At 56.2% G+C, this 124,222-nt stretch overlaps 1 protein-coding gene across 8 annotated transcripts; it reads left to right on the forward strand.

Moving 5' to 3' along the window:
• The first annotated feature begins 14,584 nt into the window (after window positions 1–14,584).
• Window positions 14,585–99,806, forward strand: COBL (cordon-bleu WH2 repeat protein). Of its 8 annotated transcripts, XM_081146626.1 has the most exons (16): window positions 14,675–14,838; window positions 53,170–53,373; window positions 53,882–54,092; window positions 54,799–55,024; window positions 56,692–56,736; window positions 58,601–58,698; window positions 60,810–60,884; window positions 64,586–64,768; window positions 70,995–71,118; window positions 74,547–74,717; window positions 86,785–87,094; window positions 90,590–90,684; window positions 91,939–93,818; window positions 94,787–94,903; window positions 95,504–95,767; window positions 96,663–99,806. In XM_081146626.1, the coding sequence occupies exons 1-16, from the start codon at window positions 14,798–14,800 to the stop codon at window positions 96,678–96,680; spliced, it is 4,062 nt and encodes a 1,353-aa protein (XP_081002752.1). In that variant the 5' UTR covers window positions 14,675–14,797; the 3' UTR covers window positions 96,681–99,806. The 8 variants fall into 8 exon arrangements, with proteins under 8 accessions (XP_081002757.1, XP_081002752.1, XP_081002753.1 ...); XM_081146627.1 differs by lacking the exon at window positions 56,692–56,736; XM_081146628.1 differs by lacking the exons at window positions 86,785–87,094; window positions 90,590–90,684; window positions 91,939–93,818; ... (1 more) ...; window positions 95,504–95,767; window positions 96,663–99,806 and adding an exon at window positions 78,061–79,938.
• The last annotated feature ends 24,416 nt before the right edge of the window (window positions 99,807–124,222 follow it).

Raw genomic sequence — 124,222 nt, forward strand, 5'->3', positions numbered from 1 at the left:
CAGCAAAGGTGGAGCAAACTCCAGGGTGACTTTATTTTTTTTGTTTGTGAATTCTCACCCGAGGATATTTTTTCCCATCGATTCTTTAGAGAGAGTGGGAAGGAGGGAGGGAGGGAGAGAGAGAAACATCGATGTGAGAGAGACACATCGACTGGCTGCCTCCCACAAGCACCCTGACCGGGGCTGGGGATTGAACCTGCAGCCCAGGTGCGGGCCCTTGACCGGGAATTGAACGCCTGACCCTTTGGTCCGCAGGCTGACGCTCTAACCACTGACCCACGCCCGTCAGGGTCAGAGTGACTTTCCTACCTGCTGCTCCTTGGAGAAACAAACCGTCACCCAGGGACGTGGCCTCGTCCACGGGGCTGAGAAACGTGGCTTTAAGGAACCAAAGCACGGCACCGTCAGATGCAACGGACGCTTCTTTTTTTTTTTTTTTAATTCACTTTTGTACTTTTTAAAATTTTTAAAGGTTTTTCAGTTACAGTTGACGTTCCATATTATATCCGTTCCAGGTGTACGGCGTCGTGGTTAGACGTTTCTGTAATTTAGGAAGCGACCCCTCGATAAGCCTGGTCTCCCCCGGCCCCATCCGTAGTCGTCACAATAGTATTGACCGTGTTCCCTTTGCTGTAACTGGCGGCCACCCCCTCACCCCCGCCCCCACCCCGACTATTTCGCAGCTGCAGTTCTATAAAGCGGCTTCTAAATGCTCTTCATTTCCTCTCTTTTTGGGCTTCATCAGTCCAATGACCAAATCCCAGCGAGCGTTCCTGTGCGGTCTGCTCAGGAGTATCGGGGACCCTGCCAGGGACAGCAGGGAAGTGGGGTGCGCAGAGGCTGGTTACAGGGGCGGGGGGTGAGGGCCGCCCTGGCGCTTGCTGGCCGTGCAAGGGGGGCTGGCCTGGAATCAGGGGCAGCTGGTGCCAGAACAACCTTCAGTTCAAGGTCGTTTGTCATAATGTTGCTGACGACGGGGTAAGAACTTAACTCCTGTTTCTGTCAGTTAGCCGAGGGTGAAGCTGGTTCGAGACGCATCCGTTTGCCTCGGGTCTCGGAACCCGTCGACCACGCTGAGGCCTCGGGCCGCGTGGCTGGAGGGAGAGGACAGGGACAGGCGTGGGCCGGGGCCTCCCGAGGTCCCGCTGCAGGGACTCACTCAGCTCCGGTCTCACCACCGGCTCCACGGGGAGGCCGCTGCCTTCGTGCGAGCCCAGCACTGATCTGCTGAAGGAAAATGGTTCCCACGAGAGGGCGATGTGGGAACCAGGTAACTTCTTAAATTAGGATGTAATGTGTCGGGTTCGAGGAGAGACGTGATCTTGCCCAGCAGCAGGCGCCATTGCTCCTGTTGGAAGCCTCCGTGGGCAACGAGCCGTGACCGGGGGACGTGGAAGCAGGCATCTGTGAGTCTGAGGCCAGAGTCCACGGCGGCGACGTGGCCTAAGGCCCCCGTTTTCCCGGGCCCCGAGCCTGCGGGCGGCTTCCCCCTCCTGGGCTCTGTGAGGGGAGGCCTGCTGCTTCCACGGGCCCTCCCCGCGCGGGCGGTAACAGGCTCCGGGCCCTCGCACATCCAGACGCGTCGGGCTTCGGGGTGGTTCCCGTAGTCCCCGGCTCACCCTCCTGTGCCGACTTCACTCGCTGAAGGTTCGGGTCCGACGGGCATGTTCTCGGCAGCACCCTCCATGCCACCCGCAGCTCGGGCTCAGCCTGACACTAACCAGCTGTGTGACCTTGGGCACCTCAGTTCACCTTTCTGGGACCAAAGCTCCGAATCTGTAAAAGGTTAACTCGTAGGTCAGGCTGTAGAGACAATGGCTTCTTGGGGTTACTTCCTAACTTGGGTTAACGTTTTCAGAGAGAACGGAGCCTGAGACGCTCGCGTTCCCACCGCAGGAGAGCCGAGGTGGTCACGGGGGCCCCGGGGTGTGGCAGGTCCTCTCCTCGGCGGAACCGCTCGCGGGGTTTGCGCTCAGACCTTCTTTAAACCGCCCGTGAAGAGACACCCTCCCCGTCACACAAACGTCCCTGCATCCGTCTGGCAATTGGCAGTTTACGAAACTTGACTGCTTCCTAACATGATTTACAGGAGGCATTCCTTCTTACGCGTCCCCACTTTATAGGCCGGGAAGCGTTACGTGGGGCGCCCTCGTTTCTCTCTGACAGTCGCAAGCTGTGTGTCAAACAGAATTCGAACCGAAAACCCAGTGCTCTTCCAGGGCACCCAGGGCCGCCCTCCAGCTCTATTTGCCTTTTCACGACTGGCAGGCGATTGATCGCAGCCCGAGCCGTACCCCACGCCGTCGGCTTTAAATCAGTGTCACAGGGCCCCAGGCCGTTTGGCTCAGTGGTTAGTGTGTCGGCCCTCGGACTGGAGGGCTCCGGGTTCGATTCTGGCCACGGGCAGGCCCCTCAGCTGCAGGCTCAGTGCCTGGCCCTGGTCAGGGTGCGGGTGGGAGGCAACCAATCGATGTGTCTCTCGCGTCAGTGTTTCTCTCCCCCCCCCCTTCCCTTCCACTCTCTCTAAAAATGAATGGAAGAAACATCCTGGGGTGAGGATTTTTTTTAAAAATCAGTATCTCGGGTTTGTGCCGCAAACAAGATTTGAACCCGAGAAGATATAAAATGCAGCTTAGCGCACGTGCCACACGTGAAACCCAGAAGTGGGTGGGGCTGGCCCGACCCGGGAAAGACACGCTCGGGGAACAAGAAGTGACGAAGGCGCAGGTCCCCGAGCGCCCGAGTTTCCTGGAGGGAAAGGATGCCAAGGCCAACCGACACCAGGCATCCCACCCGTCTTCCTCGGGGACTGAAACGCAACACCAGCCTCCGCAGCGCGGTCCCGGGATCCCTTTCCTCGCTCGGAAGGTGCGATCATGGCTCAGCCCTGAAACCCGAGCGGCCCTGCCCCTGGACAGCCGGTGTCCTGTGTCACGGGAACATCAGATCCACATGAGACACTTGGAATGCGTGTGGGCCCCGTGGGCCCTGAGGCTCCGCACGGGCCTCTGACCGCGGGCGGCTGGCCGTGGGCGTCCGGCGCTCACACCTACGGTCAGAGGGCGCCACCCGGGAAGTCGGGGACGACCAAGAAACACGACGGTGGGCGTTTCTCTCATCAACGGGAGCAAAGCGGTTACTTCATAACTGCCCCCCTCCACCCAAATCTATTCCCGTTTTCGTTGGAAATGTGCCTGAATCGCACATGAGCAAGAGGCACGGAGTTTAATTACTACGTCTCGGAGGGCAGAAGGCAAAGATCCTGTGTCCTGTTATCTCCTCCAGTTGCCACACGGCGGAAGGGGGGAGAGAGAATTTATAGCATGTGCCCATTCACAAATCCATGCCCAGAGCGAAAGTCAAATTCAAAAATTTGTCGCGAAGCACAATTTTATACCAATATCACCACAGAAGCACAGGGGCCCTCAAGGCTCTGTATTTGAGAAGAATGCAACCGTGGCCCCGCTGGTAACGATCCTAAAATGCAGCGTTTTAACGCGTAAGGAGTTTCATCGCCCACGTCGGGAGTGGGGTCCTCGTGGGAGTCTTCCCGCCAAGCTGGGAGGGCGGGGCGGGAACTCGGGGAGGGAGGGGGGCCAGGGCTCACTTATAGGATTTTTTTTCCTTATGTTTTAGAAGTAAAAACATTTGCCTATGTTTTAGTTATTGATATTCCCAGGGAAACGTTTAATTTACTCAGGAAGCACTTCGTGTAACGGAGCTACAAAGACTCGGCACGTTCCAGCCTGGGCCTTGTGATAATTGTGCGTTTCCGGCCACCCTGGCCGCCGGCGTCCTGCACTGGCCGGCGTCCCCGTGAAGCGAGGCAGTGTGTGGGTCCCTAATGCGCTCGGCGTAAACAAGATTCCTCTTTGGGGGTGTTTTCGTTGCAGCCTCATTTACAAACATCATCATCTGTACGAAGGAATCATCTCCTTCCTCGGGTGGGTTCCTGAGACTGACCTTTATGAACCACTGTATAGGTGGGACCTGAGTCCCGTGGGTGCCTCGCTCAGGGGTCCAGCCAACGGGAGCCTTCGATTCACCCCCACCACCCGCCCCGAGGTGCCCCGCTGAGCACAGCCCCCCCGGAAGTCACACTCACTGTGTGAGTGGCTTAAGGTTATGATTTCAGCCCGGCCGGCGTGGCCCGGTGATCGAGCATCGTCTTTGCACCGAGAGGTCGCCGGTTCCATTCCCGGTCAGGCCACGTGCCCGGGTTGCGGGCTCCATGCCCAGCAGGGGGCGAGCAGGAGGCAGCCGATCGATGTTTCTCCCTCATCGATGTTTCTCTCTCTGAAATCAATAAAAACATATTTTTTAAAATTAAAAAAATATGATTTCACAGTAACACCCTCACCCTGGCTTCTTTCGTTTTCTGTACCTGAATAAACTTATTCTCTTCCCCGAGTCATTAGGGAGGCGTCCTGGGTATAATATCCTTAGAATAACTCAGTGAAAGACTTCCCAATGCGAAGGCCTCGCTAGATCACCCGGCGGCCGCACCCCAGTGCTAACTGCCACCTCAGCGCGGAATTTCACGGCCTGTGCAGACTCCCCGGGGACACTATTGCCGAGGCCACAATCACACACGCAGCCTCCCCCCCCAGCGGCGTGTCAGACGCTGGTTGGAAGTTACGTTCGATACGAAAGACGCGTCGATCGAAGGGCAGGGGTTAAACCGCAGAGCAGTAACCTAAGGTCCTGTAGAGGTTTCCGGAGAGTCTGACCCACGAGCAGCAACGTGTGAGAAACACGGCCCTTCAGAGGGTGAAGGTCAGCGCCGGGCTGGGAAGGTCACCTGGAGCCCATCTGATCTGTCAGCACCAATACTCTGTAGCCAGCAAGCCTTCTGTTCCGCGGGAGCGGCCTGAGCCCCCAGCCGCAATCCCTGGCTCCCCTTTTCCGGTGCTCCCCCCTTTCACTGGGGGAGGGGAGCATTGTTTTAATAGATCTGCCCTGGAGAGGGCACTGGGCGTTTGCTGGGCGGGTGCCGCATTCTTTCAACTCCTAGGCCCAAGGCTCCGGTGCAAAGAAGGAAGGAGCGGGCGGGCTGACTGCTCAGGCCGCAGGCCGGGGGAGAATGCAAATTATAAAGGGCTCGTCTGTCCGCCCGAAGAGCTCGCACACCTTCCTGTATTTCACCTTTGGGAAAGGTGCTCCCACGTGACCCAGATGAGAAAGAGCCCTGGGCTCCCCCGGGAATTCTGCTGACCCCTCCGTGGATCCCGCCCCGGGGAGAGGAGGGAGTGGGGACCCCCGACCCCCCGGAACCTCACGGAGAATGGTCACCAGCTTGCACACTGTCGAGCCCAGTGGACCGTCGACACCTGTCCGACAGCAGGGTACCTGGAGACAAAAGGCCTTTGTGGGCAGGTTGGCACCATCTGCGAAAGGCTCACAGCGCCGCCTCCACATCCCACCTCCGCCTCCATGCGAAGCGGGAGAAAGGGGCGCACAGAGAGACCCTAAAACCAAGCAAAGCGTCTCCCCCCTGCGGGGAGGGAGGAACTTTCCTCTAACCCCCCGAGGTTCTCCCCGTTGGACTAGTAATCAGACCGACAGAGAAACAAGAGAAAGGGGCACATTCAATCCCGTGCATGTGGGAGCCCCGCACGCCGGACAGTCAGAGGCAGAGGGTTAAACAAGGTCCCCGTGTCCCCCTGAGTTAAGGGGGTGAGAAGGCACCGGGGGCTCCTGGGGGAGGAAGGTCGCTGGCCGGGCGATAGGAGGAGCAGATGTTCGGTGATTAGAAGTCGGCCCTGCCCTGGAGACGGGTCATAAAAAGTTATTTCTACTGATAACTCTAATTATAACCAAAGTCCCTCTTTTAAATTCTTTAAGGGAGCCCCGCCAGCCTGGCTGAGTGGTTGAGCGCTGCCCTGGGATCCAGGAGATCGGGGTTCGAGTCCCGGTCAGGGCGCAGGCCCGGGTTGCGGGCTCGATCCCCAGTCGGGGGCGGGCGGGAGGCAGCCGATCAATGACTCTCATCATTGATGTTTCTCTCTCTCCCCCTCTCTCTTCCTCTCTCTGAAATCAAAAAAAACATTTTTTTTAAAAAATTCTTTAAGGGAGAGAATTAAGTTTCCTCTTGAGCTTGCAGGGTCTCCGTTGGATTCAGCTCAAAATAATTCACCTGCCAAAGGGACAGCTCTGGGCAGGAGCGTCCCCAGAGCGGGCGATGGCTGGACAGTCCCCAGGGTGGCACAGAGGCGAGGGGAGTCGCCAGAACGCGCCTCTCCTCCATCTGGCTTGCTTGAGATTGACAGGGGCTCGCCCCTCGCGCAGCTGGCAGGAGGGTGGGTGTGTTTTGCCACCTGGTGTCATGGTAACAGCCGAGGAAAACTCCAGCGCCGGGCCCTGCTGTTCGCTGGAGACCCGGGTAGACGCTCGGCTGCCAATCTGACTATTTTATCAGAGTCTGAGAAAATATTTACAAGTTACACCGGCCCACATGGCTAATGACTGTTTGTTTTCCTGCGCCTGGCTCTTTCTCTCTGTGAATACGCACGTTTCAATGCCGCACACTCAGGGAACTGACAAACACGGGAACCGAATCACACGCACACGCATGCACACGCATGCACACGCACACACACGCTCACCCGGCCTCACGTCTTAGGGCACAAGCTCGTGTCCTGTAAGACCACGTCTGCGCCTCGCCAGAAAGGTCAGAATCCATCATTTCAGGAGTTCTTGTGGGGAAGCATTGGTTCCCCCTCGGCAGGCCTCACGCTCAGGAGGCACGGCGCCCACGCAGGGCTCCCCACGCAGGGCTCCCCACGCAGGGCTCCCCACGCAGGGCTCCCCACGCAGGGCTCCCCACGGGCTCCTGCTTGCCCCTTCCAGACTCCCCACGCAGGGCTCCCCACGGGCTCCTGCTTGCCCCTTCCTCTCTCCGAGCCGACCTGACCCCGCGCGTTCATAAGAGGCGTGTTTTCTGCCTCCTGACTCATGCGCCAAGAAGGGCCTCAGTCTAACCAAAGGCCAAGAAGGACTTTATTTTATTTTTTTAAATTTATCTTTACTGTTGCGAGTATTACAGATCCCCTCTTCCCCCCCCCAGGCCCCTCCACCCGCACCTGGCCCCTCCCTGCCCCAGGCCTTCGCCCCTCTATTGCCTGTGTCCATGGGTTATGCTATATGCACGTAAGTTTTGGGGTTAATCTCTCCCCTGCCACCCCCCTCCCTCGGAGACCCCTCAGCCTGTTCCATGCTCCAGTGTCTCTGGATCTGTTTTGTTGGTCAGCTTACTTGGTTCGTTAGAGCCCACCTACGAGCGAGATCGCGTGGTTCTGGCCTTTCTCCGACTGGCTTGTTTCGCTCCGCGTAATACTTCTTCACGTTTCTCTTTTCCCGCTCTGACTGTTCCCCACCCACGGACCCAGGCGACGCACGCTGCTGCGTGTGGAAGCCACAGTGCGCCCGGGCCGGTCTGAATCGTACCCCGTCCTGGGGCCCGGGGCCCGCCGAGCTGTGTGGGCCGCGCGGACAAGCACGCTTTCCATCCACCGGCCCAGGTCGTTGATAAAGACGGTCAACAACCCCGGGCCGGCCCAGCCCCTGAAGGACACCTGCTCCGTCGGCCTCATCGCTGATGCCCAATAGCCGCGCTCTGGGCACCTCTGGCCAGCGCAGGGGATGCGGGCGACGCCTTTCCCTCCGGGCCGGACGGGCCTCGGGAAGCTCCTGCCCGCGAGGTGCTTCCTGGGCAGGCGCAGGCTCGGCTGTGGACCCGCAACATCCGATGCGATGCTGAGCCGCTCGCCCCGAAAGGCGGCGGCCGTGAGCCCGGCCGCGGGGTCTGGCCTTACAGGAAAGCGAGGCAATTATTTGTTGCGTAAAAGGGTGGAGCTGTGCAGGCAACTTGTACTCTCCGCTGAGCACACGTCCCCGGCTCGCTGACGGGCGACGGGGCCATTATGACTCACTGTCACGGCCGCCTCTGCGCGCCTCTGTCCCAGCTGACCTTGTCCACGCGGCTGCTCGTGACTCCAAAACCTCCGGCTCGGTGGCGTCGCCCTGGGTCACAGCGCCTGCTTTATAATAAAATTAGACGCTTGTTTTTTATTAACTCAGATGGTCACATGGTTTTTATTTTTTATTGTATTAACAGGGTAAAAAACATTGATTTTTTTAAAAAAATTAAACCAACTGTTAATTCCTAGGATAAATCTCCTTGGTCCCTTTGTTTTATCATATTATGTATATTTTTTACATATTATCGAATTTAATCTGCTGAGATTTTGCTAAGACTTTTTACATCTATGTTCATGAGAAGTATTTTTTTTAATTTTTTTTATTTTTAAATGTTTTTGTTTTTAAATATGTTTTTATTTTTAAATATGTTTTTATTTATTTCAGAGAGAGAGACATTGATCGGCTGCCTCCCGCATGCCTCCTTCTGTGGATCGAGCTGGCAACCCGGGCACGTGCCCTGAGCGGGACTCGCACCGGTGACCTCCTAGTGCCCGGACACGCCCAGCCCCCTGAGCCGCGCCAGCCGGGCTAGTTTTGTCTGTTAATCCCCTTGTATTCTCTTCCTCCAGTTTTGGCATCAGGGTCACGCTGGCCTCATGGAGTGAGTTGGGGACGAGTCCCTCCTCCTCAGTTTTCCAGAGGAGTTTCTGTAGAGTCGATATTATTTCTTCTGTAATTTTTTTTGCAGAACCCACTAGTGAAACCGCCTGCCCCTAGGATTTCCTTTGTGGGAAGGTTTTTAGCTACAAACTGAGTGTCTTTCATCGACACTGGGATTCTCAGGTATTTCTTTCCGAATGTGCTTTGGTAGTTTGTGTCTTTCGTGAAATTTGTCCACTTGGCATCTAAGTTGTCAATTCTATCAGAATGAAGATGCCCGTAAACGTTAACTTTTTTCTCTCTTCGCATCTACAGACGCTGCAGTGATGTCACCACTCTCATTTCCGAGATCAGCCACTTGTTTCTTTGCTTTTTTCCTGATTAGACTAGAGACTCACCAACGCTATTGACAAGGAACGAGTGTTTGGTCTCATTGACCTTTCTCTAGGGCTTTGCCTGCTTTCATTCCATTAATTTCTGCTCTGATCTGCATTATTTTATCTGCTTAGTTCAGGTTTAATCTGCTTTCCTTTTTTCTAGTTTTTTAAGGTGAAAACAGAGGTGTCCTCTTGTTCCTTCGTTTGCGTGGTTTTTCTGGATTCCACCTACAAGTGAAGTCATAGGTATTTATCTTTCTCTGCCCAGTTTGTCATCGATCTCCAGTGGATTTCTGTTGGGCTCAGAGGAAGTACTTGGTATGACTTGAAACTATTTCTTTTTTTCTTTGGTTTTTGTTTCATTGTGTGTGTGTGTTCATCCTTGCCCGAGGATATTTTTTCCATTGCTTCTCAGAGAGGGAGGGAGGGAGAGAGAGACAGAGAGACATCGATGTGAGAGACACGAGACTGTCTGCCTCCCGCACCCGCCCCGACCCGGGGTGGGGAGCCAGCCTGAGACGGAGGCCCGTGCCCTCCACGGGGAGTCAGACCTGCAGCCCTCCTGGGCGCTGACGATATCACCACTGAGCCACACCAGCCAGGGCTTTTCCTGATTTCCTGAGACCTTCCACGAGGCAGGAGAGTTTTTGCTTGGCCGCCACTTCTGTCTGCTTGGAGTGGATGTGGGCGCCGTGCTCTCTGACTCGTGATTTACAGGGACGACCGGCTCCAAAGTAGGAACTTGCGTCTTCAGCGTGCCCGGCTCCCGGGCCGGCACCCGGCCGTCCATCTGCACTGTGTTCACCCTGCAGCTGTGTCTGTAGCCCACACGGCGCTTTAACGCACCTACATAGTTTCCAGCGTTAAAAACTGGGCTGGACTCCCTGCCAGCACTCTAGCTCCCGGAGCCCAAAATACCCCAACGCGGAGCGAGCAGGCTGGCAGGGTCCCCGAGGGGCATGGCCAACCCCACTGAAGGCAGGAGGGAAGTGGAGGCCAGATTTATAAAGGCCTTTGCATGTTGCACGCAGTGTTTAGACTTGATATTTTTAGGTGGTGGGAGCCATTGAAGAGTAGTCAGGGAGAGAGATACCGGCTGGTAACCTGAGCTGGGGCCTGTGTCTATGGTGAATCATCTAAGGCAGTGTGAGCCGGTGCTGCAGGAAGCAGAGAGGCCACCGGCTCTTCTGGCACCGTCATCGCGGGCCTGAGGCAATGGTCCGAATGTCTTGAAATTGCAGGTCGCCTTCTGGTCTGGCTCAAGGACCGGGACCCGCATCCGCCAGCCTCCCCTCAGGTATGAGGCGGGTCTGTCGGGTTGGGCTGGGTTGCAGTGGCCTCTGGGTTTTCCCTGTGGCTCTCCGGTCATTCTCCCTGCCCTTACTTCCACCCCCTGGAGCTGCCGCCTGAACAGGTAAATGAAGGGGGTGGAGACAAAAGCCCGACACTGGGGGCTGACTACACACAACACTCTAATTTCCTAACGCACAGGACCAAGAAACGACAATGGACCACCGCCCGCGGCTGAGGTCTCCTCTAGCTGCTGGTGCCCTGTGGTCGGCAGTTAGACAGACGTGAGCAGAGCAAGGACAATGCGCCAGGTACAGAAGGTCACCAGGGTGGAGCCCCAGCTGCCTAGCATGCACAATTGTAGGGCGGGGCCTCGCCCCCAGGGTGGCCTTTCCTCCCCTAGCATATCGCTGGTCCTGTGGTTTGGACCCCCTGACCTTTCCTCCCTAGAGATGACATCTAGGCCTCAGTTGTGTTTCAGCGCCAGGCCCAGAAAAGCAGCAAAACCAGCCACAGCTGACCTCAGGATCAGCTGCATTGAATACTGACCCCCTCCCCTAAGTCACCACACGGCCGGGGCCACCTCACAGGACACCGCACAGCGCTGAGGCTCAGACGCTGCATCTTGGCTCTGCATCCGCAGACATGTGAACATTGTGTGACACTGTGTGAGGCTCAAAGCCCCCCCGCCCCCTTCAATGACAGAACCTGGGCTTCTCCACCCTCTACACTCAGGACACACTCCTTCCAGAAGTTTCCTTGGCTCCTCCTGAGACATGACTCCCGGCAGCCTCCCCTTCTGTCCATCCTCAAAGCCTGCACGGGCCTGACGCTGAAGGTAAACACTGCAGGTGTCAGCTGGGAGCCTCCTAAACATTAGCAGAGCCACGCATTCCCTTCCCTTTGGTAAACGTCGCCCACACACTGAAAAGGTGAAATTGTCACGTCGGGAAGCAGGCCACGGCCTGTCACAACAAAACACCAATTCTCAAAACCATGAATCAACAATTTAGAGATGCTATTACAGCCCGGGCTGGTGTGGCTTAGTGTTTATGGCGTCAGCCAGCCCACTGACAGGTCTCGGGTTCGATTCCAGGTCAAGGGCACGTACCTGGGTTGCAGGCTCGGTCCCCGGCCTACTCGGGGCACGTGCGGGAGGCAACCAATCCATGTGTCTCTCACATCAGTGTTTCTCTCTCTCTCCCCCCCTCCCTTCCACTCTCTCAGAAAAGCAGTGGAGAAAATATCCTTGGGTGAAAATTTAAAAAAATTAAAAAAATATATATTTTTTTAAAGAAATGTCACTACATCCCACTGGCTGGATCCCGACCTCTTGAACACGTTAGGCAGCAGTTCTATGAGGGGCCGCACGCAGGAACGTGGGGCACTTTGAACCCCAGCTTGCGTTTTTGGAATGACATCAGAATTGAATGGACTTGAACGAGCCTGACGGATGGAGTCTTACTTGCAGGCTCGTAGGTTCCAAACTTTCTCATCGGACTTCAAACCAGGCAGGTCCCCAAAGGCAAAATCATGTGTAAGACGGAGGACTCATGGGCCCGGGTCGGAGAATCCTCTTCAGTCAAAACTCCAGGGATGCTCGTTCAGAAGAGGCTCCTGTTTCCAGGAAACGCTGAGAGAAGCCTTCACCCCGCTGCACAATCCTCGAGTGGGCCGAGGGTGTGGGCGCAACATGACGGGGGCCAGGGCCTCCGTGTTTCCCCCAGACGGCGACCACGGGAAGGCTCAGCTCCTCCTGCAACCTCCCCAGAGGGAAACTGTGACAGCTGGTGGCTGAAATAGAAGCTCCACGGCACGGTGGTGAGAGAGCAGGACCCACACGCTCCCTGCATTCGCTCCTTGGTAGTGAGTTTCAGACACATTTGCTGACAGACCGTCCTCTCTCTGCTTCTGCGTGGAACGGTTCACAGGAGGGCTGGGTGCTGAGCACAGATGAAAGCAGCTGTGTTTGCACTATGGCAACGAATGCAGGGTCCTGGGGAAGCGGCCCGGCACCAATCCTTGCTGTGTGCAGCCTTGAGTGACTCAGTTAACTCCCCTAAATCTTAGTGTTTTCATCTGTAAAATGGGGACAGCAATAGTACCTGTCTTTCCGGTCCCTTTAAAAAAATGATACGGTCAGTGTCATTAATGACTAACAGTGCTTTGCATCTAGTGACTGTCCTCAAATCTTAACTATTAATATAGTTAATAATTCAGTGAACAGGTATTTGCTATCTGCTAGGTACACGAAGTTAATCACTGTAATTATTAGTAACAGAGAGGGAAAGACAGAGACATGTATGTTCCCTGGTAGGGGCTGGGGAGTTGTCCAAAAGAAGTGAACCAGGGAGGGGTGGGCACAGGTTCAGCCCCGAGACGTGGATCCTGACACTCAGTGTACACGAATCTCTCCCAGGAGCCACAGCCAGGACCCAGGGGCCACAGCCAGTCACACCGGGCTCTGCTGTGGTCCGGTCCCCTCTCTCCCAGTTCCTGTCCCAGCTCCCACACCACAAGGGACTCTCAGTGTCGGAGGCACTGCGGCCTCCAGACCCCTCCTACCCCCACTCAGAGAGTGACCTCAGGATTCCTGGGAGTCACGAGTCCTCCTCAGCTGCTAATACCTGACATCCTATCCCTTGGATCCGTGTCTTGAGCCTGTTCAGATGGAATTAGCCCTGACGGGAGCAAAAGATGAGGCCCCACCGGTTATTGTTAAGACTCCGGATCATAGAACAGGGAGCAGGGTGAGAGGGCCCCAGGTTCCCAGGACAAGCCACCACTGCACCCCAGTGTTTCCTGCGCGTGGAGATCCAGAGATGATGGGAAGGACCCCTGGTGCCAACCCCAGAGGGGGGTGAAGCGGTGGTGGAGGCTCATGTATTCAGTGCTCTCCTCACCCCGGAGCACCCAGCCCCCCCCCCAGGTTCTGTCTCAGATGCTGGGGGTCAGAGGTGAATTAAACAGACCAGGTAGGGTGCTCACTGAGATCACGTGCTGCAGGGGAGACTGAGGACACCCACTTGGCAATTGGGCCAAATGTATACCGAACAGGATACCTATGGACACACTTGTATCCCATTGATATACAATGTATACACCTGTAGTTACTTGTTCATAAACGTACACAAGCATAAATACTGCTTGTTTTACATATAAACAAACTTTCATTTGAATGCCATAAACAGCAACCTTTGCACACACGCACGGTGATAAATGCTCAGAAGAAAAATGCAGCAGGACAAGGGGAGCCTGAGCTTCCACGCCCAGGCTGGGGAAGCTGATCTCCGCGCAGAGACTGCAGGGCGCCAGCAGCGGGAGGCAGAGCCCCAGGTGAGGCCCCAGGGGAGGCCCCAGGGGAGGCCCCAGGTGCCGTCCTTCGGGGAACAGCCGGCAGCTGAGCCGCGGGCGCTGCGCTCCAGGCCCGTGCGCCCCGCAGGAGCCCGGCTCCGGGTGGGCGCTCTGCCCTAGCGCCTAAGGCCTTCCGCGCTCCGCAGGGACTTGGCACCGGGTGTTCAGACTGGTCTCCCCACTTTGTTAATGAGAACGCTGGGGACCAGCTGGGAGGGCTCGGGAGGCCTCTGTACCTGCTCCAGGGACACGGTCCCAAGAGGAGCGCCTCGTCCCACGCCGGTCGCGCCGCTGCAGGCTCCCTGATCCTGCTGCCTTTCATCCCCAGTCTTTGCAACCGCACGAAATGGCCATTTCTGTGGGTCAGACGTTCACACTACCCCAATCTCTCCTGTTGCTGTGGGGTGGGCTAGGCGGAGCGTGAGGGCGAAGTTCCGGCGGATCCGGGCCCTGGGGTGACTCGCCCCGGGCTCCCGCGGGGCCGCCTCGGCTGGTCTTTCTGCCCCCCCCCCCCCCCCCCCGACGCAACGGGCTCCTTCCCGGGCGGGGCAGCCGCAGCGCCGGGCAGCCCAGCCTGGCAGACCCAGCGCGCTCCCCGGGGGACGTCCCGGTGGCACCGCCGGGCCCAGCTCCAGCCCCATTGTTTCCGCTTTGCTCGGCCGGGGAGGGGGGCCCCGCGTTTCCAACCAGCCCCCGCGCGCTGCCGGCAGGGACCAACTTCGGGAGCCTCCGCGCCGGACTTCTGAAGCGTGGGGGGCGCTTCTGCGGGGTTTCAGGGGCGTCCCGGGGGTCCGGCGACACCGGTCACTCACTGCTCATCCTTCAGCCCCGATCTTCCCCCGCCCGCCTCGCCCCGGTCCGGCCCCGCCGCAGCCAGGTGCCGCCCCTCCCGGGGGTGCCAGGTGCCGCCCCTCCCGCGCCCCCGCCCCCGCCCCCGCCCGGCTGGCGCTCCCGGGGCGGCGGTCCCGGGCCGGGCGGGGCGCAGCGGCGGGGGCGGCGCTCGGTGGGCGCGGCGAGGCGGGCGGGGGCGCGCACCTGGCCCCGGCCCCTCCCCGCGCCGCCCCCGCCCGGCCGCCCCGGCCCCTTCCCGCCGCCCCCGGCTGTCCTGCGCCGGCCGCGTGGGCGGACGATGGGTCAGCGCGCAGGGAGCGGGTGAGGCGGCCGCGAGCTCCTGACCGCGCCCGGCCGGCGGCTCCATGGACGCGCCGTGCGCCCTGGCGGCCAAGCCCCCCACCGGGTAAGCTGCGGGCGCGGGAGGCCGCGGGCACCGGGCGGGGCGCGGGGCCGGGGCGCAGGGCCCCCCGCGCTGGCCGCGCGCGAGCGGGAAGGGTGGTGGACTTTGGGCGCCGGGGTCGTTGCCCGGGCGACAGTGTCGGGCGGCGGCCGGAGCGCTTTTCGCGCGTGTGCGCGCCCTTCCCGGGGACCCCGCGCTCCCTCGAGCGTTCGCCCCGGGTGGGGAGGCGGGGGCGCCGGCCTCGGACTCCCGCCGGGTGGGTCCCCGCGCGCCCGGTGCGCGCCCCCGTCTCGCCCCCTCCCGGGGCCGCGGGTCCCGCAGAGAGAAGCGGAGGCGCCAGGACCTGAACGACGCGGGGCTCGGGGGGTCGTGGGGTCGTGGGGTCGTGGGGTCGTGGGGAGGGCCCCGCCCTGCAGGTTTTCATGGCACCACCCCCCCCACTGTGTTTCCCTGGTGCCCCGGACAGTGGACAGAGCGCGGGGTGGGGTCGGGCTGACCGCGGGCCGGGCCTTGGACCTCAGGTCAGGCCTTGGCCCCGGGGCTGCCCGCAGCCTAAGGGCCTGTTTACAGCCGCACCTGGAGCGTGCGGGTCACATGCCCCGCGAACGTGCCACTCGCCCTGAGAGTCACGTCCCTCCCACGGGAGAGACTCTGCCCCTTCCCGGGGACTGACCCCGAGGCGGAACCGCGCGCCCCGGCCGGGCCCAGGGCCTCGTCCCCGCGGCGGGCAAGCTGTCCCCCGGCAGGAGTCCCCGGGCAGGAGCGAAGGGGTGTGAGTCCCCCTGGCAGGAGCCCCTGGGCAGGAGTGAAGGGCTGTGAGTCCCCTGGCAGGAGTCCCCCGGACAGGAGTGAAGGGCTGTGAGTCCCCCGGCAGGAGTCCCCGGGACAGGAGGTCCCCGGGCAGGAGCCCCCCCCCCCCCCCCCCCCCCCCCCGGGCAGGAGCGAAGGGGTGTGAGTCCTGCGAATGGCCTGAGCGGGCGGCACCTGCTCCCCGGGGGCCCACTTTGCGCTCAGCAGCTGCTCAGCGCCTGGCTTTGGGGACAACTGGTCTCTCCCCCCTGCGGTTGCGTCCCCCTGACTCACCCTGCCCCGCGCCCCCAGGCCCCAGGCCGCTGCTGAGTCCCCAAGAGGTTTCCACATTGGCTCAAACACACACACGCTCCCCGAAAAACAAAAGCCTCCCCCTTCAACGCCAGGAGAAAGTGAGCCAGGTTAGCACAGCAAATAATGCTGAAGCCGAGGAATGTTGATGAGCTTTTCCTGCCTGGTTATGTAATTCCCTGGGAGCAAACATCTCCCCCGAGAGGAGCGTGGGAAGGCCCTTTTCACCGTAAGGGTGTCCGGAGGTGACTCGGGGCAGGTGGAGCAGAGTCACCTTTAAACCTGGGCTCTGTAGCCTGCGTAACGAGCCGGCCCAAGGAGACTGAACCACTCTGTCACTATCGCCTTATAAACAAATATGGAGAGAACTCTTCAGAGGCCGGCAGACCGGTAATGGGATTGTAAAATCCCTGGGAGAAATCTGATTATAGGAGTGAAACCTTGGGCCCCAACGCAGGCTCTCTCTCCAGCCTGGGGCGACACCCGGGTCAGGTTCCCGCTCTGCTTTTCTGAGCTCTGGTGGCCTTCGCATCGGAGTCCCCAAGGGAAACGAAGGACAGCCGGTCGCCGTGAGCAGGATAAAACGTGAAATTGTCGTTACCGAAGCATTTGGTTCTGGCTTGGCACTCACACCCTGGGCATCTGGCCTGCTTTGCCCAGGACGCGTAGACAGGTGGCTTTCAACTTCTGTTACTCCCAGTTAGTTTGTCGACTGTCATTTGTCTTAGTGCCTTTTGTGGAGAGACATCAAGAAAATAGCAGTGTGCTTCTGTTTTCCGGACAAGCCTGACGTGTTGCACAGCGGGGTACTGAGAGTTAAAATCGGAGGAGAGAACTGGCCTTGGGCTGTTTGGTTCTTTTAGAGAATGTAGGTGCACTGCCGTGAAGCTTCTGGCTTTGGGACGTGACTGGGGGCAGTGGGCTCTGGTGCATCTCCGGGAAATGACTGTGTTTCTGTCGCCGAGAACCAGGCTGAGCTTGCCACGCGCTCCGGGTAAATGAACGCGTGGCCCCTCTCGGGCCCTGCCCGGATGGTTATCAAATCAGACGTGCGGTTGGTGATCAGCTTTCCAGCGGATGTCGTGACCTGGACTCGGTCTTGTGCGGAAACAGCTAGCGGGGGAGGGGCCACGAAGCATAGGGGAGATTTCACGTTATGATGTCAAGTCGACAGGAGCCCTTCTTGAGGTCGGCTGACGGGGCAGAGAGATCAGTGAATGGGAAGTCACGGCTCGGGTGTCTGGCTGAATCATCAGTAGGTGGTCGTTTCTTATCTTGCTGAGAACAGGAGTGTGCATTTTTAGTTGGCTTGAAATGATATGTTTTTCTTAGTACTGTAATTTTATGAAAAATAACGAGTAACTTAACTCCCTGGGAAAGTTATTCTTTTAGGAAGCAGGACATATGCAGAGAGAAATCAGCAAGTCAGGCTCGATGTGGCTTTGAGGAATTTTTAAAAAATTTTTTGATATGTCTTTATTGATTTCAGAGAGAGGAAGGGAGAGGGAGAGAGAGAGATAGAAACATCCATGATGACAGAGTTACTGATCGGCTGCGTCCTGCAGGCCCCCTGCCAGGGATGGAGCCGGAAACTCAGGCATGTGCCCTGACCGGGCATCGAACCGCGATCTCCTGGATCCTAGGTCGGTGCTCAGCCGCTGAGCCCGGCTGGCCAGGCCGACTTTGAGGAATTTTAGAGCTCAGCTGAAGTGTAATAACTGACAGAATGTTCTAGGCCACAAGGAAAGGCAGATTGCCTTTGGTAAAGTTTTAAAATACACAGGATGGCCTCCCAAAAATGTATACACACTTTGAGCAATGATAAAGGCAGTGTTTATTAAAATGTGTTTCATTTTCATAATGTAATAGAATTAGCTGTTAGAGTGTGTGTACATTTTTGGGGGACACTCTGTATTTAAGCCCATGCAGGGTGACCTGTTTCCTTTTACTTTGTCTGTGAGATGCACCCCAATAGCCGGCAATGGGACAAGGTTAAATTTCGCACTGGACCTACATAAATAAGAGACAGAGGGCGTGAGGTTTGGCTGGTTAATTTGTTTTCTGTGGAGGAAACACATTTCCATAGAAGGGGACACTCTCCAGGGGCGTGAAATGTCAGAGCAGCTGGCACATGTGGCCCGTGGCTGTGCTTGAGCACTGAGCTTACGTGAAACTCAGTTTCATCCCAGTGTGAGCTCCATGCAGACATAGCTGGTGTTCATCTCCTTCATAATTTAATCAAGTTATTAAGACACGGAATAAATTTTTAAAAATTAATAGAAGTGGGTAATTCGAGCTCCCCCACTTAATAGTCACCATAGCAGGCCTGCTACTCTTGGGGGTCAAGACAATGACATTTTCTATTCAACTCTCACAAGCACACAGGTGTTAAAGGGATATTAACAAGTGTACACCATAGTAAGACGTTTAGGTAGCTAGCTTTATTTTTTATTCTTTTATGTTTTCTAGGCTTTTGGCTAACATGTTGGAGAACGTGTTTATATTCTTTAAAATGATAGCATGTATAATTATTTGTTCCATTAAGTTTTTCCCATTTAATCTGAGCTATATATATATATTTTAAATATGTCTTTATTGATTTCAGAGAGAGGAAGGGAGAGGGAGAGAGAGAAACATCCATGATGAGAGTCATCAATCAGCTGCCTCCTGCACGCCCCCCTCTGGGGATCAAGCCCACAACCTGGGCACGTGCCCTGACCGGGAATCGAACTGCGATCTCCTGGATCCTAGGTCGACTCTCAACTGCTGAGCCACGCCGGCCGGGCTGAGCTATATTTTTAAAATATATTTCTGAGCCATTATTCTTTCTATTACGTTTATTGGGGTAACATTATTTAGCAACATTGTATAAGTGAGCTGTTCTTTATGTTGGCAGTTCATCTAAGAACTCACAAGTTGGGTCTTGTTTGATACAAAGTGGAAAGTAGTCCTAGGAATTTTATTCTTTTGTAATTATGTTTGTTCTTAATAAATTAGAGGAGTCAAACATGTCCCTGTCACAATATCAAATAATCTCAGAGCGTTTTAAGTATTTCCCAGTGGTTGTGGTCGCGTGAGGGTGATGAAACTAAGTACGATTAAATGTTTAAGGCTGGGCCTCCCGGCCTTCAGAGCTGTGGCCTGCAGCCCGGCCTCCGCTCTCTGCCCGCCCCAGTGCCCCGGCCCAGTGACAGCCACACACGCAGGTCTGGGTTCAGTGGCCTCTTTAATTTAGGATCTGGGAAGCAAAGTCATAAAACTCGTGTGCACCCAAGAGTGTGCCCGTAATTATTAAGGAAACAAGATTATAGGCTGTGTCTTCAGACCATAATAAGTGGTTGAGGTTTCTAGGCCTTTCTGTGCCTTGTTATTAAATTTATCATTAAACATAATTTTGGTCAGAAGTCTTAAAAATGAGCAGAAATCTTTTACACCGACGTGCTCAGATAGAGGATGTGCACATTTAAAACATAGGGTCGCTTGGTTCTGACTTAGACTTAAACTAAGCAAGAACATTAGGTAGAGAGATGGTAGTGTTTTTATTATGCACTATCTCGCCCCATCCACATTTAATTATGGAGTCTGTGGATTTTGTGTGTTCTTAATTTGATTTGATTTTTAAATTATTTTTAAAAAATATTTTAAAATATGTCATTTTTATTGATTTCAGAGAGATGACAGGAGAGGGGGAGAGAGAGAGAAACATCAATGAGAGAGTCATTGATCGGCTGCCTCCTGCACGCCCCCTGCTGGGGATCGAGCCCGAAACCCGGGCCTGTGCCCTGACCAGGAGTCGAACCTTCGGCTTCCTGGGTCCTAGGTCGATGCTCATCTGCTGAGCCACAACTGGCCAGGCTATGTTGGTTAACTTTACACATTTTCAGTTACTTTACCCTGTAAGAAAACATAGATTTGATGTATATGAAGCTTTTCTAGATCTTCACCTTTGCACTTTTTCTCTATTGGAAATACTTACTACGACTGGTATTATTGAGATGCAGGGTGTTCCAAAAATGTTCACACACTTAACCAGCTGAGAGCTCGGTTTTGAGAATAAAATGTATTTTGATAAACTCTGCCTTTATAATTATTCAAAGTCTGTGTATACACTTTTAGGGGGACGCCCTATATATATTACTATGTTGATAATGTGCCTTTATTATCAACTTTAAATTTCAGCCCCGTGCCCTCCCACAGCGTCCCTTCGCTTCCTCACTGTCCCCTGTCCCTCAGTGTCCACCCTTCGGGGCCACCTGCCGCTCTCAGGAGCTGCGCTGTGGCAGTGCCGGGTTACTCGCGCTTCCTTGGTGTTTCCCTGTTTTTTATGTCTCGCCTGTTTCTTCTCCTGTGTGGTTTATATGGTTTCCTTTGCTTTTTACAAAGCTGGTGATGGATCGTTCTGAGGACCTCGCGGGGTGGATGCCAGGCTGGACTTGGCCGTGAGCTCGGGGCCTCCGGCGAGACCTGCCTTTCCCGCTGCTGGCGCGGGGGGCAGCTCACTGCCCAGCGGGGAGACTCTCTAGCCTTTGGGGTCCCCAGGCTTCCTCCTGGTCCCCAGTTAGCCGCCTTCTACAGGCCAAGTCCAATTAGAATACATTCCACAGCTGAAACATTTCAATTAAAAAGGGGAGAAAAGGAAAAGCTTTTCAAGCTGCTGTGAAGTTGCGGTTCATTTAGTTGCATTTAGACTGGTTCCCAGACCACAGGCCTCTCTGCAGGTCCCCCCCCCCCGAACCACACCCAGGGACGCGTTAACAGGCAGGGACTGGTTTAGGTAAATCACTGATGCCCTTACCCCGCCCACCCAAATCCACGCAGGACGCAGTTCCCCAGAGTGGGCCGGGTCCATCAGATCCGGGCTCTTTCATCTCCCCGCTTCTCAGCTTGTTGCCTGAGAACACAGAGAGGACCCGTCCGGTGTCTCAGGGGCGGTGTCCCCTCCGGACAGCAGGCCGTCCATTCTCCATGGAGCTCGTGTTTGTGTCCTGCGTCCCAGGGCACAAACACGTGCAGTGGCTCCCAGGGCTGGGCGGGGCAGCTTCCCTAATCCCAGACGCGTCCCGCTTGGTCCTTAATCCTATTTGACTCTCTCAGATCCAAGGCAGACTGGCCGGCTTAGTGGAAGGAACCCCGGCTCAGGAGTAGGGAGCCTTGGGCCCCGCCTCAGCCCTACAAGACTCCCTGTCCCCCCTCAGTGTGGTTCTGTGTTAGTTTTCTAACTGCCTCCTGTTTTCCACAGTGTCTACACCACTTTGCATTCCTACCACGGTGCACAAGGGCCCCAGTCGTGTCCTCCCTCCCCCCCCCCCCGTGCCCTCGCCATGGGCCCAGTCCTAACCTCCTGGCCATGAACCCCAGGAACCAGGGGTCACGTCTCTAACCCTGTGTGAGGACAGACTGGCAGGTGACTCTGCTTCTCCTGCTAACACCAGGTCCGGGGAGACCCCGGGTTTCTTTGAGTGGGGGCTGGAAGGTGGGGAGGGAAGCGGATTCCTGGGAGCGGGTCCTTAGGGCAGCCGGGGCGGGAATCAGGTCTTCCAGCCGCACCGCAGGCCTGGGAGGGGGCAGGTGGGAGGGAGCCGCCTGGACGATGCAGCGTTTGCCTCGGCGCCCGGGCTCAGAGTGGCCGGAGCAGCCAGAGAACAGGGGGAACACCCAGCGTGTTGGCCCTACAGGAACATGTAACTACACGCAACAGTTAGATACAAGCCGGAGGGGTCTGGATGTGAGTGCGAGTGTGTGTGAGCTTGTGCATGTGAACATGTGTGTGAGTCTGTGTGGCTGTGTGTGCGTGTGAGTATGTGTGCCCACGAGTGTGTGTGCACATGAGTGTGTGTGTGAGTGTGCATACGTGTGCGGGTGAGAGTGAAGCTGAGGCTGACCCCAGCACTTGGCAGACAGTGAATTCCCAAATCAGATTTTTCAAACCTAGTGCTTGGGAGTTGGATTTAAAAATATCTGGGGTGGGAGCGATCACACAGCAGACTGCACACTTGCGTTCCTGTGATTACTGAGACTTAAATATAGCGTCGCTGGCCGGAGCCCGATTAGCTGAGCACGGAGTCCGGGAACGCTCAATAAAGAGACCATCGGGTTGGAGAGAGACAGACGCTGTGGCCAGAACCCCGACATGTGCCACCGAGAGCAGGCCTGGCCAGGGTTCCCGGCCGCCCGCCCTTCCCTCTCACTGTAATCATCAGGTGGGGTCGGTGTGGGTGGAATTGAAGACGTTCGCCCCCCTACTCCGTGTCTAAACCACTTCTTACACGGGGGTGGTCACCGTGGCGTCCTGCCTGTCACACGCAGGGAGAGCGGGTCGCAGGCTCTCACGGGGGCTGAGTCACCTCATCAGATGCTGAAGTGTCCCTGGGCTCAGGAAGTCTGAGCGTGTCCCCTGCCTCAGCCCCCGAAACTGCCCGACCCCACTTCTCAGGGGTGTCTGTAGGTTTCACACACACACAGACCCATCATGCGAAAATGTGCCTGAGTGAGGTCACCATGCGGATTTTGAATCACTTAGCAAAGTATGAAAACCAACTAGTTTAGAAACTAGACTAATTTAAATTGAAATAGACTTTAATTGAAATATTTCATTATTCACCAATCTTGTTTTTTAACTCACCATAATGTCTCACATTTTCGGTGACGCATTTTTCTAAGAGTAGGACACAGCATGCTCTTCCCAAGGCCTTGCCTCGTTCAGCATTTTATTTATTTTTTGTTTGCTTGTTAATCCCCACCTGAGGATATTTTTTCCATTGCTTTTCAGAGAGAGTGGAAGCGGGGTTGGGGGGGGGAGAGAGAAACATTGATGTGAGAGGGACACGTCGATTGGTTGCCTCCCGCACGAGCCCCAACTGGGGCCGGGAATCGAACCTGCAACCCTTTGGTGCTCAGGCCAACACTCTAACCACTGAGCACGCCGACCAGGGTCCTTTCGGCATCTTGGTCACCCCTGACAGAGCTGCCTTCCCGCCCACAGACTTGTCACCGGCCCCGCGTCGGCCCTCCCCGTTGGTGGCAGTCATCTTGCTCCAGTTTCTGAATGCAATTGTCACATGACCCTGAAGTCTGCTCACCCTGTGGTCACCCCAGAACACAAAGTAGAAGCCGGGGACACGGCGTCCAAAGCCTCAGGACCTCCAGCCGCTATCTGCTCTGTGCCCAGAGCCAGATGGTGTCGGTCGCTGTGTGTTTGAGCCCCAGAGTTTCTCAACCACGTTTTTCTGAAGACAGAGTCCCTCGGGTGGCTCCTCTGGTGCGGGACACTCGCCACGCCCCCCCGGCTGTCACGGTGCGAACGCATTGCTGGATGCGTAACTCTCAGGTGGGGTTTACTGTTTGAAAGACACCCGTGGGGTGGGGGGGAGAGGACCCAGCTGTCGTGGGCACAGAACGCGTATGTGAGTTAATATGTCTTCTTGATGCCGATTTCTCATTTTCTGGGGTTAAAATTACACAGTGTTCTCCTGTCAGGGTTAGACGTTAACTGAGTTGATGGGAAGTAACGGGTGACTTGTTTTTAGGCTGGGCTGGCTTTAGTAACACACTGGGGGGGGCACATAGGTCACCTTCATAGCATTTTACCTGGATGGGGGTGTTCTTGTAAAGCTAGTGTTCATCGGCATTAACAGGTGTTCTCATTAACTTTGTACACGCAAAAGTGACGTAATTGGGGGGGAAGATTTCCCCCAGGTGTTACTTGTGCCCCTTTCCTTTTGTCAAAGGGAAGTAGAGGCCACCCCTCGCTCGGCAAGAGGGTCCCAGTGACCATGGGGAGGTTGTGCTTCCTCTGTTCTCACTGCTCCTGCAGCCTGGGGTGGGGTGCCACCCCCACCTGCCACCCCCACCTGCCACCCCCACCTGCCACCCCCCACCTGCCACCCCCACCACCCACCCGCCACCACCCACCCGCCACCCCCACCCCCACCTGCCACCCCCACCTGCCACCCCCACCTGCCACCCCCACCTGCCACCCCCACCTGCCACCCCCCACCTGCCACCCCCACCACCCACCCGCCACCACCCACCCGCCACCCCCACCCCCACCTGCCACCCCCACCTGCCACCCCCACCTGCCACCCCCACCTGCCACCCCCACCTGCCACCCCCCACCTGCCACCCCCACCACCCACCCGCCACCACCCACCCGCCACCCCCACCCCCACCTGCCACCCCCACCTGCCACCCCCCCCCGCCACCCCCACCTGCCACCCCCCCCGCCACCCCCACCTGCCACCCCCCCCGCCACCCCCACCTGCCACCCCCCACCTGCCACCCCCACCTGCCACCCCCACCTGCCACCCCCACCTGCCACCCCCACCTGCCACCCCCCACCTGCCACCCCCACCTGCCACCCCCCACCTGCCACCCCCACCCGCCACCCCCACCCCCACCTGCCACCCCCCCCGCCACCCCCGCCACATCTCCGCTGCACACCTGGAAGCAGGTGTCCACATCGACCTCACTAGTGACTTTAGACTGTAGACTCTTCAGTCCACATTCAACTACGTCTCCTGTCTCCAGATTTCATTAAAGGGCCTAGAATATTTCTAAAAGCGTAAGCCTGAAATCACGGTCTGTTCTGTGACCTCGCTAATGAGCCCTGTTAACGTCGACCTACTGCTGTGCTCAGATCAGTGTGCGAGTTCTGGTGCCGTAGTGGGGACAGTGGCCTGTTTCTGGGAACACAGCCTGTGCCCGGTACGCTGTGGTCATAGCTGCTGCAGGACGGTGGGGAAGGCGGGCCAGCGATTCAGCTCTTGCCAGGGATGAGTCACCAGCCTGCCCGGGGGTAGGGACGTCCTTGACGCGCCGACAGCCAGCTTCCTGCCCCGGGTCCTGCTTCCTTTAAAACAGCAGTGGCTTGTCGCTCCCCCGGGTTTCGGTGAGCTCAGGTAGAGTCCCCACCCTCTGAAAGCACTGTGAGCACCGGAGCCGTGGCTTTTTAGGAAAGAATACGTGGTCTCTCACTCCCTGTGCCAGCAGCGGACGGCCTCCGAGTCTGGGAGAGATCCATCTGCTGATTCACTCAGTGTCAGTACTGACAGGGATGTGGAAAGAGGGGAACAGGTGACTCACACGGGACTCTGTCCCCTGACCCTTCAGGCCGGCGGGGGAGAGGTGGACACGGCGTGGCTGACATGCGGGCAGAGAGCTCAGGGGGCAGAGACCTGGGTCAGGGCCGGAGGCAGGGGCAGGGATCCACGGGGAAGGTGACAGGTGACAGGTGACAGCGCCCTGAGGTCATGTGGTGCTGGTGCGGGTGCAGCCGCTCTGTAAGATACCCGGGGGCTCCTTGATCTCATCAGCGTTGCCCTGCACAGCTGTTTGTCCAAAAATTAAATCGATCAAAAAAGACATGAAACATTTTACCTCTGAAAAAAAATGTTTTGGTAAAAAAAAAAAAAAAAATCAAAGAAAGAAAGCAAAGGCAACCTTAATTATTTATTTGCCGTAATTTAATCTTCTCGCAGCGTTTTAGGACAAACTCTGAGTTAAAGTCATGCACGTATGACGGGGTGCCGAGAGCCTCTGGGACGCCCCGAGAACGGCCCGGGAGTCCTGCCTGCGGGCGGGCCGAGATAAGGCAGGGTTATTTTTACGAAAGGTTTCTCAGAAAGAGGCTCTGCTGAGGCAGTCCTTAAATATAACCCCTCCCAGACGCCGAGGGAGCAGCCGGGCGGAGCTGAAGCGCCGCGCCCGGATTAGCTTGGGAATAGACACCCGGAGGTTTACTCGACGGGGTTTCTTTTGCCTGATGAACAAACAGGAGGGCGGAGGTGTGGACGAGGCAGACTCATGAGCCTGTGGGCACTGGGCACTTCTCAGAAAGGCTGACAAGCAAGCCGAGGAGGCAGGTGGCGGGGCCACTCCTGAGGCTTTGGTGGCTGTTCTGGGGGCCCACGGCCTGCGCAGACGTCCAGAGAGTGAACCCCACTTACGGCTTAGGAGCAATGGGGTGGACGCCCCGGGTGTGTGTTATCACTGCCTGGTTACCAGGATGTCACCTGTGCTTTGCTGGTGGGTCCTGTGGGCACCGATGGGACAGGCCGGGTCAGTGGCCACAGGGGCCGCCCCCACTCGCAGGGGTCTTTCTGTCCAGTTACGTCGGCAACATTTTTTTTAACAAGAAATAAATTTGATAACTTTGAACGCGTGATACAGGTAAAACTTTTTTAATTTTTTATTAAAGATTTTTTTACTGATTTTTAAAGAGAGAGGAAAGGAGAGGGGGAGAGAGGGGGAGAGAGGGAAACATGAATATGAGAGGGGAACGTTGACCGGCCGCCTCCCGCACGCCCCCTCCTGGGGATCACGCCTGCAACCCGGGCACGCGCCCTGACTGGGAATCGAACCAGCGACCTTCTGGTGCAGGGACGGCACCCAGCCCACCGAGCCTCACCGCACGGGGTGGAACTGTGGATTCTGTATAAACTCTGGATTCTGTGTAAGTGGAGCACAGGCCAAGTGCAAGCACAATGCTAGGTCTCCGGCGCATACGAAAATATGTAGAGTTACGTCAGATAGGGAGAAAAGCATTAAATCATTATTCAGACCAAGTGAAGACTCAAGTAGTCCTTGGCCAAGGCAGACGGGCTAATTGCCGTCAGTGGGGCTGCGGCTGGCTTGCTGAGGGCACCGTGTACCCTTGTGCCCTGAAGCGCTGGAGTGACCGGTCTTGCAGCCAGAGGCCCTGCTGGCTCCCACTAATGAGGCCTCTCGCCCCCGCTCTTCTTCTTAGTATTTTGAAGACGACGTTTTTAAAGAATTTCTTTTCCTCTGTGCAATTGAGGTGTAGGGCCCGTGTCCCCAAGGCCTCGATGTAGGGCCCGTGTCCAGGAAGGTTAGTGGAACCAGGAACAGGACGACACATCAGGGAGGGCGAGGGAGGAGAGCTCTCGGCCTTGACCCAGGCGGCGCCTTGTCTTTGGGTCTCTGACAAGCTGGGCAGAAAGGGGGACGCCGATTTCCACAGCCCCCGTCCTGAGAGGGGGCACCCGAGGCCGTGTTTCCTGGCTCTGAGAGGTAGTTAATTCCTTGCACTGGCCTGTTCTGGTCACTGCTGCCCACTCGCCATCTGGGGCTTGCTGCAAATGTTCACGTCCGCCCACCCCCAGAAAGAAGACACCCACCACCAAAGAGGGGCTCCCGGTGGCGCTCTCATCCTAGCTGGTATTTAGATCTTAGGGGAATGTTGATTTTGTGCGTTTGTTTGCTTTATTAGACAATTGGCCCAATTGGGTTTATAAATTTCTGCCAAGCTCCTTGGGGTTATTGTTTCAAGATAGTTCTGCTTACAAAGCCCTTATCACAAATAGTCTGGGGCCTGGGTGACGGTCTGTCTCGTGTCGGTTCTCCAAGCCCATGGTATCTGCTGAGGGCTCCATCCGCAGGCGTGCCGTCTGAAGGTGTTGGGAGGCGGGGGCGGGATGAACAGGTGAAGCCCAGAGGATTTTTAGGACAGTGAGACTGCTCTGTGTGGTGCTGTAACAGCAACTATGTATCTTTATACATTTGTCTAAACCCACGGAACGTGCAACACCCAGAGTGCGGCTGGAGGTGGCTATGATCTCTGCTGGTCGTGGTGTTAGTGTAGCTTCCTCCGTTGTAACCATGTAACCTCTGTTGTGGGAATCCAGGCACCTTCTGCTGACTTTTCTTTTTTAAAATGTTTTTATTGATTTCAGAGAGAGGAAGGGAGAGGGGGAGAGAGAGATAGAAACATCAATGATGAGAGAGTCATTGATCGGCTGCAGCCTGCAACCCAGGCCTGTGCCCTGACCGGGACTCGAACCCCGATCGCCTGGATCCTAGGTCGACGCTCAACCGCTGAGCCACACTCAGCGGGGCTAGGTGCTCATTTTAAAGTCGTCCAAACATCACGATTTAATTTAACATTTAGAATGTGTCCAGTAGCTTCCACGTAAACCCGTTGTGTGTCCTCCGGATGAATCATTGATTTTTAACGAGCCGAGCTCTGCCCGTTATTAGCCCCTCGGTGCTGGGCTGGTACACAGGGTGGGGCCTCCGAGTAATCTGAGAGTGACAACAGCTGTGCCACTCCTCACTGGGCCACAAGTGTCCCAAGGAGAGCCGCCCCCGCGGGCCGCGTGGGCGTGGGCGCGGGCGCGGGGACTGGTCGGAGGGAGGCGCAGGAAAGTGCCCAGCTCAGCCTGGGCCGCTGCCTGGCTTTCCTGTCATTGCCGGTTGCCTCCAAGCTGGAACCATCTAGAGAAACGGACCTCTGTGTGTTGGGGATCCCCCCCCCGTGGTCTCGGCTGTAGCTGCCGTTCGTTTGCTACTCTGGCTGTCATTGCTCCTGGGAGCTCAGCGCGCGCAGAGGCCGGTTTGCAGCTGCCTGGCCTCGGTGCCTGGAGTCAGGGGCCTGTCTAAATATAGCGCCGCCGACCCGGTGTGGCTGGAGGGGGGGCGGGTGGCCATACATGGGAGTGACGCCGGTCTCCGTGCCCTGGCCGCCCCTCCCGGGGCCTCGCCCTCATTCAGTTCGTCTCTGGTCTCGTTCCCCGTTTGGCGGGCGCGCGCGTGGGAGTTTCTGAGAACGTGGGGCTGCCGCCTTCGCCTGTCATTCGATAGGGGCGTTGCAGTGCCCGGCTCGCGGGCGCTCAAGGCCGCCGCCCAGTGTTCAGTGCAGAGGCAGGCGAGCCGGTCTTCAGGCCCCCAGGCCCCGCTCCTCGCAGGTGCTTCTCTGCTGGGTCTCGGGCGGCACAGAGAGGCCGGCACAGGACGTGCGCCCGCCCCGCGCTGCTGACCGTGTCCCCCCCAGTCCTGCAGGCGGCTTCGGCCGGGGCTGGGCTTCAGCCTGCGTGTTGGGGGCCTGGGCGGAGGGAGGGGGTCTGTCCGCCCGTCTGCGACCATTTACTGACCGCCCCCTTTGTGTCATCTCGGTGCTCCCTGCGCTCACAGGACGGCATCGCGGGCGGGTCCTCGGAGCGGCCTGGCCGGCCAGCGCCCTCCTCTCCATCTGACAGAACAGAACTGCGGGCAGCAAGGGCGAGCCCCGGGTCCACCCAGCAGCCGGTCCATCCACCTCCCGGCCCTGCGTCCCTCCCTCCGTCCCCTCAGCCCTCATCCGTCCGTCTCTGTTGTTATTAGTCATGTACACGAAGGTAACAGGCGAATTAGGGCCACGGGATGTTTTTTTTAAATTAAGGATCATTGGCCCACAACTTTAAAAAATTATGTTTTCTTATCCGGAGAAAAAAAATTTAAAACTAGTCACTCGTTATAGTTCTAAAATTACAGATGCGGCATCACTTTTTTTCTTTTAACCCTCACCTGAGGACATTTTCCCATTGCTTTTTTAGACAGAGTGAAGGGGGGGAGGGAGAGGGGGAGCACAGATGTGAGAGACGCCCCGAGTGGTTGCCTCCCGCTCTCACCCCCATCAGGGGCCGGGGATCGAACCTGCAACTGGGGTACGTGCCCTTGGCTGGAATCGAACCCGGGACCCTTTGGTCTGCGGGCCGATGCTCTAACCACTGAGCAAACCGGCCAGGGCTGCGACATAATTGTTACCGGGGAAAAGTAAGTTATTTTAAATAGACTTTCTCAAGTTCTGCTTTAACGTTTGTGTTTCACACGTCCTAAGTTAGTAATCGAAGGCACACTCCAGCTCCATGTGGGACTGAATTCTGTACTCGGTAGGTGGGGACAGGGCAGGAAGGGAAAGAAAGGGGGTCGGTCGGTCCTGGGGGGTCGGGAGGAGGGGAGAAGCTGGAGACACACGAGCAGAGATAGAGAAGCCAGGGGCCAAGGGCCAGTGGGGGACCCACAGGAACTAAGACGTGGGAGGGCACTAGGGTGCTGGCTCTTGTTACCTGTGGCCTCAGGACACGTCAGACAGAAGTCCCAGCATCACGCGTGGATCAATCGTCCTTTCTCCGTTTTTAGCCGATGCGTTTTTTAATTTGTTGTTTTTGAGTAATGTCACGTCTACAGGAAGGGAACACAAAGGATCCCCCATCCCGTCAGGGTTGTTAACACTTACATCTGCTCTGTCACTCTCTCCGCCCTCCTTCGTGTGTAGGTGCATGCACACGTGTGCACACGGATGCACACACATGCACACGTGCGTGTACACGGACACCCCCCGTGCTCACACAGACGCTCACACAGCCCACCGCTCAGAGCAGGGTGCTGATATTCCCGAGGCCGCCCCCGTGCCCCAGCCCCCCCCCCTCTTCCCGCCCCCCTCTGACGTGGAGAACCTGACCCCAAATCTTTAACCCGTGTGCTCATCGGTTTAATCCGTGTCCAGCCGAACCCCTCCTCGCCCCGGCTGCCTCCCTGGTCGCCGGAGTCAGTACTTTTTCCAGAGAAGAAAAGCGAGGAAAGGAAGCGGCATGTACCTGGAGAGGTTTGCTTTCAGTGAAACAATGAGGTTCAGTCGATTTTAGAAATTTACTTCGGACTTTCGAGTTTCAGTAGGTGGAAAACTTTGCATTGACGGGGATGCGCTGCTTCCGTAACTCACTCACTGCCAGCTTTACTGAGGTGCCGAGTCCCCCGCTGGTTCCTGTGAGGTTTAAGGTGCGGGACGGCCCTGAGCGATTCCAGGCAGAAGCGGAGGGTCATCAGCCCCGTCACGGGCCCGCCCCCATCGCGTCCTGAGGGGTGAGGGGCAGCGCCCGCTCCTGGTGGGTCCGAGCGGCTTTCTCCTGGGACACCCGGGGAGGATGGCCGGCCAAGTGCCGCCTGTATCTAAATGCCCGCCGGCTGCGGGCGCGGAGGCCTGGCTGCTGGCTGCGGGTGCGGCCACGTCCTCAAGCTGCCTCCGCAGAGGCTGGTGCGTGGTCAGCACTTCTAGACGGGCATCCGTGACTTGGGTGCTGCCAGCCGCACCCTCCGCGGTGGCCTCCCCTGCACCTTACAGCTGGATTCGCCCAGGCCTCCCCTCTGCTCCCGGGCCCCCACGGTGCCCTCTGCCCTGTATGCTGAAGGCCAGACCTGCTCTGGGGCTGGGGACCCCTTCCCCCGGCCCCAGGCACCTCAGGGGCTGGTCCACACCAGAGGCAGCTTCACAGAAGCCACCTGGGAAAGTGGTGCCTGAGGGGCAAAGGGCAGGCCCGTGCCCTGGCCACCTGCAGGAGCCACGGCACGTGGGCACTTGTCCAGAAGGAGCGCAGCTGGACGAGCGGGCACGGCGCCCTTCCCCTGCCCAGAGACTCCAGCCTCCGCATGGCAGTGACTTTGAAGGGGTAAAGGACATCTTATCACAAGTTCAGAATGTACCTGCTTGGGTGTGGCTATCCAGCCCGATCTGTGATCAAAACAGTTTCCTAGGTTTCCTGCTTTATCAGAACAAAACAGAGGTGCCTGTCTTTGGGGCCAAGTGCCCTCTCCTTCCACGAGCGCCCTGATGTCTGCAAATGCTAGTTTCTTAAAACAACATACTTCCTATGTTTACAGGCCCTTGTATTTGTGGAAACCAAAGGGCGTCTCCTAGGAAAACAGATGGCTCGCTGCTTTGAAGAGCAAACGAGGAGGCCCTGAGGGCATCTTTCTTAAAACAGAAAGGCCCAGAAACCCTGGAGGGGCAGAAAAAAGGGGAAAGGAGTCAGAATTGGGGACAGTAGAATGCCATGGGCTTCATAGGGCGTGGCTCAGCAGTCGAGCATCGACCTAGGATCCAGGAGATCTTGGTTCGATTCCCGGTCAGGGCACGTGCTCCGGTTTGGAGCTCGATCCCCAGTCGGGGGCGTGCAGGAGGCAGCCGACCAATGACTCTCATCATTGATGTTTCCATCTCTCTCTCCCTCTCCCTTCCTCTCTGAAAAAATATATAAAAAACATATTAAAAAAATAAATTTGTAAAAATAAAACTGTAGAAACCACTCTCGGCCTGCTGGCCCCAGGTAAACACAGCGGGAGGGTGGGCCAGCTCCTGGGCTGGGAAGCAGGGTCCGGCCCACTGTGTATGCCTCATGTTAGTGCACTTACTCCCGGGTACCTTCATCCTCGGACTAAAGTGTAAGCGTTTAAGTAGGACAGGAGTAGGCTGAGGTTCCGCACAGATGGACTATAGTCAGGACCCCCACCCTCATCGAGGGCTCTCACCCCTGGCTCTCAGCATCCGCCCGCATCACCACGATGCAGTTCACATAGTCAGGAACCAGAATCTGCTCGGGAATCTGCATTTTTCAGAAGTTCTCCCAGTGGGTCTTCTGTACCCCAAAGCTGAGCCAATGTGTGGACCCCCAGCACTGACAACTGAAGCTGGGGGGTCGTCCCACAGGGTCCCCGGGGGTGGGGCTCTGCGGCCATCAGGGACGGTGCCCAGGAGGCCTGTCCACATTCCTCAGCTAATGAGCTCCCAGAGCACCTCTAAAAAATTATTAAACTTCATAAAAATTAGTGAGCTTTCAGCTCCATACATACTTGCAGATTTTTCAAATCTGATACTCTTAAGGCGTTTTTCTTTAGGTTGAACAATAAAATGCATTTTAGGCACCTAGTAAATATCGAGTCAATTGCCGTCAAATCAACCTTGAGGAGAAGACCGTGGGGCCCCTCAGCGCTCGCTCTGGGTAGCGTTTGCTTCTGTAGTACTTTCCCCGTCTAGGGCCCTGCTTTCTCTGGAAGCCTTTCCCTACCAGGCTCTGTGTCACAGTCGGATCTGACAGTGGTGGTTACATCCACGTGTGTGTCATTTCTCCCAGGAGCCGTGTGTCTGCATTATTTCTGCTTACCCAGCGCAAAGCCCCGTCTCTCCAACAACGGGCCAAGTGCGAGCAAGCCAGCTGCTCTTGCCTCCTGCCAAAATGCCCGTGCGTCCCCGGGCCCTCTCTTCCCGCCGGACTCCCGAGAACAGTGCCTGGCACACAGTAGGCGCATAATAAACTTGTGAATGAATGAGCACATTGAGGAAAGTCGGGCCTCTGGCCAAGAATGTGCGTCTTTGGAGGAGGTCTTGTTTTGAAGCCTTTCGTGCACGGAACCGCTGGCTCTGAGTTCTGCGATGTTTGGGTCACATAAAGAGACCTTTCTAGGGCGAATGTTTTCTCTTCCCCTCTCCTGAAAAGGGTGCATTTTGCTTTGCTCCGCCTGAGCCGCGTGTGCTCAGACGGTTGTCCTGCGCCTGCTGCGGCCACGGGTTGTGCTTGGCAGCAAGTGTGTCTGAGAAACACGGGCGCCTCAGCCCCGGCCGCTCAGAGGCGCGTGAGTGGACTTCAGATGGCCGTGCGCACACTGGAGACGTTTGCGTTTCTGTTTTCCTGGTTCGCCGGCTTGATTAAGTCCAGACGGAAGGGGGAGAGGCCACGCCAAGGGGGTTCCTGACCGGCCCCAGTGTCCCGGTGAGCCCAGCTGCCCACTGGCTCAGGGTTTCTGTGGCGAGTGTTCCTGCCACAGTCCAGTTGGGAAAACAGAGCTCACCTTGTTTTCTGGACCAAAGACTCTTTGATGGGAGGATTGGCGTGAGTCTGGGCATCGATTTTCTAATTGAAATTCTGGACAGACGAATGGCCAGTGCCCATAAAGAAACTATAAAAAAACGCATTCCTTGCCCGCCTCTGGCTTTCACAGAATCAAGGATTACAGAGGTGAGCCGGTCATGCTCGTACCTGCTCTGATTTCAGCTACGTGTGGTCTGTTCCCCTGGAGGAGGCCAGAGAGGAGAGGAGCAGGGCACCCTGGGGGCATCTAGCCTGGAGCCAGTGCCCTTGACCCGGCCCCGGCCTGCCATGGCTGGTGTCCAGCCCAGCAGGTTCCGATGCATCACCCGCAGCTCTGACAGGCTTCACTTTCTGGCCTGATGGGTCAGAGAAGGGCCCCTGTGCCGTCCGTGGCTGTGTCTTGTCCTTCCTGCCCCCTAGGAGCAGAACACGACACCTCTGGGCTCCCCGCGGTGACACGCGTCTCTCTCCTTTCCCGGGGTCACTGATGCCAGGCACGATTTAGCACCCAATTGTTGTGAGGACAAGGTCTCCTTCCCTCGGCCAGCAGGTTGCTCAGAGACATAGAGCTTTCTAGGACTGTCTGAGGTGGCACTGAGCAGTTCGCAGGTCACAGAGCGGCAGGCAGCTGGGACCTGCTGTCTCCTGTCACTGCCCCCGCCTCCCGCCGCCCGGGATCGCAGGACCCGCTGAAGGGTAGGAAGGGAAACGCAAGCTGTTTTGCCGGGAACCTGGATGAGACTGTGTGTGTTCATAACCCAGCACCTGGAAAAAGGGCCCCGCACACACCTGCTGCTTAAGCTGTGAAGAGCTAATAATAATTTAGCCATGGCTGGTGTGGCTCCGTGGTTGGAGCATCGGCCTGCACACCAAAGGTTTGCGGGCTTGGGGTTTGCTCCACGGCCCCGGTCGGCGCACATGTGGGAGGCAACTAGTCCAGGTGTGTCTCTCATATCGATTTTTTTTCTGTCTCTCCCCCCTTCTACTGTCTCTCTGAAAAGCAATGAAAAAAATAGACTTAACAACAACAAAAAATAATAAAGTAATTAAATAAAACGGTGACGGCACCCCCGCTGTGGGCCGTCCTGGACTGAAGGAGACACTGCGCCCCCGTGCTCACTCCCAGTTAGCGCCCCGAGGATGTCGGCTGCCTCCCGCCCTGTCTGAAGGTGGGGCAGGGCTCCCCCGTCAAACCGCTTTCTGTACCAAGAGCCATTAGGAAACGTCTCCCCATTGCCAGAAAGGTGTCCAGTGACAGGAGGATTGTGTCACCACCAGCCTCGCCACCCAGCCAGACCAGTCCTGCCGGTTCTGTGCCTGCCCTTCCAGTCAGCCTGGGCCCTGGGCAGGCTGGCTGGGACCGAAATGCCCCGTCCCAGCCACACCTGGGGTCCCTGCCCTCGCAGGCCTGGGCCCCTTCTGCACTGCAGGGGACCCTCTGGCTGCTGTGAGAGCAGATGTTGACACAGTTCACATACAAAAGTAATAAGTCAGTGAAGGTTCTTCTCACCCACGAAGGACTTACGCCGGAATGGCCATGTTTTGTGCGGAACGTTGGCGCTCGCCCCTTTAATCCTAAACCTCCAAATAGCAGGTAAACATGCAAACATCTTGGCATGTGACTAATTTGAGGTCCCAAGTGGCTGGCCTGGGCCCTTCCCCTGGGGACATGGGATCCACTGTGCTGGGTGCTCCTACTGTAGGCAGGAGCACAAGCCGGCTCCTGGGGAGCCATGGAGATCATCTAGTCCTGCCCTGCTCCTTTGGTGGCCCAGGGACAGTGACTTAGAACATAGGATCCGAGCCCTGGGCCATGCGGCACAGGTGCAGGACGGTGCTGGGGGAGGAAGGAGTTGGCGGTCACTCGGAGCTCCCAGGTGCCCTCCAGGTCGCCCGTGGCCTCCACCCCAGCAGCTCCCTGGGGGCTGTGCAGGCACGTGTCTCTGTGCGGCCCGACCTCTCAGTGTCTCTGTGTGGCCTGGGTTCCAGTTTAGGCCCCGTGGGCTCTGTGCCGTCTCCTGAAATGCAGCCTGATGTCCTTGTTTAGCTTCTGCTCTGGGCTTCCCATGCCCTCGTAGAAGCTTGTCTCTATTATGTACAATCTAGTGAGCTAGTAAAACCATAGAGGAGGCCTCAGCTCTGCGTGGTCCTGTGTCTGGAATCCACGTGGGTGGAAAGCAGTAATCATTCAGTTTAAACCATCACTTAGGGAAACAGGATGCTGGACAGGAACTATTTTCTAGTTAAGCGATGCAGCAGAGTAATAAAACATTTTATTAGAACACCTGTCATTTACCAGTGTCACAGAGTCTCCAACTTCTCATTTCCTGGCTGGTAAGTGGGGCAGGTGCTGCAGGCCCGGCCTCCTCGTGGGCACATGTGAGCAGAGAACATGCTGGAAGCTGTCTGAGTGCCTGCGGGGACCATGGGTGGGTAGAAGTGAGCACTGGCCCCGAGGCTGCTGTGGCTCCATTCACGTGGGAGTCCAACTTCTAGACTGAAACACAGAACCACGTCTGGGTGGCCCCTGCCTCTCCATGGCTCTAAAACTGGCTTCAAGTCACTGTGCCCAAGAGGCCCGAGCGGCAGGCTTTCTGCCCCATGAAGACCACTTGAGAGTGCGCTTTCCGAAGGTCCCAGGAAAGTGTGGCCAGCATGGGGCTCCTGCGGGAACTTCAAGGCCAGACCTTTTGGGCCTCAGCCCTTCAGGTCACTCGAGTACATGGAGATTGGGAAGGCTGATTTGTTCTAGGTCATATGGTCATATAGAGTCCATTTAAATGGCCAGAGCTGTGGGTGCGCTGCCTGGGAACACTCCACCTTCCTGCCCAGGACCCTGGCTGGCTGCCACTATATGCTCCATGAAACCTGGCCATCCAGAACACGTTTCAGGGACCCTTTTAGCTGGGGTGTATCAGGCAAGGAGCAAAAATATCCATCAGGCTTCTAATGGAGACGTGGCCGCATGCCAACCCTGGGTTCAGGCTCTGGTCCCCTCAACGCTGCTGCGTCTGCACAAGGTGGGCTGTCACCTCTGCAGGACTAGGGACCAGCGGGGGCGGGGCTGGAACCAGGGCTGACGGCTGAGCGGCCTTGGCTGAAGGTGGTAACTCCTGGTTGTGCCCACCTTAGGCGTGGTTATCAGGGTTTCAGGAGACAGCGCCCACATGGGCCTGGCTCCCGGCAGGAACCTTCTCTCCACCCTAGTACCCCGGGCCCTTGGTCCTGCCAGTAGCCAGTGGGTCTCAGCAGGAGGATTTCCCGGGGTCGAGCCCCCAGTGGTTCCAGACCACGGTTCCTCTTCTCTGTTCTCTGTCATGGGGGGGCCCGTGTCTGGCCAGACTTCTGAGCAGGGTACTGCAGCCTCTCTGAGGTGGAGACCTTTGTCCACGTGGGTCCACGCGGGTCCACGCAGCATGGCGGTGAGAGACAACTGGTCTACCCTCCTGATGCTGTTTACTGTTCCCATTGTCTGGCTGCGGGTAACTCAGTTAAGAGAAGACACGGGAAAGGCCACCGTGTGGCTGTGTGACTTTGTCCACAGAGGACAGTGAGTGAAAGTCCAAAAGACTGTCTAGGGGTTGACCGTCCCCCCGGCAGCCCGCCGGGTGGTCTCACTGGGTCCTCCCAACAGCTCTGGGAGGGAGCCAGTATCGTTCCTGTCTTATTACATTATGCATGTTAAACATGTATTTTTAGGCAAAGGGATCTGGCATATTCTAAATAGCAGGGTCAGAAATAGAATAAAATGTCCGGGTGGATTCTGGCTTCCAGTGGATGCTGTGGTTGAGTTTCTCATTAGTAGTTTTAGGAAATACATGTTTGCCACCAGCCGCCACCGCTCACAGACACTTTGTAATTAAGTGGAGGGAGGGACACTGGAGGCTGAAGTGGTTGCAGGAAGTAACCTTTTCCGCACAGGTACGGCCTTGAAATATTATCTAAGACAGAAACCATTAGACCAGCCGCATTCCCCAAGCCCTGTAGTTCTCTTGTCAAAAAAAAAAACCAAGTTTCTAAAATGAATCTATTGGACAAATTGAGAACACTCAGCAAACAACTGCAGTAAAATCTTTCACAGAATTCAATGTGACAACCCTAAAAGTCATGTGGACCCAGAATAGGCAAAGCAACCTCGGAAAAGAAGAGCAAAGCTGGAGGACTCACGCTTTCCAGTTATAAGTGTTACTACAAAGCCACAGCAATCAAGGGCATGTGAGGCAGGCGTGAGGATAGTCTTAGGACAGTGGAACAGAAGCGAAAGTCCAGAAATACACCCTGGCGTTTACAACCAACCGATTTTCTACAAGAGTCCCAAGTCCATTCAATGAGGAAAGATAGTCTTTTCAATAAATGGTGCTGAGTAAGTGGATGTCACTTGCAAAACAACACACCGGACCCCTTCCACCTTGCACAGAATTAACTCTGGATGGATCGTAGACCAAAATGTAGGAGCTGACACTATAAAACTTAGAAGAAAACATGAGAGCAGCCCAACCGGTGTGCACAGTGGTTGAGTGTTGACCTATGGACCAAGAAGTCCCTGGTTCAGTTCCCGGTCCGGCCACACGATCGGGCTGTGGGCCCCATCCCCAGGAGGGGGCATGCAGGAGGCAGCCCATCAGTGTTCCCTTCCTCTCTCTCTAAAAATCAATACAAATATTTTTGTAAAACACACATACACAAAATTCACACGATTGCAAATCTTTGTTGTCGGGTTAAGCAACATGTTTTTAGAAATGTCACCCGAAGTACAAGAGACAAAAAACATAGAGGAAGTGGATTTCATAAACACTACAAACATCTGTGCTTCAGAACAGCGCAATGAAAGTGAAGGGACAACCCACGGGGGGGGGGGGGAATGTTTGCAGATTATATATTTGAGGACGGGATTGTGGGATATACGAGAAACCCTTATAGCTCATCTTCCTGAGAAGTAAGGAAAAGGGGCGTCACCTAGGAGCAGAGCTGATGATGAAATAGAAGTTACAGGGGATGACCAGGGGATGAGTGACACTGGAAACTTTAGGATGGGACTCAGGTGATCTGTGGTTGAAGGAGTTGGGAAAATTCGTTCCAGGATCCCGACCCCCGCCCTCATTTAGAGGGGACCATCTTGTTCACTTTCAGCTTTTTAGGCCCCTGTTGAAATTTGGATTGTAGGATTTGGGGAATGTCTCATGATTGAAATGCACCATAGAATTTCTTGTTTGTTATTTTCATCTCATTCTTTCTTGATCGAAGATTTCACTTTCTTGTCCTATGTCTCCAGTGGGAGGCTGTTTCTGTTGCAGGAGCCCCACAGAACCATCTGTAAACCCCCACCCCCCCATCACCTGTCAGGAATGCCTGACCCTGGACTTGATTCTTTGTCTGGGTCAGAAGAAGGCAGCTCCTTAGAGATAAGAGATAACCAAATTGATCTGATATTTCCTTCATCTAAATTTCGAGGGGCAGGTGTAAAGCACACGTGGATACATACTGTCTACACATGGTTACATACTATCTACTTTAGGGAAGGGTGGATACGTACTATCTACTTTAGGGAAGGGTAGATACATACTATCTACTTTAGGGAGGGGTGGATACATACTATCTACTTTAGGGAGGGGTGGATACATACTATCTACTTTAGGGAAGGGTGGATACATACTATCTACTTTAGGGAGGGGTGAATGCATTCTATCTACTTTGCATCACCCAGTGTGTCCCAGTATATCCAGGGAGTCTTAGGCTATCCGGGTAGTATTGCAGTCAGCTTGGAAAAGTTAGTGATTTTTGAGTACATAAAGGTCAAAAAATTTATCTTCTATATGAAGTGCTTCTGTAGCTTTGGAGATGAATTGACTCATTTTCTCCTTAAAATCAAGCCCAATCACTAAGCAGCATGTTTGTGTCTCTGCCATTATTCTGAATGAGGTTTCTCTGATTTTCTTTTTTTTTTTTTAAATGTTTGCAATTAAAAATACTTTTTAAAATTTATTTAGATTTAAACTCATCTTTAGATATTTATAGAGACTGGCTAAGCCAAGGGCTGTTAAATGAATGTAAACAGCAGTGGAGATATTTTGTGTCTTTAGGAAACAATCTCCAAAGAAATATCTGTTCCCTGATTGTAAAACAGGGAACAATTTATCCCGTGTGCATTGCATGCTTTCCAGGTACATGTTCTAGATCCTGCTTGCCATGGTGTGCCATCCTGCTGGTTGTGAGGATTAAATGGGGTGACTCAAAGGAAGAGTCCTCAGCAGCTTAGGCACCGAGTGTGGGTGGGGACCTGAGTCACTGCCCAGCCCTGCCCTCCTCCCTGGTCATGGGCATGGCCATCTCTGTGCCCTTCAGTCCAGGTTTCATGAGCTGAAGACCTTGATGACCCCAAAGCCCCCTCTTTGCCCCCCAGCTGTATTGGGGGCATGTCTGAAATTTTCTTTTAACCTTTCACTAGTGTAGTCATTTATTTCTCCTGGAACTTGGAAACATCATTGAACATGTAACTGAGTTTTCTGCGTAAACAAGCTCATTTGTTCTTACCTAAGTTGGGGAGGACTCTGCAGGTGAGGCCTTCTGTTTATAAGTGATAGGAACCGTTTGTTGTCAAGTCAGAATATGGCAGAATAACAGCCCCAAATACGGACTCCTCCTTCCTAAACGTGCGTGAGCTACACCAGTCAGCATTTCACACATTTATTAGGGTGGCATTGAAGTTATATGACCACGCTATAAAGCCACACCTGTGCCAGGCTATGCAGGGTCCTTGCTCTCTCCCACCTCTGCTGGGGCTGATAGCTGGGCAGCCGGGCCAGGGCTGTGTGTCAGGGACGAGGGTCACTCCAGGAGCCTTAGGGTGTGACCCGTGTTGGGGGTGGGAGGAGAGGACTAGCCAGAAGCTCAGGGACAGATGCAAAAGCTGGCAGAGAGGGGAGTTGTTGGGTCCATGTGTCCTATTGAAAAGGAGTGACATTTACAATGGGTGCCCAGGACACCAGGGTATTGGGCAGGGCTGCCTGGGTGGCTGGGATCCTGGGTTCTAGGGACACAGAGGAGGGTGGCCTGGGAATGCAGACCCTCCCTGCAGGAACCTGCTGCTGTCTGTCTGCCTGGCCCTGAAGGTCTACCGGACCACAGGGTGGCCTCGTGGGACCTGTGGAAGGAGGGCAGTGAGGTCCCTGGAGTATTGTTCTTTCTAGAAATGTGTGGAATGAAGGTGCAGCTGCCCAAGTGTTGGACCAGTTTCCTTCTATCCTTGTCATGCCTCTTAGTTTGTCAAGTGTCCAGGATTCCATTGCATGAAACTTCTTTTCTCATGTCATAGTTATTTCCATTATTATTTTTCAAATAGGAGACTTGCTTATTTTTTTGGCCGCCTTGAGCAGAAGCCCTTTCCTGAGAGTGCAGATCAGAAGTTAAGGAAACATGAGTTTCTGTATGGAACAGACTGAGCTCCCCGGGGCTCTTACGGCCATATCTATGGAGACATTCTCACCAGCATCGGGTTCTTTCATGTCCTGATGCGTTTAGACGTGAAATTGTCCTGAGTAACATGTGCAAGATATTGTTGGGGCAAATGAAAACATAGTCCCAATTCGTAGGATAATTTTTTTAAGTTTTGCATGGAGCCCGGCCTGTGTGGCTCAGTGGTTGAGCATCCACCCATGAACCAGGAGGTCGTGGTTCGATTCCCGGTCAGGGCACATGCCCAGGTTTTGGACTCAATCCCCAGTAGGGGGCGTGCAGGAGGCAGCCGATCCATGACTCTCATCATTGATGTTTCTATCTCTCTCTCTCCCTCTCTGTTCATCTCTCTGAAGTCAATAAAATAAAATAAAATTGCATGGAATCTGCTTGCTTTCACTGTGGAATAGACCACTGAGCACTCACTGAAGCGTTCTAAGAACCTCGGTCATGTCTGGGTTTACTTAACTGTAATCATCCCTAAAACCCCTGGAGGGTGGACCTTGCTGTGCGAGGGGGATGCAGGCGTCCACTTGCTCATTCATTTGTTCACTTAGTTTCCACCTGAATATGTCAGACATTTATCAGGGGCTTTTCTGGGGGCTAAAAGGCTGGATCAGACTCAGCCCTCCCTGTCTGGAGTCCCTGCCTGGACATGGGCAAGCAGCAAGGACCTCTTCTGGGCCAAGGTCATGGTCATCTGGGGTCCGGCACTGGTGTGTTGGTGATGCTTAACATCCAGCTCCCTTAGGCAAAGGTGGTGTTACTATACATTTTACCTAACGGTAAGAGTCAATACTCTAATGGAAATTGCAGGAAGCCAGTTGATCACAGATGGTTTTGTTAATCTGTGCAGAACCCTCCCCATCCCCTAACTTGCCAATTAGGAAAGTTAGTCGTCCAGCTTCCATGGTCCAAGATACGTCAGTGGGAGATGAATGAAACCTGCTAGAGTAAAAGCAGGCCAGTGCCGTGAGGGCCTCCGTGTGGCCCTGGGTGCCTCTCTGAGCCAGCCCGCCCTCAGGGGACATCTGAGCACCAACCTGGGAAGGGCAAGGCCTGGAAAAGGGCCTGGAGTCTGCCAGTCAGCTGTCAGCAGTGGTGGCCAGCTCCAGTCACCTCAGTGAGATCCAGTTTGGGTGGAACGCCCTTCTCCATCCCTTTTCCCCTGTGGTATCTGAGGGGAAACAACCCTAGGAGGCTGAAGGTGTCAACAAAGCCACCTGTGACATCAGCCATCACCTCCAGGGCTGCATGTCCAGGTCCCAGCTGACCATCCACAGCTTCAAACAGAAGATGAACCTGGAAGCTTCAAGGACATAAATCCTTCCTGGGGACCCTGTCATTCTCCCAAACACCATGTAAATATCGCTCTGTGACATTGTAGTGCTGTCATATTCTGAGTAACGCTCTGTAATACTCCTCTATTCTAACACATCTTTCAGTTTTTGTTACTGGCATGTTAATATTTCCTAAAGAGAGGTGGATTTTAAAATCTTCCCCTTGAAGTATTTGGGGATTCTATTCAGAGGAAATATGACAGTAATTCTGCATTTTTTCGTGATACCACATTGTGATTTCTAAAGTTGGTGACAACACCGCAGGCACGCGGCGTAATTTGTTACTGTTGCCTCTTCTCATTGGAAACGGGACCTCTTATCAGTACAGTTTGTGTATCGAGATCAGCAAAGCCTAAGAGCAAATTCAGCTGATACATCTTAACCAACTTATTTTTCAACATCGTTGCTATTCACATTGTTAAATGGTCTTTGTAAAGTTTTGTGTAACTTTTGTTGAACAAAGGGAAAGAAACACTGTAGCCGAGCGTTTATGAGACGTAGAGAGGCTGCTGCTTTGTCTTTAAAAGCTTTGCTTTTTCACTAGATTAGACTTGAGCTGGGAAAATGCTACATTTTCACCTTTGAGAGCCATTAACAAGTCCCAAGCCCCTTTGTGGGGAGCTGAGTGGAAGCTGACTGGACCAAGGGACTGGATGGCGGACTCAGGGGTCCAGGGAAGGGAAGCTGCGCGGAGCTCACGTGGATGAAAGGACTTCCAGGCGCCAGGCCCTGAGCTCTACCATTTTGGTTTTGATTTGAAAGAAGCAAAACGGCAAGGGACGGGTTTGTCAGAAAAACCCATGAGGAAGGGGTGTTCCCTGGGCCCTGCTGGGAGTGCCACCTGCAGGCCAGCTGAGGTGTTAGGCAGACAGTTGGTCCACACTTGAACCTGGGCGGCAGGACAAAATGAGGTGCTTGCAGACTTTAAGAGGGAGACATGCCACCCTGATTGGGAAGCGGTGTGGGCTAGGAGCGTGTGCACTGGGGCCCCGGGACTGGGGACAGACAAACAGGTAGATGTGGGCAGGTAACGTGGACTGCTGCCCCTTCTCTGCAGACACGTCTCCTCCTGAGTGAGCGTGATCACCCGATGCCTGTTCACTGTATTCTCTCCCCTCTGACCCTCACCTGGGAGCAGGTGTCCCTGTTCCAGGTGGGGAACCTGAGCTGCAGAGGGACAGCTGGTGAGGAGCCCACCCCAGACCCACGTGGCTCCCACGCCAGTGCCCACCTTCTTTTTGATGGCACTGCCTGGAATTTGGCTTCACCTGAGGGGTTCTGAGTTTGCACCTGGTGGGCATGGTTACCTAGCACCACGGAGTGTCAATTACCGACCAGGAGCTATTATATTCAGAGGGGGCCTTGCTCCCCAGGGTGGAAGGGAAAGCCCCTTGCTGAGCGCACACAACCTCCCCTGCCCCCCAGCCTGCGGCTCCCTCCTCCCCCAGGCCCCTGCCCTCCCTGCAGGGCGCCCTCTGCTGTCCATCTGTCGCATCCAGCTACCCTGGACCATCTCTCCACTGCAGAAATGAGTTTTCTCTCCTCTGCACATCTCATGAGACCCCTCCCTTCTCTGCCGGTATCTGTTGGACTGTCCTTTGCCCAGGTCTGAATCCTCTACTATACTGTAAGTCACTCGAGAGCAGGAACCAGGTTTTCTTATTGTTGGGTCGCCCACTTTCCCGTCTGTGCAGGAGGGCGGCTCTGACCGGTCGCTGTTGTGAAAAGCCTGGGATGTTGGTACATCTGGACCTCAGTGAAGGATGAGTTTCCTTTTCTTGGACGCAGACTGAGCAAGGCCAGGCCCTGCTTACATGGAGGGATATTTAATTGAACATAGAATCGCCTGCTGGGGAGTGTAGCTCCCATGGAGGGACATGGGTCTGAGTTTCTGCTAAGTTTTCCTTGCGATGCTTGGGAAGTAAATGGCCTCTGGCTGGGTAGGGCTGGGTGGGAGCAATGGTGGCCAGAGATGCTCAGAGCAGGGCAGGGTGGGGGTAGCTGGGCTGGGAAGGCGGCCAGCCCTTCACCCTCTCAGGCCACTCCAGCTGGCTGTGGGCTGCCTTGTTTGGATGTGCCATTGTCCACGCCCCCTCTACTTAGTGTCTTTCTCTTTTGGCCCCTTAAGCAACCTTGGGCTCCTCCGACAAGGCTCAGCCCCTGGGGCAGGTGTCGCAGCCTGGGGGAGATGGGGTGGTAGGCAAAGGGAGGCTTTGACAGGTCAGGTTATCAGACACCACCACGACCACCCCACCCCCGGCATTTGGCTTTGGGTTGAGGGGAGGTGGTCGCTCCCTAGGAATCGCAGACTTGCCATAAAAAGTCTGGCTCCCACCCCAGCCCTTATACGGGGCTGTTTGAGGTGGGTGGGGGCTAAAGGCAGGGCCTGGGAGGCAGGTTGAGAACAGAGGGCAGCTGGGCTCAGTGAAGGGAGGACACTGTCTCCCTCTGTCCCTGTCTCTGCTTTTCCACAAGGAAAGGGAGACCCTGGAGGCAATGGCAGGCCCTGTCTGGGGCGTGGTGGACGGACATGTGTCAGGTGACGGGGGACCCAGCACGCCCTTGGTTTAACGGGCATGGCCTTTCCCAGGGCCTGCAGTCTGTGCCCTGAGCTTGAACCCCCAGTATTGGTGTGATTTGGGAAGCGGACCTGGCTTTGCTGGACAGTGTGGCGCCCATGGGTGATGGCGGCAGGTCTGACGGGCCCAGCAGAGCCCAAAGCAGCCCAGCTCAGGTTTCTCAGGCCAGGGAGCGGCTGCGAGGCCCAGGCCCTATTTTGGGCACCAGTGTTCCCGAGGAGGTTATCAGGTGTCATATTTTCAGAGGAGAATTAAAGGCCCCCAGCACTCAGCCCAGAAAATGTCCCACAGAACCAGCCGACCCCGGCCTCCGTTCCTGCCTGTGTTTGTCTCCACTGACCTCTGCAGTTTTTGCTGAAGGGTCTTTGGTTGCAGAATAAATGTCATCCTAAATATAGTGCCACTTCCTTGTATTTTAGGTGGTGAACGTGAACTTTATTAGCAGAGGCAGTAAATACAACATTTGGCTGTTTCTGTAGCAAATATGCACGAGTTTTTTCACAGCAACTTCCCCGATCGCAGTGAAGTTGTGAAAACCCCGGGCTCAGGGCATCAGGTGACGGTCCTTCCTCAGAGCCGTGGCTGTGACACTGTGGCCTCCGGTGAAAGCGGCAGGTTCGCTTTCCTGGGAAAGTCTCGGGGCTGCTCTGTCCCGCTGCTGGCCGCGCCCAGGGCCGCTGGTCGGGTTTCCCTGCCTTTCAGTCGCTTACAAAGGGAGGGGAACGGGAGCCTGCTTATCGGCGGCCGCGGGCGGCTTCCCATCCGACGCCTCGCTCTACGGTCTGGATCCAGGATTCCCGCCCGGTTTCATTGTTTTTCACACGTTGCTAGAAGGAACTTGATCCAGCCGGGCTCCGTTTTCCCACCTAAGGAGAGAAACACTGCGCGGCTCCTTGAAAGCGATTCGCTGCCCCCGAGATCGCCTTGTCCTCCTGGGTTCAGCGTCCTGTCTGCCTGGGACAGGAGGTCTATTGATATTTCTTTTTTGTTTGTTGTTTTATTAATCCTCAGCTGAGGATATTTTTTCCATTGATTTTTAGAGAGTGGAAGGGGGGAAGGGGACAGAGAGAGAAACATCGATGTGAGGGAGACACAGCAATTGGTTGCCTCTGCACATGCCCCAGCCGGGGCCAGGGACCAGACCTGCAACCGGGTACATGTCCTTGACGGGAATTGAACCCGCGACCCTTCGGTACAAGGGCTGATGCTCTAACCACTGAGCCAGACTGGCCAGGGCCTGATTGATATTTCTTGCTCCCTGCCAGGCCCTTCGTGAGACAGGAGGAAAGCTAGAGGCTCCCCCTCCCGTGGGCCTTTTGAGCTAAACTCAGTGGGAATTAGCCACACGTCTTCTTCGTATGACCTCGGAACCCAGAGGTTCTCTGCCGGTCCAAATAATGAGATGCCTGTCACTCCCCCCAGATGCGACTAAACCGTAAAGAACTTTGTTTTCATGAATGTTTGTGGACTTCTGGTGGAAACTGAATATGCCCCTCAGCCGGGAAAGCCGCCCTGCTGCAGGGAGGCTGAGCCAGGAAAACAAGGAGCTGCCCACACGGGCTGGGAGGCAGAAAGAAAAGTAAAATCCTTCGGACAAAAGGAGGTGTTACCTCAGGCCTGGGAGCCGGCCAGGCGCTCTGGGCAGGGTCGCAGGTGCCTGGCTGCACCGGCTGATTGGCTGCAGTGAAGGCTGGGCCCGCCCCCCAGGAACCCGCGGCTCTGTCCCCACGGCGCCCACCCGGAGCCTGCGGACGCCCCTGTAGGAAGAGGTGGCCCAGCATCCCGGGGACGCTCTGCCTTCCTCCCCAGTCACCCCTCCTTTCCCACGCTCACTTTCCTGCTTTAGAAGGTTTGTGACGTTGAGCAGGTGAACCAGGGTGACGTGTGATTCCATTTGCTGGACACGCAGACGGCGGCGGACATCTCAGCGAGCACAGCCCTGCATCGGGTGGCACCTTCATTAATAAGTCACCAGGCTGGCCGGGGCCCAGGCCTCTGCGCAGCCTGGCCTCCCCGCTCCTGGCCCGGGAGCCTGTGGGAACCGTGTCTTGTCTTTCCTCCGGGGACTGCAGGGGCCCAGCCTGGCGAGCCCCCCGCTGCGGGCGGAGAGGGGCCGAGGGAGCCGCCGCGGGCCGGGCGGGCCGGCGTGGGATGTGCGCGGACATGGCCCGGTGGTTTGGGAATCAGTAAGTCCTCTGGGCTGCGTGGTTTCAGGTGATGCGGATGGTCCAGCCTCAGGGCGGCACCGCCTGTGAGGAAGGAGGAGCCTTTTCTGCAGGCTGCAGGGCCCCGCTCAGCCCCAGGCCCCATGGCCGACGACTGGGTGGCAGGGGAGGGAGGCGATCGCCCTGCTGATGTTAACGTCCCGGGCGGGGTGACGGCTGAGAGCCCCCACCAGTGCTCCTCCGAGCCCGCTGTGAGCCGCGATAGCGCGTTCCCACGCCCCGCCAGCCCGGGGTTGGCCGGGTGTTACGGATAGCTTCTGTTGTTATGTCTTTGAGAATCCTATCGGGAGCGCGAATCTTTTTATGCCGAATTGCTAAAAGCATCCCCGACCCCAGGTCAAACCTGTGAGATTCCGTCGAGTGTGATCCCGTGGTCGGTTCTGAGGGCATCCGCTGCAGGACCGGCTTCCGCTGGGCGTCCGGGTGCGCCGGCCGCTCCCCGACCTCGCGGAGACAGGAGGCCGGGTGGGGCTTGTCTTTCTCCCCCCGAGGGTGAGCCCGCTCCTTACAGTGAGAGGGTCCCTGCGGCCACCCGCCGCCCAGCGCGGCCGGGGAGCCGGAGCTGCACCCGAGCCGTCTCTCGCCCGTCTCCACCCGCCAGGAAAGCCGACGTCCGGTCTGTTCGCTCTTGGGGAAACCGAGGCTTCCAAGCCGCCTGGGGACGCTCCCCTGGGCGATATCTCGCCGGATCTGAGCCGCGTCTTTCCGACCCAGAGTGTGTACCCGGGACCGGTGGATGCGTTGCGGCTGTGAGCCTGTGATCTGAGGCGGCGTCCCCGTGTTGCCCTTGAACGTGGCGTTTTTAGGGGGGGGGGGCACGTCCCCGGTTTGCGGGAACCCGTGGGGCTGTCTTTAGGGTTCTCCTGCGAGCCTGAATGGGGCCTCTTCTCGTGAGTTTCACAGGTCTCGTTTTCACCCTGTGTATCTGGATCTCTTGCTGAATGCTTCTCTTGGTTTAAGTTTTCCAAGGCGCAGATGGTCGGAAAGCATCGGGGAGCTTGGCTTATGTCTCATTTATCGGAAGGAATTCATGTCTCAGAAGGAGCCTCCTGTTGGGAGGTGCTGAGCTCCGAGGGGAGATGCTACAGGGGCTCTCCTGGGGTCCCCATCTCTCCCAGTGGTTTGCAGAAATTGTGTGCCTGGAGGGATTGTCCGCAGCCTCACCAGATCCCCAGGGGAGTCCCTGACCCTAAGGCATCGAGGACCCCAAGGGCTGCCCCAGCTCAGCCAGCTCCCTGACGCCAGCCCTGGGCAAGTCCCCCAGAGTCCCCATGGCTCCACCTTCTCTGCTCTGTGACTCGTGTGAGTCCCCAGGGCTCCGACTGTACTTAGAGACACGGCTTGCTCGGACCCAGGTCAAGCAGAGGGCTCGTGCCTGTGACCAGGTGCCAGCAGTTTCACCGAGGGTGCTACTGACCTACCCCTGTCACCACAGCATCCACCCAAAGGCCCTTGTTTTCAGGAAATAGTTAAGGAGGAGAGGGGCGGGTGCACCGTCCTGGGGGAGCGGCACAGACAGACCCTGGCTGCTCCTCTGGTCCTTCTGGCTGCGTGATCCTCAGTCACCCCACCTGCGAAATGGGGAGGCAAACCTGTCTCATGACGTTGTGGGCACTGAACACGTAGGAAGTGCCTGGCACGTGGCTCATAGGTGCTCAGGAACCCAGAGCTAAAAACCCAGGTCAACTCAGAGCTGGGGGGCCAGTGACTGGGGGGGGGGGGCTGTGAGCCTCTCTGGAGTCGGTCCCATCTCCCTCAGCAGGGCTCCTCTGGGGTTGGCCTGGGTATCCCCATATTTCCCGTCTCTCAGTTGCTCACAAAAGTGGGCAGCGACATGGCATCCGAGTCCCAGCAGAGACGCCCCGCTCGCTGGCTCCCCAGCAGGCAGCTGCCACGGTGAGCTCCCCCGGCGACGGACAGGGACGCCCCAGGCCCTGCGCTCGGGGTCGGAGGGAAGCGTCACGGCTGGTCGTGAGCGTATGGTTCGGAATCTGTGAATGCAGCATGGGACATGCTCCGGCTGGTGTGGCTCAGTGGCTGAGTGTGGTCCTGAGAACCTGGAGGTCACTGGTGCGGTTCCCGGTCGGGGCACAGGCCTGGGTTGCCGGCTCGATCCCCAGGCGGGGGCGTGCAGGAGGCAGCCGATCCATGGCTCTCTCATCATTGATGTTTCTCTCTCTCCCCCTCTCCCTTCCTCTCTCTGAAATCAATAAAAATTTATATTTTTAAGTTTTTAATGAGGCGATGCCCCGGGAAGGGAGCCAGCAGGACGCTGTGCCGGGTGGAGCCCTCGTTCTGGGGGAGCCTTGCCCAGGGCCATGGGAGGGCAGGAAGGAGGCGAGGGGGGAGGGAAGGGCATTTCCAGCAGGGAACAGCATGGGCGAGGCCTGCACCGGGAGAGCTTGCTAATCAGGGAGCAAAGGGCAGGCAGGTCATCGAGGCGGGAAGGCTCAGGGCCGGGACCCCGTGCCGGGTTCTGTGTTTATTACAGGGCGAGGTGCTGGGCGTCCAAGGCAGGGACCTGATTCACGCTGTGAGTGTCAGCCCGAGTGCAGAGCCTGTCGGAGGGAAGCGGGGTGAGGGGCGGGGAGCAGCTTGTGGAAATCACGGGGTTGCCAGGTGTCTTGGCTGATGAGTTCAACTCCTTCATCTTCCTTCTAATCCGGTTCCGTCTGAACCAGTCCGGAGCTTTCCAGAACGTCTCTCTGTGTCCCAGTCCCCGTCCCTGTCCCTGGTGGGGCGGAAGGGAAGGGCACACACCCTGACTGTGACTGTGGCCTCACGTGTTCGGGACGGTTGTCCAGGCCGCCCTCCACCCTGGCTGTCCCCACAGTGTGTTCCTTTCTCCCATCTCTGTCTCGGCCAACCAACCCGTCAACCCTCGCGTCGGCGTCTGGGGCCCGATGTCTCAGTTCCGCTTTCTCCTGGAACTTCACTGCCCCTGGAAGGATCCACAAAGGCCACTGTCATGTGAGCAGGAGGCCTCGATGCTCACAGGCACCCGGAGTTCTCCTGGACTCCACATCCCCAGGCACTTAGTAGGTTTACACTTCCGTCGGACTTTCTTGGGTGGGTGTGTCTCGCAAAAGCGAAACTCCACCCACTGGAGAGTCTACACTTACAGAAGGAAACGGGGTGATTTCTGGTCCTGCAGACCCTGGGGAAGGCTCTGCTGGGCGCGACCTCGGGGGGGGGGGGGGGCAGCAGGCAGCTCTGGGTCCCCGTCTCACGGAGAGGTGTCTGCGTGGCCAGGGCCGATGGAGAGTCACACGGGGGAGGGCCTGTGGTTCTGAAGATCAGACAGTCGGCATGTGATGCTTTAGGCTCAGACCACCCGGAGCTCTAAGGGTGACCTTTGAAATGCCAGGAATGCTTTTAGATATTTTTTGTTTTATAAGTCGTCTTCACAGGGCACACCCAACTTTTTGACCTGGAGGAAGCCCAGGGAGGGTGAGCTGTATGGGTGGTGACTCAGGCCCTTAGAGCCCAGGGCCTGTCCCGCCCCCTGTTGGGCTGCGAGGTTCCCTCCAGACCCTTCACCACCTCTGCTGCCCGCTGGGCACCTGCCCCCACGCTCCTGTCTCAGGTGCACCCAAGGGCACAGCACCTGTACACACCTTCCAGCAGGCCCCACGTGCTTGGCGATGCTGGGAAGGTGTTCAGGGCCTTTTAATGTTGTTATTTTTATTTTTTTTTTATTTTATTTTATTTTATTTTTTCAAAAAGAGCCAGAAACTCATTTTTTTAGTGTGAATTGTTCCAGTGTTTTTGGCATGTCACACACACACACACACACACACACACACCCCTGTGCTGGACCCAGGAACCCTCCTGGGTGGGGTTGCACAGCCCATAGGAAGCTCCACAGGGTGCCGGAGGGGGGCGGGGGCTGGGTGCAGGGTCTGGTGAGAAGATGGACAGGCCTCGTGGGCACCAGTGGGTATTCAAGGAGCAGAGGGATCACTGAGGCACGGGACTGGCAGACGGGGCTGAGCTGTAATAGGGGCCGCATTTGAGTAGAGGTTGGCGCTGAGGGCTCCCCAGTGCTGACAGTGGACTCGGGGGGGGGGGGTTGGGGACATCCCCCAGGTGGGCTTTCGTGGCTGGGGACATGGTTTACGTGGGGAAAGCCGGGGCAGGGAAACCTGTCACCGCCCTGCGCTGGCTGAGGGAGGGAAGGCGCCCTGCAGACCCGTGTTCCCAGGGCCTTCGAGCCAGCGGTGCTCCCAGGAACGAGCATGGTCCTCGCTGGGGAGATTCTCGGTTCCTAGAAATTCTCAAGTCAGCACATCCTTCTGAAGCACATCAGGGATGTCACGTGAGGGCAGCGGGCTCGGGACTGTCCTCTCCCCGAGACGTGCGGCGGGTTCACAAGGGACCCAGGACCTCTCTCTCCCTGCCTTGACCTCTCCGTGTGCAGAATGTGGGGACAACCCTTCCTCCTCTCGCAGGCTGAGTAACACAGCGGCCCGAAGCTCAGGCTCTGGAACCAAATCTGCTGGGCCGGGCGCTGGCCCTGGCGCTCGGCAGCCTTGTGGAGATGCCCAGACGCCTTATCTGCAGCCCGGGACCGAGGCCGCACCTGCTCGGCGCTGCTGGGAGGGCCACATGCATTATTGATGCCCAGCCCTCAGCTAGTGCCACCTGCGCCAACTGCCTCATCATCGGTTCTGCAAATTGAACGGGAAAAGTATATAATGGATCAGAATAAAGCATTAAAATTAGACAAATGATGATAAAGGCGTCAGGCTTTTAACAAGGAAAAAGAGACTTAATGTCAGTCTGTTTGTCAGAGCAGCAGCTGTGTCCCGAATGTCACACCTCAGTGTTGTGGTCACCAAGGGTCATGAACCACAGTAGCTTTTGGCCTCATCTGAATCCCATTTGCTGTTCTTTCCCCATTTTTAAATGATCTCTTTCACTTTGCAGGTAATACATATGCAAGTGCTGTTATAGAAAGATTGGGAAATGCATAGAAGTGAAAATAGTAAACACACGTCACACTGTCCACCACCCAGAGGTCACTGGTGCTAATTCTTTGCCGTATCTTTCTAGACTGTTTGATGGTCTGTTGCTATAGCATATACATTCCTCTTAAAAACAGGATTTTTCTGAACAGATAATTTGAAGCTTGTTTTCTAACAGCTGCGTGGAGCATTTGGGCGCATCACATTGTATCCTTTTAAAGTACATTTAACCAGTACCCGTGTAACACTGTTTCCAGGGACCATAACTTATTGGAATTGTTTCTTACTGACCTGTGGTTGGGTTATTTTGTGTCCATTTGCTATTACCGGGCATCTCTGAGCCTCGCACAGTGCACGCTGTGAGGTTGTCTTTTGGACAGATTTCTGGAAATGGAAAACCTGTGTCTGATACTGAGGCATGAGAGCCCCCAGGAAGGTTTGCTCTGGGGGAAGCAGATGCGGGCAGAGGTGGGCGGGTGGGCACCCAGACTCTGCTGCACACGCCCACACCTTGACCTGAGAAAACGGGGGCCCTGTGTGAACACATCCGGGCTCTTTCTTTCCAGGAACATTTCCTTTCAGAAATGCCTCCTTCCTCTGTAATTCTCACTGTCCATTTTCTGGGAGCGTTTTCAGGTCAAGGTCGGATGCCGCTTCTTTCCCCACAAAGGGCACCGATGGAGCATCAGCGGCCAAGCTGCCTTCAGTCGTAACACGCAGAGCTGTGTTACCAATAGAATTTCCCATTTTATGTTTGATATGTATCAGCCTAGATCGTAATTATGCTGTTTGCTCGGTTTTGTACCCCTGCTGCTGCTGTTACTGAGAACTTTATAATTTAAAAAGTGCTCGTAGGCTGACTTTAGGAGGTCGTGCACACCCTGGCTGGTGTGGCTCGGTTGGTTGGGTGGCGTCCTGTGCGCCGAGAGGTCGCCGATTGATTCCCGGTCAGGGCACATGCCTGGGTTTGGGGCTCGACCCCCAGTAGGGGGCGTGCAAGAGGCAGCCCCTTGATGGTTCTCACTCATCAATGTTTCTCTCTCTCCCTCTCCCTTCCTCTTTCTAAAATCAATAAAAACATGTATATATATATTTTAAAAAGGCCACACAGCTGGGAAGGCATTTCCAAGGAGAGGTGACGGCTCCTGAGAGAGAATTAGGACACACCTCAGTGCCCCTTGTGTGCACGCTGGTGGTGTCATCACTTCTGAAGAGGGGGACGTTGCCTCATCCTGTCCCCTCTTGACCTTCAGGAGGAAGATGAAGTCTCGCGCTCCGCCCCCCCCCGGGAAGGCAGCCACCCCGGCCCTGCAGAGGGGACAGAGCCCCCACCGAGGCACGTCCCCCGACCGCCAGCAGACCCTGCTGCCCCTGACGGAGCACCTGCGGGACCGGGCGGTGGACCTCACCGTGGTGCTGCCCAGCGGGCTGGAGACAAGGAGCGTGGTCAGCGGGAGGTAAGGGCCGGGTCGGGGCACAAACCTGCTGACACCTGAAATGCCTCACCCGTGGTGACGGGCCCCCCGCTCACCTCAGTCCCGAGCAGGGAGGGCCAGCACAGCGAACTGCAGGAGGCGGGCCCAGGCGGGGGTGCAGGCCCGTGTCCCTCTCCAAGCAGGTGACCAGCCACCAGTCCGTGTCCACGTCCTTGGCGATGAAGCCACACGGCCAGGGGCAGCCTCCCGAATAAATATCGCTGTGTTCCCTGACCCCGCAAGATTCAAGGCGGCCCCCGCGGAGTTAACTGGGGAGGGTGACGATTTTCGCGGTGACACGGTTTGACCTGCTGGCTGCTCTCTTGGCCCCGGCATTGATCGGTATTGGGAATGTTAGGGTGCTGATGTGCGATCCCCCGTGGGGAATGAGCGACCTGCCCTGTCTTCCTCGCCCACGGGTCGGTTTGTTCGTCCCGGACTGAAGGGGGAGCGCAGGCCCCAGTAACCCCGCCCTGTGTCCCTGTCCCAGCCACGCGATGATGGACCTGCTGGTTGAGCTCTGCCTTCAGAATCACCTGAACCCGTCCCACCACGCCCTCGAGATCTGGTCGGCGGAAACCCAGCAGCCTCTGAGTTTTAAGCCAAACACGTTAGTGGGGACGCTGAACGTGCACACGGTGTTCCTGAAAGAAAAGGTCCCTGAAGAGAAGGCGAGGCCCGGCCCACCTAAGATGCCCGAGGTCAGTGGGACGGGGACCCTCTGTCACTCGAGGACACAGGCAGACGCCTGGGTGCGAGGGGCTGAGGAGGGAGCCCCTGAGATCTTAGTAACACACCCGGACGGCCGTGGTTGAGAGTCTACTCCCATGCTAGGCAAAGCCAGGTACTAGACTGAGTTTATTTTAGAAGATGGAAGTTTCCAGAATTTTTAAAAAATATTTTTATTGATTTTTATAGAAAGAGGAAAGGAGAGGGAGAGAGAAAGAGAGAGAAACATTGATGTGAGACAGAAACATGGATCGGTTCCCTCCCACATGCACCCCAGCCAAGGATGGAACCTGCAACCTGGGCACGTGCCTTGACCAGGAATCGAACCCGAGACCTTTCTGTGCACAGGACGATGCTCCAGCCACCTGAGGCTCTCTGGCCAGGGCCGAATCCCTGAAAGACCCGTCTGTGTGGGGTTTTACACGGAGAGCCCCCCCGGTGTCCGTTTCCCTGTGTTGTTAGCAGTGTGTTCATTAGTAGGAGAGTCTAAGGCAAGCTTTTCACTCCAGGCATATTTATTGTTCACTGTCCTGTTTGCCATTTTCCGCACGACCCCCCAAATTTGTGGAAGGAAAACCCCGTCCGCCCAGAATCTCACCACGTCAGGTCTAGCCTGAGAGCAGAGGCGGAAGCGTCGTGGGAGATGTGCTCACGGCTCTGTCCGGTCGGTCCCTCCAGAAGTCCGTGCGCCTGGTGGTGAACTACCTGCGGACACAGAAGGCCGTGGTGCGAGTGAGCCCCGAGGTCCCCCTGCAGAGCCTCCTCCCTGTCATCTGCGCCAAGTGCGACGTGAGCCCCGAGCACGTGGTCCTGCTCAGGGACATCGCGGGGGAGGAGCTGGAGCTGTCCAAGTCCCTGAGCGAGCTGGGAGTCAAGGAGCTGTACGCCTGGGACAACAAGAGAGGTGAGGCCCCCGGGGACACGGCCCCGCCTCCCGAGCCCCGGGGACACAGGGCCGCCTCCCGAGCCCCGGGGACACAGGACCGCCTCCCCGAGCCCCGGGGACCCAGGGCCCGCCTCCCCGAGCCCCGGGGACACAGGGCCCGCCTCCCGAGCCCCGGGGACACAGGGCCGCCTCCCGAGCCCCGGGGACACGGCCCCGCCTCCCGAGCCCCGGGGACACGGCCCCGCCTCCCGAGCCCCGGGGACACAGGACCGCCTCCCCGAGCCCCGGGGACCCAGGGCCCGCCTCCCCGAGCCCCGGGGACACAGGGCCCGCCTCCCGAGCCCCGGGGACACAGGGCCGCCTCCCGAGCCCCGGGGACACAGGGCCGCCTCCCCGAGCCCCGGGGACACAGGGCCGCCTCCCCGAGCCCCGGGGACACAGGGCCGCCTCCCGAGCCCCGGGGACACAGGGCCGCCTCCCCGAGCCCCGGGGACACAGGGCCGCCTCCCCGAGCCCCGGGGACACAGGGCCCGCCTCCCGAGCCCCGGGGACACAGGGCCGCCTCCCCGAGCCCCGGGGACACAGGGCCCACCTACCCGAGCCCCGGGGACACAGGGCCGCCTCCCCAGCCCCAGCGAGGCGCAGCGCGGGGCCCGTAGCACCAGCCAGACAGACGGGTATGTGGACTTCAGGCAACTCGAGTCCTGTTGGTCAGGGAGACGCCCCAAACCTGGCGCCTCCACTTTGCCCCCCACGCGGGAGGATGCGCTGGGGCAGCCACCTCTTCTCCTCGGGTTTGTGGCCACTCCTGTAGTCGGAGTCGGGGAGATGGCGGTGCCCACGCCCGGCGTCCCCCTCGCTGCTGCCCAGGCCCCTCCGAGGGACCCCCCTCCTGGGGTCCTAGCAGCCTCCCCAGACAAGGGAGCAACTCCCAGCACGGGGGGGCACTGCTGCTCCAGCCCAGGGGCCGACGTCCCTCTCACCTGGACCAGACTGTCCATGTGCCCTGCAGCTGTGAGATATATTTTTTTAAAAATATGTCCTTATTGATTTCAGAGAGAGGGAGGGAGGGAGAGAGAGAGAAACATCAATGATGAGAGTCATTGATCGGCTGCCTCCTGCACGCCCCCTGCTGGGGATGGAGCCCACAACCCGGGCCTGTGCCCCGACCGGGAATCGAACCCCGATCGCCTGGATCCTAGGTCGATGCTCACCCGCTGAGCCACGCCGGCCGGGCAGGCGGTGAGAGACTCGCCATCCCTGCCAAAAGCCTCCACCCCACCCTGCTGACAGTCAAGTATTTAAGGAGGAAAGAGAACATTCTGGAGGCCGCCCCTGAGGCTCCCTCTCCCTGCCCCTCTCCGGTTCCCTCCGCTCCCCAGCCGGCAGCTGCTGAGCTGGTGGGGGCCACGCAGGAGATGGAGCCGGCGGCCAGGCGGAGGCCTCCTCCCAAGGAACCCCGGCCCCGGCCCCGGCCCCTCGCACAGGCTGCCACCTGCTTCTGCAGCGATGCCCGGCGGCCGCCAGCTGCGGGCTCTGGGAGCTGGGGGCCAGGACTCGGCCCGCCTTGCACCTGGCCTCCTGCCCGGGACAGACGGCCCCACCGAGGCCGCCGGGGCGGCCGGGGCCGTGGCCGGTGCTGCTGCTGGTCTCGCTGGTCACTCTCTCCTCCCTGCCTTTTCCAGTTCTTCTGACCAAAACCCAGTCGGAGCCCTCCCTGAGCTGCCGAGGTACAGGGGCCGGGGCTGCCGAGGCTGCACCCTGCATGGCTCGGCCAGTCGGTGCACGGAGTGGCTGGGGCCCCCTGGGGACGGCTTGCGGGTGAACTGAGGCCGTGGCTTGGTTTCCCGACCCCGTGATTGGCTAAGAAAGGAATGTCCCTTGTGGGAGGGTTTGCTGTGTGGTTTTAATTGGTAAGAAACAAAGGAAGCTGCTGTAAAAAACACACAAAAAAACCCACCCATGGACCTTTATGAAGGATTCCAGGGCAGAGCAGAAGCCGTCCATGTGGAGGAGGCGCCGTGTCCTTCCTACCTGTGCCCACCTGTGCCCACCTGTGCCCACCTGTGCCCACCTGTGCTTGCCGTGCTTACCTGTTCTTGAGATCCACCCTGCCCGCTGCAGAATTTAGGGCAGCGTGGTTTGTGACATTTAACCTTTGCTGTCAGAGACACGAATGTGCGTGCTTGGGTTTTGGGGCGTTTTTTTCATTAGAGAGAAAGAGAAACATCCATTTATTGCTCCACTTATTATGCATCGTTGGTTGAATCTTGTATGCGCCCTGACCGGGGATCGAACCCGTAACCTTGGCGTATGGGGACAGCGCTCTAACCACCTGGGCTGCCGGCCGGGCCCGGGTTTGTGTTGTTGGGTGGACGCCGCTGTGTTACTAACACGCTGACCTCGTGCCTGCTCCCTGACTGGAAGATCGCTGTCCCCTCGGCGCACGGAGCTGACGGATGTTCGGATGGCAGACTCTGAACCACAGCCCAGCTGTTCCCACGCTGCCCGGCGCCGGGTCCCAGCCGTTGGCGGCGCTGTGGGGAGGGGAGGCCACTGTCTGTCCTTCAGGGACACCCACCTTCTCCTCCCCGAGCCGTGTCCGTGAGCCTCGGCGGGGAGCCTCGCTGAGTGATGACGGAGGCCCGCAGTGGCCGCTGGAGGGTCAGGAAACCGGGGGCGATGGTGCTCCGCAGCCCGGGGGGCAGGCGGCACCCCTTCACCCGGCTGCAGGTGGGGGCTGAGGTTCAGAGTGCTGCGGCCGATCGCCTGGGCGGGCCCGCCCTCGGGCCCCAACCCCTGCTCCGCTGGGTCCCGGATGTTCCCCGCACCGTGAGCAGCTCCCAGGGGGTGCTGGTTGACTGCAGGGTGCTGGGCCCACCCCACAGTTTCCAATCCGGGGTCAGGCCCGGGCCAAGTCCCAGTGATGCTGACACTGCCGGTCACTGCTCAGCCCTCGGCTAGGCTCTCGCCTGCCGGACAGGTCAGGGCCGCGGTGTCCCCGTCTGAGCGCAAGACCCCTCCCAGCCTGTCCTACGATCCCGGTGACTTCCAGCCCAGGGGCACAGTCAGTGATACTGTGATAACTGTGTATGCGGCCAGCTGGGTGCTGGAAATATCGGGGGGACCACTCTGTAAAGTACGCGGTTATCTAACCGCTGTGCTGTACGCCCGAAACTAGTACAGTCATAGTCAGTGTCAGCTGCGGTTGGAAAATAAAATAATCAGGAACAACCCCCCCAAGTAATAAAATAGTGATTAGAAAAATAAAATCCTGACGAAGAAAGGAAACTATTGAAGGACTTAGAGCTCAAGAATAAATATATATATATATATATTTTAAAAGCGGAAGATAAAATAGGCCCCTGGAGAATGTCACTAGGAGGGAAGCATCCGGCCGGGGCAGGGGGAGGAGCGTCGGGAGAGGGGGCCCTGCTGGGATTTCAGGGCCCGGCTGGGGCCTGGAGGGGAAGAGCTGATGGTCTGACTCTCCTACAAAAACTAAAAGCTTAGGAGCAGAGGATTCCTTGGTTGAGATTTTTACCGCGAAGCGTTGATCTCTCACGCTGAAAACTCTGTTCTTTCCCCCCCCAGAAACCTTCAGAAAGTCCTCGTTTGGCAGCGACGAGACAGATAAAGAAAGGAAGAAATTCCTCGGGTTTTTCAAAGTCCATAGAAGGAGCGACAGCAAGGTAATGGGTTAAACGCACGCGGGGTCCCCCGTGCGGAGCCAGCTTCCCCAGGGTCTGTGCCCGGGCTCTCCTGGGAGGTTTCGGCATATTGAGGAGCCGGATCCCTTTGGGTCAAAGAAAGGGGCTTATCCACCTGGCCTGCGATGACTGACTCCCTCATCCGCAGCGAACCCCGAAGCATTGTTCTCGGGGTTCACAGCAGACCGTAGCCCTGAGCCCGTGCCCACTGCCGCGTGCACGGTGCCCGGGCCGGGGCGCAGGAGGGCTGCTGGGACGGGGGAGTGGGGGGGTCCCTCACAGCTGAGCTGAGACGGAACAGCCCGGGTCCCCGCAGATGACCCAGAGCGTCAGGAGCTGCCCCCAAAGCCACAGGAAAACCTGGAAACGCTTCTGTTTAAGTAGCATAAGAGCCTAAGGCGCGGGGGGCCCGAGAGTCGGACTCGGCTCTGACCCCCGGCAGCAAAGGGTGACCCACTGGGCGAATGCCACGGACGACGGCCTGTGGCCGCGGGGCTGCTTTCCTGTGGCCTCCCCTCCCTCCTGTCTCGGGCCAGCTGGAAGCGGCTTCCCTCCCTCACGCCCCTTCCCCTTGGATCTCTGCCTCCTTCGCTTGTATTTTCTCTCTCAACACCCTTTCTTCAGTCGTTTCCTTATTAGATTATCGCCGCTGTGGGGGTTCTCTCCTTCATTCCTCGCTTCTCTCCACTTTTTTATTTAAAAAAAAAAAGTTTTTATTGATTCCAGAGAGGGAGAGAGAGAAACATCAATGATGGGAGTCGTTGATCGGCCGCCTCCCGCACGCCCCCTGCTGGGGATCGAGGGGCCTGCACCCCGGGCCTGTGCCCCGACCGGGAATCGAACCTCGATCTCCTGGATCCCAGGCCGATGCTCAACCCCTGAGCCACGCCGCTGGGCCCTCCCCTGCAGTTTCATTGTTTGAGATGCTGCGCCCGATGCAGTCTCGTTTAACGTTTATGGAAAGCTGGGAGAGAGGTTGGTCAATCCACCGGACGGGTGACGGGACCAGGCTGCTGAGCCCTGAGCGAACCGTGGTGCGAGTGAGCCCGGAGCCCCCCGCCTGTCCGTCCAGAGCCCCCCCCACAGTGCACGTTCCCGGACGGGCCGGGTCTCAGATCTTCTTTATCTGTAATACGAGGGTTTACAGTAAACAACTTAGGAAATGATTTCTAAGATCCTGCGATGCCCGATAGTCTGCAGATGTCTCAGAGAACAGAGCACAGAGCACATCAGGCAGTTTAAGCTAAAGCGAGACTTTAGTGTTAATCTCCTTAAAAAAACCCCACAAATACACGTGTGTGTGTGAGAATCTCAGTCCAGAATATACCTAAAGGGACACTGTTCTGGCCGAAGTAGATGGGAGCAAAAATCCCTTCTTTTAAAACTTTGGAGTTTTAATGTTTTTAAACCATGACGATTTTGTGTCTTTTTGACATTATTTATTCTCCTGACCCAACAGTTCTCAAAAGTACTCACGAGGCACCGTAAGACCTTTGGATTCTTGGGTCACGACCCAGAGATGCTCACCTGGGAGGCGAGGTGGGCGCAGAGCTGTTTCTTCCCGTTAAGCCGGGCGGTTCGGTGGCTTGTGGCCAACACGCCACCCTGAGGAGCCTTCTCTCAGACGGTGACGTGTGACGTCATCGTTTCCCTCTGATCAGTGAGGAAGCGAGACCCCCGGTCGGCTCTGCCTGTGCTCACCCAGCCGCGCTCGGTGCGGCGCTAAACTCAGGTTACAACTTAGAAACCCTGCAAGCCCAGCTAGCTGGCGGGGTCTCTGGGTGAACGCCATCAGCCTGGGCACACGCCCGCCCTCATGTTACCCGCTTTCTAAGCTGAAGGGGTGCTGCTGGGAAAGAGCGGCAGTCACCCCCCTGAGCGTGGGTTTCAACGCGGTGGCTTCCAGACCAGCCGGCGAGGCCAGCGCTCGGGCCAGAAGCCGGGAGCCGTGGCTGGGGTCACACTGCTCAGCGCAGGTGCTGTGCCTGGACATGTGGCCACGCGGACGTTGAGCCCGAGTGTTTGCCGAGGATGATGATGTTGTTTGTACCCACTGGCACCCCGAGGTGACCTGGGCTGTGCTTCTGTTGCAGGTGGAGCAGCGCAGGCTGTCGGGGGCCGACAGCGACGAAGACGCCTCCAAGTCTGCGCGGGGCAGGAGCTCGAACGTGAGTCCGGCACCGGGGGCGCTGCTCATGCCCTAGGCAGGGCTGTGGGGTGTCTGCACAGCTTTCCAGACACTGAAATGATAGATACTTCAATTGTGTTGGGGGTTTGGGGGGTTTTGTTTGTTGTTTTCTGAGTCTAGGTAGAAGCACAAAGCTGCATTCGGCTTGTTTATTTTTATTTTTATTTTATTTTTTTAATATGCTTTTATTGATTTAAGGGAGAGGGAGAGAGAAATAGAATCATCAATGATGAGAGCCATTGATCGGCCGCCTCCTGCGCGCCCCCTACTAGGGATGGAGCCCACAACCGGGGCCTGTGCCCTGACCTGGAATTGAACTGTGATCTCCTGGATCCTAGGTTGACGCTCAACCACTGAGCCACGCCGGCTGGGCAACTGCTTCAATTTTTTATTTTATTTTATTTTATTTTTTTAAATATATCTTTATTGATTTCAGAGAGAGGAAGGGAGAGGGGGAGAGAGATGGAAACATCAATGATGAGAGAGTCATTGATCGCCTGCAACCTGCAACCCGGGCATGTGCCCTGACCAGGAATCGAACCCCGATCGCCTGGATCCTAGGTCGACGCTCAACCTCTGAGCCACGCCCGGCTGGGCAACTGCCTCAATTTTTTAAAAAATTAAAATTCACCTGGGACCATTTTTCCACCTGCCCTGTGAAGACCGTTACAGAAATCCTGTTATCACAGGCTTTGGGTGTCCTGGAGAGAGCAGGCACTCACCGCCCTGACCGGGTTTCCATGTTCAGATCACTGTGCAGGTCCCGTCCAGGCCGACCCTGCCCACCCCTGGCCTGGCCCCAGGGAGGCTGCCAGAGAACTGGGGTCCTGCCCTCAGGAGTCCTGACCTGTATGGGGACGTCCACCAGTAAAGGGACACTTTGGGGGAAAACTAAGCTGCAAAGCGGATTCCGTAATTTTAGCCCCATGCCTGTCAGAGGTGCCGTGTTTCTGTCCAGCTTGCGGGTTAAGAATCTGCCCCAGGAGGAGATTAACCAAAGAACTTACTGCGCATACGCAGAGCCCGTGGACACAGCAGCGTGGGGAGGCCTGGGTGGGGCGGGCGTTGGGTGGAGGGAAGAAAAAGGGAGAGAATGGGAGACGTTCGTAATACAGTCAGCAGCAAGAAAATTAAACTGAAAAAACAACCCTGCCCCAAGTGGACCCTAAAGAAGCAGACAGTGTGCGGAGCCAGCTCTGCCACTAGGTGGCAGCACCCCCCAGGCGCAGCGCCCCCCGCGGCCAAACCCACCTTCCTGGCCTGGGAACCCCGACCTCACTGGGGTTTTTCAGATTGTCCACAGATCAAGAACAGAGAAATACGTCCCGAGGGCCAAGCCAATGGGTGCGACGCAGAACTAATTTTTATCAGGAATCCGTGTTGACGAGAGGCTTTTCAACCTCTGAAAGTGTCTTACATTCAAGTTTCTAAGACAGATAGCAGCCGGGAAGTTCTGGAAGGAGGTGCCCGTGGGCGCGTGGCTCCCGGCGGCCTCCGGCTGGCACGGCCGGGCGTCTTCCCGTTACCACCCGGCCGCGTGCGGTTGGCTCCGGCGCCGGTGGCCTCCTGACTTCTGTGAAGGCCGTGCCTCTGCCAGGGCCGGGGAGAGCAGGGGTCGGTCCTGTCTGCAGGGGACCGGCTGGCGCCAGCACCTTGGGGGTGCGTCCCTCCGCCCATTCCTGGGTGCTGCTTTCTCCCGTGTCCGGGACCCTGCGAGGGCCCCTTGTCCCCAGCGCCCTTCGTCATTCGGGGCGGGGGGCTCCCGGGAAAGACACCTCAGAGGTTTTAGGGAATCAAAACCCAACCGTGGACAGGAAGCCGAGCCTCCCATGTGATCTAGAGAAACCCCCCCGAGGCTCTTCGCCTACCTGTCTGCCTGCTCAGGGTGTGTGTTTTTTTAAATTTATCTTTATTGTTGAAAGTATTACAGTGCCCCCGTCCCCCACATTGGCCCCCCACCTGTCCCAGGCCTCCACACGGCTGTCTGCGCCCGCGGGTTACGCCTGGGTGCGGCTAAGCTCAGGTTGACCTCTCCCCGCCCGCCCCCGCCCCCTCCCCTCGGGGACCCTCCGTCTGCTCCGTGCTCCCGTGTCCCTGACCTGTTTTGTTCATGAGTTTCTTCTGTTCGTTAGATTCCACGTGTGAGTGAGGTCAGGTGGTTCTGGTCTTTCTCTGATCAAAGTTTTTGTGCCACAGGCTCTGGAGTTTGATCCTGGGAGGTGGTGGGGAGGGGTGTGTTTTGTTTGGTTATATTTTTATTGATTTCAGAGAGGGGGAGAGAGAGAAACATCAATGATGAGAGTCATGGATCGGCTGCCTCCTGCAGGCCCCCGACTGGGGATCGAGCCCACAACCCAGGCCTGTGCCCTGACCGGGAATCGAACCCCGATCGCCTGGATCCTAGGTCGACGCTCAACCGCTGAGCCACGCCGGCTGGGCTGCTGGGGAGGTTTTGCCTTTAAAGCTCCAGAGAGGTTTTGGGTTTTTTCCCGAAGCACTTGGTTCCTAGGATGAGCCCGTCACTCGGAAGCTGGCTGACGGGGCCCAGTGCCCGTGTTTAGCTCTGAGAGAGGAAAGGCTCAGCTTCATCCCTGCGGCCGAGCGCGTGGTGACTGGGGGGGTGGAAGGGAGACAGCGTCCCCTTCAAAATGCCGAGTCTCCTTATGTTCCCTTAGAGCACAAGCGTCTTTCGGGACCTTTCCCGGCTTGTCCACAGAGGCTCCCAAGGAGCCCGGGGGCAGCTGGCGCTGTAGGGACCAAGGAGGACTCGCGGGTGACGCCTGGAGACAGACTCGGGTGCACTGGGAGCTGAGGGCAGTGCCTGCGTCTGAGGACGGGGCTCCGGGCGGGGGGCCGGTTCCGCGGGACCCAGGCCGGGAGCTGTCCTCGGGTGGCAGGGCGCGGGGAGAGGCAGGCCTGGCACGGGGGCCACCAGCCGAGGGACGCCCCGCCACACGGGGTGCCCGTGATCATTGCCCGTGGTGCGCGTGTGCGTGTGCGTGTGGATGCATGTGCACGGGTGTCAAGAGCCCTTTTTAACGTCTCGAGACTGGAGACGTGTGTATCTAGAAGCAGACCACAAATTACTTAGTTTCTAGTGGGTGACCCTCCACCTGGGGTGACAAGGACCAGAGGAGCTCCCTTTCCGTCTCGTGGTCACAACGATGCCACCTGCGCGTGGCTGGGGGCGTTCGCCGCCCCTGAGGACAGGCCGTGGGTCTGTCATTACACCTCGAGTCGCTCTCTCCAAGGATGGCCTTTGATAAGAGCTCACGCGGGCGACGCTTCCTGCCCGTGGCCCCTGGGAGCCGGGGTGTCCCTCTGGGGCCGGAGCAGGTCCGCTTTCAGGAGGGACGCAGGCAGTGGGTGCCGACGCCGGAGGGAGCTGGGAGGTTTGGACAGTAACCTCTTGGCTTAACAATCGTATTTGTATAATAAACGCCGATGTCAGCATTTTGGTCGAACTAGGAGAGAAGGTGCGTAGTGGACGTCTGGATGTTTTTCTTTCCGCATCGTGTTTTTCTGTCCTGCGTCGCCTGCAGGATTTTCTAGGTTTAGAGGGAAAAACGCTAGCCGCCCGTGACCGCAGATGAGAGCGAGGCCCCGGCTCCCGGGCCGAGCCCTGGTGCAGAGAAGGCGGGCGCGTCACGCTCACGGATTGTCCGCCGTGTCTCCCCGCAGGGCTCCCTGACCACGCCGAACTCCCCGTCGGTGAATTCCCGGTCCCTCGCCTTGGGCGCATCCCTCTCGCTGAGCAACATCTCCGGGGTGTCAGTCAAGTCGGACCTGAAGAAGCGCCGAGCCCCTCCCCCCCCATCCGTGCCCGGGGCGGGGCCGCCGGCGCAGGACAGGGCGGCGGAGAAGGTAAGGGGGCGCCCTGGGCCCCTGCTCTTCCCTTTGATGAGTACATCAAGGCTTCTTAAACTGTCCTGTAACTTCAAGGGGCTTCTGACCTTGTTGTTGTGCATTTTTCACATGATGTGTTGGATTGGGGCGCACAGCTCAGTGGTCGGACAGTCCGGTGCTTTACATGGTGTCCCCTCCGTATTTCCAGTTCCCACCGGCCCTTACTTCCCGAGACTCCTGCGTAACTGCCGCCTTGTGCGTCTCAGTCCCCTCACCCCTTTCACCCGGCCCCCCGCCCGCTCCCCGCTGGCAGCCGTCACTCTGTCTCTGTGTCTATCAGTCTTTCCATTTTGTTTGTTCACTTATATTGTTTTTTCAGATTCCACAGGTAAGTGAACTCATAGAGTATTTGTCTTTCTCTGACTTATTTCATTGAGCTTAATACCCTCTGGGTCCATCCTGCCGTCCCAAAGGGTAAGCTTTCCTTCTTCAGGGCTGCGTAGTATTCCCCGGTGTGACTGTCCCACAGCTTTTCATCCATCACCTACCGATGGGCACCTGGGCTGTTTCCAGGTCTTAGCTGTTGTAAACTGCGCTGCTGTGAACATCGGGGTGCATATGTTCTTTCTGATTAGCGTTTGGGGTTCCTTAGGACATATTCCTCCTAGGAGTGGGATCACTGAGTCAGATGGCAGCTCCATTTTTAATTTTCTGAGGACCCTCCCCTGTTTTCCACAGTGGCTGCCCCCGTCTGCATCCCACCAGCAGGGACCAGGGTCCCCTTTCCCTGCACCCTCGCCAGCACATGTCGTTTGTTGATTTGTTGATGGTGCCACTCTGACGGGTGTGAGGTGACACCTCAGTGTGGGTTTAATCTGCGTCTCTGATGATTAGCGATGCTGAGCATTCTCTCACGTCTCCCGTCATCTGTGTCTCCTCTTTGGAGAAGCGTCCCTCCGGGCCCCCTGCCTGCGTCTTAATCGGGGCGCCTGTCTCCCTGGTGTCGAGCTGTGTGAGCTCCTCGTGCGTGTTGGGTATTCACCCCCGCAGGTGTGTCGCTGGTGAAAGTGTCTCCCACTCGCTGGGGTGTCTCCTCCTTTTGTGATGTTCCCTTTGCTGGGCAAACGCCTTGTTGTGGGACGTGGCCCACTTGCGTGTTTTCTTTCCCTTCCCGAGGAGACGTGTCAGGAGAAAACATTTCTCCTTAAGTGAACCAGCGAGTTCTCTGGATGGTCCCCGTGGGTGGTCATCCCGCAGGTCTGTGGTCTCAGCAACGGGAGTGTTCAGGGTGAATGTTTAAGCTTCACCTGGCGGCCAGGGCGAGATGCTCGCCGCGGGCAGAACAGGTGCGCGAACCACGTTCATGCGCAAACCACAGGACGCGGGCCCTCCTCAGCACGGAAACGCGCCTCCACCCAGAGCCGGTGCGCGGCCTCCTCCGACCCAGATGCCGACCCAGATGCCCACCCAGCTGCCAATCCAGATGCCAACCCAGCTGCCAACCCAGATGCCAACCCAGATGCCCACCCAGCTGCCGGCCCAGATGCCCACCCAGAGCAGGCCCGGCCGGCTCAGTGGGGAAGGGACCGTGAGCCGAGGCCCCGGATTCTGAATGAAAAGTAAATAGGACCCTCCGCCCGCAGCAGGAACAGGGCTCCCTCCCGGGCACCAGAAGCTTTTTGCTGAAATCTCTTATGTGGCACCGAACGAGCGGAGAAATTGGCTCACGGAGACCGTCTCCCTTTGTGAGCATATGAGCGGCATCCGGATTCGATGTGAGCGTTTGCTAGGAACGTGTCTGTTTTGTTTGTTTTCTTCTTAAATAAAAGCTATTTTGTTATTTACTAATTTCTGGGAAAGGAGCCCAAAACGTGCCGTTGTGACTGTCGGGGAGCACGTCAGCCCCGTTGGGGGACTTCCTTCCCGGGAAGCTGAGACGCGGGTTCGCAAAGCCTCGCTTCTGTGCCGTCTCCAGCGCCAGCGTCCCGGGCGAGGCGGGAAGGTGGTTCCCGGGCGTGACTGGTTTGTAAGAAAGCGAGGATGCTCGGGTTTTCGTGTTTTCCTCCCCAAATTTTTGGGGTTCTATAACTTTTTAACTAGGTTTTTATTGATCTTGAGAGAGGAAGGGAGAGGGGGAGAGAGAGAAACATCGATGAGAGAAAACTCTAAACATCTCGGAGGAAGAGCGGACCCGCGCGCCACGCGGACGCGCCGGGGGGCAGACCTTAGCGCGGCAGGTTCGGCGAGCTCAGCAGCGTCCTGCTCGGCGGGCAGGGAGCTGCGGCCGAGGCACCTGGCGGAGTCGGGTCCACCAGGCCCCCCCGCACCTCACCTTAGAGCAGGGAAGCCAACGGGGGCCGGTGAGAGGGGCGGCCCTGCGGGGCAGCTACTCCACGGGCCGCCCGGCCGTCCCGCTGGCCGGCGCCGAAGGCACGGAGACTCGGCGAGCCCGAAGCCCGGCCCAACGGCTGCTCTGAGGAAACGCGGGCCCGGCCCTTCCTGCGGCCGCACCTTCCAGGGCCGCTCAGATGTGGCACCTGCTCGTTTTTGAGACGCCTCCTGCACTTTCCGGCTCTGGTTTCCGAAAACCTGCTGATCGGCCCAACCGTGTGCGCTCAGGACGTCCGAAGCCTTCACAGAAGCAAAGGGTGAATCAGGCGGCGAGCCCTGTGCGTTCGTTTGGACCAAGCCGGACCCGCCTGGGAGTCTGCATTTTTAAAAAACTCCCGGTGCGGCCCTGGCCGGTGCGGCCCAGTGGTGGGAGCGTCAGCCCCGCACCGAGGGGCCGATTCCCGGTCCAGGGTACACACCTGGGCTGCGGGGTCACTCCCTTCCCGGGTCAGGCGGGTGCGGAGGCAGCCGGCCGCGGTCCCCCCCCCCCGCTCCCCCCTGCCCCTCGAGGGGCTCTGCCGGCCGTCAGTGCAACGAAGGCAGAGCAAAAGCACGGACTGGCACAGATTCCTTGTGCGATCAGCAGCCAGGAATAGGTTTCGTGTCCCTCGGAAAAGCAAATACGAAAGTCACTGCCGTGCAGAACAAAGGCTGGAGGAAGTGCAGGCGCGGAGGGGCTCGGCCCTGGGACTGGGGACCGCCCCTCGCTCCCCGGCCCGGGACCAGGAGGACGGCATTGTGCGCTGGGAAGTGGACTTCCGTGCGGCCGTGGGAACCGCGGGGCCCACGCGGAGCCTGTGGGAGCCTCAGATGACCGGCGGTCCCGGGCTGAGCGTGCGGGGAAGGAAATGCGAGCATTTCCCGTGTTTCCCGTCCACCCTTTGTTGGGAGCCGTCCCCCCAGCCCTTCCAGCCAGAGCGGCCGCGCTGGTGGAGGATCAGCCTCCGGTGTATTTTTAGCCGTCCGCCGGGCCCCTGGCATTTCGTGGGGCCCTCTGATAACAGCGAGAGGCAGGGCAGTCCCGCCCCGTCCTGCGGGCCTCAGCCACTCGGACAGGAAACGCGGGCTGAGGGTCACAGTCAGGCTGTTTAAACACCACTGTTTGAATTCGGGGCTCACGGCCCGGCCCTGGCTGCCGTCAGGTTTGTCGCTTCGGTTCTGCCTGTCAGTCGCGTCAGCCGCGAGCTGCTCCTTGTCAGGGGACCCGACGGACGCGCGGTTCCGTTTTTCCCTTTCGCTTTGCTTCTTTGCATCCAGGGATTTTCATGATTCTTTCCAATCACTGTGACCATCAGCACTTGGAAAAGTGAGTTTAAGAACGGCAGTCAGTGCTTTATTTTTTAAAAATATTTATTGTCTTTTTAAAATTTGTTATTATTGATGTCAGAGAGGAAGGGAGAGGGAGAGAGAAACATCACTGATGGGAGAGTCATTGATCGAGCCCACAACCCGGGCATGTGCCCTGACCGGGAATCGAACCCCGATCGCCTGGATCCCAGGTCCATGCTCACCCGCTGAGCCACGCCCGGCCGGGCCAAATATGATTTTTTAATGCAGCTTTATAGACAATCGCGACGGTGGTTCATCGACGTGCTTGCTTTCCATTAGGTGGCTCTGACGCTGGAGAGTAATAAAGCCCAGGGAAGTCGTCAGTGCCTGTGGGGCTCACATTTCATCGCCTTCAGACGTGCCCAGTACGGGAGATGCCCGCCTGGCGCCCTCGCAGGCTCTGCGGCGTCGAGGGGAACAAGATGTAACAAATGCAGTTTCACCAGGGGCCAGGGGGTGCAAACAAGAGCTGAGTTCCTCCGGCCTCTCGTCAGCGTCACGATGAAAAGATGTTGAACGGAGTGTCATGCGAGGACCTGCCGTATTGGTTTGCTCTTGACGGCGGGAAAAGAACAGCCCTTCATGAATGTTTGCGGAAAGGGCACGAGACCCGTGGCGCGCACTGGGGACCGAGGGGAAATCGGGCTTGAGGGCCCCGAGCTCAGGTCTCTGTTAGAAACCCCAGGCACGTGGCTCGGCTCTGGGTTAGGGCACGCGTGCTAAGCGAGGCCCGGACGGTGCTTGAGCAGCGAGTCTTGTCTTTTCCCATCACTTTCCGTGCAGCGGGCTTGTCTTTCTTTCTGGAAAGACCACGGATGGTGGTGACGGGGACGGTTTTCCCTGCGGCTCGCCCGCCCCACCCGCCAGGAGCTTTCCTTCAGAGGATGGACTGTAGTCACCTGTAGTGACCAGAAAAGTGGCGGCAAACCCTCTGAGACCACGGTCGGCTTGCGAGACCAAGACCACGGAGGGAACCCTAAGCTTCAGACCCCTGAGTTGTATATTTCCCCGGTGCCGGGGTGGGTGGTGCGTTCTTCATGGTGGGATTAGGGAGCCCCGAAAGGTGCAGAGTGTCCCCAAAGTCTTCCTGTAAGAAAGAGTCCTGCCCGGCCGGTGTGGCTCAGTGGTTGAGTGTCGCCCCGTGAACCAGGAGGTGACGGTTTGATTCCCGGTTGGGACAGACGCCCGTTTGAGGGCTGGATCCCCAGCAGGGGACGTGCAGGAGGCAGCCAATCAATGACTCTCATCATTGACGTTTCTCTCTTGCTCCCTCTCCCCCCCCAAAAAATCTATAAAAACATATTTAAGAAGAAAATATGTCGGATCAAATGGGCTAGTCCATCTTTCTCCTTGGAAACCCCACTGAAGTGAGTAAAAGTGTTGGCCGACTGGGTCACAGAGAAGAGGGGGCGTCCCAGCGGGCACCAGCAGACACTCGGAATAGGCTGTGTTTGTGCCAAATCCCTAGCAAAGCGTCGGTGTCTCGAAGAGCTAAACCCTAGTCTGCAGTGGAAGCCGACGTCTCACATGGAAAAATCAGAAAATAAGCTTGTTATTTATGAAAATAGAGTAAATTTTATTTTTTTATTTTATTATTATTTTTTAATCTTTTTAAATATATCTTTATTGATTTCAGAGAGAGGAAAGGAGAGGGAGAGCTAGAAACATCCATGATGAGAGAGTCATTGATCGAGCCCGCAACCCGGGCATGTGCCCTGACCGGGAATCGAACCCCGATCGCCTGGATCCCAGGTCGATGCTCAGCCGCTGAGCCACGCCCGGCCGGGCTAGAGTAAATTTTAAAAGCAGAAAGTTTGAAGTGGTTGGGGCTGGGTGGGGGCGGTGGACACGAGCCTGCCGCTTGGGTAGACTCCAAGCTTAGTGGACTGTTTGGCTTTTTCTTGTGTCCGTGTTTATTATAAAAATATATTCTAGGGTTTTAAAGCTGCAAGAGGTGGCTGTATCTTGTTATAGAAAGAAGAAAACATATGATTTTAAAAAGGAAACCTGAGACAGGAAAGTCTTAGCCAGCTATTAGTCGGTGAACTGGGTGTTAATAAAGGGATTGTTTTCTCCCTTTTAACTTTTAAAATTTTGGGAATGGGTGTGTGTTACTTCGCTCTCCATCCGTGTGGCGTGGGCCCGACCGTGGCCGCTCCCGGCGCGGCTTCCAGGAGGAATCGTCCGTTTCCCTTTGCACTTGACCCAGGGCCGAGGAGCCCCTCGCGCATCTTCCTGCTGAAGTTACCACATTTCCCGCTCCGTCTGGGGTCCCTATAAAATACGGGGCACAGCTCCGGCCCCGAGCTCAGAGGGGCCTTGGGGTGTCTGTGAGCTCCCTGGTCACCTCGGGGCCACCCGTGGGAGACACAGCAGCCCCGTGCTGCCCACCCAGGGACCCAGACACGGCCCCGACGGCCCCTCAGAGCACCGTGTCCCGCAGGCTGGCTGCCCCGCGCGGGGGCCCCGGGCACCCTCCCCGGACAGAGTCCCCCTCACAGTGACTGTCCTTTGTGCTCCACAGCTGTCTCTGGGGTCACAGATGGACTTGCAGAAGAAGAAGAGACGGGCGCCGGCGCCCCCGCCGCCCAGCCCGCTGGTGCCCCCGCGCACCGAGGACCGCGAGGAGAACCGGAAGAGCACGATGGGTGAGTGGGCGCCCCGTGCGCTGTGCACGCCCCGCGCCCGCCTCCGAGCCCCGCTAACCCGCGCCACTAACACGGGGCACGAATGCTGACGAGAGCAAGTCTGCAATAAAGGACCTGGCCGGGCGTCTGCGGCACCATGCGGGCGTGGCGAAGGCGGGTCGTCGGGGAGGCGTGGGCCGCGGAGGGCGCTGGCAGGGTGACCGCGGACAGCGGGGACGCTGGGTGTGTGACCTTGTCTCCGACGAAGGAGGGTGTGTCCTCGGGGATGTGCGTGTGTGGTGCTTAGAAATCAGATTTCGGTTGACGAGTTCGGGCCTTTTTTTACCGCCTCGCTCGAAGCCTCTCCACTTACTCACCTTTTCCGTAATGAAGCAAAGACCCTGCTACTTGAGGGAAAGGAGAGTCCGGAGGGAAGCGGTAGAGTCTGAGCATCTGTGAGTGGAGGCCTGTGAGGTCATTCGTCCCGCCCTCATGTGACAGGGACAGGAGAGAAGGGACAGAGTCTCCAGATCCACCAGCCGGGCGGTTAATTTTATTCTAAAGCCGTTCAGCGGCTGTGAGTTCGCTGCTGCAGAACAGAAGTGGGTCTTGGAGAGGAGGGGTGCCTGGGACGACCCCCCGGGACTGCAGGTGCATCGGAGCCCGTTACGGAAGCTGTCAGGTGGCCGCTCGAAGCCGTTTCGTCCACTTTTCACCCTCACAATTTGCCTTTGAGCACAGGGACCGGGCTCCCAGGACAAGTGGCCATTGTCCGTGTGAGAAGCGGTAGTAAGAGACCCTTGGCCGCTTGTCAGCGTTTCTCCCCCGAGTGAATATCCCACTGTTAGCGTCCGAGCATCTCACGCCTGGGAACCGATTCCCCTGAGGAGCGGTAGCCTGTATCTCATGTCCGTTCATCCGCTTTCCCAAAGGGAACCACTGTCAGAGTCAGAGAAAAACATGCTCAGTGGCTCGTTAAAGTAAACCCATCCTTCCCCCGAGGCTGCCCCCCACCCGCTGCCTTTTCGCGAAGGGACAACACCCTCAGATGTAGAGCTCCCTGCAGAAATTCTAAGAAGCGTCCGCTTTAAGCGGCAGCGTGGATGTGGCTGACTCACGCCAGTCCCCAGGCCACACAGCCCACGTCAGCACAAGGCAGGAGGACCCCCCCCAATTCCAACTTGGAGGGCCGAGGCCTCGTGTCCGACGGGCTCAGAGAGCCAGGCCTGGGCGTGGGACACGAAGGGGCGGGCCCATTTCAAAATGGAAAATTGTAGGGAAGTTCCCTCGCTAAGGAGCACGTTCCAGAGAGGACGCGTGGAGGGTGCTAATTCCCTACAGACCTCTCTCTGGTCCATGCACTTTTCCTTGTGAGGACCGAAGAGGTCAGAAGCTGCTTCCTATTGAAAATCACTTTGAATATTTTGGAGGTCAGGGGATGGAAGAGAAGGTCTCGGTAGACATTTCGAGGCAGACTTCATCCCAGGTCCCCATGAATTACAAGTACACTAATAACACCACGAAAAGAACTTATAACCAAAGTCCAGAGACTTTAGGCTAAAAGATAAATGTAATAAAAGTAGCCTCTGTCCACACACACAAATATATATATACTAGCTGGCTAGGTTAGGGTCATGGTGGGCAGGGTGTGGTTGGATTTGGTCCTGGGTATGGTTGGATTTGGTGCTGGTGTGGTTGGATTTGGTGCTGAGTGTGGTTGGATTTCGTGCTGGGTGTGGTTGGATTTGGTGCTGGGTGTGGTTGGATTTGGTGCTGGGTGTGGTTGGATTTGGTGCTGGGTGTGGTTGGATTTGGTGCTGGGTGTGGTTGCCTTTGGTGCTGGTGTGGTTGGATTTGGTGCTGGGTGTGGTTGCCTTTGGTGCTGGTGTGGTTGGATTTGGTGCTGGGTGTGGTTGGATTTGGTGCTGGGTGTGGTTGGATTTGGTGCTGAGTGTGGTTGGATTTGGTGCTGGTGTGGTTGGATTTGGTGCTGGGTGTGGTTGGATTTGGTGCTGGGTGTGGTTGGATTTGGTGCTGGGTGTGGTTGGATTTGGTGCTGAGTGTGGTTGGATTTGGTGCTGGGTGTGGTTGCATTTGGTGCTGGGTGTGGTTGGATTTGGTGCTGGGTGTGGTTGGATTTGGTGCTGGGTGTGGTTGCATTTGGTGCTGGGTGTGGTTGGATTTGGTGCTGGTGTGGTTGGATTTGGTGCTGGGTGTGGTTGGATTTGGTGCTGGGTGTGGTTGCCTTTGGTGCTGGTGTGGTTGGATTTGGTGCTGGGTGTGGTTGCCTTTGGTGCTGGTGTGGTTGGATTTGGTGCTGGGTGTGGTTGGATTTGGTGCTGGGTGTGGTTGGATTTGGTGCTGAGTGTGGTTGGATTTGGTGCTGGTGTGATTGGATTTGGTGCTGGGTGTGGTTGGATTTGGTGCTGGGTGTGGTTGGATTTGGTGCTGGGTGTGGTTGGATTTGGTGCTGGGTGTGGTTGCATTTGGTGCTGGGTGTGGTTGCATTTGGTGCTGGGTGTGGTTGCATTTGGTGCTGGGTGTGGTTGCATTTGGTGCTGGGTGTGGTTGCATTTGGTGCTGGTGTGGTTGGATTTGGTGCTGGGTGTGGTTGGATTTGGTGCTGGGTGTGGTTGCCTTTGGTGCTGGGTGTGTTTGGATTTGGTTCTGGGTGTGGTTGGATTTGGTTCTGGGTGTGGTTGGATTTGGTTCTGGGTGTGGTTGCATTTGGTGCTGGGTGTGGTTGGATTTGGTGCTGGGTGTGGTTGGATTTGGTGCTGGGTGTGGTTGGATTTGGTGCTGGGTGTGGTTGGATTTGGTGCTGGGTGTGGTTGCATTTGGTGCTGGGTGTGGTTGCATTTGGTGCTGGGTGTGGTTGGATTTGGTTCTGGGTGTGGTTGGATTTGGTTCTGGGTGTGGTTGGATTTGGTGCTGGGTGTGGTTGGATTTGGTGCTGGTGTGGTTGGATTTGGTGCTGGTGTGGTTGGATCTGGTGCTGGGTGTGGTTGGATCTGGTGCTGGTGTGGTTGGATCTGGTGCTGGGTGTGGTTGGATCTGGTGCTGGGTGTGGTTGGATCTGGTGCTGGGTGTGGTTGCATCTGGTGCTGGGTGTGGTTGCATCTGGTGCTGGGTGTGGTTGCATTTGGTGCTGGGTGTGGTTGCATTTGGTGCTGGTGTGGTTGGATTTGGTGCTGGTGTGGTTGCCTTTGGTGCTGGGTGTGGTTGCCTTTGGTGCTGGGTGTGGTTGCCTTTGGTGCTGGGTGTGTTTGGATTTGGTGCTGGGTGTGGTTGGATTTGGTGCTAAGTGTGGTTGGATTTGGTGCTGGTGTGGTTGGATTTGGTGCTGGTGTGGTTGCCTTTGGCGAGGGGATGACAGCACTGTGCCCACTGTGGGAGGGCAGGGGGCCTCTGGCCTTCACTTCTGAATAACCCTTGTTGATTCCACGTAGGTGTTGGACGGCAGGTGCCACAAAAGCCTCCCAGAGGCACCGCTCGGGGGCCTCCCCAGTTAGTGCTGCCCCCGCCCCCGCCCTACCCTCCTCCTGACGCAGACTCGGCCGAGCCTCTCGGCTTTCCCGGGGAAGGCGCTGCTTCCGAGGCCTGCGACCTGAGACCCACACGTATGTGCCCTTGTTTTCTCGACCATATGTGTTGACCGCTCGTTCTCTGGTCCCTGGTGTCGGACTGTTTCCAGACTTTCCACTCTTGCCTTGGGGTGTTCGGGCCTCTCCTCTCCAGCTCTCCTTCCGAATGCTCAAAGCAATGCGTCCGTGTACCAGCGAGTGCCAGGCAGGTGCCAGGAAAAATGATTTAACCCGTTAATCATTCAGATTGTGGTTAGACTCCAGCCCAAATGGTACCGAGTGGGTGGAGAAGTCGGCTAGAAGCTAATGCTCCTCGCATTAGAACTGACCTCACAATGTCTGCAGATAGCGGCCAGCGCAGCCCAGCTGGTGAGCTCACCCGGGCAATGGTGGGTGCTGGGGGCTGCGAGCGGTGCCCGGACGGCAGCGAGTCAGAACCTGGGCCACGTGGCCAGTGAGCCGGCATCCGTCCCGTCACTCTGCCGAAAGGGGAGGCGACTGAGGCACCAGAATTTGAGTCTCGCTGGAGTTGAGTCCAGCTGCAGCAGAGCAAAAGGCTCGCTTTGTGTCTGTCCTGTCCCAGCCTGTGTGAGGTCAGGCGCTCCTTGTTCCTGTCATTTCTTTTGGACAACGATACGCCCTGCGTGTAGCATCCCCGCCTGGACAGTTTTACTGCAGGCCCGGCCTCCGCCTGCATTTATCACTCCCTACTCTGCAGACCAGACGAGCTGAGGAAACGCTCCTGACGCCCACTTGGCGCCCAGGGGCTACAGGGTCTGGCTGCTTGATCACCTGGTACCTCAGGATGACCCAGTAGGGTTGGCACTGCTCTGCGTCTGACCTACGAGCCTTTCGAACCCGTGTCTCATGTAGACGTCCTTCCCATTGTCGGAAGCGTAACTCTCTTGCCAGGGGGGCATGCAGTGGACAGAATGCAGAGCCGGCTGGGCAGGGTGGCAAGGTGTGTGCGCCGAAGGTCGGGGACCCGCTGTCCGCTGTCACCTGGTGCAGAGCGAGACTCCCGGTGCCGATGGGTGATGTCACCCTCCCCCCGGGAGCCGAGGCCAGGCCTGCGGGCGGGTGTGAGTTGGTGAATGCACCCTGCATGTGTGGGGGAAGAATGATCGGCTGCGGAGCCTCTCCGAGCCATAGCTCAGCGGTCACCATGAACGGTCATCATGAGTGGCCTTTGGCAACGGGTTCGAGCGTAATTACAGTATCGGTGGAATGGTGGCTCCCTGCTCCGTGTTCTGTAGTCGTTTTGTTTCTTATTAATAAGCTTTCACATTAACCTCAGGTGTGTGCATGTCTAAACCAATGTAATTGCACACGGATTTTCTCTCTCTCACAACTTTCTAACCAGCTTGCTTCCTGCTGGGCTTGGATTCCGCTTGGACCTTTGCTGTGAGATCACGATGATGGGGCCTGTCCCACTAAGTGCATTGAATTGTTTTCAGGATTTGTAGCACCGTCATGTTAGGCTACTAACCAGTCATCGATTACTTATTCCGAGAAGACCCTGGGGATTTGAAACCAAAGCACACAGAGCTCAAATTCCAGACGCTCATTTGTTTTATGTTTTTAAATCAAACTGTCCCACGACTGTCATTTTAAGTCTTACGCATTTTCCTTCGCCAGCCTCGAGCAAATGAGTGTCCCTTGGATATACGTTTCTAGGGTAATCGACAGATGATTTTAAAGGGAACATGGTCATTGTCCCCTGTCCCGAATGACACGTCGAGTTAAGGCAGCCTCGGCGGCAGCCACCGTGAGCTTTCTAGCCGATTGGTTTTCAGTGTGTGAGCAGGTATCTCATCGGAAAGAACATTAAAGAAATTCTAAAATAAGGGAACAAAAGGAGTGGATTAAACTACCCATTTTCAATCAGAAGGTGGTAATTTGAGTTGGCTCAACGTCAAATTAATTATAATAATAACAATAATTCACACACTAGGCAGCGTGACCCGGCAGAGCCCGGGGTTTCCCGGCCCGCGGGCCAGGTGCGCCCTGAAGGTTCTGCTGGGTGAGCAGCCGTGAGCTCGCCTGTGCTGAGAGCAGGGAGCGGAGAAGGTAACACAGGGACGTGCTGATGCCCCTTAAAGTGGGACCAGTCGGCTTCAAGGTCACCTAACGTCTTACTCTAGGATCTGAACCAAAATCAAACACCGTCCCTCTTGCAAAGCGGAGGAGCCGAGCCTGAAGCTGCGCACAGTGTAATTCTGGGAGTCGAGCCCCCCTGAAACCCTGCTGGTGTGTGGCCATCAGTGCGAGCCCAGGAAAGTGCTCTGGCCCCCGGTCTTGTGTTTATTTGCCGCTTTCCGCCCCCTGCTCCCTGCGAGAGAGCCAGTGACACAGCTGCCCGGCTGCCCTGGGAAACAGGAAGGGGGTGGGGACCAGCCGGCCCTGCTCATAAAATGGATAAAATGGAAGGAAACCGGCGACTGTGGGAGCAGAGGCTGCCCCTGCTCAGAAGGAGATTCGAGAAAATGGAACTAAGCTTTTAAATTCACCCCGTGTGAACTGAAGATTGAGTGCTGCTTAGATGCAAAGCAGTGAGAACCGTGACGGGGCTATGCTGTAGCTTTAGAAATAGAGGCCGATGGGCTCATTCCCTTCTGTTCATTAGTTTCTAGCCCTTTATTTACACTTACCGTGTCCTTGACTTGAGAGAGTGAAGGACTTAAGTGACAATCAGTGGAGCCAGGGTCCATGGGACCAGGAGAGATAGTTGAAATTTTGAGAATTTTACCAGCTTATCATATTTAGCAAAAACACAACCATTATTAAAAAGTAAATTATGTGAGCTTACAATGAAATAAGTAATATTTAAAACAAAGGTGACAAGCATTGGAAACTCATCATGTCCTAATTACTTTACCACCTCTTACTAGTTCTGAGTTCTTGAGGGTTTTTTACGGGTATTGGATCAATACAGTTTGACAGTGTAGACAGTGACAATCCCACACAGCAGTCTGCTGTGCGCACCTGTGCCTAACCCCGCATCCAGCGACTGACCTTGGTAGCTGGAAATCGATGGGCGTATTTACACCATGGAAATTGGCAAAGGTTACAATCAGCTGGCCACTGTCTCTGCCAGCAGGATGTTAAGGTTTTGTCTCCACTCCAAATAATTTTGTCTGGCAGCCCAAAAGCGACAGTGAGTGTGGCGAGGCTCGTGGCAGTTCTCCCAGGGGACAGACTCGTGTCTGCTGGATCGCTGGGCCCTTTAACCATGAGGTGATGCGAGGGACCATAGGGATAGGATCTGGCTGGAACTCTGTGTGCTGTGAAATCCCCAGGGCCTGCCTGGAAGCTGCATGAGGAGGGCGGCGGTGATGTTGCTGGTCTGTGTTCACACTTTGCCATTTATTCCCCACAGTTTACTGCTGTGCATCATTCCCTAGTCACACCAAGCGCTTCTGACGATGGCCCTCGGGGAGCTCCACGCCTCTGACCTGCTGTCCTCCGCGGTCCCGCCCCCGACTCTCCTGTCCCTCCTGGAACAGGGCTCACCTGTGCCTGTGCCTGTATCTGTACCTGTACACCAAGTTCATTCTCTTTACAATTTACATATAAATCATCAGCAACTGAGATCTGTTTGACCAGGGTTCCCATTTCCTTGCAGGCGGCAAAGACTTTCATATGCAAACTCCAGGCTGATCATATCGCCCTGTCTGAAGTTTCCCTCTCGTTGACACACGGACATGTTTCTGTAGGAACCTTGCATTATTTAATAATTCACTGTTCACTCATCTATTTCTTATTCGATGTTCGGTTGCAGAATTTCTCCCCTCTTTCCTTTACCCTGGATCGTGCCCGTAAGTTGGCCAGTGTAGTCCGTTTGGATGAACCGCTCTGTCTGCCTGGTAGAGCTATGCGCCTCCACCCGGGAACTATAAGGATCTGTAGGGACTCACAGCTCCTGATTCGTATCTGCGTTCGGGGACACGCAGGGCCCAGCGTGTTGTGAGCGTGCTTCGGGTTTTCCTGTAACTGTGCTCTCCACCATTTACATAGTTTACAAAAAGAGAGGGGGAGGAGGGGAGTCTCCCGCCCTCCGTTCACAAAGGGACTCGGTCCGTCACCCGTTTATCCACCTAACACTGAGGACCAGCTTGAGGCCGGGCCTTGCGCCAGCGTCGGGCTGTTAGAGCGAACAGCACTGGCCTCACCTGGATTTTACTCACCTGGGCTCCCCGTGGGAAGGGAAGAAGCGCCGGCTCCGTTTGACAAATGCTAGTCTGGAGGTTGTACAGGGGTAATGCGGTCCCAGGGTGGGGCAGCCACGTCCCCAGGGGTGTGTCCTGCTCTTCCTAGATCCCTCGCCCATCCTTCAAAAACCCGTCCACTTACCCAGAACACGTCACCTCAGCCGTCCCGAGGCACGTGAAGGGTGGGAGCCAGCTCAGCGGAGCCGAAGCAGCTCACAGGAGGGGGGCTGGACCACGGCAGCCCCACCTTCTGGGGCGTGGAATCAGCCAACAACGTGGATTTGGGACAGGACCTTCCTCCTCCTCGCCACTCTCAATCGTGTGTGCACCCGTGTGCAGTCTGTTCCTGTGTATTCACACGTGTGCAGTCTGTGTGAATCCCCCTGTGTTCACATGTGTGCACCCATGTGCACGTGTGTAGTCTGCAGGAGTTTCTGTGTGCCCACCCATGTGCACACATGTGCATGTGTGCAGTCTGTGTGTTCACACATGTGCACCCACATGCACGTGCGCAGTCTGAGTGAGTTCCCATGTGTTCACATGTGTGCACCCATGTGCATGTGTGCGGTATGTGTAAATGTGTGTTTCCATGTGTGTGCTCCTATGTGCGCAGGTCTGTGTGCATGTGTGTTCCTGTGTGTGCTCACGGGTGTATGAGCCTGTGTGTGCACACGTGTGTATGAGCGTGTGTGTAACTACTTCATCACTCGTACCCACCAAACACGTGGGGCAGGAGGACAACTCAGACGCGTGTGCTCCCGATTAGCCGCCGTGGTGACATCACGAGCGCACTTCCAAGCCTGAGGACGAGGTCCCAGCCCTCACTGCGGAGGCTCAGCAGCTCCGGGTCCCAGTTCCCGGGCTCGATCCGGTGGCAGCACTGTCTTCCCCGGATGCTGCGAGGTTAAGCTCGTGGTCACGTCCCGCCGTTTGCTCCGCCTTTACGTGCTGTGTCACCCTCCGTTTTCTTCTTCCTAAGAAAACGATAAATTTCTGTAGCTCGGGTGACGCTGTGTGAAGTCAGAGGTCATATCCACCCATATCCTTCAGCCAAGAAACAAAGGAAAGAGAGAGAGAAACCCGGCAAGCGAGGAGGGCTCGGGGGACCCCTGAGACTGGGTACGTTGCTTCCACGGTGACGGACCCGCGGGCTGGCTGGGGGGAGAGTGAGGGGACCGCCGTAGCCAGAGTAGATCTCAGGCTTGGAAGGCACTCGGGCCATAGAGGAAACGGCCTGGTCTGTTTTGCATGAGTGAGGAAGGTAAGGACTCCCCAAAGCAGCCCAAACCCTAAGCCGGGAGGTGAAAATGGACGGCAGGTGTGCATCTGTCCCGCAGACGTGTCCCCTTTGACCCGTCGAGCTGCCAGTGGTAAGAAAGGTTTTCCTTGAAATTCTCCCCCCCCCCATGTGAGGGACACGGCCAGACCCCAGGGCAGCCCCGCCTGCCCCCCTTGAGCCTCCCCCTCGGCCTGGGTAACAGCAGCTGAAGGGCCAGGGGATGGAGCTTCGCGGGTCCCGGTGGCGTTTCCTGCTCAGCTCGCCCACCAGGGGGCGCCCCGACCATCCCATCCCGGGGCTGCCCGTCCGAGACCCGAAGGTGCGCAGCTGCTGAGGGCAGGGCAGGCTGGGTGCCGCGGTCAGAGGGCGAGCCCCTCTCCTGAATCTCCCTGCACAGAGGGGCAGCCAGGCCAGGCAGGACCGGGCGGCCCTGCGCAGAGGGGACCACGGAGCAGGTGCCCTTCCTCCAGCCGCCTTATCTCCTGGGCACCAGACGCAGATAAGATGGGGACATGTTGATCGCCGGTCGCGATCTCATGTCTCGGTTTCCAACCCCAGGGCCAAGAAAAGGGCCACACGCTTGGCCTGACGTTGGTGTGGCTGCTCTTCAGGGCAGATCTGTGGTCTTTGAGCTGCACTTGGGGCTCAGAACCCAGAATCGACTGCAGGAGAGGGAAGGAGGGAGGGAGGGAGGGAACGAGGGAGAGGGGGAGCAAGGGAGGGAGGGAACGAGGGAACAAGGGAGGGAGGGAGGGAGCAGGAAAACAAAATACAAAAATTCCTGCTTCAGAGCTCAGGCTGCAGACCCCCAAACCCCAGGCCATCACACTTGCTCTGAGGTCTTCTAGTTTGGGGAGATACCCAGCTCGGTGACCGTGGCGCCTGCCCGCAGGCTGACAGCAGGTCAGAACAGCAGCAGCCTCCTCAGAGCCACTGGGAGGGTGGCTCCATCCTCAGACCCCCCAGCTCCTCAGTTCTTCCATCTCACGCGGGAGAAAGCAGTGTCCGGCCAGCTGAGGGCAGAGGAAGTCCACACACTGCAGGGCCGAGCACCGGGTTTCTTACGTATTGAAGAAGTTTCACATCTGTCCTAAAAGCTTCCAAATAAATAAAGACTAGAAGGAAAAGCAACCGAACGTAAACTCGTAACAGGGATGAGCGAGTCTCTTCCCAGTTGTGTTTTCCTGAGTTTTTATACTAGAGACAGAAAAGAAAAAACAAAACTCTTTCTTTTAAAACTCAATAGAATCCCCACAGCCTGGCTGGTGTGGCTCAGCGGTTGAGCATCAATCCAGGAACCCAGAGATTGTGGTTCAAATCCCGTCAGGGCACAGGCCCGGGTTGCTTGCGGGCTCGATCCCCAGTCGGGGGCGTGCAGGAGGCAGCTGATCAATGACTCTCATCATTGATGTTTCTCTCTGTCCCTCCCCCTTCCTCTCTCTGAAATGAATGGAAACATTTTTTTAAATTTAAAAAAAAAAGAATCCCCATAGAAAGTCTCAGAACGGTGCCCTTGTAGGGGGGGCATCTCTAAGCCCAGGCGTGTGCAGGGGGGCATCCTTTAGGGATGGAGGACAGGGTGGGTGCTGACTCCCACGGGAGTCACCGAGGGACTGCGGATGCCACCGAGTCCCTGAGCAGATGCTGGAAACTGAGGCCAGAGCCCGGGCGTCGCCTGCGAGGCTATTTTGGGTCCCGGCGGGCTTTGCTGAGGTGAGTTCTTCCTGCCCAGGAGAGCCGGACTATTTTGGGCCCCGTAATTGTGAGTTAGACAGACAGGTGGTTTGTTGTGAAACTGAATTTACCGGCCGTGTCGCCCGTGGACTCGGGACCGGGCTGGAGATGATTCTGTACACGTTTCCCGAGATGAGGGCCCGAGGCCGGCCTGGCAGTTGGCAGACGTACGTTTCCCCGGCAGGCTGGACGCGGCGAGGAGGGCTCCGGGCGGCACGTGTCCTCATGTCTGTGCTGACCATTCTGTCCTGTGTTTGGGTGGCCTGAGGGTGGTCTCACTGTGTGTGTGTCTCAGGAGAGCACAGTTGTAAGTCCCTTAGCTTTTCTATTCACTGGTAATGCTGTGTCAACGTTCTGTGACTTCTAAAATTGTTTGGAACAAAGATCTGTTATAGTAGCTTTTCAAAAATATTGCAGATGTGTTTTATGCATTAGTCTAGACCCAGGTAATAGTTGGTTTATTCAATGTTATTTATTTATTTTTAAATATATTTTTATTGGTTTCAGAGAGAGGAAGGGAGAGAGAGAGAAACATCAGTGATGAGAATCACTGATCGGCTGCCTCCTGCTTGGCCCCAGATGGGGGTGGAGCCCACAGCCCCGGCATGTGCCCCGACCGGGAATCGAACCTCCTGAGGTCACAGATCGATGCTCAGCCCGGCACAGGAAACAGCTGGAATACACCGTCTTCACTGCCTGTGCCAGTCAGTCCGTCTCAGACGCCTGGGCAGAAAGATACTTTTACAAAAACCAGCTGGAAATGTTGGTGTTTCATAGGTTTTATAGATGGTCAAGCTTCACAAACCACCGACAAGGGCGTGAAGGGACAGACTGACCGGGAAGGAACTCTGTAATCTAACACAGGTTACCAAGAGAAAAGAAAGAAAAAGTTTACTTTCTTTTTACCTTTTCATAAAAACACCACCTAAAACGTTCTGTTGCAGGTCAGTGAGGATTTTGTTTGTACCCACTGACCTCCGTTTTCTGGTGCGAGCAAAGGGTGGGGGGCAGGAGGATGGGGGTGCCAGGGGACGGGAAGGTGGGGAGGACACTTGGGAAAATAGCACTCATTTGTTCAATCGAAAGAGAGAAAAAGACGTTAATTTTAGGACAAATTAAAATGGGACCTCTATACAAGGCCTGGCCGACTAGGACAGACCGTCTCTCCAGCTCCGTCCTACGTCAGATGCCAGGACGGTCTTCACGGGGTCCCTCCATGTCACCTTTGACCGGGGGCCGCGGCCGAGCCGCGCGTCTCGTTCTCGAGGCCCTGTAGCAGCGGCTGGGACTCGGAAGACACGGACGGTCTTTTCTCAGGTTGCTCCCCTCACACGGCAGACGGGTCACCCCCCTTCACGCCAGAGCTGAATCCCAGCCGTTGGAGACTGAGTCCCCAGGCGACGTGGCAAGGCCGGACACCCAAGTTTTTGGAGGCGTTGATAAAATACAAGTCACGCTCTTTAATATGCAGACAACCTGGAGACGGTGTTTCTCTTTTGACGTGAACCCCATCGGCTCCCCTGCTCCCCATATTTCCCGGTCCCTTCAGAGCTGAGGCCCTAGAAACATATATGTCAGAAAGGACTGAATTTTTTTCTTTCTCAAAACTAGTTTATAATATATTGAAATCCCTGGACAAGTGGAACCAAGATTTGTTCCACAGAACAAGGCAGAAAAGTATTTGGGTTTAGAACAGTTTCAAGGTAACTACACCCTCAGTGAGATTCTTTTAACGTTTCTTAGTGAAAGAGCCTTGGCTCGACTCATGGGCGACACGCGGTTTTGTGTGACTGAGCGGACGGGCCCGTTTATGAGCCTGGCCGAGTGTGTTTCTACAACGCGTAACCTCGGGTGTGATTGTTGGCCGGGGCTTCTTCTATAATTTGCGCAAGACGAATATTGATACCCACCCTGCAGGGGGCGCTGGATTACGCATGGAGGGAGGCGAACAGGATCGATGTGAACACTGCAAAGTGTGAAAACCCAGCTTCCGTTGTGTGGTTTTCAGACCTCGGGGTTGAATTGGGCTGTTTGACGGAGATCAGCCCGGGGTCTGGTACGTCCGGCTGCTCTCCAAGCGCCGAGGTCAGCACGGAGGGACCGGCAGAGGGATTTGCTGACCAGACGCAGGAAAACGCAATGAAGCTTCAATCCAGGACAGCCCGGCCGAGTCGAAGGGCCCCCGCCCAGCGTCGGCGTCGCGCTGCTGCGGGGACTCGGCCACCCCCCAGCCGCCGTCCACCAAGGAGGCCTCGGGCCCGGGGGGGACTGCGTGCAGGCCGCTGTGAGGAAGCTGCCTGGGGAAGCGGGGAAGGAGGGAGCCAGGACGGGGGCCCCGTCGGGGCAGAATCGCCCCGACGCTGGCAACAGGGGCTCCCGAAGGCCAGCCCTGAGCTGACCCCGACCCGCCTCCGGAGCTTGCGCAGACCGGGGGGCAGCACCCCGGTACCTGCAAACTCTGCCTGTTCAAGGAGCTCGCTCACTATTTTTTTTTTTAATTCACACCCGAGGGTATGTTTTTATGGGTTTTAGAGACGGAGGAAGGGGGGAGAGAGAGAAGCATCCGCTGGCTGCCTCCTGCATGCCCCGCACTGGCGATTGAGCCCGCAACCTGGGTATGTGCCCCGACCTGGAATCGAACCCGCAGCCTTTGGTGCACAGGTGACGCTCCAGTCAGCTGAGCCACCTGCCCAGGGCTCGCTCCCTCTGTTTTACATGGAGGATTCTGGGCATCAAAGTCCTATCATATCCAGATTCCTGGTCACCACTCCGTTCATTGTGCGTTAAAGTGGTTCAACCCGTGTGCAGAGTGTAGGCTCCCCACGCCTCCCTGGCTGCGGCCTCATTTAGAGCAGTGACTCTCAGCTTTTATTTTTATTTTTTGCCTCAAAACTTCCGAGGGACATGAAGCAAGTGCAACAAGCATCCTGATGTTAAAACTGGACTGAAGGGGGGGGGGGTGGGCTCAGAACCCCCCCCATGGATGCAGTTTGAGTTTCGGGGGGCTGGGGGCACCAGAAACCCAGGCTGCAGGGGCTCTGATGTCCAGGAGGAGCCAGCTGAGGGTCCTGCTTCACGCCTGAGTGACAGCTGCCGGGGGGGGGGGGCAAAGCAGGAGCAGGATCAGAGCAGCGCTGTGCCTACTGTGTGCTCCGCCTCCCTCTGACCAGCCGCCCACTCTCCTGTGCACGCACACCCAGAGGTGGCACTGCCGTCTGCCATGGAGTGTCCCTCTCTGCGCACGTGTCTGCCCCTCGTGAGCTGTGAGTCCCCAGGGAGCCGAGACTCTAGGATTGGAGGTCTGTGTGCCCAGTCGGTCATGGGGCCCTTCCCGGCTGGCACCCACCCAGCCATGGATGCCGCCAGGGCCCCTGTCCTGTCCGAGCCGCAGCCACCATCCGAGGGGTGACAGCTGATCCCCACACCCGTGTCAGAAAAGGTTTGGGGACGTTAATTCGCGGGCAGTGTCTCTCCTCCCCATCGGCCCTCTGAGAGTCTCGCAACAAAAGCCAGGAAGGAAGCCCTAGAAAGAGGCCGTTGTTGGGCGGCAGTCGCTGGGCTGGGACGCATGGCCTTGTGCATTCGGCCTCTGGGAACAGCCCTCCTTTGTGTCCCCTCTCTCCTCGGGGCTTCTGTGACTTGTCTCTCTCTGAAATTTCTGTTCTGTCCCCTCTCTGACTGTTTGGGGTCTCAAACCCACCAGCACCGCGGGCACCTTCTCCCCGGTGCTCTTTCCTGTTAATTCCCTGTCGCTCGTCTGCTGTCCTTGCGAAACGGTGGCGATGTTGGGTGCGGTTACGTCACTCGACCAGCGTCACTGACTGCGTGCGGTGTGCACGTGGCCCGCCGTGGCTGTTAATTCATCCTGGGCATCTATCTGTTCCCTTATTGGGGGAACGATTTTTCAACAGAACACACGGACTCCGCAGCAGGACCCAGACCATCCTTCCCCGCCCACCATGCACAGTGCTGGCTCAGGCCGTAGGTCCTGCGGTGTCCCAGTTTAAAATCCGTTTCTACATTAAATTTAAAGAAACAGCTCGGCGTCGGGCCGGTTCAGAGCTGCGCACGCCTGTCCTGACTTCGGCGTTAGCGAGGGGTTTCCTCTCCCTGCGGGGGTCGTACAGACCCAGGAGAAACACCCTCACTCTGTCAACGTGTCTCCAAATCCCTGGGGGCCGCGCCAGTGGCCACAGCGTCCCCGGCGTTAGTCACCTGGGGAGGAACGGGGACTCTGATGATGAGTGTCCCCCCTTCCCCTGCAGCAAGTCACCCCGAGCTCAGGGGCCACAGACCCTCAGCCGGGGACCCTGCTGTCCTGAGTCCTTTTAATCCGACTTGAAGGTTCTCTCCCAAGATCAGCTCTGATTCAGACCAGAACTTGCTGTCTCACGGGCAGAAGTGAAGGGACAGCCAGAGGCTGATGGAGACACTGTCGTTACTGTCTTAGGCCAAATTTCAGACGTACCTGTGGAGTACTTGTCAAAAGTTTTCAAATAGTATTATGTCCAAATTTGTTAAGATTTTTACAAACCCTACAGTAAAAAAAAAAGCAAAGAAACAAAAAAACAAAAAAAATTCAATTAAGCCCAGGGTCGGGCTGGAGACCGATGCCTCCACCGTGTCGTTGGGCTGAGTTTCTAAACCTGTGCCCAGAGTTCAAAAGGCAGATTCAGAATACGCTGACTTTTGAGGGACCCTTCTGCTCTCAGCCACGCCTATGCCTGCGGCCCCCCAGGCTGGGCTGTTCCTGGAGGAAGCTGTGCGTTTGAACCCTTGATTCCTAGCACCCCAGCCTCTGAGGTTCCGACGAGCTGGGCAGGTTGGTGGGCGGAGCTGGACGGCTGCCGGCTCACGTGTCCTTGCGTGTCTCGCACAGTGAGCCTGCCCCTGGCGCCCGGCAGTCCCTGTGGCGCAGACGGCGCCCCGATGGTGCCCCCTGAGGCCGAGGAGACCGTGTCTGTGGGCAGCTGCTTCGCATCCGAGGACACCACGGAAGACTCGGGGGTGATGAGCTCCCCCTCGGACATCGTCTCCCTGGACTCCCAACACGACAGCACCAAGTCCAGAGACAAGTGGGCCACCGACCAGGAGGACGGCAGTGACCAGGACCTGGTCGGAACCCCAGAGCTGGGGCCCCCAAAGAGCCCCGCGTGGGAGAGGAGCGGCCCCGGGCACTGGCACTCCAGGTGAGTCAGGGACAGTGGGGAGGGGGCCCGTCCTGGTCGCCAGGGTTGACGCCTTCCTCACAGCCGTCCGCCCGACAGAGACGCCCTGAGCGGTGCCTCCCCAGGGCCCCCTTCCCTGATCTGGGGGCTTGTTATCCGCAATCACTCTTCATACTCTTTCTAGGTGTGCCAGCGTTGATAAATCAGAGTAACGTCTTCTTTGTTTATAAACTCTTTTTTTGGTGGTTGTTAATCCTCACAGAACGATATTTTTTCCGTTGGTTTTTCAGAGAAAGTGGGAGGGAGAGAGAGGGAGAAACGCCGATGTGAGGGAGACACATCGATTGGTTGCCTCCTGCACTTGCCGCCATTGGGCTGGACATTGAACCTGCAACCCAGCTACGTGCCCTTGACTGGGAATCAAACCCGAGACCCTTCAGTCTGTGGGCCGTCTCTCTAACCACTGAGCCACACCGGCCAGGGCTGTCTCTCCCCTTTACAGATGCTCCGTTCTCTCAGTGTGCTCTCTCACTCGGCATCCTGTTCTCGAGATTGATCCATGATGACACACGGGTCCTCTGTGCATTTATTTTTCATTTTTTAAAGAATGGACACGTGGGTTGTTGGGGTTTCCACCACTGGACGCAGCGAACAAGTTGTACGTATGTGTCTGTTTTACACATAGTGAGTTTTCTAGAAGAGAAACTATCAGACTCTCAGAAAGACTCGCTCTTAACTTGAGGGATGATTGACAGATTGTTCTCCCAAACGGTGTCTGATTTGCACGCCCTGCGGGGGTCCCTCCGCGTCCACGCAGCGTGCCGGGCGGCGGACAGTGTGAGTCTGCCAGTCACGTGGCGGTCAGACGGCGTCGCACGTGGCTTTACCTTCTAATCTCCGGTTCGCAGAATGAGCAGCTTGTCACCTGTGTGGTAGCTGTTGGGTTTTCCTCATCTAGGAGTTGCCTTTTCATTGACTTTGACCTTCTTTTAAAATCGTGATATTCCTTTAAAAACAATCCTTAATTTCTCCTTTGTCCATTACTTATACAGACAGAGTCTTTAAGACTGAAGCTTGAATTTAACTTTGTTGTTGTTGTATAAAAATTGCTGTTTAATCTTAGTGCTGTTGAATTCATCTGTTTTCTACTGAATATATATGATCTTTGCATATTCAAGAGACCCTTCCATACGCTTAAAGACTAGAGATGGTCTGAATTTCTTATAAAAGTTGGGTGTTGGCCTCCTGGTCTACCTGTGGTTTATTTTGGGGTGTGATGTGAAGAAGAAATCTGCTTTCTCCCACCAACTACTGGATACACTTTGTCATGTACCAGGTTTCTGGAGGTACATCTGTCTGTCTCTCTTTTCCATAGCTCTGGCTTTTCTTTCCATCATAGTCCCAGAACCACACTGTCTTAATTCCTTTTTTTATTCTTACAGGGAAAGCAGGTTAATTCTTTGTAGCCCATCAAGTTATTTTACCTTTTAGATAATTTTAAGAACCAATCACACAATGTCATAAAAACATTAGTGGAAATAAAGTAAAATAATAAAAAAATATTCATAAATCACTCACCAAAATGAATAAATATACTCTTTGTATTTTTTCATGTTTTGCTACAACTTTGTCCACATGAACATAAATGTTCATCTGGTTAGTGTAATCATAGCATCCATTTGTTAAGTACACTCTGGTAAATTTAATGTCTAGTTCTTCAGTCTTAAGGACAAATCCAAAGACAAATTCATATTTCGGAAGACAGAAGGTGGAGCTTCTCTGGGTGACGGGCGCCTCCCTGAATTGCCCACTGCTCTCCCTGCTAGAAACATTTTACACCTTCCAGAGCCCTGAAACTTTGTAACTATTAGGAACTTGTTACTCTAGAAACATTTTATACCCTCCAGAGCCCCGAAACTTTGTAACTATTAGGAACTTGTTACTCTAGAAACATTTTATACCCTCCAGAGCCCCGAAACTTTGTAACTATAGGAACTTTGGACCCATGGGGACATTCAGGAACATCTTAACACCTTCTAAGACCCAGAAACTTTGTAACTGCATTTACAGAGAAACATTCAAAAAACATTTAAGACCTGGGAGAGCTGAGCTGTTCAGGACAGTAGCCACTAGCCACATCTGGCCACACACACTTGCCAAGTGGACGGTCCGCAGAGAGAGGAGCTGTATGTGTGAACCGTGCTCCCAGTGTGGCCTGAAAAAAAAGTGATTTTAGAGTAATTACGTGGAGAAATGATTAAAATAATTTGGGTTAAGATTGGGTTAAGTAAAGTATACTAATTGAAGTTAAATAAGGTATTTAGTTAAAATCCCCTCACCTACTTCTTTTACCTTTTTTAATGCGACTACAAGGAGATCTAAGATTACGCTGGTGGCTCACATTCCATCCCTGCTGGGCACGTGGTTCTAGATCTCTGAGGCTTTGCAAACACAGGAAGGTTTGTTAATGGGACGGGAGGTTAAGAGTGTATGACTGTTATCGCCTGTGCGTTTTCCCAGGCTCCTTGCCTTTAGTTTATCAGGTAATTGTTGTGAAATCACATGGGTTGGTCTGGTTGTCATTTGCAAATTGTGTTGCCACATGAAAGGGACTTCTTTTTTCTCTCCAACGCTTCTTTTTTTATTATTTTGCCATTGGATAAATTACCTAAAGACACTTTTTTAGCCACATCCCATAGAAAAATAGCCAAATATGCTGGAAGGGGTCATCATTAGCCCAGGCTGTTTTTTTCTTTCTCATATAAAATGAACACAAAATAAAACCAAAAAACACCCATTTTTCCTGGCACTGATCAGACCTGACTGCCCCTAGTTCTCATTTGCAAGGGAGTGGGGAGGCCACCGGGCCACACCCCCTGGGGCACCCACCCTGTGCCCCCTGCCCCATGAGGAACGGGCCCACCAGGCAGCTCCGCCTTCTGGGCAGACTCTCGTCTGAAACTCACCGGCGTTGCCCTTTGTCCCTCGTATTTGATGTAGCAGGACCCTAACCGTCACTGTGCTCTCTGCAGTCACACCCCGTGTGAGAAAATGCCGCTGGTAATGTTTGTTCAACATGTGTAGCCCGGAATCAAGACGTCTGGGCTGTGTTTGTTCTTTGTTTTCTTGGTCTTAGGCCAAAACAAACCGTCAATAAGAACTGTATCTGAGGACTGGGGTTCGCTGGGCTGCGGAGCGATGCCCAGGAGCAAGCGGGCATTACTTCCAGCTGAGAGGAGGCGGGCGCTTCTTGCCAGCTCTTAACTCTTCGGGAACTCGAACTCAGGCCCCGCTGCTTGTCCAGAGCAGCTGCCCGCCCGGCCCAGGGACAAAGTGCTTCACTCTGGGCTTTACAGGGAGAGAGGGGAGAGTTGTAGGCCGTGAGCAACCTTCAGAGAGTGGATAGTGGTGGGTAAGGAGGGGCAGGCGAACCTCGCTGAACCTCTCCCTCCTGAGATTTTATACTGGGGAAGCCAAGCTGAGGGAAATGAATGCTCTCCTTTCTCTCTGCTCCAGAACTGAGAAGGATGCCGCAGCCCCCGGTGACGACCAGGACCCCATCGCAGGGCAGTTCGAGCGGACGCTGGCCGACCTGGACGAGGACCTGGAAGGTGAGGGCCACCCCTGCTCTCGGACCCCGTTCTGCGGCGGTGGCTCTGAGGCTGTTTTTCTGAGCACGCTCTGTAGTAACTCCCCAGGCAGGCGCCTGCCGCAGGAAGAGGGCCCAGCGTGGGGACAGCCGGGGCGTGAGGGCCGAGCTCCCTGCCGCACGGCTCCGAGGCCGGCCTCTCCGGGGCGGCCGAGCAGCGCCTGCGCCCTGCTCTGAGTGATACCAAGTTTTCACATTGGAAAGTATTCCACACATATTTTAAAAAGTTCTCCGGGCCCCTAGCGAGTGAGGGAGACAACGGTGGCCCCTGTGTACGGGTGGCTTGGTTAAGACCTGCACCCCTTTACTCGCTGAAAACGGAGAGTCTCACGTCCCTGCCGCCCTGTGGAGGTGTCAGGGACAATGCTGTCGTCAGACCAGGGCTGATGGTGGCCATACCTTAGAACAAAACCAGGGGGAAACAGATCAGTTTTGTCCAACTCGCTGGTCAGGTCCTGTCCCCGGGAGGCAAGCTGGCAGAGTCGATGCCCCGAGCCAGCCGCTCGTGTCTGAGCCCTGCTCCTGTGCCCGCCCCGGGCACCGTTAGCGTGGGTTCCAGGGTGTGCAGGGCTCAGTCACTTTAAAGCTGGACTCCAGCGCCCGCGAGTCCTGTGTGCTCCTGGTGAAAAGAGCAGAATGACTGTCACTCTCGGGATCTGCCTCCACGCTCGCTGCCGAGACGGTGATTCCAGAGCCTGGGGTTTAGGGATCTTGGTTTGTTTTCTTAACCCTCACACGAGGGTATTCTTTCCATTGCTTTCCAGAGAGAGTGGAGGGGGGAGAGAGAGAGAAAGAGAGAGAGAGACATCGACCGGCTGCCTCCACACGCGCCCTGACCAGGGCCGGGGAGCGAGCCTGCAGCCGAGGCGCATGCCCTCAACCGGACTCAAACCCAGGACCCTTCCGTCCGAGGGCCGACGCTCTAACCACTGAGCCAAACCGGCCAGGGCTAGGGAGCTATTCTTAAGTGAAGGATGTCAGCAAGCTGTTGTATCTAAACGCCTCACCTGGAGACACGGTGGAGCCTCTGCCTAGGAATAAAAGAAAAGCTGTGAGTCTGGCCCCAGGCAAGTGTGGATGCCAAACTGAAATGACACAAATAACTTAGACAAGAGGAGCCTCGGGGACCCCAGATCCTGGCGTGGTGGCATAGGCGAGGGGCACAGGGCTCGTAGGCGCGGGGCAGCCTGTGACCGGTGTCTGTGCTTCTTTGCAGAAATGGAAGACAGTTACGAGACCGACACCAGCTCTCTCACCGGCTCCATCAGCGGCGTGTCGGGCCGCAGTGCGCAGGGTGCCGTGGTCCCCGACAGCGACGCCGACACCATCCCAGTGACCTTCATAGGGGAAGTTTTAGATGATCCTGTGGAGCCGGGGCTGTTTTCCAACAGAAACAACAACGCCGGGTCTTTTGACCGGGGGAGTTCAGCTGGCAGGTGGGTGCACCTGCCACCGGCCCAGGTGGAGCCGCAGCAGCCACAGGGAAAGAAGAGAGCAGAGGGGCCCCGTGCACCTGAGCCTCCCCAGGCCGCTGGGAAGGAAACCCGATCGGCCTTGTCCAGCACCTGTAAAGATGGGAATCCTGTTCAAGTGGAGGCCAAGGGGGCCTCGGAGCTCCACCGACGTGACCAACACGCAAAGGAGAGAGGGAGGGAGTGCGGCTCTGGTCCCAGCGGGAAGACTCAGACCCCCGCGCCCGCGGACTCCCGGCCCGGGAAGGAGCAGGAGGGTGACGATAGGAAGGATGCCTCGGCACCTCTGTCGTGGTATCAACGAGGCCAGAACCCAGGCGGGAGCTTCGGACTTAAATACGGCCTCACCACGTATAAAATTGTCCCCCCGAAGTCAGAGATGCGGTGTTACGACCGAGGGGTGTCGCTCTCGACGGGCGCGATCAAGATCGACGAGCTCGGGAACCTCGTGAGTCCCCGCGCAAACGGGGGCAGGACCATGGTGCTGTCGTCCTTTGCTCTCGAAAAAGAAACCCAGCCCGTTGGAAAAGCCAGAGGGTCCCGGGGGTCTGACTCCACGGAGAGACCCGCAGGCAGGCCCACGGAGGGCTCGAACTGGGGCCCCCACACGCCCATCCCCACCGCACCAGCCAAGTCCCAGCCTCAAGGAAGCAGATTCGGAGCAGAGCCCAGCTCCCCCGGCCCCGCGGTGACGTCGCCGCAGCAGCTACTTGCCCACCAGGGAGATGGGAAACGGCTGGAGCAGGGGGACAGCCGGCCGCCTTCAACAGCCACTTGTCACATGAAAGTGCCAGCAGCTCACACCACCCAAGTCCCATTTCTCAAGCCTCAGAGGAGAACATCTAGCCAGTACGTGGCCTCTGCCATCGCCAGGCGGATAGGGCCCCCGCAAGCCCAGGACGTGGCGAGGAAGCAGGAGGCCAGGCAGACCTGGGAGGGCAGGGCGCCAGAGCTCAGGGGGCGGCCTCGTGCCACGAGGGACACCACCCGCCACCCCTGCCTAGAGGCACAGGGACATGAAGAGGAGATGTCACCCTGCCGCCACCTTCCCAACACCCCCAGGGAGGAATCAGCAGGAGGAGCCCAGCCCGGAGGGCAGGTCAGCAGCCCTCATGGGAAGCCGTCTCCCCACGACTGTCCTGCTGGCCCCCACAGAGGGGCCTCCGTCCCGCTTATCACAGCTGCCCGGAGGGACCATGATTCCGTGGGACCGAGCTGTGGTTTGGGTGGAAAGCAAAGTGCAAGTAACCACAGGGCCAGCTCGGCGTCGGACCCCAGACGCACACCGGAGGGCACCAGGAGCCCGCCTCCTCGGTCCGGGGACACTCAGGCGCCCGGCAGGTCCCTGGTGAATGGCTCCAGGTGGGCCCCCAACCACAGCCAGCCGCCGCCCTCTCCGCGGGCCTCGGGCATGGACAGCCACGCGGTCCTCGAGCAGGAGGAGACGGCCAGGGTGTTGTGCACAGACATACAAGACGTCGACGGCACCCCGCCACCCAGCATCTTCGGGCCAAAGAAAAAGTTCAGGCCTGTCGTCCAGAGGCCGGCACCCAAAGACACCTCCCTGCACAGCGCCCTGATGGAGGCCATCCACTCGGCGGGTGGCAAGGACTGGCTGCGGAAGGTGAACAGCGGGCCCCTGCCCCTGGGGCGCAGGCCCTCCTCCCACACCTGCCAGCCCAGGGGTGCGGGGGGACACGGACCAGGGGACGCACGGGTTCACTTGAGCCAGGTTTCTGTCCCCCTCACACGGCATCTGAACAGAACCACTAACGGCAGAAAGGGGGTGGTTTGGGCATCTAGCCCAGGGAGCGGGGGTCAGGGCTGTCATCGGGGCTGCTCCAGGAGCACCGGAGCGAGTTAGTGGGCAGTCAGGCCCGGGCCACTCCTGCCTCACACTCTTCAACAGGAACTTTTTTTTTAAATGTGTTTTTATTGATTTCAGAGAGAGGAAGGGAGAGAGACACATCAATGATGAGAGAGAGTCATTGATCGGCTGCCTCCCGCAGGCCCTTACTGGGGATCGAGCCCACAACCCGGACATGTGCCCTGACCAGGTATTGAACCGGCGACCTCCTGGTTCAGAGGTCAGTGCTCAGCCACTGAGCCACGCCGGCCGGGCAGTAACGGAGCATCTTTACGACGCGCCTCCCCCTTGTCATCTCTCACTGCTGCACCGTAGAGAAGGGTCCCTCCAGGATCAGGTGAGGAGGGTGACGGGGTGTCGCTCTCAGCGGGTGCCATTGAGACTAACGAGCTAGGGGAGCTGCTGAGCCACCTCCTGCCGTGTTTAAATGAGGAAACAGGCAGGTGAGGCCCCGTGACCTGGCCCAAGGTCGCAGCTAGTGGGGACCCAGGATTCCCACCCAGGTCTGCAGCTTGGAAAGCCAGGACCAGTGACAGGAGTGACCCAACGTGAGAGGCCATTATCTGATGTCACCCAAATACTTGATGGTTATTACCTATTCCCAGGTCGATGCTGCCTCGTGGTTAGATGTACCGTGGAGAAAAACCCTGCCGTCCAGCAGACAGGGACTGTGAAATTGACCCCGTGGCCTCCCAGCTGACCCGTGTCGGTATTTATTGTTCTAGACGGAGCACAGCCCAGAGAGAGGCCCCAAAAAGCCGTCCTATGTGGAGTCTGAGAGCGAGCACTCGGCCCTGCTGGCGGCCATCCGGGGGCACCGCGGGGCCTGCAGCCTGCGGAAGGTGAGGCGTGAGGCCAGCCCGGCTGCGGGGGACCTGGGTGTGGCTGCAAATTCAGGGCGACATGGTGCACCACCAGCTGGTGTCTCCCCCACACGCCACCACCCACCAGACCGGCGCGGAGGGGCGGTCGCTGTGCGGAGCCGAGAGCACCCAGAAAGTCTCCCTCCTTCCCCACCTGCCCACCCAGCACTTGGCATTTTCCACGTTCCTGGAGGGGGCCCAGCATGGCTTCAGGGTGTAGGTCACCTGGGGGGAGCACCCTGGTGCTGGTCTGACCAACCTCAGGAGCTTTAGGGGCAGGAGGGTGGCCTCCAGCTTCCACAGCCAGCACCCAGGAGCAGGGAGTTGGGTACACGAGGCTCTGAGTATGGGGGGGTGGGTCCTCCACGGCAATCGGTCAGCTTGATGTGAACAGCCTCAGGCCTGTCGCCTGCCAAGACAAGCAGGAGACCAGGAGGTCTCAGAGGGACAGCACCACCCTCCCTGCTCCCTGCCATTGTCACTGGCCACTGGGGGAACTCGGGAGCAGGGAAGACACCCAGCCATGTGCTGCCTTGGAAAGAACCCTGGGACACTGTCATTTAGCCATCTCTTCACCAGGTGGCTTCCTGTGCTTCTGAGGAGCTCCGGAGCTTCCGTGAGGCCGCCAGGTCCGAGCATGGGCCGGAGCCCCCGGGGCTGGAAGACCTTGGCAGCCGGCCCCCGGCCTCCCTGCCGCCCCCGCCCCCTCCAGCTGCCCCAGCTCTGTCCACCTCCAGGACAGCATCCAGGTCCAGCTCCAGCCCCCTGGGCAACCCGGTGGATGCCAGGCAGGCCTTGATGGACGCCATCCGCTCTGGCACAGGGGCTGCCAGGCTGAGGAAGGTGAGAGGGGCTACGTGTGAGCCTTGCTGTAGGGACAAGAGGGACATGGAAGGATGTCACCACCTGCAGGCGGGAGCGACAGGCCCTGAGATAGCCGTGGGGCGAGGGCAGGAGGGATGGCCATGCAGCGTCCTTACCACTCCGGCCAGCGGGGGCCATGTACACCCTCCTGGGGGGACAGTCAGCCGGACTAGCTCCTGGGGACACAGGAGGGCGCATCACACTGATAACCTCTGAGCACATTCCCCACCCACCCTGGGGGTCCAGGGACAGGCTGTGCAGGAGCCTGAGATGTGTCCCATGGAGCCCAGGTCACACTCGAGGGCCTCAGCCTGGGTGGAGGCTGCCGGCGGGGTTTCTTCTATTTTTATTTTTTTAGCACAGTGTTTGAAAATAACTGGTTTCAAGTCTCGGGCACAGAGCACGCGCTTTTCGTGGTCTTGTGCTGGTCTGCTCGCCCGCCTGGCCCCCGAAAGCACAGTAGCATCTGTGGCCCCGGCAACGGGATTCCCAAATCCAAAGGATACTTGGGCCAGCGGCTGCCGAGACCTGTTTCAGCTCAGGATGAGTCTGAGACTGGGTGGGCCCTCCATGCCCACTCGTGCCCAGTGGGTTTGGGGACTTATGCTAATAACAGGGAGGCTGCCGATCGATGTTGGTTCCTGAGGTCATTTCCAGACCCTAAGCTTACGTTCGCACATGCGCCTGAGGGGTCGGTACTGGGATCGTCTCGTTTTCCATAAAAGTGAACAGGCCCAGACAGCCCGAGTCGCCGGGACCCAGGTCAGGCTGGGCCCAGAGGGCACCTGTCGGCAGCCACTCCGCCGTGTGCTCTGCAAGGTGGGCACCTGGCTTCCGCGGACCCTGAGTAACCAGGGCTCTTTCTTGACCGCAGGTGCCCTTGCTTGTGTGAAGCATCAGAAAGACCAGACCGCGGCAGACGCTCACCTGCCAGATGCCCGCGTCACCACACAAGGACGCCACAGGGCGAGGGGCACTGGGATTGCTGCGCTTCCCGCCTGCAGGCCAACCCGCTCCACTGATTTCCCGTCCTGCTCGTGGGGCACCGGGAGGGGATGCTGCTCGCGTGGCTCGTGTGCCAAGGAAATGTATTATTTTGCCTCTGAGCATTCAAGTTGCCAATAAACGATTCTTGTTGGCAGGTTGCTGGGAACATAAAACCTGGAGCCCGACACGACACTTAATTATGTTGATGGGCAATGTGGAAAGAATCACCCTTAGACCGGTGTTGGGCCGTTGAGACTTACACCCAGCGATGGTTAGGGCTGTCCAGCTGTTTAAAACCTGTCGCGTTCTGAATGTCACCTGCTGAGTGACGCTCCGTGTCTGGGTGGCGAGAGGAGGAGCCGCAAGGCTGTCTCACAGGCGACTGCGGAGTGAGGAAGCCACTGCGTCTGATCCCTCCGCCGTCTGGGTGGAACCGTGTGGAGGGTGGCTGACCTGCTGAGGTTTTAAAAGCCAGCGGTGATCCCCCCGGGTGACACCCACATGGGATATGTAGGCGGGAGGTTCTGAGTTCTGCAAAGGCAGGGGGCTGAGACCAGGACGGTCGGGGACCCACCTGCCAGCTGTCCCCACGGGCTGTGAAGTAGCAGGGACCTCCCCTGGGAGGGCCGAGCACAGAGCCCGGTAACTCCCCTGGGAGCCTCGGAGACCCTGCATGGGCCAGGAGCAGGGATGCTGGGTGTCGCCAAGATGGGCCCAAAATTGGCTAATGTTTCATGATTTGAAAAAAAAGTCTTGACACTTTTGCCCAGCAGATCGGTGTCTCCCTTGGACCACGTGGTGGGCAGTCTTCTCGCAGGGCTCGGGCCTCGGTCACCGGTATTTATAATGGAGCGTAACCACAGCGGGAGTTTTTCACAGCTCCCCGCAAACTAATTGTTATCCTGAAAAAAGCTCTTTAAGAGATGACTAGAAATGGAGAGGAGTTCGCGAAATGAAGCCACAGGTAGCGTGAGATGCGTTGAATGTCCTGGGACTGTTTTAGAATCACGGGGACCCGGCTCTGCGTCGTCTGACTCCCGTCGCTCACCCTCCCCGGGCAGCGAGAGCATCCAGCCAATCGCCCCTAAACCACCGTCTCTAAATGTGTCTTTTGGTGCCACAAATAAAAATCTATGAAATTGTAGCCGTGGTGTGAATTTCATGACTTCAGACACTGTTTGTTTGGATGCCCTGTCCCCAGAATAGCAGATATTCATTCATTCGTCTATGAATATGTATGTGGGCAAAGCTGGGTGCACCCTCACGTTGGTGAACCCCAAATCTGGCTTCTGCCTCCTTGCACCCCAGTAGATGGCACAGCCAGGAAGGAAGTGTTCTGTCTTGGGAGGCTGAGGCATGAAGCATTTTTGATGCTGTTGTACACGGGACGTGCCCACGGCTTGTTTCCTGTCAAACACCACATCTGGACCATCTCCCCTGACATAGATTTCCCAGACCACAGGCTCTTGGGGCAAATGTGGTCACATTCCTGAGCCAGGGGATTTATTTTCTCTTCTCTATTTTCTCAGTTTCACCAGATTTTCTTTATTAAGCAGGTGCTAATTTAATCATTTAAAACATAGGCATGGACAGTCACTGTGTGTGATTCCCAGCCTGTCTGGGAGGGGACACGGCTCTTGATCAAATAGTATTCACGTGCTCCTGACGCCCGTGTCCCTGTTCCCACAGTCCTGACAGTTTCCAGTTCTGACTCTTGACCCTAGCTGGGCTCCCTATGCCCTGGCCTCTCCAGTGATTTCCCCAGAGCAGTGGGCTGTTGCCAGTCCCCAGCCCTGTTTCCTGTGGCTCCTGCCTGAGGGGTGACCTTTCTGGCATGATCTGTCCCATCAGAATGGCTATTTCACCTTGAGCACCACTGACTGTAAACAGTGGGACTTTCACACCTGCTCTCAGACATGGCTTTGGTCTCAGCCCACAGGACAAGCACCAGCGAGGGGCACCCAGTAAGGCAGGGTGAACGTGACTGAGGCAAAGAGACCAGGTGGATCCTGACCCTGTCACACATTCCCCCAGGCGATGTAATGGGGACAGTGACCTACCCTCTGAGTTTCCTCATCTACAGCCTGGGCAAAAGTGCAGCAAAGGCACTGTTAGGTCGTGAGTGTTAAAGGGAAGGGGAACTAGATGCAATTCATAGTGGTCAGCCTCCAGGGTAGAAGGTAAGGTGGAAAAGAGAAAGTTCTGGAACATCCATCCCAATGCCTAATGAGGAAAAGGCAAGGGAAGCAAAGCTCATCAAAACATATCCTTACAATGGTGCTGTCTGAAGCATTGACAGTGACCAGCACCACCAACGAATGTCTGAGTTGGCTGTCAACATGTGGCTTTTCCAATGACACAGGGCATAACCCCTCTGCACCAGTGGGAAGTGTGAGTTTCCTTTTTCCACCTGCATTATTATGACACAGGGAATGAGCCTCCACCTCTCTCATTTACCCAAAGTTAAAGCAATTGTTGGCTCATTACCCTTCCTAAATAATGCATGTGGCCAACAAGTTCAGGGCTGCTCCAAGTTTGCCTGGCAATTAATATGCTTATGTGACTATGAGGATGAAAAGTCAGAGTCTCATATTTCAATCATTATGATGAACAAACTACTTTATTCCTGTCTCATAAGGGCCTGAGATGAGCCAACTCCAAGGGAAACATGTTTAAGAAATTGGACAATATGGATGAACTACGGACTTACTGCAAATGACAGTGATTCTACAGTAAAGTGGAATTTTCAGGGACCCAGATGGGACAGGCTGGCAGCTGCCAGAGGTGTGTGGATTTAGCACCAACAACTTCCAGTTAGTAACTACATGTCCATGTGATAGATCCATCTGCTTTGGAACTCATAGATTTTGAGAATGAAGAGAGAAAAGGTCTTGAGCAAAATCAGACACGAATGGGCCTCCATAGGGCTGTATCCTTCCCCTTAAATTCAACAATCACTGGAGGCCACTGTGCCGGGCTCTGGGCTACAAGATGGGGATCCAGGGAGGCATGTGGAAAAAACAACCCAGAACCCTAGAAATAAAAAATACAATAACCAAAATTAAAAACTCAGTGGATAGCTTTGATAGCAGATTAGACACAGTTGAAGATAGAATATACAATCTGGAGAGAGAAATTACTTATAGCAGAATGAGGAGACAAAGGTGAACAGGGTGGGAGTGAGGGACCCTGCAGACTGAGAAGAGCCAGCACACATTTAATCAGAGGCCAGCAGGAAAAGAGAGAGACAGTGAAGCTGAATTAATATTTAAGGAGATAATGGCTCTTTCCTGAATCACAGACATTGTATTGTTTGCTAGGACAGCCCTACGAGTCATCGCAAACTTGGTGGCTTCAAACACAGACATGTCTCTTCTCACAGTTCTGGAGTCAGCAGGGCCCGATGGCTCCGAGGCTCCAGGGGAGGGTCCTCCCTGCCTCGTCCACCTTCTACCTTCTGGTGACCCCTGGTGTTCCTTGGCATTCCTTTTTTTTTTTTTTTTTTTTTTTAATTGACTTCAGAGAAAGGAAGGGAGAGAGAGAGAGAAACATCAGTGATGAGAGAGTCATTGATTGGCTGCCTCCTGCACCCCCCTACTGAGGATCAAGCCCTCCACCTGGGCATGAGCCCTGACTGGGAATCGAACCGTGATCTCCAGGTTCGTGGGTTGACCCTCCACCACTGAACCATGCTGGCCATGCTCCTTTTTGCTTATTAGCTGCTTTCTCAGTTATCGCTTTTCTCTCACAATTTATTTCAGGAGAAACCAGACCAGGCCTCCAACACTTCGCTTGGAAATCTCGGCTAAGTTCCCAAGTTCATGGCCAACAAGTTCCTCCTGCAAAGATGCGGGTCAGCATAAGGTGACTCAACTGGTTACAAATCTGTAAGACCCTATTTTCAAATAATGCCACAGACTGAAGTTCCAGGTGGATGTGAACTTGGGGGGACACTATTGTACTCAGTGTAGACATTAATCCATCCACTCCAGGGGCAGTTGGTCCCCAGCAGGAAAATTAGTGAGGTTCACATGTAGACGAGTCACAGTGATGCTGAGGAGAGCCAAAGGTAAAGTATCTCAGAGGCTGGGAGAGAGATGTCAGATGCTATCCGTCACCTGTAAGGTGTTTGTGGGTGTGTTCAACATTACTGGAAATAAGCGATTATACAGTGTGCCCAGTTTTTCGCTGCTTTGAGATGAAGAAACTCCTTGAAATCTGGGGAACAGGGAGACAATGTTCCTTACCCTGCAATCCAGGACGAATTTGGAGTCCCCCATCTCCTTATTTGTAGCACACAGGGCTGGAAAAACTCATTAGAACGTCACTTCTAGCAAAAGAGTCTAACATCACTTCTAGAGCCAATACCCCACAGCTCTGAGGCCCGTGCCAGCTGTGGTGATAACAGGGTGTGAAATGCCCCAGCCTCGTGGTCTTCCTGTTCCCGCTCTCTCTTCATGCGTGAGACTCAAAGTGACACAGTCAGGTTTAAAAAGACCCACCCGCCAGTCCCCATGCCCTGGTGGGGCAGCCAGATCACTTGTGGCTTGTATTGTTCTGTGTGTCCTTGATTAACTGGGCATAGTGACTGCTGATTTTTCTCTCTCTCTAGCCTCTGAGCCCCTGTGGTCTTCCTCCTCCAGGAAGTCCGTTTCCTGTGGAAGTGGCATGCTGCACGCTTGTGCTTTGAAAACCAAGGCAGAGCGATCCGCCCTCCTGCTCCACCTCCTCTACCAGGTAGGACACCTACCAGGCTCAGCCCAATGGCCACATTCCACCCTGACCCCCACCTACCCACCCAAGCTCTGAAAGAGGGGTGCCTTACAGCAGCAAGGTCAGCCTCCCGCCCTCCTCCTTTCAGCAAAGGCCACAGGTCAAAGTGGCTGGATCTGGGCTCACCTGGCCCAGCACTGTCCACGCCAGCCCTGTCCATGCCAACACCCGCAGCAGCCAGCCTTCTCTGCATGCACGTGACTTCTTATTGCTTAACAGGGCACTTTTTAAATAGCGGAAGTCTGCACGGGCTTCTGGGATTATCACAGTACAAACAGTGGGAAGCAGGGGAGGGGAGGGGCTTTGTTCAGCTGGCACCTTCCCAGGGGGCTGGGCTGCCTGCACTTGGAGTCCTTGGCAGGACAGGGTGAGGCGTGAGCAACAGAGACAAACGCCAGCACCGTGTTCCTGTGGCAGCCTCTTCATCTCTGCTCATCCCCATCTCAGCCAGTCTGTGTGCCCACTAGTAACATTTTTTAAAATCGATACTTTGTGGTCAACCTCCAGAATGAATGATACTTGTTTCCTCCAGAACGAATGATATTTGTTTCCTCCAGAACGAATGATACTCGTTTCCTCCAGAATGAATGATACTTGTTTCCTCCAGAACAAATGATACTTGTTTCCTCCTCTCTTCTAGCAAACTATGAAGCTTAGCACACTTTTCCTTCCCCCACCCAGGGGCCCAGTGTCTTGTTGAAATTGCCTAAGATTTTAGTGACCAGAGTTTTTCTATATTATATCTTATTTTTCTTATGAATACATTTTGATCATATTTTACCAATCAATGATGTGTGTGCTCAACATTTTTAAAACAGCACAGCTCTGGCTAGTCTGAGCCGAAACCACCAGGTAGGTCCCATGGTGTTTGGAAGGATGTGGAACAAGGCTGGGTTCCCGAGTCTTCCAAACGCAGCTTCCTACCTGCTTCTGGGTCTTTGGTCCCTCCCTCCACCATCGGTCCCCCGTCAGGAGTCCCTGAATAGCTGACCCCTGGTCACATAACCACACTCCAGCTCGAAGTCTACGAAGCCAGCATTTCCCCCCAGATGATAATTCCTCGATAATTTCTTTCACAAATTATTCTGAATCCTGGCTGTCTGAAATTCTTCTTAAGCTGCCCTCATTAATTACATCGTCGCTGTGTGCAGAATTCCCAAAGGGGACTGTCAGGTGAAGGGGCGTAAATGTAGCAGAATCCGCGGGGGCCGCCAGGAGGGGGCCAGGTGGGGAGTCAGCAGGTCCCCGGGCCCTGGGAAGGGGTGTGATGTCCCCTGGACTGGCAGGAGCTCAGCTCTGCTCAGCCACCTCCCCCTGGGAGTCAGATGCTGTGCAGAGGGGCCCTCTCCCCCCTCCGCTGGCCGCACACCCAGCCCCGCCCTCTCCTGCCACCTGCCCTGCCTTCTCCACGGTTGGACTCACTATCTGAGTGTCCCCCTGGCCTGTTTGTTTGCCGTCTGCTCCTCCGTGAGAGCCGGCAATCTGTCTTGTTTGCCGCCACGCTCCCTGTGCCTGACACAGAAGGAGCCTCAATATTTGCTGGATAAACAGATGTATACGAGCCAACAGCCAGCACCTCGGCCCCTTCGCCGGCCAGGTGCTCGCCAGGAGCCCGCAAACAGGCATCATCTCACTTCACCGGCCCGTCGTCTTGCCCGGCAACCGGAGGAGAAGCCGCTCCCTCCGCACCTGTGCCCTGAGCTCTGCGCAGCGGAGCAGAGGTTTTACCATTTATCTCTCCCCCGTGACAGAGAAGCAGATCGGGGCCTCGGTGCGAGAGGAGGGAGGGGCCGGTGAGGCGGAGCGGCCCGCGCACGGCCCGAGGGCTCGTTTTCATAAACGGTGACGCTCTAAGGAGCGCGTTTAACCCAAAACCTTACCCACTAAGACAACTCTTTTAAGCTTCATTCTAAAATACAGGGTGGGACGAAAGTCGGGTTACAGTTGTTTGTATGGAAAACAATACAATAATTAATAAATATTAATACAAGGATAAACTCTGCGTTTTGCGTACTCACAACTGTAAACGCCTTTGCCCCACCATGTACGTGACGCAAACTCCACAGTAAGTCGGCTCCGCCAGGTACCAAGGACAAGTGGCACGAGCCCATTTCCCTCCAGGAACGGACCTGGAGGCAGACAGGGGTGGGGCGACTGAGCTGTGCTCCGTTCCCTTTACTGCTTTGACTTAAACCGCACGAGCCCCGGGGTCACTGTTGCTGATCTGCGAGTAGTTTGAGGTCCTGGAAAGATGGTGTAGGAAGCGGGGGAGAAGTGCCTCCCATCGGAACACGCAGACCGTGAGGGCCACTCGCCCCTCCCAGGGCTCAAGGGGCCCCCAGGACGCCTTCCTGACCCTCCCACAGGGTAGCTACCCCTGGGCTGTGGCTCCCTGACCTGGATTCTGCATTAACCGCCTCCCATTCTATCCGTTCGCTCCTTGTCCCTTCCTCCTGACTGAGCTGCTTCAGAGCAGGAGCCACCCAGTGCCACACTCGGTCTGGCATCAGAGTTTAGGGACCGAGGCGTGGGCTGCGAGGCGGGCGGCCCGAAGGAGGGTGGGGAAGAGGGCAGGAGGAGGGGAGGGAGCGGAACAAAGCGCGCCCGGTAAGTGTTCCAGTCCCCTCGGAGTCCCCGCGGACCAGAGACAGATGCAGCTTTTAAAAACCACAGCCTTGGGGATTTCACGATATCCAATGGAGTATGTGGAGCCATCACCAGCTTCCTTCATTATTTATAACGGTGAAAACCCTGCAGAATCAAAGTGCACCCTGACATTCTGTAATTGGCCCTCACACCTGCCTCCGGCGAGGACGTGTGTCAGCAGCCGCTGCTGGAATGTGCCCGCGCCACCTGGGACCATGCCCACACCACCTGGGATCTTGCCCGCGCCACCTGGGACTGTGCCCGCGCCACCTCGGAACATGCCCACGCCACCTGGGACCATGCCCGCGCCACCTCGAACCATGCCCACGCCACCTGGGACTATGCCCGCGCCACCTTGTGAGTCTCAGGAAAACCCGCCTTCTTTGCGCGCCATCCAATATGAGCTAGAAACTCTGGGCCGCTGCTGGACACAAGATGCATGAAATCAGATCCTCCTGTCAGACCGTGATAATCCCCCCTCGTGACCAGCAGGGGAGGGGAGGAAGCCAGAGCTTTCCAGGGTGTCGAGTGAGTGCGAAGGGGCACGTGTGCGTCAACACCGGGAGGCCACCTGCTGCTGGAGATGCCCAGTTACGCCCTTGCTCTCTAGCACCTTGGGAAGGGCTCTCAACTCAAATAGTTTTAATCTTTTAAAAACGGTTGAGAGCCTGGCCAGTGTTGCTCAGCGGTTGACGGCGACCCACGGACCAGGAGACCGCTGGTTCAGTTCCTGGCCGGGGCACGTGAGGGCTCGATGCCCAGTGGGGGGCGTGCGGGAGGCGGCCCAGCGGTGATGTCTCACCGAAGTTTCAGTCTCTCCCACTCCCTTCCTCTCTCTGAAATCAGTAAAAATACACCTTAAAACATGGCTGAGAGGGCTTTTTGTCCAAGCTCAAGTGAGGTAGGTGCCGGGCTGGCCCAGGCAGCCCTGAGGACACAAGGGTCCCTGGCTCAGCCCAGGCCCAGAGTGGACGAGAGGGCAGGGCCGGACCTACCCGCTCACCCTCATCTCAGCCTGAAGGCAGAGCCCGTCCACTCCAGCGCCGGGGCCCCAGCCCAGCCTCAGACCCACGGCCGGTGAAAGGTTAAGCTCGGGCGTCAGACAGAAGTCAGAGGCTGGAGGCTGCACCCACCCAGACCTCGGCCGCGCCGAGGGACCTGCGCATCTCACGCGGCGGTGTGGGCGCGGCCTGGCCCGGACGAAGCTGGGCTCCGAGGGAGACTTGCTGAAGGCCAGGGGCAACGACAGGCCGACTCAAGCCAGTGTCCCTGACCAGGGAGGCACCGCGCCAGGCTGCTGGCCTCCGGCCACGCGGCGAGAGCCGGCTCACCAGCCGCCACTGGGGATCGCCAGGCACCGCTGTGCCGTGGAGTCCGGCCAGATCCGGAGAGCCACGTGGGGGACACCGGGCAAGTCCGGCTCGGGACGGGCTCCTGCGGCCCTGGCCAGCCCGCGGCGCCGCACGGCTCCTGCCTCCAGGCAGCCGGCTCCTGTCCAGCCCAGCCCTTGGCCTGGGAGCAGACAGACAGACAGACAGAGAGCTGCGAGCACACCAGCTGTCTGTGAGGACGCTGGCATCTGCTCTTTTCCTTTTTACTGAACTTATTGGGTGAGGCTGGTTGACAAAATCATCCAGGTTCCAGGCGCACATCCGCAGCCCACCCCGTGCCCTGGGCCGCGTGTTCGCCGCCCCACCGGGTCTCCTTCCATCGCCACTTGCCCCGTCCCCTCCTCTGCCTCCCTCGCCCCCAAGAACGGCGTCATTTACAGGAGCCTAAGTCTCCACATAGATGGGGGGCGTAGAAATGTTTTAATGAAACGACTCCCAAATCTGAGTCATTAAAGCCACAACCTCCGTTTTTCCAGATGCACCGCGGCGGGCGCGTTGGCTCCCCCGGCGTCCTGTCTCCAGCCCTCTCACCTGGCGCCTTTCCTTCCGAAGCTCCAGCCGCGCCCGTCGCCTCGGCCGCACCTCGAACTCCAGGGCGGCTCCGCTCACGGCCGGGTGACGTCCGGGAGGTAAGTGGGTCTTGATAAACCAGGTCTCACGATAAACAGCTGTGCTGGCTTGTATTTCGTGTCATCTCGTGTGCCTTTGACCAACAGTGACGTCCTGCGGTCACCGGGAGGCCTATTGGCCTTGTCTCCGTAACTGACGGTAAAGCCCAAGCTGGTGGGGAAACGTGGCTAAAAGCAAACTTTCGTGGCACGGGAAAGAATAAAAGGCCTCGGAAGGCGGTTAGGCTGACATTTTTCCAAGGTGAATCCATGCAGATTTATCTTTAAAAGCGTCTTCTCTCGATTTTCTGTTCCCGCGCGTTGCCCTGCGACAGGTGACCTGTTTCGGGCTGAGTCGGGCGTTGACTGTCCCTCAGCTGCCCCCTGGCCTTTCTCCCCCCCCCCCCATTAACCCCCAGGGGTGCGGCCTGGTTTTGGAGGAGCTCAAAGCCTTGTATTTTCCAGAGAAAAGATCTGGACGCAGCTAGAAGGGCCGTCGCTTGCGTCTCGCAAGTTACGGTGTTTGCGAGAGGAGGCAGGACCCGGGCCCCACCGCGGGTCACCCCCCGGCCCTCCCGCCGTGGCGCTGGCACCGTCGGGCACACAGGCTGCCGCTTGCTGGCTCAGTGGGCGTCTGGTGCCGCTTGTTAGGAAGACGGTCCCCTCGCTGTCGGCGTGCTTTCCGGAACAATCCGGGCCTTCCGTTTAGAAAACTCAGACTTATTTCTATAACCGGGCGGCGTCCTGGCGGGTGAGGGGAACCCCACGTCCGAGAATGAGCCGTTACTGTCGGAATCCCCAGACAGGCTTCCCCCGGCCGGGCGGCAGGGCTCCCCGGAAACCCCGCAGGCCCCTCGCGCGTCCTCCCGACTCGCAACACGGTTTCCGCCCCCTTCTCCCCGCGCTTCCATCACACGCTCTCTCCCGGGAAGGTCCTGGGACCTCTCAGCTCCTCCGTCCTCTGCGGGGAAAGTTTCCTGGTGGGACAGACCCAGGTGGTCACCGGTGTCCAGCTCACGCCTTCTGTTTTGTGACCAGCTACAGGCTGCAAAGGTGGATTTGCACATATTCGAAAAATAGCCCTTTCTCTAAAGCTCTGCAGTCGGATCTATTTATGGGTGACGTGGGCAAACGCGGGGAACCGTGAAAGGACCTCGTGGCCGGACGTCACTTTCTTGTGATGGTGACGCCCAGCAATGTGCCTTCTCTGGGTGATATCAGCGACGTCGCAGGGGCCCCACGTGCGCTCCAGGACCGAGGCGAGGAGGCTGTGAACCCTCTGGTCGGGCTCCGCTGTGCTGACGCTGACACGTGCGGAGCCGTCGGTGCTTCGTTTTGTGGAACAGCGAGGCCAGCCCCCAGGGGACGGACCCAGGGGTAGCAGGGACGGTGACCTGCCGAGAGGATGGGGACAGCCGGACCCACGATTTCAGTAAAAGCAGGAGGAGCAAGGAGGTTGCTGCAGAAAACAGAGAAGCGCTTGCCGTTGGCGAGAAAGGAGATCCCCGCGGAACTTTTCACATGCACAGACCTTCGGCACCAGCGTGGGAGACGGACCCACTCCCACCCGGAGTTAGAGAAAGGCCGGCGCCCTGGGCAGGAGGCCCTGGAGGGCCGCTTGGAAGAGAGCGATAAAAAATCAAGGCAAGCCCGGCCGCGTGCCCAGCGGCTGAGCGTCGACCTATGAACCTGGAGGTCACCAGCTCCATTCCCGGTCAGGGCACATGCCCGGGCTGCGGGCTTCTCGATGCCCAGTGGGGGCACATGGGGGGTGGCCAATCAATGACTCTCATCATTGATGTTTCTGTCTCTCCCTCTCCCTTCCTCTCTCTCTAAAAATCAATTTAAAATATATATTTTTTAAAAGCTAGAAAAAAATGGTTCTGCCCCTTCTGCATCCAACTTCTTAGTCAAGGACTTGGATCTTGAAAGTGGGTAGAAACAAAACGGGTGAGAGAAAATCTAGATGAAATCAGCAGGTAGCAAAAGAAAAGTGGGCACGTCCTCCGGCCCCGGGCCCCAGAGACGGGGCAGGAACAGAAGGGCCTTGAGCCGTGGGTCCCGTCCAGGAGCTGGGGCCATAGGGTGCTTGCTGCTTGTGGGGGGTTTGGGAAGAGAGATTTTCAAGCGCACAGACACACACAGACACACAGACACGCACAGACACACAGACACACACAGACACACAGACACACACAGACACACAGACACACACAGACACACAGACACGCACAGACACACACACACACACGCACAAGGAAAGTCGAAGCGAGTCCCAAACGGGTGGGTGACTCTAAAGAGCATCCTGCCGGGATGACAAAGTTAATGAGTGAGGATCGCTCACCCACCCCATGCCCTAGTAACTCCTGGGCCTGGGGTTGTCTTCCGGCCTCTACGTGCGCATCAGGGGCGCTGGGTAAATGTTTGCTGACCGCAGCTGGATGGAGCTAATGAAGCGGTAGCCATTAGCAGCCCCGGGAGGGTCCCCGCAAGAGAAGCGCCTGACCTGCTGATACAGTCCCTAGGCTGGGGGACAGGTGTGTGCACCTGGATTCCACCGAGACCCCGGGAGGGGCCCTCACGTCTCCATGGACACGGCCGGGCGGGGGCCTGCTCACCGGTGCACCGGGAGGGTGAACACCGATGAAGGTAAACACAAGGTGAGGCCCAGGTCTGTGCTCAGCTCCGGTGTTTTCCGCCGTCCACCCTTTACGCTGATGCGAACATTTACCGCAGGGACGTCCGCCCCAGGTCGGCGACGGGGGGGCTCTCGGGCTCCCTAGCGTTCTGACGGGACTGGGCCGCCTTGCCTGACGACACTCCGTAGCCCTTCCCCGCATAGCACCGGTGGCCGTTTTAGGATCGTGCCGTGATTAAATTCAACACTTTAAACAAATATTTTTGTTGCAGTAAAATATACCCGACCTGTTATTTACCGTTTTAACCATTTCTCCGTGACGGGTCAGCTGCACCGAATACATTCACACTGCTGTGTATTCATCCCCACCATCCGTGTCCGCAGCCTGACTCAGGCTCACACCTAGAACGGGTGGATTCCCGCCAGGCCGGCGTGGCTCAGGGGTTGACAGTCACCCCGGGATCCGAGAGGCCCCCGTTCGATTCCCGGTCGGGGCACAGGCCCGGGTTGCCCGCTCGACCCGCAGTCGGGGGCGCGCAGGAGGCAGCGGATCAGTGACTCTCATCATGGACGCTTCTCTCTCCCTCCCCCCTCCTCTCTCGCTAAGATTAATAAAAACAGATTTTTTTAAAAAAAGGAAAAACTATTTAAAACGAAGGACAGGTAGATTCCCAGACGCTGCTGGCACACCTGTGACGGGATCACGGAGCCTGGCCCCAGCGTGCCGGGGAGACAGTCTCGGCGGCGAACTGCGAACAGGATGGCTCTTCTCCCGAGTGCGCAACGAAGACATCTCCCGATTTTCAGGGGCTGAGAGAGCCCCAACCCCAGGCCGCCGCAGGAACCAGTCAGTGTTCTCTTGCCCAGGACAAGGCGACTCTGGGACCGACAGAGCGCAGACACGGCCGTTCAGCTTCACCGGCCCCGACTGAGCGAGCGGCCTGCGCTTTCAAATCAACGCGTCTGTGACAAGCAGGGTCCTTTTCCGTGCGAGAAGAACCATCTCTGGGCCAGGTTCCGGCCCACGGTCATCCTGCCTTGTATTTCGTTTCCACGGTCTTGGTTTCCCGTAACCTTCATTCCTCGTGCTTTATATTTCACGACATTAACGTTTTTAGAGAAATGAAGACGCGTTTGATAGACTCTACCCGCAGTGAATTTACCGGGTGTTTCTTCATCGCTCGTTGCAAACCGCCTGCCGCGGGCAGTCCACGGGCGCGGAGGCGTGTTCTCGTTGCGCCGTTTCAGGGCGCCCGCGGACGGGTTGTCCCCGAGGCGATGCTGACCTGGGCCCAGGACTGAGGCGCCCCCGGCATTTCCGCCCCTGTTCTCCCCGTTGTGATTCACACCCGCTCTGGGGGACGCACTGAGAGGCCGTAAATATTTTGTTTCTCAAAAATATTTTACCCACTCGTTTCGGCCGCCGGTGAGTGTTGCCTAAATCAGTTGCTACTACAGCCGTTGCCCATTGGTGGCTTTAAAGGAGCAGAATTATTCCTTCAGGGTGGTTTGACTCCTCCCGCGTTCCTCGATTACTCTTCTTTGGTAAGAAATGTTCTTCTGTCCTTCCGCTCGCTGATTCACCTGCGTGGGGGTGCACGCGTGGGCGCTCGCCCTCCTCGGCAGGTCATGTCCTTCGCCAGCGTCGACCTTGAGTCCCCAGCTGTTCAGGCCTTGCCAGCGGGCCCCGCAGAGCCGGCTCTGTGCCCTTCCCTGGAGCAATTCCTCACTGTCCCGAACGGTAGACGCCCTGCGCCCGCCGCCTGGCATTTCCAAGTCCTAGTTCTGGAAAGAGCGTATGTATCAAGGGGGCTTCTTTCTTTTTAGTAGAAAATATATTTAGAAATCGAGATCCTGGCACGAGGCGTGCTCATCGCTGCTGAGGGTCATTGCTTTTGGCCCTTCGTGAACAGAGGTAGAAAAAATAAAGGTGAGAGATGACAGATCTATCTATAGATAGATGATAGATGATCGATCGATAGATGGATGATAGGTGGATAGATAATACACAGACAGAGATTGACATGATACAGATGGATATGATAAATAATATATGTCACGGGTTCTTACTAATTCCTCCAGTTAGGTTTTTTACAGTCTATTTTTGCCTAACATTGCAGAATAACTCCATTATTCCTTCAGAGAAAAGCACTGAAATTGGATGATTTTATGCAAATATTTTGATAATTTAGCAAACGGTTCACCCAGATCCCTACAAGCCTGTCCTTGCTGCAGTTAGCAGGGCCAATATTCAGCTTCCTAACTTTGGATCAACAGATAGAACATTCTTTCTGAGAGTCAGAACTCGCAGAACCAAATCCCGAGGGGGGGGAAATCACTTTGAGTAAATTGTGCTCAATTATCTGTCTTGTACTTAGCTCTCACGTCTGGGCCATTACAGTCCCATTCGACGCACATTAAAAGCCGGAGCCGAGGGATGGAATTCACGGGGTGATGAGGATTCATCTGGCAAAACGAACCAGGAGCCCGGCTACAGGGAGACGCTTCTGCTCGCCCGCCGGCCACCGGGCCCCGCACGCCCGTCTGACCTTCTCTGTCTCTGTCTCTGTCGTCTCTGTCTCTGTCTCTGTCGTCTCTGTCTCTGTCTCTGATTTTTCACCCTCTCTGTAATATATGCAATTTTGACACCAGCTAAATGATACGATAAAATTGCCTAAAGTAGGAGAGTATATAAGGACACTAGCGGGTGAATTCTAACTTCCCGATACGTTTTCTACACATTAAAATAAAAAATGTAAAGAGATGGGAAAGGCACCTAGAGCCTGACAAGTTGGCTCGTATCAGCATTAATTCAACAACGAAATATGAATTCAATCTTCGGCTTTCCAGCGCCGCATTCTTATTTTCTGAACCTGGTCGGATCTGGAGCTCAAACAAGTATAAAAAACGAAATCGTATTTTGTTACATAAATCGCCTCTATCGTAAAGGACAAAATGACAGAGGAAATGCAGGTGGCTTGGATAAATGTGCAGCCACGTTGGCGATGGAGAAATCACTTTGAGGGTAACAGCAATTGTTCGCTGATCACAGACGCTAACTCTGCCGTCAGCAAGAGGGGCCGGGCCCGCTGGAGGCGGCCAGTGGGAAGCCAGCCTCCGGGCCTCTCGGCGGGCGGGCGGTGATGCCCGTGGCAGAGCCTGGGCCTGCTCTGGGCGCCCGCCCTCACCGCTTTTGGAATGACCCCGGCAGGTCTATTCCCACCTCTGCCCACCGGCGACAGGAGGAGAATGGGTGCCGCCCACCTCCTCGCCCCAGGACCCTCTCCCGTGGGCACCATAACCTCATTCAACCCCTGCAGGTGCTCCCTCGGGACCGGTGGCTTTGAAACCACGTGGGGATCCCTTGCAACAGATTCACGACCACGTCTGTGTCCAGGAATGTTTCCAAAAGACTCGACTCTCTCCGGTAGCGGCTGCTTCTGAGACGCCAAAACCCCCGCACGCCGAGTTGCTTAGAATGTCTTTCCTGTTCTCTGTGGCCCACGACGCTTCCCTCCGGCCCCGGTTGGAATGCCCTCCGACCCGGGAAAGTCATGCTTATGAGACACTTGTGTTCCCGCGTCTCTCCCGCGCCTCGCAGGGCAGGCGGGGTTCTGCTTTCGGGAAACGCGGGGCGATGTCACGCTGCGCGTTGCCCAGGAGGCCCCACCGGCCTCAGGCAGAGCTCGTGTGACCCTGCGCTTGTCCCTGTTCCCCAATAAGGGAGGACTCCCCGGGAGAACACGTTAGCTTTGGGAAGTGTTCCCAGCAGAAAGATCAGAGAGAGGATTCTTCGAGGGTGACATCACCAGATGACCAAACAAAGGCACAGTGTCCGGCGACCGCCCACATGACCGCACTCTGAGCCGCGTTTTCACAACGATGCACCGAGATTCGGACACACCCCTCATATCGGTGGTCAAAGCAATATTAGCTCAGCGAGGAAAGCCTGGGTCTCAGAGCTAGACGCCACCAAAGAGGTTTAAACACAGAGGTAACCTTCCCTTGCTGTTTAACAATACCAGCTGCGGTGTGCCCACAGGTTAGCGCACAACACCCCCCGCCTCGCGTGCCCCTCCCAGGAGCCCTGCAGGAGGCGCCCTTGAGGGTCCTTGTCTTATGGAGGGGACACTGGGGACTGAAGGAGGCTGGAGAGTTTGACCAGCTACCGAAGTGAAGGGAGGCGTGGGACAGACCCAGGTCCCCGTCGTATTAAAGGCCTCCGCTCTCTTCTGGTCACCGATGGAGCAAGGCTGACTTCAAGGCTGAAGTTCCGATGGTTTCTCTACAGGTAGCGTGTTTCCCTGGGGTTTTATAAATATCATCGGGATGTTTTCTAAAGCCCTTTTGGGTAGATAAAGGAGTTTATTTGCGTTAAGCTTAGCTGCGTTGGCTGGGAGGGCTTCACGAGGGCTTTGTGTCTCGAATGGGTTATAAATCCGCCCCAGGGCTGTCTCCAGCCAACCCGACTTGGTGAGGAGCTTCCCTTTCTTGTTCGACGCTGTGGGAACCATGCTCTGTGTCCCCTGCAGGCGGCATCCGCTGGCCCACGGTGTGTGTGCTTAAGAGCACAAGCCACCCCTATGGGAGGACTTGGCACTTGGACAAGTCCAGCTCTGAGCCCCTCTGCTGCAAGGGCCATGTGTCATCCGTGGCCTCCCGCTGCCACGGTGCCGTGGCTGTCCTTCCACTGACTTGGATGATCACAGGAGCAGAGGGGTTTCTGCCCCAGGACCTGGCTGCTTGTGCTTCGGCCTGGCAAAGCCCGGCCACCGTGTGGGCCGTGGTTATTTCTTGCTTTAGCAACTTCTCCCACCAAGGGAAATGACAGCCCTGCCAGGCCCAGAGCAACTGATAGTGATCAGAAGTCTCCTTTTAGACAGTGAGTTCACTTGCTCTTAGGTCATTCTTGGCCGCAAACTGCAGGCTCATTACACGGGGAAATGCGGTATCTCCGAGAAGCCACACGCTTAGAGGTTTGTAATTTGCTGGACTGATGACTAAGGTCTAGGGGCTCACTGCTTATTTGAGTGTGGCTTCGGTGGGGACATGATGGTGAACAGAGCTTCCTTTACTCACTGCAGCTGATAATGCGGGGACCACGGAGGACACCTGCTCTCGGCAAGACGACTGCTGCTCCTTTGGGTGCTGCAGAGAGAAAGAGAAACTCTTTGCACTGGAATAGACCCCCCTCTGCCCCCAGCAGGTGCTCACTGCCCAAGATCCCTCCCCCACCAACACTGTCTGGCTCCCTCCCATTTTCCCTCTCAGTCTCATGATAAAAGATAAACTCACTTTAACATGACTTCTGGGGAGAGAAATGGAATTTTGGATAGGCTATTGGAGTAGCTCGGCATGCCCAAAGAAAGGACACATTGGCAGGCCCCAGATGGAGGTGGAACTAGGCAGTGGGGAGTTGCCCTCACCCCAGCACCCCCTTAAAAAAGTAACAGCTGAAAGGAGTCACAAGGGAAATTAGAAAATACTTGGAAAGACAATGAAAACACAATGTATCAAAGCTTATGGGATGCAGCTAAGGCAGCGTGTAGAGGGACATTTATAGTCGTACATACCTGCATTAAAGAGAAGAAAGATCTCAAACCAGTAACCAAACCTTTCAACTTAAGATGTGAGTAAGCGAGTAGCAGAAAGGAGAAGCCCTGGAGGCAGGTGCTCCTTCTACCCAGAGTGAGGTCCAAAATGATGGGTCCCAGGCTGCAGCCACCGGAGACACAGGCTGGCGACTTCCCGAGAGCAGCACAGGCTGCCTGGAAAAAGACGGGGGGAGGGAGAACAGAGGAAGGTGAAATGAAATAAAGTGAGGGGGCAAATGAGAAGGAAAAACTCTACCCTCAGAGTAAATCAGCAGCTGAGCAAAACCACTCCATGTGTTAGGTGGCCCGTGAGTGTCATCGCAGCCAACTTAAAATTATACCCAAGAAAACTACACTGGGCCCTCAGTCTCCTGGCTCACGTCATGAAAAGTCCCTGTTTTCCTCTCCAATGGAGACCATTTATTGAATGGCTATTGTGTGATAACCTCGTGCTGCTGCTTAAAGCTTGGCTAATGCTCACGATGACCTTCAAGGCTGTGAGCCTTTCCCTCCCCACCCCCAATAGGTGGACAAACCTGCCCATTGCCTCTTCTCTCATGGCCATGAGCTAAGGATGTTTTTTCAAATGTTTAAATGGTTGGGAAAAAATCAGAAGAAGAATACTTTGTGACACATAAAGGTATGTCTAATTCTTATTTTGGTCTCCATAAAGTTTTATTGAAACACAGCCATGCCCACTCATTCACACGATTTGCTCTTACCTGATGATTAGCGATGTTGAGCATTTTTCCATGTCTCTTGGCCACCTGTATGTCCTCTCTGGAGAAGTGTCTAGTCAGGTCCTTTGCCCATTTTTTAATTGGATAGTTTGTTTTCTTGGTGTTGAGTTGCATAAGTTCTTTATATATTTTGGAAATTGACCCCTTATCAGATGTATCCTTGGCAAATATGTTCTCCCATAAGTGGGCTCCCTTTGCATTTTGTTGATGGCTTATTTTGCTGTGCAGAAGCTTCTTAGTTTGATGGAATCTGATTTGTTTATTTTCTCCTTTGTTTCTCTTGCCTGAGGAGATATATCTGGTGAAAATATGGCTACATATGTCTGAGATTTTACTGCCTATGTTTTCTTCCAGTATTTTTATGATTTCATGTCTTACATTTAAGTCTTTTATCCATTTTCAGTTTATTTTTGTGTATAGTGTAAGTTGGTGGTCTAGTTTCATTTTTTTGCATGTAGCTGTCCAATTTTCCCAGCACCATTTATTGAAGAGACTGTCTTTACACCACTGTATGCTCTTGCTTCCTTTGTCAAATATTAACTGAGCATAATGGCTTGGGTTGATTTCTGGGTTCTCTGTTCTGTTGCACAGATCTATATGCCTGTTCTTGTGCCAGTACCAGGCTGTTTTGATGACAGTGGCTTTGTAGTATAACTTGGTGTCTGGTTTTGTGATCCCCCAAACTCTGTTCTTCTTTCTCAAATTGCTGAGGTTATTCAGGGTCTTTTTTGGTTCCATATAAATTTTTGGAGTATTTGTTCTAGTTCTGTGAAATATGCTGTTGGTGTTTTAATAGGGATTGTGTTGAATCTGTAGATCACTTTGGGGAGTGTGGATGTTTCCCCAGTCCATGAACATGGTATGTGCTCCCGCCTGTTTGTATCTTCCTCTGCCTCTCTTTTCAATGTTATGGAATAAATTTTGTCTTTGCGTCACTGAGAATGCTGGAACTTATTATTCCTGAAGATAAGCAGTAACCTTCACTTTCACTTGGTCAATGTTTATCTCACGAGTGGATAAATCTCCTGCAATAAATTTCCAGGAAAGCCACAGCTTCTGGTCCTGGGCTGTGCTCTGCAGAGGCCCCCAATGTCCTGGCTCCTTTCCCAGCAAGCCCGTGGTCAGACCTGTGACGTATTCTCAGGGTCACTGTATTTTTAGTGACTTCAGCCTGGTGGTGACCGCAGGGCCTTATCCAAATAACCTACCGTGGGTGGAAATTATAGCCTCTGAGTAGTTTTGTCTTCTTTTCCACAGTTTTGACCAAAGACGCTTCTCCTCTTTCTCTAAAGCTGATCCCAAATACTGAGTCCAGACCTGGCCCAGGCAGGCTGGAGGACAACCGCCTGCACGGGGAGGTGACACCCATCCCTGGGTGCCTGTCCCAGAAGGCATTGTCTTAGCTGCCCTTTTATTTTTTAATGATTATTAATTTTTTTTGTTAATCCTTTCCCGAGGATATTTTTTTCATTGATTTTTAAAGAGAGTGTGGGGGGGAGAGAAAGAAAGAGACATCGATTGGTTGCTTCTGGAACTGCCCCCAGTGGGGGCTGGGGAACGAACCTGCAACCCAGGTATGTGGCCTTGACTGGGAATTGAACTCAAGACCCTTCGGTGTGCCGGCTGACACTCTAACCACTGAGCCACACCAGCAATGGCTGCCCTTTTACTATTTAACTGGCCATGATCTCCTATAAACCTCCCAGAAGCTCAAAATCCATTTTTTCTATTTGGTGGTTGAATATTTCATCACCATTTAAAGGCACAGTGTGTCCTGTGAGCAACCAAAGAGGGTTTTTCTCCTCTAAGTGGGAGCAACTTGATGGTCAAGTCCCCAGATGACTCATCTTCAATGGCCTGAAAGGGCCTCTCCTTAGGACGGTGCTCCCTGCAGTGCCCCGTGTGCTTTGGGTGGACACGTACCCTGGTTTGTAAGAGCACCGACACCTCCACCTGCTCCTTTACAGAGCACCCATGTTGGGGCCCATTTGCCACATAATCACAGGATTTTACCAGGAGGTTACTGGGCCCGGAGGAGCCTGACTCCCAGAGAAGATGTTTTTTATTTCCTTGATTTCCCTGCCCCTGGCTTTATTGAGATGTGATTGACATATTACATTGTGCAGGTTAAGGTGGACAACGCATCGCTCTGATAGATGGGTATTTAGTGAAATGATTACTGTAACGAGGTGAGTTCACATCCGTTACCAACTTTGTCGTGCGTGGATTTTTGCTGCTGTCTTGGTTTGCCTGTGTTAGCCTAGATGTTGAAAACTGGCTGGTCCCTTCTGGAAATATCAAATAGAATGATAGTCCCTCCCTGTCGTTCATGTTCAGTCATCGAAATCTGAACGCACCCTAATTACAAGGCACTCTCAGGGACCCTCGTGTTTCAGGGGGACCCACAAGTGACAACCTCTCTGTCCAGTACAGCACCAACTATTATTTCTAATTGAAAAAGATCTGTTTGCAAACTTTATTTGTAAATGAAACATTGAATTTTGAGTAGAAGAGAGAAAAGCTCTGTGGTTGCTTCTCAGAGAAGATCCTTCAGCCTCCTGGTGCCGTCCGCTGGGCCCTCCCCGCCTTGCAGGCACCCGGGCTGACGTGTCCACGACACACCTGTGGATGGAGATCTGCTTCAGTGGCCGGGAGCTTCACCCTGACCACTGCCAACTTCCTGCCAAACGATAATCTGGGAAGAATAGTTTTTCCTGGCCCAAGGTTACACTTTCCTCCATCAGGAAGAACTTGTTTGTTTCTGTGGGTTTAGGAGGGGAGGGGAAGGTTTACTTATTTATTATTATTTTTAGCCAGGACATGCTAGAGAAGTTATGTTATTAATGTGATATTCTGTAATGTCCAAAATATAAAGACTACATCAAAATGATCCCAACTAGCTAGTCAACTATTCAATGTAGCAAGATACTCCCCAAGTAATACAATGTTTCTTTTTTTATAACTTATTGATTGATTTCAGAGAGAGAGAGAGAGAAACATCGATTTGTTGTTCCACTTATTTATGCATCGTTGGTTGATTCTTACACATGCCCTAACCAGGGATCGAACCCGCAACCTTGGCATATTGGGATGACACTCTAACCAACTGAGCTGCCGGGCCAGGGCACAATGTTTCTTTCTTAATATTTACGTGGAGAGACAGTAGCAGATAAGAGCAAGGGTTCAGACTGCCAATATTAGGGCCCTATCTCTCACCAGGTGAGTAACTTTGGCGAAGTGATTAGTGCCTGTCTCCAGATAAGTAACACTGAGCTCATTGTAGCACTGAGTGTGGGATTGTTATGGAAATCAGTTGAGTCAATATTTGAAAAGTGCTTAGAATAGTGCCTGGGGCGTGGCAAGGGCTACGTTAGGTGATTGGTAAATAAATACACTGGCATCTTGTAACAGGAATGGCTTTTGTTTATTAAACACTTCACACTCAGCCAGCCACTCCTGCACCTTATCACAGTGGATCGGCAGCAATTCTCCAAGGCACCTGCTATTGTACAGGTGAAGAGCCGGACCCGGCAGGGGACTGGGCAAGTGGCAAGTCCTGGGATTCGAATTCAGGTCTTTTGAGTTGAAAAACCCTGATTGTACTTTTATGATAACATTGCCCCTCGTAAGATTCAAAAGCTGCTTTTATTGAGCAGTTACTATGCACCTGCCACTTTCACGCAGGTTATCTCAATGACTGCAACACCCCCTCCGAGGATGCTCGTCCCATTTCAAGGCAGGGCCTAGCTCATGGAAGCAGAGTTTCCTGCGTGAGTAGCAGAGCCAGGATTCAAGTCCAGGTCTCCCAAGACTGGAGCTGCCCACACAAACCCCAAGGGCTCCCGTGGGCTCTGAGCGGCGTCTGCAGTGCTGCTTTTCAATGTGAAATGTTCCGTCTTCCAGAGAAGCTGAAGGAGTAGGACAGTAAATACCCTTCAGCTACATTCAACAGTTAGTGTGATTGTGTTTTTAAACATACGGAAAAGTTGCAAAGAAACATTAACTGGACTAAAGGGGGTCTTTAGGATGCATGCGAGTGGCCTGCGTCTTCCTGTGAGTTGGGGGGCACTGCACTGGGACTTGGGGAGCTGGCCTGAAACCCTGGTTTCCTGAGGGCTTTGGGAGGCAGCAGGAAGGACCACTAACATTTCTGAACCTCTGTTTTTTGCTTGTATAAACTGGGGACAGCAGGTTTTTGACATTGCTACTCAACGTGGGGCCCATGAAGCATTTTGTTTTATTTTATTAGTTGAATTTGTTGGGGTGACATTGGTTCACAAAAGCATACAGGTCTCCAGTGTACAACTCGACAAAACATCATCTGCCCACCGTGTCGGGCGCCCGCCGCCCAGCAAAGCCTCTTTCCGTCTCCAGTCTGCCCCAGTTCGCCCACCTGCACCTACTCCCACCCTGTCCCACGGGGCCAGGCCTCTGCTTCTACTTTGTCAGTTTAGGTCGTTCATTAGATTCCACAAGTAAGTGAAGTCCTGTGGTATTTGTCTTTCTCTGACTGGCTTGTCTCATTCAGCATAATCCTCTCTAGGGCCATCCGTGCTGCTGCAAAAATCAAGGCTTCCTGTTTTTTTCTTTAACAGTCGCGTAGTGTCCCTGGTGTGACTGTCCCACAGCTTTTCATTCATCTCGTCCACTGATGGGCACCTGGGCTGTTTCCAGGTCTTGGCTCTTGTAAACTGCGCTGCTATGAACATAGGGGAGCATATATTCTTTCTGATTAGTGTTTCGGGTTTCTTAGGACATATTCCTAGGAGTGGGATCACTGGGTCAAAAGACAGCTCCGTTTTTAATCGTTTGAGGACCCTCCACACTGTTTTCCACAGTGGCTGCCCCGTCTGCATTCCCCCCAGCAGGGACCAGGGTCCCCTTTCCCCGCACCCTCGCCAGCATGTGTCTGTTGATGTGTTGATGGAGCCACTCTGACAGGTGTGAGGTGAGACCTCACTGTGGTTTTAATTTGCATCTCTGATGATTAGCGACGCTGAGCATTTTCTCATGTGTCTCCTGGCATCTGCATGTCCTCTTTGGAGAAGCCTCTATCCAGGTCCTTTGCCCATTTTTTAATTGGAATGTCTTCTTTTGGTTAAATTGTATGAGTTCCTTATATTTTTTGGAAATTAACCCCTTATCAGGTGTGTCATTGGCAAATACGTTCTCTCATTCAGTGGGCTCCCTTTTCATACTGTTGATGGTTTCTTTTGCTGGGCAGGAGCTTTTTAGTTCGATGTCGTCCCCCTTGTTTATTTTCTCCTTTGTTTCTCTTGCCCAAGGAGATGTATTAGCAAAAATATTGCTACAAGAGATGCCTGAGATTTTGCTGCCTGTTTTCTTCTAGGAATTTTATGGTTTCACACCTTACATTTCAGTCTTTTATCCATTCTGAGTTTATTCTTGTGTATGGTGGAAGTTGGTGGTCTAGTTTCATTTTTTTGCATGTATCTGTCCAACTTTCCCAGCACCACTTATTGAAGAGACTGTCTTTAGGCCATTGTACGCTCTTGCCTCCTTTGTCAAATATTAATTGAGCGTAGAGGCCTGGGTCGATTTCTGGGGTCTCTACGAGGAAGCATTTCAGAGGTTCGGAACCTCAGGTCCTGCCCCACAGCTGCCGAGTCGGGGTTCTCACCTTAACAAGCTCCTCATGGGGCTCACGCACGGCAAAGGCTGGGAATCCACGTGGTGGGACCCGGTCCCCAGAGGACAGAGTGGGCGCCTCCTAACCCCGGATGCCTGGCATCGCTGTAGTGTCCGTGCTCTGCCCCAAGTCCCCAGGCACGTGCCCTGTGGCGGTGGCCAGCGAGACTTCAAGACTGGCTGGTGATGTCAGAGCAATATTCAGACTTTGCTAACAGGTCTCGCAGGTGAGAGGGAGGCACCAGGTGTGTGTCCCACAATTACAGCAGAGGGCCCGGCTGGTGCGGCTCAGTGGTTGAGCATCGACCCATGAACCAGGAGGTCGGGGTTCGATTCCCGGTCGGGGCACAGGCCCGGGTTGGGGGCTCGGTCCCCAGCAGGGGCGGGCAGGAGGCAGCCGATCCATGACTCTCATCATTGATGTTTCTCTCTCCCTCTCCCTTCCTCTCTCTGAAATCAAAACATATTTTTAAAAAAACAATTACAGCAGAGGAAGGTACTGGCGGTGACTAGCGCGAGGGGCGTCCAGCAGGGCTTGACCCCGTCCCCTATGTCCTGCCGGCTCCCGGGCCTGTCGGGCTGGGGTGAGAAGGCAGGCACTGGGGCGTCTGGTTGGCACTTTTCTGCCCGTCTCACTGGTGAACCTGTGGAGAGCAACTCCCTGAATTTACAGGACCCTCCCTCTCTCATGGCAGGGGTGCTACCTGGGGGACGACGGGGGCCAGACCCTGCACACAGGGGGCAGGAGGAGGGAGCACGCTGGGTTCCTGCCCGGAAGGTCTGAAGGTGGCAGCGCGGCGGGCGGCTCCTGGGCTGCGTCGCTCGGCGGACAGAGGCCGCCCGGACTCCAGGGGGTGCTGCAGCCCTTCCCATGGCGGCGAGGCCGCTGGCCGCCCTGACCGCGGGGAGTGTGCGGCCTCGGGGCCCCGGGCCTGAGCTTTCTGGAGTGTGCCGGGGGCCCTGGTCTGGGGGTCCGGCGGGCACCCTCTGAGGGGCACGGGTGGGCTGTCTGCTCTGAGAACGTGCTGGAAGCTGGGTCTTTGGGGCCGGGGTTTACGCGCGGTGTTGTCTCGGGCCGATGGCGAGGACCCCCCGCCTCTCCCGTGGGAGCCCAGTTCTGCGCTTTGGGGTGGGTGTCAAGAATCTATTTTAAACCACCGTCCCACGTCATTCTTGTGATCGGGCAGATTGGTGAGATGTGATATGGAAAGTTCAATTCCCACAAACAAAACCTACGGCTCCTCTGCCGTCTAGGGAGAGCCTGCTCCCGGGGGGCGGGTCAGATAAGAATCGATGCCCCGTTTCCCAGGCAGGAGGTCTGGGGGGGCCTCCGTCCCCCATGATGCCCGCCAGCGGGCTGCACTCTCACGCCAGGAACAACAAATTCAGGCAGCACTTTACAGTTTATAAAGCCCCTCCACGCCCATCTCACCGAGCCCAGGATCAGGAGTCCTGTGAATAATATTGGGGATCCTATGGCCCCCTGTGGAAAGCGGGAAGAGCCGGACTTTGAGTAGGGGGACGCCTGGGCCCCCCCGGGAAGGAGGAAACCTGAAAGCCCAGAGCCCGTGACCAGCAGTGACTGTCCCTCTCTCCTCATCTGGCACTTTTCTGTGGGGTACCTTTTCTCCTAGCAAATCCGCACTTTCCTCCATCACTCGGTGCCCCCTGCAAACTCACATGCGGTCTTGTGACATTGTTTTCCCTGCCACTAGCGGGAGGCCAGTCTCTCCGTTTCCCAAAAAGATGCTCCAAGGCGAACTGGAGGAGCGGGACACAGCCATGCCAGGCCGCGGCATAGGTCACCGCTGGCCTCTGATTGGCTGTGTGGGGCGGGTGACTGCCCTTCGTCCGACCAGCTTGGGCAGGGAAGCCAGGTGCGGCCTAGTCCTCCTGGGGCATCAGAGCCCTAGTCCTGGGCCCGGCGGGGGCTCGCAGGGACCCTCCGGGGTGGAGAATGGGGACCCAGCGTCCCAGCCAAGATCCAGGGCTGAGAGCCACATGGAGCCATCCCCTCGGGGACCGGGGGACCTGTATGTGCACCTAACATTTTTAAATGGGTGTAAATGTGGTTTGAATAAATATCAGAGACAATGTTGGTCCACAGAACCTGCCCCAGGAAATGCCCTCGGAGCATCCAGGGCCCCAGGGGACAGCCCCTCATCCCCGCGGCTGGAGGGAGCCCTTTCTGCCCCCACCGAGGGAGAGAGCAAACAGCAGTGTTCTAACCAGGCATGTAAGGGACGTTTTCCAGGCAGCTAGCCCCGGGGCGTTGACTGCGGTCGGGTGCTGCTCACAGCCGCACCAGGTTGGAAAGGGCTCCGGTGTCCGTGCCATGCCCGGAGGTGAGGCTGGCCGGCTGCGAGCCTGTGGGACAGAAGCTCCCGGCGCGCGGAGAGGGAGACGGGCCCGTCAGCTTCACGGGGAAAAGCCACCGGGCTATAGACATGGCAGACATTTTAAGTGGTTTCAGCTCTGCCTGCACCCTTGCAAACAGAAGGGAAATCTAAACGAAGGGAGAGCTATTTCACAGGCGCCCAGAAGACGGGGTGCTCTGTGGCCCCAGCTTCTCTTCTTCTCTCTCGGGTTTACATCCACCGAAGTCATGTCCTTCTCCTGCACCTGCCTCTGAGCCGGACGGCGTCGCCAGGGCTGCGAGAGGGCCTCAGGGAAGGCGGGATTAGGGGCCCCGCGCAGAGCCCACCCCGAAGGCAGCCCTGCAAAGGACCGGTCAGCGTGCCGGGGCCGGGTGGACGCAGGCTGTCCTGGCCACGCAGGGGGTCAAGCAGCGCAGGCCTTGGATACTCGTCCGACTCACCTGGCTGTCGCTTTGAGGCTCTTCTTTCCCAGAGAGGGCAGCCGCCAGGGCCACGCCCCGGGAGTGACCCTTCCAGCTGGAGGAGCAGGAAGAAGGGTCCCTGTGGCTGTGAGGGTCCCAGCAGGTCCCAGGGCTCCGGTCAGGGTGCAGTCCCAGCGTTCGCCCATAGGAGGCGCTGCTGAGCGTTCTGTGCACTCAGTCTGCAGACACTGCCCTGTGGCACAGGGGGGTCCCCTCCCCGAGTTCCAGGTGGGGGAGCGGGACAGAGTCAGGGAGGCAGGCGCTGGTCCACGCGTGACTGACATGACTGGCAGGTGACAGTCGCAGTAACCCACAGACTCACCCCATGCCCCGGGTGGGCACCTCGCTGGGCACCGGGACGCATCGTCCGATAAATTGCACCTGCTGCCACATTGTGCCCTGTTCTATTTGTAGGAAGCATAAAACCTACTCCCAAACCCCTGGTGGCAGATGCTCCTAGTGCCCAGCAGGCTGTGGATCTGTGTCCCCTCCCGGCCTTTCCCCTGTCCCCTCCTCACCCCCCTCCCAGGCTGGGCCTGTCTGGTCTGATCCTAAGGGGACTCATGGAG

The sequence above is a fragment of the Miniopterus schreibersii genome (genome assembly GCF_964146895.1).
Source record: "Miniopterus schreibersii genome assembly, chromosome: 9".
NCBI lineage: Eukaryota > Metazoa > Chordata > Mammalia > Chiroptera > Miniopteridae > Miniopterus > Miniopterus schreibersii.

Excerpts from the sequence above, each read along its gene's own strand:
- COBL (XM_081146626.1), top strand. The coding sequence starts at position 14,798 with ATGGACGCGCCGTGCGCCCTGGCGGCCAAGCCCCCCACCGG. Across the intron at positions 60,885-64,585 it reads CGCGGGGCAGGAGCTCGAAC|GGCTCCCTGACCACGCCGAA; the intron begins GTGAGTCCGGCA and ends GTCTCCCCGCAG. Across the intron at positions 87,095-90,589 it reads CCCGGGCACTGGCACTCCAG|AACTGAGAAGGATGCCGCAG; the intron begins GTGAGTCAGGGA and ends TCTCTGCTCCAG.